This window comes from Cnephaeus nilssonii (assembly GCF_951640355.1).
Source record: "Cnephaeus nilssonii genome assembly, chromosome: 11".
In the NCBI taxonomy this organism is placed as follows: domain Eukaryota; kingdom Metazoa; phylum Chordata; class Mammalia; order Chiroptera; family Vespertilionidae; genus Cnephaeus; species Cnephaeus nilssonii.
Genome location: NC_137082.1, coordinates 51329857 through 51473643, shown reverse-complemented (window position 1 = coordinate 51473643; position 143787 = coordinate 51329857). Strand labels below are relative to the sequence as shown.

General features: G+C 46.4%; 4 protein-coding genes across 8 annotated transcripts in view; 1 reads left to right on the top strand and 3 right to left on the bottom strand.

The window, feature by feature from the left end:
- ZNF407 (zinc finger protein 407) overlaps window positions 1-20767 on the bottom strand; it is a 398590-nt gene extending 377823 nt beyond the window's left edge. The window contains exon 1 of the mRNA XM_079783559.1: window positions 20636-20767. The gene's annotated coding sequence lies outside the window, so the exon portion shown is untranslated. The remainder of the gene's footprint in view (window positions 1-20635) is intronic.
- Window positions 20768-32157: 11390 nt separating this feature from the next.
- CNDP1 (carnosine dipeptidase 1) lies at window positions 32158-63392 on the bottom strand. Of its 4 annotated transcripts, none has more exons than XM_079784344.1 (12): window positions 51942-52037; window positions 50384-51649; window positions 49613-49762; window positions 48754-48916; window positions 47990-48078; window positions 44604-44804; window positions 42962-43046; window positions 39895-40055; window positions 38764-38928; window positions 36878-37019; window positions 34201-34348; window positions 32158-34016 (listed from the first exon to the last, which is right to left on the bottom strand). In XM_079784344.1, the coding sequence occupies exons 3-12, from the start codon at window positions 49685-49687 to the stop codon at window positions 33947-33949; spliced, it is 1299 nt and encodes a 432-aa protein (XP_079640470.1). In that variant the 5' UTR covers window positions 49688-49762; window positions 50384-51649; window positions 51942-52037; the 3' UTR covers window positions 32158-33946. The 4 variants fall into 4 exon arrangements, with proteins under 4 accessions (XP_079640470.1, XP_079640469.1, XP_079640467.1 ...); XM_079784341.1 differs by lacking the exon at window positions 50384-51649 and adding an exon at window positions 62133-63392 and having other exon boundaries at window positions 32159-34016; window positions 51942-52067; XM_079784342.1 differs by lacking the exon at window positions 50384-51649 and adding an exon at window positions 55447-56969 and having other exon boundaries at window positions 32159-34016; window positions 51942-52067.
- Window positions 63393-65779: 2387 nt separating this feature from the next.
- CNDP2 (carnosine dipeptidase 2) lies at window positions 65780-83142 on the bottom strand. Of its 2 annotated transcripts, XM_079783560.1 has the most exons (12): window positions 83107-83142; window positions 80371-80506; window positions 78993-79136; window positions 76989-77151; window positions 75457-75545; window positions 73769-73969; window positions 72184-72268; window positions 69843-70003; window positions 69175-69339; window positions 67666-67807; window positions 67274-67421; window positions 65781-66424 (listed from the first exon to the last, which is right to left on the bottom strand). In XM_079783560.1, the coding sequence occupies exons 2-12, from the start codon at window positions 80428-80430 to the stop codon at window positions 66355-66357; spliced, it is 1428 nt and encodes a 475-aa protein (XP_079639686.1). In that variant the 5' UTR covers window positions 80431-80506; window positions 83107-83142; the 3' UTR covers window positions 65781-66354. The 2 variants fall into 2 exon arrangements, with proteins under 2 accessions (XP_079639687.1, XP_079639686.1); XM_079783561.1 differs by lacking the exon at window positions 83107-83142 and having other exon boundaries at window positions 65780-66424; window positions 80371-80445.
- A 10859-nt stretch (window positions 83143-94001) lies between these two features.
- DIPK1C (divergent protein kinase domain 1C) lies at window positions 94002-109851 on the top strand (the record flags this gene model as incomplete). The annotated part of the gene is made up of 4 exons (XM_079783968.1): window positions 94002-94208; window positions 100575-101240; window positions 106054-106218; window positions 109645-109851. The coding sequence occupies 4 exons, from the start codon at window positions 94002-94004 to the stop codon at window positions 109849-109851; spliced, it is 1245 nt and encodes a 414-aa protein (XP_079640094.1).
- Between the last annotated feature and the right edge of the window lie 33936 nt (window positions 109852-143787).

Sequence of the window (143787 nt, the reverse complement as noted above, 5' to 3'; positions counted from 1 at the left end):
GTTTTACATAGCCACCAGCAATGCCAAGAATTCTTAAAGACCCACATCCTCGCCCACATTTGACACTGTATCAGTCCTTAAAATTTAGTCGTTCCTTTCTGCAATTCCCTGATATCGGGGATGGTGCCAAATACTTTGTTTTGTGCTTTGTGAAACACTTGTTAGCCTTTTGCCCATTTCATAATTTGGTTGTTTGTTTATTATTAAGCTGGAACAGTTGCTTATGTATTCTGGGCATAAATCCTTTCTCAGACATTGTGATATAAGAGGTATTCATTAAGTACTTCTAGATCAGTGGTTCTCAACCTTTCTAATGTCGCGACCCTTTAATACAGTTCCTCATGTTGTGGTGACCCCCAACCATAAAATTATTTTCGTTGCTACTTCATAACTGTAATTTTGCTACTGTTATGAATCGTAATGTAAATATCTGTGTTTTCCGATGGTCTTAGGCGACCCTGCTAATGGTTCTCAACCTGTGAGTCGCGACCCACGGGTTGAGAACTGCTGCAGTAGAGCCTAAGACCAGATATTTACATTACAATTCATTAACAGATATTTACATTACAGATATTTACATTACAATTCATTAACAGCAGATATTTACATTACAATTCATTAACAGCAGCAAAATTACAGTTATGAAGTAGCAACGAAAATAATTTTATGGTTGGGGGTCACCACAACATGAGGAACTGTATTAAAGGGTTGCGGCATTAGAAAGGTTGAGAACCACTGCTCTAGATGAAATGAAAAAATGTCTAAGATATGCTTCAAAATAGTTCAGAAGAAGGGCATAGTGAAGGCTATGTGCTCATAATAATGGAAGCTGAGTAACAGTGACATGGGGATTCAATATACTAGTACTCTTCCATCAAATTGTGTAGTCTGTTTATGTTTGAAAATGTCCATAACAGAAGTTATGGTCAATATTTTTTTTAATGCCTGGTCTAAAATGGTGTGAATTCCCTTCCTTCCAATGTTGAGTCTAGCCATCTCTTACTCACCCACTGCTGTGGCACACTATATACTGCCCTCACTGTGGACACGGCAGGAATTTCATCTTGAGAAATAATACGTATAGAACATATGAACACCGACTCAGGGAAGACCCAGATGCATCTATTCAGAAGTAATGGTCTAAATATGATGCCCGACTCATATTTTTAGAGACAAGAGAATGACAACTACATGAATTCGCAGGAGACAAATAATGACACCCTTTATTATCATCTACATAATGGCTTCAAAAACTTTAAACTTTAGTTATTTCCCAACTAATTTTTTAAATTACTGAAATAATTCAACATGTCACTATATCAAGAAAGAACAACATTCAACATATATACTGGGTGCCTGCCAAATGAAGGGAACTATGGTACTACAAACACTTTCTCTGCCCAAACCAGACACATGTTCTGTTAGGATCCATATGCAAAGGAACTCTAATACAAGCCACATTTTATGAGTGTGTGTGATATAAACTAAGATCCGAGTAGAGATGAGAAAGGGACCACACTTCCAAGCAGAATATATGGCTAAAACAGCAGGAATATCACTCAAGCTTAACCTTGAGGAAACTAAAACCATTTTTTTCTTTTGTTGAAGAAGCAGGTAGGAACAGTTAAACATCTCAAGTGGGAGAAAGGACTCAGACAAAGCCTTAAAACACACATGATGGGTGTGTGAGACTGTTGACTCTCCAGACAGCTAACAGCTAAACTCTGCCGCTCTACTGCCTAAAGCTCAACCAAAGGCAGGTCACCCAGGGCCACGTCATACAGGCTCCGAATTAGAGTTGGAATTTATTCAGTAGTGTCAGTGAGGAGTCACCAAAACCCAGCTTGGCTTTAGGAAGATAATTTCTCAGTATGCAGGACACATCACGGGTGGAGAAATCCAGAAGCAAAAAGTGTGTATAACATAAACTTTTAACAGTTTATGTTATAAGGCCCAGAACCGGGATGATGTCAGTACCCAGGAGTGCAATGTGGTTTATTAAGTATCTTAAAGTGATCTGGAGGAATTAAATGGAAACAAGGATGCTCATGCTGATGTAAATTAAAGAGAAAACCTTTCCTCACAAAGGGTCTTAGAACAATACCAACAGAGGTGGGAAGGGTCTTTTTCTTTTTTTTAATGGAAATAAAAAATCACCTGAGTAGAACAGTTTAGGGGCTAATTTTTCTGAAGATATATTTCATTCATTCACTCAACAAACATTCAAGTCTCCATTGTTCCTTAAAGGCCCTTTATTTCTCTCGGGAACAACTGCAATCCTCAGAGTACAGAGTATGGAAGGTGTCCTCTGAAACCACTGGTACTTATACCCAGTGGAGAAAGAAAATGAGTCTCAGATTTCTACCCACAGTAAGGTTTCAACATTCAGACAACCTGGTAAGTATTTACACTAGAATAATGAGATGTATTATGAAACCAAATCTTCTTAAAGCATACTAGTATGCTTCCTGTACAAATTCATCAATTACCACTTACTGCATATCCTCACCATCCCCAACTATTTTCAAATATGCAGACCCATTTATAGTGTCCACTCTTACCAAATTCTCAACTAGCTGTGCCCTAAGAAATAAGTTACATGTCACTTCATCATCTTCAATTTTACCTATAAATTATTAACTCACCAAGAATCTATCATGAAGGAAAGTTCCTGCCGTAACTGAAATAGCCTCTTCTATTGTTTTAAAAGGAAAAAAAGTAGCAAAAAAAGGAATCAAAACACTCATACTTTTTAAGAACAATAAAACAAATCACTAGCAGCCTTCTGATGACACCTGCTGGCCACTTCTCATGGGAAGTTTCCTGCAGCATTTTAACGGATTTCAGGAACTATTAGAGAAACCTAACAATTATTCAACCATTTCACATGCTATCATTACTATTGGGCAGCAGGCATGAAAATTTTCACTCATTTACCTCCTTTTTTCCCACTTTTTTCTCATTAAAATCTTGTCTTTGTTTCTCTCTCATCCCTTTTCTCTTTTCTAACAAGTATACATTAAGCAAGCTTGAGTCCTCTCTTCCTCTCTCTTTCTTGCTCTCTCTTTCTCTCCCCATGCCCCAGATACACATGCAAACTCACACTCACAGACATACTCTCTCACTGATATGACGAGGCCACCCACACAAGAAACTACCTTCTCTCTGCCTCTATCTCATGCCTCCCACTCTTCAACCCTTCTAAAGTCATCCGAATTAGTGGTACAAGCAAGCAGTGTGAAATTAGCACATGTTGGCACCATGCCAATAATAAAGTCACAGCTGGGGATACCTGTGTGCAACCTAGCAGGTGTGTGCACAGAGGCATATACAAAAACTCTCAATGGAATTCTGCCCTTTCCCTCTGTAGGGTTCAGAGAAAGCTGCAATGCAGACACCATTCAGATGCCAACGTAGGGACTCTCTTCTCCTGGAAGGACAAGGTGGGAACAGGTAAGACTTCCTACAAGCCTGTTATGAGCTATGAGGTGACAGCTGAGTGAGACAAGAATCAATAGAAATTGGTGGACTACTCAGATCTCTTTCTTAATCTACCATTTGCAAATGAACATTTTATTGAAACTATGTCTTACCATTACACTATTACCTAATTTAATAAAGTAGCACGAAGTCCATATAGAGAGTCTGTTAATGAGAAGCTGTAATATTAGTTGTTGTTACAAAACACCATGGCATATACTTTATGTAATTTCCTCCCACTATTCTCTCCCATCAGAAACATCAATTTGTAACAGCGACCACAAAGTAAGGTATCTGAGCCTACAAATAAACACATCACCTTTCTATGAAAATGAATAAACTCTTCCATGACAAAAAAAGAGTATGATTTAATACCCTAAAAGCCACCGAGTGGATATACCAGAGGCAGTTTTACCACAATGGATAGTAACATGGTGTGGTAAGTTCAGAACATGAACACTCATGCTCAGGACAGGCTATAGTGCATTCCCAAGCTTAAGTTTGTAGACGTGTACATTCCCCATCCAGGAAAATGCCTGTGGTGGTTTAAGGTGAGTCCACACATTCTGGCACTCCCTTCAAAGGGTGGAGCCTGCCTCCCTCCCCTTGGTGTGGGCTAGCCTCAGTGGCCTGCCTGTACCAGACAGAAGCAGTGAAGTGAGGGTACCCAACTCTAGAGATACAGTCATGGAGGCACTGTGCTCCCTGCGTGCCCCCTCTTGCATCCCCCCACCTGGGAAAATCCTGTGCCTGGCTGTGAGGACACTTGCGCAGTGTCCTCTGCACAAGGGCTTCAGCCTCCTACCAAGCACCAGATGGGAACTGGGGACTCCTGCCGTCAGCCACGTGAGTGAGCCTTCTGGGGAGCAGCTCTGCCAGCCCTAGGCCAGACTTCAGATGACTACAGCCCCACTAAATCCTGACTGCAGCCAAGGAGAGACCTGCAGTCAGAACCACCAGGGAAGCCCAACCCAAACCCTGATTCACAGAAACTACCAGGTAATAAATGCTTGTTGCTTTAACCCACTAAGTGTAGTTGTTAATCCTCACCAGAGGATATATTTTTTTCCCACTGATTTTTAGAGAGAGAGGAAGGGAAGGAGGAAGAGTGTGGGAGACGGGGGGAGAGAGAGAGACAGAGACAGAGAAACACCTATGTAAGAGAGACACATCCATTGGTTGCCTCCCACACCTGCCCCAACATGGGCTGAGGATCAAACCTACAACCCAGGTGCATGCCCTTGACCAGAATCAAACCCAAGACTCTTTGGTGCATGAGCTGGTGCTCTAACCACTTAGCAACAGTGGCCAGGCCCTAAACAATTACATTTTGACATAATCTGTTACCTATATATATAAAAGGCTAAGATGCAAAGTGTCCCCTCGGGAGATCGAGTGGGAGACGAGGAGTTTGATCGCTCACTATGACATGCGCTGACCACCAGAGGACAGTTCAGAAGGAAGGAAGGCCCTGGCTGGCAACCAGAAGGCCCTGATTGGCCCTGATCACTGGCCAGGCCTAGAGAACCTACCTGTGCAGGAAGTTCGTGCACCGGGCCTCTAGTGTAGCAATAAATTACTAATATATTGCCCTTCTCTGTCCCTTCACCTTGTCTAGAATATACATGGCTCAAGTTTACCCCTCCTTTATGTGTAATATATATATATATATATATATATATATATATATATATATATATATAATCTCCTATCTAATAAAAGAGTAATATGCAAATTGACCATCACTCCAACACACAAGATGGCTGCCCCCATGTGGTCAAAGATGGCTACCCCCATGTGGACACAAGATGGCCAGCAGGGAAGGGCAGTTGGGAGGGACCAGGCCTGCAAGGGAGGGCAGTTGGGGCAATCAAGCCTGCAGGGGAGGGCAGTTAGGGGTGACCAGGCCAGCAGAGGAGGGAAGTAGGGGGCGACCGGGCCTGCAGGGAAGGGCAGTTGGGGGGGCCCAGGCCCGCAGGGGAGGGCAGTTGGAGGCGATCAACCCTGCAGGGGAGGGCAGTTAGGGGTGACCAGGCCTGCAGAGGAGGGCAGTTAGGGGCAAACAGGCTGGCAGGGGAGCAGTTAGGCATCAATCAGGCTGGCAGGGGAGTGATTAGGGGGTGATCAGGCTGGCAGGCAGAAGCAGTTAGGGGAAATCAGGAAGTTAGGCAGGCGAGCAGTTGGGAGCCAGCAGTCCTGGATTGTGAGAGGGATGACCGACTGCCCTCGAGGGGTCCCAGATTGGAGAGGGTGCAGGCTGGGCTGAGGGACACAACCCCCCGTGCACGAATTTCGTGCATCGGGCCTCTAGTGTGTGTGTGTGTGTGTGTGTGTGTGTGTGTGTGTGTGTGTGTGTGTGTTTTCCTTTCCTATATGCTCCACCTTTAATAAGAATCTTCAGAACCAGAACAATAGTATCCAGGAGGAGGTCAATAAATATTAACTGAAGTATACTATTTGAAATGCATAATTCCTATCAAACTTCTGTAGGATATTAGAACTTTGATAAACTGACATTTAGATTGATGCCTCTCCCACTACCAAAATCAGATTCAGATCAGATACGACTTACAATGAAAAACTGATATAATAAAATCAAGCGTTAGTAAAGGGCTCACTAATAAAGAGATGAGGGGGGAGAGTTTTAAATTTAGATTCATGTGGAATAAAAGAAATGTCTTAATGTTTCCTGAGTCACCTCCTCATTTTGGATAAAGACTTCCATTTTTATAAGCCCCTATAATTGTTTAGCAACTGACCTGCCTCAGAATTAACAGTAGCCTTTAGTTCCTTTGGACAAGCACATGGACAGTCACAGGCTGAAGGAGTGACAACGCTTTTGACCACACAGACTACTTAACTCCCTCACCTTCCCTAGCAGGCAGCATTTAAGATTAGGCCACGCAGGGGCCTCTGGCCTACTCATACCTGACCAATTTCCACCTCCAAAGCATCTCACATACCATGTTTAGCTTAACCCTAAAAAAGGACCTCCCCTAGCCAGAGTCCAAAGACACACTGAAGACAAGCAGGCTGCAACTATGTGCTTCCAAGCCCAAATGGCCAGAGCAAAGTCCAACTATCAGATGGAGAAAAACAGCTCCACTCAATTCAGAACAGTATATTATTATAATTCCAGTGATACTATTCTATTTCAAATATCCAATTCAATTTTGCCTGCAAGTTAAAAATTAGATTATTTGCTTAGTGTTTACATTAGAGCTTAAACAATGACCAGTAAACCATACTAGTAGGGACCAAACCATAGTGAGCAGAAGAGAACAGATAGACGTCACTCCTTCTGTTACCAAAGAGCCCCAGCATCCCAGCACTACTTGTGAAAATGTATGAAAACAATATAAAACAAGTCATGAGATTAAAATAATAAAATCAGCTCAGCTGTCTTACCTACCTATTTCTTTTTTCAAAAATATATATATATATATATATTCCTACACCTCAAGTACTACTTTCCAAATACATTAAATTAATCCAATAATAAAGTTTATTTTATGATAATCTTGTATCAACAACCTCTGACAAATGTACTTGTATAATTAAAGAGATTTTACGAAAAAGTTAAAATTTAATATATCTCCTTTCAAAGTATATTCAAAACCAATGCTTTATTAGTATTTCCATCTAATTGTTTTAATTTTTTAGAGAAAAAATTTTATTGGGACAGAAAAACAGGATAAAAGAAAGGAAGAAGATCCTATGAGTAGAGATAGAACACTTCAATGCCATTAAAAGCAGACACATGGGATTGTTTGTATCTTAGGCCATTTGAAAAGGTTATTTTATTATCAATGTATCTAATCACAATGAAACTATCTCTTCCAACTAAAGACATTATAATGAATTTTCTTTACAGCTATAGAGAAATGGGATTTGCTGTTTCACATCAAATAGAAGAGGCTATATAAATTCTTCTTCCTTTTTATTGTAAAATATAATTCCATCTATAAAATCAGTCATGAAATATTAACACTGAAACAACAGAATATATCTCTTTTACTTAATTTACTTTAAAGGGTCTATTCACTACAAAAGGGGGGTAGGGTGTATGTGTGATAGAGCCCCTACTTCCTCATTAAGTGTTTCCATTAGACCCTTTATTGTTGAGAATTTACAATGTAGCCATAAAAAGCATTTCAAGATAAAAGTTAGTACACTTTCCTTAAATTTGCCTTTCATCTTTTTCAAAAGGCAAGAGAATGAAGCATACAGCCTATGAATCCTGAGGAAAGGGAAGAGAATTAGGAGAATAAAATTAAAGAAACATATTTACACTGAAAATTTTAAACACTACTGAAAAAGAATATTAAGGTACAAGGAGGACTTTGTTTTCATCCCAACTATACCAACAATATGTGCAGTACACAGGGCAACCAGGTAACTTTTCTGAGCCCCCATTTCCTTCTTTGGAAAGTGGGAGGAAGGACTAAGAGTCATAGATTCAAGGAGAAAAATCATACAGTAAGGAATTGGTGAGCACTCAATCAATATAGAAAGGTATTATCAGGAATTTCTTTTTCATTCCAGCAGAAACAGAGGAAGAAAAGGATGGTTCCAAAATGTAAATCTGGGGGAAATATAACTTTAAAACATCTGAAGACATGTTCCCCAATGTTCTTGCTTTTAGATTCTTTAGGTCCACTGAGAAGAGATGGAAGACAATGGCTAACCAAAGAACTACAGAAACAAAGATTAAACTACTAATTTTGAAAGAAATTTGTAAAACAATATAATTACAAATGTCAATAAGCTAACGCACGTAAAACTATCAAGCCTCAAGATATATGGAATATAAATTATTAGATATCAAATATCAGTGTTAAGAAAGTATATTTAGCCCTGGCTGGGTGGCTCAGTTAGTTGGAGCATCATCCCGTACATCAAAAGGCTGTGGGTTCGATTTCTCGTCAGGGCACATACCTAGGTTTTGGGCTCAATCCCTGGTCCGGGTGCGTACAAGAGGCAACTGAAGGATATTTCTCTCTCACATGGATGTTTCTCTCTCTCCCTTCCTCTCTCTAAATCAATCAAAACATATCCGTGGATGAGGATTTAAAAAAAGAAAAAAGTATATTTAGAAAGGAGAACTTCAGTATTAAATTTTAAAAGTATAATTCTAACAAAACTATAAGGTTAATAGTTTTCTTTTTTTTTCCTCCTCTGGGTGGTGAAATTATAGGGTTGTGTGTTTTTTTATTCATCCTAGTACTTTTCTGTACTTTCCAAAATACATTACTTTGGGAGGAAGACTGAGAGGATAGCTTTTAAAAAACTATCGATACATGGTTAAAGTAATGGAAAATAACTACTCTCAAGAAAGAAAATAATTCCTAAGATAGAAATACATTTATAATTGTGGTTCTTGTACTAAACTGAGAATCAAAACAAATAAAAATGAGACTTACAACAGTCACAGATGCTTGGGGTCTAATTTTGGTCGAAACACCCCAGGACATCAAGAAATTTACCTCTGATTCGTGGAACCTCACACTAACCTCAAGAATGGAGGGAAGAGGCCCAGTAACAATGAGCAGAGCTAACACCCACAACTTGGCCTCTCATAGCATCCCCACTAAAGGGCTCCTTAAGAAATGACAGATTCCAGGGGCAAGGTAGGTACACTTGAAGCCTAAAGCATCTTTTTATATCAGAAAGTGAGAAAGTGCTTCTTCTAAATAATGATGCAACAAGGACTCAGGAGTCAGCTGGAATGGGCTCCTACTGGCCAAATCCTATTAGGACAATTTGAACACCAAAATAACTAAGTACCATTAAAACACGGACTATGTAGATTCTTAATGAAAACCGTTTGCTCTCATTTTCTGAAAGACTATATAATTTCTACTACCTCTCTTTGAATGATCTAAATTTTCTAAGCTATTTTTAAAAGTACATTACCACCTTAGTTTAAATTCTAATGGTTTTATAATTACATGTACTCCTATAACTGTGATTCCTCTTTTTGTAATAATTGATCCAATAATTATATATCAAATTATGATCCATAATTCACAATCAGCAGAAATCACAAATGATCTGTACACTTCTAAAGAAGTGGTGTTGCTTGTTCTGGGCTTAAAACAGCTTCCATTATATTTAGTAACAATCACGCTGGGCTTTAGTTACATTGGATGATTATACTGGTATTACTACAACTGTGTCGAACAATGTCTTTTCCCTACTAGGCTTCTTATTACCTTACTTGTTTGTATTTAAAACTATTTTGGTGTTTCTAATATAAGAAAAAAGCACAGCATATCAGTTCAAATAAAAGGGAAGTATGAACATCAAACACAATGAAAAGCACTCAGAATTAAGATAGATGCTCTAGCTTTAGCAAGTGCAGTTGAAACTGAAAGAGCTGAAATACCTACAATCTGTTTTTAAAAGCCTACATTCCACAGTTACCCATAAGGGATCTCGGACAAGCACTACCTGTGTCTGAAATGCAGACATACCTGCTCTTCAGGGACTCCCATGGCTGCCATCTTCTCAGCCAAGCACTGACTGATACAAAGTATGACGTGATAATAAATGCTTGACAGTTCTTTCGGTTTAGACAACTTTAGCATGCTGAATATTAAACAAAAATAGTGACAATTTGACTTAGAACTTCTAGAACCATATTTTTATTTTTCCTGTACTTGTTAACTTCAAGTAGTGACTGCCCTACCATAAGGGTTTAAAATAACGTTTATTTGAGCCAAACTTCGGACAAATGCCGGGAAGCAAAATCTCAAATGCTCTGAAGAATGACAGTTTGCAGTTTCTTGTATGCATCTGAAATTAAGGAAGAGGATGTGGTGGAGAAACAAGGCAGGATAGGATTATAGGATACTTAAGATTATGTGCTCTCTTGAGGGTGGTCATGCCTTCAAGAGGTATTACTTCTGGCCATTCCAAGGTTTGTTAACCTAAATGAGCAGAACCAATGGACAGGACTTGCTAAAAGCAAAGATAAACCTTTTACTAAAGAAGTTTTAGGCCTGGGGCCTGATCATCCACCATGACCTGCCCAGTTAGTAATTATGATGAGATCATCCTATGAAGTTACTTTCCATAGAATCACTTATTCATCCAGTTTCTTAAAATTTTGGTAGATGCAAAAAATTAATAAGTGCAAGGTACTTAACATAACAAAATCCTGACTACAGATCCCAGTTTCATAAAATTAAATTCTTATCTTTGAAGTCCCTCTTGGTGTCCCTATCACCTTCCCTCTTCTTATAGAGCTACCCAGTAAGTTGAATTTTGTTTTGTAATTTACCTGTTTATTACTTTACCACATCTGTTTGCTAACAATTTACAATATTGCTTTGCATGTTTCTAAACTTTAAAAAAATAAAATGAAAAAAACTATATGCATTCTTCTAGAAATAGCTTCCCCCCCCCCCCCGCAAAAAAAAAAAAAAAAAGCTATTCCTGCCACTTATCCTTAGTGTTGTAGAAATCCATTCAGTTTCACTGCTGTAGAATACTTCACTTCAGAAATATATACAATTCATCCATTCTCCCCCATCAGACATTGCTTCAAGTGCTTTCCTTTTATGAGCAGTGCAACCTTGAGCATTCTCATCCACATCTCCAGGCACTCCTGTGCAGGGATTTCTCTAGTGCAGTGCTTTGCCAACTTTAGCAAATCACCTGGACAGCGAGTTGAGACTGAAAGCTGGCCCACCCTCAAAGTTTCCCATTCAGTTGGTCTGGGTGGGATCCCAAAATTCGCATTTCCAACAAATTCCCTTGAAATGCTGGGAACACAATTTAGAAGCACTGCTCTAGGAGAAAGACCTTGGGGGAGAGAGGATTACTGGGTCAAAGGGCATGTGCATCTTTAACTTTATTAGATAATTCCAAAGTTATTGTACCAATTTATACTCCCATCTGTGTGTAGCATTCCAGCTGTTTCCTACCTCCCAAACAGATTTTTACATCATGGCCAAACTAATGTGTATGAAACTATATACCATTTTGGTCCTAATTTGCCCTTTCCTAATTACTGATGATGTTAAGAATATCTGCATTCAGGTTTCCTCTTGTGTGAGAGGCCTATTTGGGTTATTTGCCCATTTCTTATTGATTTGTTGTTCTTATTGATTTGTTGTTGTTTGCCCTTCTGGACACTAATCTTTTATCAAAAATATGTACTGAAAATATCTAATCCTCACTTGTGACTTTCTAGGTTTCGTTTAATAATCACAAATGGGAGGGAGAACCAAGATGGCGGCAAAGTTAAACAACTGAACTGCTGCCTCGCACAACAATTTCAAAAATACAACTAAAAGACAAAACGTCTACCACCCAGAACCACGGGAAAGCTGGCTGAGTGGCAGATTTACAACTAAGGAGAGAAAGGAGCACAAACGCTGAAAAGCTGAGGTACGGAGGCGCACAAAGCGGGTTGTTGGCGGGTGACTGGGCGTGCGGTTTTTCTTCAACCCGCAGGGAGACAAGCTCCTGATCACTCTGAAATCCAGTTTCTGGGGACACGCAGGGGACCCAGAAGCCTACGGGGAGAAGCTGGACTCTCGGCCATCTGGTCGGAAAGTGAGAGTGACTTTTTTGCAGAGGTACGCCCAGCAATCAGTGTTTACGGCGCTGGAGCGTGGGACGCGGGGACTTGGAAACGCAGAAAGGCAGAGAGGGCTCACGGCAGCCATCGCCGTTTGCCACGCCCTAGTCTAGTGACGCCTGAGACCCCGCCCCGCCCTGAGACCCCGCCCTGTACATTCTACAAACCCGCCCAGGCTCCACACAGCGGCTTTTGCATATAAATGGCCTGTTCTGTGGCAGCTCAACCAAATTAACTGCAGCTCCAGTCAGACTGCTTCAAAACCGCCCAAGCAAAGGAGGAGAAAACTAGTTCTTGCTGTAGCTCCTGCTGGGGGACACATAGTACACAAGGGTACACCAAGAGTGTCCACCTCAGGTAACTGGGAGGCTGACCCGTTGAACCAATAGGACACCTAGTACACAAAGCTACCCTACCAACTCAGGGAAGCAGTGAAAATGAGGAGGCAAGGAAACAGATCCCAAACGAAAGAAATGGAGGAGAACAAACGAATGGACATAGATTTCAAAACCACAGTTATGCCCTAGCCGGTTTGGCTCAGTGGATAGAGCGTCAGCCTGTGGACTGAAAGATCATGGGTTCGATTCCAGTCAAGGGCACATGCCTGGGTTGCAGGTTCAATCCCCAGTGGGAGCCGTGCAGGAGGCAGCCAATCAGTGATTCTCTCTCATCATTGATGTTTCTATCTCTCTCTCCCTCTCCATTCCTCTCTGAAATAAATAAAATGTATTTAAAAAAAAAAAAAACACCACAGTTATAAGGTTTTTCAAGAATTTCATGGAAAAGGCAGATAAATTTAATGAGACCCTCGAGGATATGAAAAAGGACCAACTAGAAATTAAACATACACTGACTGAAATAAAAAATATTATACAGAGACCCAACAGCAGACTAGAGGATCGCAAGAATCAACTCAAAGCTTTGGAATACAAAGAGGCAAAGGACACTCCTCCAGAGAAGCAAGAAGAGAATTCAGAAAGTTGAAGATAGTGTAAGAAGCCTCTGGGACAACTTCAAGCGTACCAACATCAGAATTATGGGGGTACCAGAAGAAGAGAGAGAGCAAGATGCTGAAAACCTATTTGAAGAAATAATGAACGAAAACTTCCCCCACCTGATGAAAGAAATAGACTTACAAGTCCAGGAAGCACACAGAACCCCAAACAAAAGGAATCCAAAGAGGACCACACCAAGACACATCATAATTAAAATGCCAAGGGCAAAAGACAAAGAGAGAATTTTACAAGCAGCAAGAGAAAAACAGTTAGTTACCTACAAGGGAGCACCCATACGATTATCAGCTAATTTCTCAACAGAAACTATGCAGGCCAGACGTGAGTGGCAAGAAATATTCAAAGTAATGAATAGCAAGAACCTACAACCAAGACTACTCTACCCAGCAAAGTTATCATTCAGAATTGAAGGGCAGATAAAGAGCTTCACAGATAAGAAAAAGCTAAAGGAGTTCATCACCACCAAACCAGTATTATATGAAATGCTGAAAGGTATTCTTTAAGAGGAGGAAGAAGAAGAAGAAAGATAAAAAATATGAACAACAAATACATATCTATCAACAAGTGAATCTAAAAGTCAAGTGAATTAAAAATCTGAGGAACAGAATAAACTGGTGAACATAATAGAATCAGAGGCATAGAATGGGAGTGGATTGATAATTCTCAGGGGGAAAGGGGTGTCTGTGTGGGGGGTACTGGAAGAGATTGGACAAAAATCATACACCTATGGATGAGGACAGCAGGGGGGTGGCTCAGTGGATAAAGCATCCGCCTGCGGACTGAAGGGTGTGTGCCTTTGATTCCAGTCAAGGGCACATGCTGGGGTTGTGGGCTCAATCCCCAGTAGGGGGCGTGCAGGAGGCAGCCGATCAATGATTCTCTCTCATCCTTGATGTTTCTATCTCTATCCCTCTCTCTCTGAAATCAAAAATTTTTTAAAAAGCTAGAAAAATCCATTAAAAAAAATTACAAGTAGTCAATACTGTTGTCAAACATACCGATCTTTTTCTTTATGGTCTGTACCTTCTGTGATGTGTTTAAACTCTCTCCTGTACATCAGTCATACAACTACTGATCTACTACATTGTCTTCCAAGAGTTTCATAGTTCTGCCTTCCATATTTAAGCCTTTAATTGTTGACTTTTGTAGCTGATTTTTGTGAATGATATGAATTAGAAATGTATGCCGTTCTCGAAGTTTCCTGTTTGTTAAGGGTCACAGATTTCGCCAACTGCAACTTTAGGAAGATACAAAAAGTGCCCCAAGTAAAATACTGATTAGGTGTCAACCACTTTATTGAGGTTTATTCGGCTCTCCCACTGAAGCAAACAAAAAGTGGAAATTTTCAATGTGAAACTTTGAATGTTATTATCAAATTAGCCAGACTATGATTCCCCACTCCATCACACTCCAGGAATATTACTTAGAAACATTAAAAACCCATAATTTAGTCTTATTCTAAAAAAAAATAATAATATTAAGACAGGTAAACATTGGGTAGTGTGGTTGAGCTATAAATCTATACAACCTTTCCAGGGAGTAATTTTGCAATATCTATATCAAAAGCCTTACATGTATCTTCTTTGAGCTATCAATGACTCTTCACAGAATTTATCTTAAGGAAATAACTGGATAAAATGTGTTTCATATATTCACCATAGATCTCTTTATAAGAGAACAAACTTGAAACAAGCTAATACCCAACAGTGCAGGATGGGTTAGCGATACAGCTGCTGTGGCACATTGCAGACTCAATGCCCTGCAGAGTACACTGCAGTGTTACTGTGGGAAGGTATTCACAATATTCAGGGAACTTATAAAAGCAAATAACAAAAGAGACACATAATATTCATTTATTAACAAACATTTATTGAGTGCTTTGTGTGTGCCAGGTACCAAGCAACTCATTGGTAAATAAAAAGAGATCTGTTCCCTGCCTCCAAGGAGCTTAAGAGCTTGTGAGGGAGATAGAACAGAATTAATATCTTCCAATTTACTCTGGTTGGGATATTAAAGGCACAAGCATATTGAAAGAAGACACTTTATATGTGTACATATGTAATAATCTTGCATTTCATCAGCATGGCCTACAAAGAGAACACACCCAGCTCTACAGACTAGCGAGTGGATAAGCAACTCCTTATGCAACTGCCTAAGAACTGAAGGGTATTCATCTTCTACAAATTTTAAGAAAAGCTGTGAATTTTAAGAAATTCAGTTATGGAAAGCTATACCCTGGAAGACAGATGTGAGACACTGCAGAACCACGGCAAAAGAATTGGGGCAAACAGTTTCCATTGCTTCCAATTAAAAACCAAGTTGAGCAAATAACTGTTAGCCCAGTGCCTATTCTTTTTACCCTCCTCTGCTATACCTGGGTCTGACAAATAATGAAGTCTCCCACCAAAAGAAATAGTTCATAGTTAGGGTCACACACCAGGGATTCTAACATTATATGTTCATTTCTTTTAAACTTCTGCACCAAAATCAGTGAAGTTATGAGGCTTATTAATTACAACGGGAAAATTTTTCCCTTGAGAGCACAGAAGGATGTCAGACACCACCTCAACCAAGAGATCAACCAATGATACACGTGCATCCCAATACAATACAGAGAAGGGCACAACCTCACCACTGTGGCATTCTTGCCAAAAATGCTTAACCCTCAACTTAATAATGACAATCAGGCAAATCCAAACCAAGGAACATTCTACACAATAATTGACCAGTACTCTTCAAAAGATCCTGAAAGATAAAGAAATCTGAAAGGAACTGTCACATTGAAGACACTAATAGACATGATAACTAATACTGGTTTGGATCCTGGATCAGAAAAAGGACATCAGTGGTGAAACTCGAATGAAGATGTTATATTATCAACTGCCTGGTCTCAATGACTACACTATCTATACTAATAAAAGGTAATATGCAAATTGGTCAGGATGCCCTCACAGTAACAACCGAACAGCAGGCTGCGTGGGGCAACAAGGCTGGCAGGGGGTTTAGTGAGGGACGACCAAACGACTGAACAGCAGGCTGCGTGGGGTGACCATGCTGGCGGGGGGGTTAGTGAGGTACAACCAAACGAATGAACAGCAGGCTACGTGGGGCAACCAGGACAGCAGAGGGGGCAGTGAGGGGCGACCAGGCCGGCAGAGGGGGGCAATGAGGGGCAAGCAGGCCAGCAGGGGGGGCAGTTGGGGGCAACCAGGCCAACAGGGGGGGCAGTTGGGGGCAACCAGGCCAGCAGAGGCGGCCATGAGGGGCTACGAAGCCAGCAGGGGGGGCCGTTGGGGGCAACCAGGCCAACAGGGGGGGCAGCTGGGGGTGACCAGGCCAGCGGGGGGGGGGGGGGGGCAGTTGGGGGCAATCAGGCCAGCAGGCAGAGGCAGTTAGAGGTGATCAGGCCGGCGGGGGGGCGGGGGGGCAGTTAGGGGTGATCAGGCAGGCAGGCAGGCAGGTGAGCAGTTAGGAGCCAGCGGTCCCGGATTGTGAGAGGGATCTCGGATTGGAGAGGGTGCAGGCTGGGCTGAAGGGATTCCCCCCGCCCCCTGCATGAATTTCGTGCACCGGGCCTCTAGTGGTTAAAGATGTTAACAAAGGGGGGCTGGTTGAAAGGTATATATCAACTCCCTGGACTATTTTTACAACCTTTTGTAATTCTAAAATTATTTCAAAGTAAAATGTTTTTAAAAATCATTTCAGATGAATGATTTTTTTTTTAAAGTATAGTTTACCACTTATTAACTCTAACATAAAACATACACTATCTCCTCCAGTAATTGTTCTAAAAAAATTCCAATAATTACAAATGAGGCTTAAGTTGGAATTTTTATTCACTAAAAACCTGCAGTTGGGATAACTAGAGAGCAGAGTAACTTTCCTAGGGCACTGAAATCTCTCCAAATAAATAAACTACTTTATGTCCCCACCCTTCCTCTTTTTTAATTGGGTTCAACTTTCATTTATGTAACATCTACTATGGGCATGTAACTGTGCTAGGGCCTCATGAGATTTTGATATATAAGAAAGGATCTCTATTTTAACACACAAGATAACAGAGAAATGCATCACGTAACAAAACTGGAAGTAATTGATGTTCACTGCTAAACAATCTGGCAATCGATCTGGACACTCTTTTTACTGTCAGTGTTGATAAGACTGAGGACCCTCACAGCTCAAGTGTGTCCCCTTCAAGAATAACATGCTCTGACCTCTAAAATTATCTACAAAAATTATCCTTGAAAATGACTCGCTCTGACAAATAATCCATTTCTAGTCCTTTTTTTCACCTAATCATTTTGACATTGGTGCATTGTTTGTAACTCAAAATTTAAAAACGTGAATCTCAGCCCTGGCTGGTTTAGCTCAGTGCATAGAGGGTCAGCCTGCAGATGAAAGGGTCCTGCGTTCGATTCCGGTCAAGGGCACATGCCCAGGTTGCCAGCTGGATCCCCAGTAGGGGGCGTGCAGGAGACAGCCAATCGATGATTCTCTCTCATCATCATTTCTCTCTTTCTCTCCCTCTCCCATCCTCTCTGAAAGCAATAAAAATATATTTTAAAAAAAAAAAAAAGAAAGAAAGAAAAATGTGAATCTCTGAGTACCAGGGAAAAGGTTAGGCTGGCATAAACCCATGCAGGTTTACTTACTGTCTTCTTATAAGAGATCAAAAACGAAGTGTAAGACCACGTTTCTCACAGTGTGGTCTCACAGCCGGCAGCTTCAACAGAATTCAGGAACTTGTCAGAGATGCAAATTCTCAGTCCCAGCCCAGACTACTGAATGAACCTCTGTAAGGACCCTCTTTTCACAAGCCCCCAAGGTGACCCTGAAGCACTGTAAGTTTGAGAATCAGTGATGAAAGAACAGAACAGCCAGCCAGCAAATCAGAAGGCCAGATTCTAATCCTTGCTCTGCCACTAATCTCTGGGATAAATTTGTCACTTAGCTTCTGTGGAGCTCAGCCTCTCTATCAGACAATGAGGGAACTGTAATAGATCAATGCCAGTCCTCATGCCCTCACTGATAACTCTGTAAGGGCATTCATTCCTATGAGACCTATAAGTTAAAAGAGCACCACTGTGGGTCACCACTTAGTTCTTTTGTTAAAATGAAACAAAATTTCTTCATCCACTGGTCTCTGAATCTTATTTAATAACTCTAAAATAACTTAAATAACATTGTGTATTCTTTAGTAAAAGCCATATAAATGCTAATTTCACAGTTTCCTATTCAGTTCTCTATCAAGTCTATTTTGGAGGAATTCATTACACTTAACAAAAATTCCAAGAAACCCATCTACCACAGACTCAAAAGTCATATGTTGAAAACCTAATTCCCAATGTGATGGTCTTTGGAGGTGGGGCCTTTGGGAGATAATTAGGTTTAGATAAGGTCATTGAGGGTTGGCTCCCAAAGATGGGATCAGTATCCTTTGAGAGAAAGACAGACCAGAGTTCTCTCTTGCTCTCTGGCATGTGAGGACACACCAAGTAGGTGTCATCTGCAAGGCAGGCAGAGCCCTCACCAGGAACCTGCACCTTGAGCTTGGACTTCTCAACCTCCAGAACTGTGAGAAACAAATGTCTGCTTTCTCAGCCGCCCAGGCTATGGTATTTAGTTACAGTAGCCCAAGCTGACTAAGACACTCACTTAAACGTCCCCTCTGGTGTGGGAATTTAACACAAATTATAGTTCCAAACTCCTATCCATAAACAATATGTGTGACCAGACCACTAAAAGTATTTAACAAGTATGAAAAATAAAGAACTTAAAAAAGTACAGATCTAGAAATCTCCATTACTGCATAAGAAACATTAAGTTTCATTTAATCTCCTTCTCACAGATTGATAAACTGGGATTCTTCTCACAACTTGCAAAACGAATCTCAGAGATGGGGGGAATCAAATTAGGTTAGAGAGTTCTCCTGGCAGAAAACAAACTTAATAAGGTTGAATGTTGGGGAAAATGTCCCATCAATCAAATGAATACCCACTGATTCTTGAGACTCAAACAGGTATCCTGAAAGCTCTCACCACTCCTTTCGAGGCAATCTAACACACTGTCCTCTGTGCTCCTGTATCTCCATTTCAGCACTTTCAAGAGGCATCCTCTTTGTTTGTGTATCTGTCTCCTCAACCAGACCTTGAAATCCTCTAGAGCAGTATGTCACCCTCTCCCGCACCTAGAATGATGTCTGGAATAGAGCAGGAACTAATTCTGTTGAAGTGTAGCCACTGTACTGAATACTAGTGAAACTGTGTCCTATCTTGCAGCTTTTCTGTAAATCTTAAATAATTCCTAAACAGCTTTTTTTAAGGCACCAGTAGCAATAGTTAACAGCAATAATCACAACTGCCTTAGGTATCAGGCAATAAGACATTTGCTACTTGACAGCCCTGCCTTAACATTTTTCAGACGTGCCAGAAGGAGTCTGTAATATCACATGTAGCAAACTTGAAAAAGAATGAGTAACAAACACCTTGAAATTTGAATCCTGATGTTAACTTTGGCCAAAGTATTTAATCTGGTTCTCATTTGGCAAAAAAGGGACTCCTACAAGATTGCTGTGCTCTCCTAATGATGTTCTAATCCACACGCAAGTGCCCTTCCCCACATATCTATATGGTGTTCCAAGTGGACTAACACCTCACCGCAAAGCACGCGTACACTATTAGGCGACCCACCGGCACAGACGGTAAAGTTACACCTCAATCACCATTAGGGCTATGATAACCTATAAAACAAAGAAATTCTACATGTGTGTTTATGGATGTCCAGCCTGCCAACATATCCTATTCCAGAACTCCCCAATGAAATACATGGGCTGTTCAAAATGCAACGCAACCGACAGGGGTCAGCAGCTCCAGGCGCCGGGCTCACTAAGGTCCGGAGAGCGGCAGGCACACGCGGGACTGCTGGCGGGCTGGGAGCTGTGCAGCTGCAGGGACAGACGCGCAGCCAGAACAGCGGCGTGCGGCAGCCAGCGGTCTCCCTCCAAGTGCTGGGGCGGGTGAAACCCCAAGAGGCCGGGCCCCCGCGTTAGCCACGGCGACGGTGATCACAGCGTGGGGCCGCTGCCAGCCCAGCGTCCTTAACGGAAGGAGGTAGGGTGGCAGCTAGGGAGGCCGAGTGGGCGGGCGGCTAAGGAAACCGGGCGTGTTTGGGTCTGTTCCTGAGCCAGCGGGCGGTAAGGGGCGCCGCTTCAGCGTTGACATCCTGGCGCCGCGGGAAAACCGAAGCCCGCGGGTGCACGTGAGCCTGCCCGGGGCTGGGAGCGGAGCAAGTAGGGGCGGGAGGGAGCGGAGGCCGGCGGTGGCGAGCACCCGCGGGCATGTGAGGGGCGAGTCTGGGAGGCGTCGGGAGGGACCGACGAGCGGGAGGGGCGGAGGCGGGGGGAAGGGGGAGGAGGAAGAGCGAAGGGCCCTGGCGGGGCTCCCGGCGTCCAGCCGCCGGCGCCCCGGCCCGCAAGCCACCGCCCCCAGGCCCCGCGCTGACGCTGGACGGTCCCCGCCTCCAAACCCCCCGCCCCGGCCAGACTGTAACTTACCTGTTTGCCGACAGGATCGCTCCTGCTGCCCCTACGACTGACTCCTCCGGCTCACCGTCTTCCCTCTGGGAGGAAGGGGCGGGACATCCTGCCTTTCCGTTGAGCGACTTCCGGCGGCTCCCTGGACAACTCCGTCGCGAACCGACCGCCGGACTCTACAGCCAAAATACAGGATCTCGGGACCGGTTTAGTAAAACCCACTCCAAGTACCCTTTTTCTTTACCTCGAATGGCCAACGGGTCCGTGTGCCGTCTTGTTTTCGGTACATCATCTCTTGCCGGAAGTCGCTCGGAGATGAAGCCGGAAGTCCCACCCCTCCCCAAGAGAAAACGGAAAGCCGAGGGAGTCAGTCTAAAGGAGAGACAGTGCTCCAGCTGGAAAGCTGGCGGTGTCGGCCGGGGTGGGCAACCTGGGACTTAGAGGGTCCGCGAGCGGGTTCCTCCCGGGCGACTCTGCCTCCGCCTCCCGTCCCTCCTCCAACCCCCCTCGCCGCCCGCCTTGGAAAACCCCGTGGGTGACGCGGGAGAAGCCGACGCGCCCCGGGCGCTGCGAAGGCCTGAGGGGCCTAGACCCGGCCCGAGTGGTGCCGCAGCCGAGGCCCTCATTTAGAGGACCGAGATACTTCTGCTGAGCCAGGCGCGTGCGCCCCTCCAGATGAAGAGAAAAAGCTCTCCGGTGACTCCAATTGGGGCCCTCGCAGTCACAAGCCGAATGGAGCCAGGAGCCGAATTCCGAGGCAAAGGAGTTCAGTGTGGTGGTTCAGTTGGGCCATCAGAACCGAAAACGCCTGGGGTGTTTAAAACGCTCCTGCGTGGACTGTTTGTGAACGTTAACGGTACAAGGATTGGCCGAAGAAAGACACCATCCGCCCCAGTCACAGCCCCTCTGCCCCTTGTGCGGGAACATCCTAGGGCCTGGATTCCAGAACCCTGTCTTTGAAACTCAGGACCCAGGAGGGAAGACCAGACTTGAAAAGTGAAGGGACAGCAACACCTTATCGAGAGATGGGCAGCGGTACCCCACGTGGGGTTAGATGGCGAAGAATTATAACTTCTCTTGTAGGCACAGGGGCACCTGTTAAATAATCGGAATTGTATTTAGGAAGATAGAGTGAGTAGGCTTTGAAATAACGCCCTTAAAATGATAGACTTCCTACCCACATCATCTCTCAAGGCCAATTTCAGCTCAGTGCTATTTAAATCAGACTAATTAGGATAGAGCCGTGATTCAACTGGTGTGTGGCAAGAATTTTTAAAACATGCAATACCTGACTAGTCAGGGGCACTGACCTCTTTTCCCTTAGATTGTCAAATTAAAAAATGAGAACAGCCAACAGGCGCCCAGCTCACTAAGGTCCAGAGAACGACAGGCACACCCAGGACTGGTGTGAATGAATCAAAATTATATGTATATTTTTGTCAGTGTGCTGCAGAATTTTAGTCATTAGTTTATGTGTGCCATGAGATGAAAAAGGTAAATCGCTGGGATAGAGAACTTGTAGACCTTACCTGAATTCTCAATAGAATCCAAATGAATTCGCATGTCTTCCACAGTAGGAAAGGGCTGTTTAGAAGCATCAACCTTCCCAAGAACACACAGCTAGTAAAAGTAGGACTTAGCTCTAAACTCCACAGTCAGACTTTTCCACTCTACATACTGACTCAGTAATTGTCCATTAAAAATTGTATAAAAACTTGGAAAACAAGTTTCTCAGAACAGGTGACCAGCTTGTCTATGTTATATCTGTTTCATTAACCAACATTTACTGGATGCCTATTGAATGACAGATAATTAAAACTAGATTCTGTCTTCAGAGTTCCCTAGAAATTTACTTAAAACTTACTTGAAAATGTAGTGCTTATTAATAAAATCTTTACCATCTATTTTAACAGTGTTAGTCTTGTATGACAAGGTGATAAACTTCTCAACAATAATAGTAGCTAGCACAATTCTCCATGTGAATTAGGCATTCTGTTGGTCTTCAGGTGCTGAATCTTGCTACCTTTCTCACCTTAAGGATTTAGTTAACAGTTCATCTTCTGAGCAGTGAAGTAGAATCTGAGTTGATTTTTCAGTTCCATTATGCATTATTTTGCTGAGACCTGACCATTTACATCATAATATCACCTTAAGGAAGTCAATTTAACCTCCTTTTCCTCGTGTGTAAAATGAGTTATTTAGGGTAAATTTCCCTTTTGAAATTCTATTAATAGAAGAGGCTCTAAAATTTCTAAATCATACTAATAAGGTATAATAATATTGTAAAGGACTTTGTTAGATAATACTAATAGTGATGATGGCTATTGTTTATTAAGCATCTACTATATTTCATGCAGGGCTCTATAAAAACCCAGGAATATAGAAAATTTTTGATAATGTTTTGTGTGTCTCATCAGGAAAATTTATATATATATATATATATATATAAATAATATATATATATACACACAGATGTTTATTAATTTATATAATCTATAAAATTTATATAATTATCTTATTACTTGTATTTATAATTATATTTACATTACATGTAAATGTTTGTAAAACCTTGGGGCTTTTTAAAAAATTATTTTTCCCCACACTTTTATGTAGCCACAGGACAAGAATTTTTAATTTATGTTTGCAGTATTGCTGTAAAGCAAGAGTAGACCAACATTTCTCTAACTTTTGTTTAGCATTTGAAGGGATGGAGGTCCCAGTGATGGGAGGCCAAGCAACTTTTCTGGACTGAGATGGCAGCCCAACCAAATGTAGGCTGTTTATGTGAAACTCATAGAGCCCTTGTGGCTTGCTCCAAGGTTCCACTCCTTCCATTGACTGGACAGAGCTGTTGGTTCCCCTCCCAATGTTGGAGCTCCCACTCCACCACTTTTCTCTGAAATGCAGCTTCCCATCCATGGTCTTTGAACTCTGCTCTTTATATTGACTAATGTTTTCTAATATTGCAGACAAGTTTTCTTAAAGCACTACTTACCTTTGCACCTGTACCTGATGCCTCCCCCTATCATCTTAGACTGCTCCAAGCGAGTAGAATTTTATCTGTGAGATACAAGTAATGTTCTACATTATAGTTTTACATGCAATAATCTGTCTTCTTAAATGTTTCCGAAGCACTTCTGAATCAGAGTTGGAGCCATTCCCAAGGGTGAGGGGTGGGACCACCATTAAATTGAGGATTATCCTCAAATCCATCTGCCACAAGATAAGAAGATCTAGATTATAATTCTTTCCTTTTTTTTTTTTTTAATATATTTTATTGATTTTTTACAGAGAGGAAGAGAGAGGGATAGAGAGTTAGAAACATCGATGAGATCAGCTGCCTCCTGCACACCCCCTACTGGGGATGTGCCCACAACCAAGGTACATGCCCTTGACCGGAATCGAACCCGGGACCTTTCAGTCTGCAGGCCGATGCTCTATCCACTGAGCCAAACCGGTTTCGGCTATAGTTCTTTCTTTGCTGCAAATTAACCTAAAGAAAATTGCAGTTTTGACATTCAGTTATTGTCCATCCAAGTGTGTGGATTTGCCTGGCCATCATGGCTCTGGTGCGGTGTTGACCTATGAACCAGAAGGTCACAGTTTGATTCCTGGGCAGGGCACATGTCCGGGTTTTAGGCTCCATCCCCAGTAGGGGGCGTGCAGGAGGCAGTCGATCAATGATTCTCATCATTGATGTTTCTATCTCTCCCTCTCCCTTCCTCTCTGAAATCAATCAATAAAATATATATATATATATACATATATATATATATGTATATATATATGTATATATATGTATATATGTATATGTATATATATTTTTTTATTTTTTTTAAGTGTGTGGATTTATCGGGGTGTGCTAAGTTTGTATTATGCCCTCTCCATGCTGCCTTTTCCACAGTGGTCCTGCCCATCAACAATTCCAGCAATGGAGAGAGAAGTGGCCAATGAGTAGATATTACTTATATTTGACCAGAGGAACCTAATAGAATTTTAAGGAAAGATAACAACAATCACACATAATTGGTGGAAGAGATGGTTTAAACCATTTAAATTTTCATATTTATGCTAATACTTCTACCATAAAAATTAGTTACTTGAATATTATAAAGAATACAGATTTCCCATTGGTTATTGCCTCCTCATATTTAGTTTTAAACTGCTGGTCTTGCCCTAGCTGGTTTGGTTCAGTGGACAGAGCATCGCCTTCAGACTGAAGGGTCCCAGGCTCAGTTCCAGTCAAGGGCACATGCCTGGGTTTCGGGCTCGATTCCCATTAGGGGGCATGCAGGAGGCAGCCAATCAAAGATTCTCATCATTGATGTTTCTATCCCTCTCCCTTCCTTTCTGAAATCAATAAAAATATATTTTTAAAAAACTGCTGGTCTTTAATTAAAGTTAATATAATATGGAACAGTCACTACTATTCACTCATCAGAGAGCCAACTCAGTTCTGTTATAATTGTACTAGAGGCTCAGTGCACGAATTTGTGCACAGGTGGGGTCCAGGCGGTCCCCCTCAATCAGGGCCCAATCAGGGCCAGGCCAGCTGGGGGCAGGGGCCTCGGGTGATTGGCCGGTGGGCCCCACCCCCGATTGGGGTTGAGGGCCAATTGGGAGCCAGCGGCCTGGGGGAGGGGCCATGGGTGGTTGTCTGGCTGGCCCTGCCCCCTATTGAGGTTGGGGGGAGATCAGGGGTGGGGTCGGCCAGGGGAAGGGGCTGCAGGCCGATCAGGGTGGTGGGAGCACATAGGGGGCGGGGCCAGCTGGGGGGAGGGGCCGCAGGAGGTTGGCTGGCCAGCCCCGGGTCCTATTGGGGTGGGGGGTGCCATTGGGGGCGGGGCTGGCCAGGGGGTAAGGAGGGCGTTTGGCCACCAGCCCCACCCTTGATTGGGGTGGGAGAGTCTGATCAGGGGCAGGCCGGCTGGTGGAGGGGCCACAGGAGGTTGGCCAGCGGCCCAACCCCCTGATCAGGCCGGTTCGCTGGCCACACTGGGCGTCATAGCGACTCGTCGTTCAGGTCGTTACGGCGTTATGGTCGCTGGCTTTTTATATAGATAGATCATCTCTCCAACTACCCAATGTCCCTCATTTCCAGTTGGGAGTTTCCATTGGTCTGATTAAGGACTAGTTTTCTGATTCTAAGGGTGAAATTCAGAGCAAGGATTCCTCTGGCTGAGTCATATCTGACATGAATAGTGCACAGACACCTGGTGAAGGCCTAGGGCTCTCAGACAGTCAGCCTGGGTCAGGACTCAGGCAAAGCCAGCCCTGTTGGGACCTTTCCATTCACATTAGCCAAAAAAAATAATAAGTCCTGTTATTGTCTGTCAGGTTTTCTTTTAATTGCAACAAGAAGCAACTTAAATGATACAGACGGATTATTACCAAATCTATCATAGTAGCAGTCTAAGAAAGTATAAAGGAAAAACTCAGAGCAACTTTTCAAACTTCACAAGTAAAATATGTATACACTATCATATTTGAGGAAGTAAAGCAATAGATTTACATCATTTTCTAGGTATATGTCATTTTTCCTATTAGATATGAGTAGTAAACATTTTTACAGTAGCAGGTTGGAAAATTAAAAGGAGAATGTACAAAAGAGATATACCAACTTCCATATATGAGAGGCATTATGCTAAAACCTTAAATGTACTATCTCTTATTACCTCTCTAAATAGGGATATTATTTTCATTTTACAGGTAAGAAAAATGAAACTCAAAGTGATGTCATGTTCTCTGGTTCTTTCCATATTGGGTAAAGTTGGTGACTATTTCCCCTTTTCAATGTCCAAAATTCACACATAGACTGCTCCTACCAATCTGGTCCTGTGGCTAGGATGTAGTCCCAGTAAAGAGACTCCTTAAGAGGAGGGAAGAGAGCTGTCCCTATTTTTTTTCTCTTGAATGCCAATAAAATATACATATTACACATCTTGATATTATACACAGCGCATTGAAGCTGTCTTTTGTTTTATTTTTATTTTCTCTCAGACCTGCAGATTGGATCATTTCTGTTTATCTATCTTATATGTTCCCTGATTCTATTTCATCTCCAAACATCTATTCAAAGCAGCTAGGGTTTTTTTCCTTATTTCTCTGTGGTTACGCTACATTGATTTTCTCTTGGTTATGAATCATGTTTTCCTCTTTCTTAAATGTCTAGTAATTTTTATTTGTATCCTAGACATCTGAGTAATCGGTAGAGATTCTGAATTCAGTTATGTTCCTCCAAAGAGGCTGATTGTACTTACTGTTCTAACACAGTTATTTGGGCTGTATTCACCCTCCCTCAGCCTTAGCTGGGAGGCTTTCATCTGCTTCACACATCCATAGTTTAGAAGTCATCCAGAGATTTAGGCAGAATATGCAGAATTTGGTGCTTCCCCTTTGGGACTCTCCTTTTTAAAACTTCCTTCCCTCACTTTGTGCTGATGTAATAGGCCAGAGCTCTGCCTTCTGGTTCTTCAAATGGGGTTTTAAACAAAGTTAGATAACCTCCTTTATTTGATTACTAGAGGCCTGGTGCACAATATTCATGCACAGGAGGGGTGGGGGGAGTGTTCCTCAGCCCAGCCTGCACCTTCTCCAATCATGCCGGCAGTCGGACATCCCTCTCACAATCCAGGACTGCTGGCTCCTAACCACTCGCCTGCCTGCCTGCCTGATAGCCTCCTAACCGCTCCCCTGCCAGCTTGATTGATGCCTAACTGCTCCCCTGCTGGCCTGATCACCTCCAACTGCCCTCCCCTGCCAGCCCAATCACCCCCAACTGCCTTCCCCTGCGGGGCTGAGGGGACTGGGGGACTCCAGCTGGATTAGGTGGGGCTAAGGGAACTGGGGGACTCCGGCTGGATGAGGCGCATGGCACCTGCCACCCCCTGGCGGGGCTGAGTGGACTGGGGGACTCTGGCTGGATAAGGCGGGGCTGAGGGGATGGGGCGTGGCCATCTTGTGAGGGTGTGATGGTCAATTAGCATATTACCTCTTTATTAAATAGGATAATTACATAAAATTTGAAATGAAACATTGAGGTCATTTGGGGTGACTAATTTTTGATGACTAACTTACTTTAATAGTGTCTTTTGAAGTTCTAATTTCCTTTAAATTAGCATTTTCTGTCATTACATTCAAATGCCCACCTACAATAACAGTGATGGTATGCTGTGAACACTTAACCACCCACACTAGAATTTTAAATATAAGTTCTTTTTAAATGTCTTTTGGTGAATTTCAGTGTGGGAGGTGAAATGATTTAAAACTTCATATTTTCTGTTATACTCAAAGGCATAATTTATCTGACATCTTTTCTCATTCTGAATAAGAAATTACACTAGAACAGTGGTTTTAAGTATAATTTTTCCACATAATGACAATTTTTTTCTTCACACTACCCAAATTTAAAAAGCTCAGAAGCATTTATTTACTTACCATAACTGTTAAGAAATTATAGTCATTACACCTACCATCCATTCTCTTTCACATCATGCTGAAAAAAAATTTGAAATAAAAGAAACATCACTTTGCTGCAGAAAATCTTCTGTATTTCTGCCTTTGTCTTCAATCAATTGACTGAACTTTTGATTGCTGAGCAAAGTATAGAATGTACTCAACCCAGCCCCTGCCTCCCAGGACTTGCTTCCTAGAGAGGAAAGTTCTTTTCAAGGCAGTGAGGAGGAAGGTTATCTTTCTTACATGATAAGTACTCTACGAAATAAAAGGTAGGTGTTAACTGTGTTGGTTACTGGGAGAACAGAAGGAAAATGTGCAAGTGTTAGGCCTTGGTTTACATTTTATTGCTTGTTGCCCTGGTAGGGTAGCTCAGTTGGTTAGACCATCATCCTGATACACCAAGGATGTGGTTCTATCTCCAGTCAGGGCACATACAAGAGTCAAGGAATGAATGCATAAATAAGTGGAACAAAAAATCCATGTTTCCTTCTCTCTCTCTCTCCCCTGCCCCTTCCCCCTATCCCTTCTTCCCTTCCTCTCTCCCTCTAAAAATACATAAATAAATAAAAATGTAAATTTTATTGCTCATCATATAAGGCAGTGGAATGGTATTACAGACAGATAACATAACTATGCTAGATCTAACCATAGTTACATTATCACAGAAACAAATATATAATCAAGATCTCAAATCATTATTTAATTATTTAGCTATTACATGTTCAGTTAATATTCAAACTTGAATTAAAAAGTAACATTAAAAAATGATAGCTAGATGACATTGAATACATTTAAAACTAAATATTTAAAGTAGCATAGTATTTAAAAGTCATTTGGCCCTATCATAAAATGGAGTTGGTTTGGGGACTTGTTTTTTAAGTGAAAGCAACTATCAGTAGAAGTGAAAAGCCAAATAGATAGCATTTTTTTTCTTTCTTGACCTGCTTTCTTTCTTTCTTTTTTTTTTTTTTAATATATTTTATTGATTTTTTACAGGGAGGAAGGGAAAGGTATGGAGAGTTAGAAACATCTATGATGAGAGAGAAACATCCATCAGCTGCCTCCTGCACGCCCCCCATTGGGGATGTGCCCGCAACCAAGGTACATGCCCTTGACCGGAATTGAACCCGGGACCCTTCCGTCCACAGGCCGACGCTCTATCCACTGAGCCACACCGGTCAGGGCTTGACCTGCTTTCTTAGTCCACTTCTAAGATGTTTGTTGAGCCCTAACCAGTTTGGCTCAGTTGATAGAGCATTGGCCTGCGGACTTAAGGGTCCCAGGTTAGATTCCAGTCAAGGGCATGTACCTTGGTTGCGGGCACATACCCAGTAGGTAGTGTGCAGAAGGCAGCTGATTGATGTTTCTCTCCCATCGATGTTTCTCATACTCTATCCCTCTCCCTTCCTCTCTGTAAAAAATCAATAAAATATATTATTAAAAAAAAAGGTGTTTGTTGAGCACAAATTATGGGCCAGACACTGTGCATAGTCAGCACAAGCTCTCAGCTCAGCTGGCTGTCACCCTGCAGGAACCACAGGTCAGTATTGCCCAACCTTCTGATTGCACGAGAGAAATCATTTGTTTGAAGCCTGCCAATTCTGAAATGCTGGCATTCAATTCAGAAGCAATTTGGACATTGTGAAGACAACATGAGACACAGTGAGGAGCCTTCTGGGCTCTCATGCTGCTGGTTTGTGGCCTCTGAACTAAGGCATGACGCTGTGAAGACACAGGTGATGCATGGGAAGGTACACATGAGCTGTTATCACCTCAGCATGACTTGTTTTATGTACTTTTCCCAAGATTAGCTGCTCCCAAGATGGTTTCAACAAGGAACACGTGAGGTGAAGAGCATAAAGACAGAAGTCCAGCCCTAGCCGGTTTGGTTCAGTGGATTGAGCATCAGCCCATGGACTAAAGAGTCACCTGTTCTTTTCTGGCCCAGAGCACATAACCTCGGTTGCAAGCTCAATCCCTGGCCAGCCCCTACCACGTGCGGGAGGCAACCAATTGATGTGTCTCTCTCACATGGATGTTTCTTCCTGACTGTCTCCCTCCCTTCCACTCTCTCTTTAAAAAAAAAAAAAAAAAACAATGGAAAAATATCCTTGATTAACAACAACAACAAAAATATAGAAGTTCAGGTGGGACACCAGGCAGGGACACTCCAAAATTGCAACTGCAGAATCAAAAGGATGATTTTAGCAAGAAATAAGGAGTAGCTACTGTATGCAATGCACTTTGCTGGGCCTTGAAGTACAGAGATTGGTTGGAAATGGAATCTGATGTTATGTAAGGAGCTTAAAGTTTGCTTAAATGATGGGAAACATGGCAGCATATAGATGGGTCACACATGTGTGGAGATCTTCATCTATTATGTAAATGTTTCCTGAAGACCCATGACACGTCTGGAATTTTGGAGAATCCACAATAGACAGAACCTAAAGGTTTACAATCTAGCGGGGAAGGGGGGACGGCTGGCTGTTTCTTCATTATACAGATATGTACTTAAATACAATGGTAACAAATGGCACAACAGAACTACAGAGAATATGATGGTGAATAGGGACACCTAACTCACTAGGGGAATCAGAAAAGGCTTCTCTGAAAAAGTACAACTAAGCCGAGATCTGAAGAACAACATGGAGTCCAGGGTGGTGGGGGATGAGCCAGACCAAGAGGACAGGTCAAGTGCCCGGGACAGGGACAGGTAGCAGAAGGATCTGGGGCAGGTAAGGGCCTAAGTAGTGAGGCAGAGTAAGGCCAGCAAAGAAAGCGGAGGACAGAGTGGGCCACTCTGTAGACCCTGTTGTGATGGGGGCTTCACTCTAGGACCAGCTGGCCACTCAGGGTTTTAAGCAAGTGTGAGGGACACATAGGCTGTGTGACAGGTACACTGGTGAGGTTTGCCAGGTAAGTAGAGATTAGGTAGTGGCTTTTACAATAACCCACCAGAGATTAGGTAGTGGCTTTTACAATAACCCACCATAAAAGATGTTAGAGGATTTGGCTCACAGGATCTTGGAGGTAACAATGCAGATGGAAGGAAGTGGTGGATTTTGGTCTTGATATTGAATTGGATTTGAAAGACGAAAGTGTTCAAAAAGACTCAAGATTCTCACAGTCCATTTACCACAGCAGGAAACTTCAGAGGGTAAACAGGTTTGGGAGGATAGATGAAAGTTTCCATTTAGAAAGAGTCGAGTTCTTGATATGAAATACGCAGGAGGATCTGGGTCTGGTTCTCAGGAGAGGGGTCTGGGCTGGGTGTCCCTGGCTTCTGGCTGACACAGAGGCCTGGGGAGGTGTGCACTGGGATGAGCTGTGTAGTGAGAAGAGGCGTGGAGCAGGTCCTCTGTGTGTGCTTGTCCACTGCCCTCCTCAGGCAGGAAGTAGGCAATGTGTACCACTGTCCAGTGCACATGCACACAGGTTTCCCAGCCAGTACACTTTATGACTACAACAGAAAGCCAAAAACATCCACAGTCCTCAGTGTTTTCCTTAAGAGCATCTACCAAATCCAACTGATGGTCATAGCCCCTAACCCCGACACATTGCCCTCCTCCGGTCAAATTATGTTCCTTCCTGATCAAGCTGTCCCCACATACCCCAACAAGTACACTGGGTGATCTTTTCACCCATGTGTATATCTTTCTTCAGTGAAATTCTTTATATATATATATATATATATATATATATATATATATATATATATATATATATATATGGTTGATTTTTTACAGAGAGGAAGGAGAGGGATAGTCAGAAACATCGATCAGCTGCCTCCTGTACATCCCCTACTGGGGATGTGCCCACAACCAAGGTACATGTGCTTGACCAGAATCAAACCTGGGACCCTTCAGTCCGCAGGCCAACACTCTATCCACTGAGCCAAACCGGTTAGGGCTTCAATGAAATTCTTAAAGTAAATATTTAAATTTCCCTATCCTCAACTTCTTTGTCTTCTCACAATTGATTAATTTGTCTCCTTGCCAGTAATTGGGTAGATTTCTCTTACCTCTGAATGTAACCAACCTGGAAGATTATGCTTATCACAGCAGAACTGGGGCAGCTAGATGGCTCAAGGCCAGGTGAACAATCCAGAGAGACCTATGAGAGCTGGGGTGACGAGGAGGCGGAAAGACATGGGCTCTGGACTCAGGCATCCCAGGGTTAGAATCTCTAGATTCAATGACCTTGTTCGTCCTCCTCCATTCTCACTTGGTGGCAGCTGAATAATTAACCAAGACACTGCAGGTCTCAGATTCAGCAGGAGTGAAGATCAAAGAATACATCTTATTATTCAGTAACTTGGTAAAACTGATGTTACATTGCTCAGAAGTAGTGACCATATAGTATTTTACAATCTGCTTTGGTAAGTTGACTTATCTGAACACCCTTTTTAAAATAAAGTTAGCATCATAGACCTCTAGTACAATTAGTTCTTGGGAACTCTGCCAAATACATCAGGTAGGTCCCACAAAATCCCAAATGTCACAAGATTCAATGTAATCCAGCAAGCACAAACCAAACTTAATATTGAAGAATATGAAACACCTGCTAACACTCAACTGCCAGGACTTGATGTTCTTTCATTCAGACAAGTGGACCCTTTGTGTGTGTCTCGCCCCACACACAGGCTGAAGCCTAAGTGAGGTCCCATTTCTGTGACCGGAGTCAGAGTAAGTGGATCACTGGCCCCATGACCCAGCCATTTCAGATGTGAAAATTTTAACACTGACATTTCAAGGACCCACCCACAAAGAGATGGAATGCCTTATGCTTTGGTTTATTTTGAATCACAAGAGAAACGTTTTTAATAAACCCTTAAATTCTTCTCCATTAATGTGATTTAGATAATGAATTCATAAAGATTGAATTGATTTGTTTACATTCTCAACCTTAGAAAAATTACATTCTTGTTTGTTTGTGTACACTATCAAATCCAATCAAGCAAACAAGATGGTTAACTGAAATGATTAATGGATGCACACGAGCTGATGGCTTTAAATATAGAGTGTGTTACTGATGTCAGGGTTGATTAGTTCTCTATCTATCACTGGTGCTATTAAAAGCTTTGAGCAATTTAGATGTAGTCATTGAGTAAAATTCCAATGGGCTGAGTGAACTTCTATCAGGATTGGTTCTGCTGTAGCAAATTTACATATGCACAGACGTTGGAAAGAACGAGTGGGCCTTTCCTGATGGGGAGAAAGAAAGAGCAGGAATCAGGTGGTCTGTTGGCATCCATCCCAACAAAGGTGAAGGGGCTTGGGGTAAAAATGTACTCATCTTCACACAAGGAATCCCAAGTGACATGAGGCTATGCATAGTGATCATTTCTATTTCAGAACTTTTCAGAGCAGGACAAAATAAATGAAGGGGAAGCAAGAGGTTAACATGGTATCAAGCTCTAGTAACTCCTCTAAAAATGAACCCACAGGGAAATCATGGTAGTCAGTGGTGGAGACCAAGGTTTTTATTAATAAGATAAAAGGAAGATATGGTACAAGCAAGGTTGGGGGTGAGTACTGACAGTCACTGCATGGAATGATTATGTGTCATGAGTACTTCTGGACCTAGAAAGCAAGCTAGAGTGACTACGCCAATCATTGTGAGGGGAGGTCCAGTCCTGGGCTACTGCAGCTGAACTTGGGGAGATCAGGTTGGTAAAGGAAGCTGTGACTTTAGAAAGGCTTGCTATGGGACATTAGACCATTCCCAATGTCTATACTTATTGGTCCAAATGTCCAAAGATATTTTAAATGGGAGGGAAAACATTATTTTCTGGACCAAAATTCTCTGGATATTGAGATTCCTTTCCTGTCCAGGGTATTAGCAGGTCAGATCTAAGCTGGAAGGTTCCTGCCATTATTCATGCAGCTGAGCCACCTCTAGGAAAAAGGCAGCAAACAATTTGGATCCTTCTATGTAGTTCCGCCTAATGAGAGAAGTAAGAGAAACACTGTTATTTCCATTCAAATGATGGAGGAAAACTAGTCTACAATGTGAACAGAAAGACTTGAGGATATCAATTCAATCTAAAGTATGCAGCATGTCGGGAGGTTCCCATGTGTGCAGACCTGGGGTTGGGCAGTGAGGGCGTAGCCCCCACAGGAGCCTACCTGTTGATTTTCTCATTCTGAGAGTGTTCCCCATCATCAACAGCGCCTAGTGGAAGCATCAGCACACTCTTCTGGATAATATCCTGGAATATTTTGGCAATTGGTATGGTTGATCCATCCCGGATCATATCTGGCTCTGCTCCAAACACTAAAACAGGAAAAGAAGGCATTTGAATAACATAAGGACAAGACTACGCCCAGTAATCACCATTACATTTGGTGCATGGGGTAAGTAAGCTTCTTGCTATCATGCAATTTATATTCTAAAATAGTCAGTAGCATCCAGAAGAAAACGGTGATTGCCTTCTTTACAGCTACCTACTTAAAAAAAGATATTTTTTAAAAATTTGTATTTTGGCCAAAACCGGTTTGGCTCAGTGGATAGAGCATCGGCCTGCGGACTGAAAGGTCCCAGGTTCGATTCCGGTCAAGGGCATGTACTTTGGTTGCGGGCACATCCCCAGTAGGGGTTGTGCAAGAGGCAGCTGATCAATGATTCTCTATCATCGATGTTTCTAACTCTCTCTTCCTCTCTGTAAAAAATCAATAAAATATATATATTTTTAAAAATTTGTATTTTGAAGTAATTTCAGACTTATAGAAAGTTGCAAAAATAGTACAGTTCCCAGGTGCCCCTAACACTTCTTCCCCTAACATTAACAACTTATATACCTACTAGTGGCCTGGTGCATGAAATTCATGCACGGGGGGGGGGGGGTGGTTGTCCCTCAGCCCGGACTGCACCCTCTCCAATCTGGGACATCCCTCTCGCAATCTGGGACCACTGGCTCCTACCCGCTCACCTGCCTGCCTGCCTGATCACCCCTAACAACTCTGCCTGCCAGCCTGATCGCCCCCAAATGCCCCCCTGCCAGCCTGCTCGCCCTCAACTGCCCCCCCTGCCAGCCTGCTCGCTCCCAACTGCCCCCTCCCACTGGACTGCTTGCCTCCAACTGCCCTCCCCTGCCAGCCTGATTGCCCCCAACTGCCATCCCCTGCCAGCCTGATCGCTCCTAACCACCTCTGCCTTGGCCTCACCACCATGGCTTTGTCCTGAAGGTCTCCCAGTCTAATTAGCATATTACCCTTTTATTAGTATAGATTGTGCAGTTATCAAGAATAGGAAATTAAAATTGGAATATTATTAACCAAACTCCGACCTTATTGGAATATCATGACTCTTTCCCCTTTTTCTGTGCCACGATCCCGTCCAGAATCCCACACTGCATTTGTCACCGCTCCTCCATCTCCTCTGGTCTGTGACAGCTTCTCAGTCTTTCCTTGTCTTTCATGACCTTGACCCTCTTGAAGAGTACTGATTGGTTGTTTTGTAAACTGTTCCTCAATTTGGGTATGTCTGTTTTCTCATAACTGGAAGAGGTCACGCATTTTGGGGAAGAGCAGCACAGACGTACCTACTTTTATGGTTGTTTCATGAATTAAATATTAGGAAAGTGGGACTTTGTGTTTTGTTTTGTTTTGTTTTGTTTTTTTGTAACCAATCTCTCTATATAAAAGCCTAAGTGACCGTCCTACCCGGCGACCATTCGCCTGGTCGCTATGACATGCAATGATCACCAGGGGGCAGACATTTCGACCAGTAGAGAAGGGAGCCTGAGTCCTCACAGAAATGGCCATGAGTTAGGTTGCTGCTGGGGCACTGTCATCCCCAAATCTGCTTCACCTGCACCCCAAGATCAATTTCAGCCCAATCCCTGCAGGCCAGGCCAAGGGACCCCACTGGTGCACAAATCCATGCAACGGGTCTCTAGTATATAAATAAACCGCTATAGTCAACTATCACCTGTCTGTCTGAATATTTGTACTCAGATTTCAATGTATTCCATGAAATAGTTTAATGGTCTAAGATCTAGAAAGAGATGGGTTCAAACCTTCCAGGCGAGAGGACAAGTTGCCAGTGACGGAGTGGGAATGAAAAATAAAACAAAGACAGAAAAGAGAACATGCCACATAGTCTTTATCCACAGATCAAGGCATGAATGTGAACAATGTTGATGTACTTGGTGGTTTATCACACAAATAGACCAAAAGGTGACTCCTGCATTCCTGCAAGAGCATCTCAGGTCTTTATCATTGGCCTTGACATGTCAATCACACATCTCTCTTCAGCTGGCATTACATTTACCTTCCTGACTTATCTTCCTCTTTTCTTCACTCCCAAATTTTACTGGTAAAATACTGCTGCACCTAGAGGCATTGGGATGGGGCTTCTTCTCCAATTTTTCATGCCTGCGTCCCTTGTCCTGACAACCCTCACAGAGATTTGGTCCTCCCAGGAGGTCTGGACCTCAAACTCCAGCTTTGGCATCCTCAGGGGTGTGGCCTAAGGCCCCATCTGTACCTCCTATCCATGGCTGCACTTTCCGTAATCTCAGTTACCCATGGTCAACCACAGCCAGAAATCAACAATGCCTACATCACTCACCTCACTTCATCTCATCATCACAAGAAGGGTAAGCACAGTATAAGATGTTTTGAGAGACCACATTGATGAGACAGTGTATATAAAGACCCCTGCACAGTAATACAGCCTGTGTATAAAGGACGGTCGATATTTGGAGTTTTAAATGTGTCTGCTTTATCCACATCTCCCACTCTTGGGCACCACCCCTCGGTCCCACTGGACACTGGAAACTTGAAATATCTTAAGTCCAACCTGTTTTGATGGCTCTTTTTGCTGCAAGATACTGATGATCTTTAATATCTGCGATCCACGGGTGCAGTCCCAGCACCATGGAAACAGCCATCTGGTTGGAACTATTTCTTTGGGAGAATATGTACTGGAGATACTGCTGCACCTAAAAGGTAATGTTTTCAATTGTAAGAGAAAATTTCTAGTTACTCCCTCAGACAATGACTATAGTCTTTCATCAAGGAACTTGGAAACCCCAACCAAGCCAAGTCCAAGGGTTGTGATCTGACCTTGGTTCTGCCTGAGGGATGATGACACAGTGAGCAGGTCTCTAGGATGGAGCTTCACCCAGTGGGAGAAACACTTGCCCTCACCCTCTTCTATCCCCAGTCCCTCCGCTCCCCATCCTGACCACAGTGACTGTTAATATTTGCTTGTTATGAATTTGGTAACTGAAACCTTGAATAATATTATGGACAACATGAATAATATGAACATTATGAATGTTGAGTGATTATGTAACACTAGAGGCCCAGTGCATGATTTAATCATGCACCTGGTGCACCAGCTGGCTGTCTATCCGCTGGTGCACCAGGCCTTTGGAAAGCCTCCGGCGCAGCCATGGCGCAGACGCTGAGCAGACGCTAAGCAGACGCTGAGCTTGCGGCACCGCGAGCTCAGCGTCCTGCTGGCCCAATCGGCTACCCCGGCCACCCTGAGTCCTGCCCCCTGCGCCTCCCGCTGGCCAAATCATGGGCGTAGCGGAGTGGTGGTAATTTACATATTACCATTTTATTATGTAGGATAATACAAGTATAACTTCTCAATTTAAAAATCCTTCTTTTTGGACTTAGTTTGAGAGCAATCCCACACTGAGCTGGGAAAGGGCCTGTTAGCATCCTTCTCTGCCCCTGGATATGTTGCTACTATGGAAATCCTCTAATGGAAAACTCCATAGCCTGAGATATTTCTTCCATTCATTCCTTCAACTAACGTTTATAGAACACCTGTCGTGTGGCAAGAACTGTTCTAGGTGCTGGGGATATAGCTGTGAGCAAGATGGACAAGGTCCTGCTCTCAGGGAATGAGTGTTGTGAGAATGGGGGAGAGAAGGAGAGGCAGTTGGGGTGGGGACCCTACTTGAGAATGTAATTATATCCTAGAACTGCGGCTTGCGAGCCACATGCGGCTCTTTGGCCCCTTGAGTGTGGCTCTTCCACAAAATACCACAGCCTGGGCGAGTCTATTTTGAAGAAGTGGCGTTAGAAGAAGTTTAAGTTAAAAAAATTTGGCTCTCAAAAGAAATTTCAATCGTTGTACTGTTGATATTTGGCTCTGTTGACTAATGAGTTTGCCGACCACTGTCCTAGAAGACAGTAACAGAGGAATGTGGGGTAGAGAGAGTTGGAATGAGGTATTTCTTGAGCTCATTTGTTCAGAGTTTACCTCCTATTAAACTTGAAGTTTACTGATGACAGGTGGATAATGTAGACATACAAATCCTTCCAGATAACATTTTCATTAAAATGGCTCCTGTCAGAGTGTTCATTTCAGACAGGTGGACAAGCAATGGGCACTTGAGATTTTCTGGCTCCATCCAACCAGCCAGTTAGCTTCTTCATCTGTGCACAAAACCAATCTCGCCTTTATAGCTACCATTTAATTCTTTAAATTTTTCCATCACTCCAACTCCAAATGGTTATTTATCTGACTACTGTAATTTCAATATAATCGAGGAAAGAGATTTTTAGCGAACAAAAATTATATCTTTTTTTTTTTTACATGTGTTGCAGTCCCTTTTATATTGGAAAAAAAATGGTACTTCAATGCCAACACCTGCACTGCTCACTCCACAGGGGTGTGCGGCTCTCGGGAGGGTGCTCCTAGGCAGAACCATGCAGGTTTCTTACCTGTTTTTCCACCACAGATAAGTTCATGTGAGGGACCAGGCGGATGGAAAATTTTCCTAGAACTCGGCCAGGTATGACTGTTTTAGTTCCGGGCTCATCGAACGCGCCCTCGATCCCATGGATGGAAAGAGATGGGTACCTCCATAGGTGCATCAGAATTTCCTCCTGAATTAAAATAAAGTTATTTTATTATGTACAAGAAAGCCTGATTAAAATCAGTTCAGTTAGATTGCTTACATCACCAGTTTCTGTACATCAGCGACACCGTTGATGACAAGTTCATTATCACCCTGCTTGGCTACGTCTGGACTGATAACACAAGTGACCTTCTCCCTCAGGACATGAGGTCCTGCGCTGCTGTCACCTCCCCAAGTGACTCCAATGGCAAAGGCCCCTCCTCACCGGAGCTCTGAAGTTTCCAGTTGGTAGATGGCAAAGGGGCCCTTTCAGAAATGTGAGTTCAGTTATAAATTTCCATCCCCAGTCATCGCAGTGACAACTTGCATGTAAATGTCTTTGATTTTTCAGGCGTCCCAGCCTTTTTCTTTCTGGCTGTGGCCACCTAAGTTAAGCTCTTCAGAGGAAACAGACCCCGCCTCTTAGTAAACTCCGCCCCTGCGTCCAGCAGGGCTCCTCGCTCTCCTGCATCACCCCCGCCCCTCCCCCCGGGAAGCAGCCGAGCGCCCACACTCCACAGCAGGAGGAGGTGGCAAAGGAAAAAGTCCGAATTTGCCCTTAACAATGCCTCTGCCTCTGGGCTTACTGACTACACTGAGGCAGCGAGGCAGCCATTTACAGGGAGCTCTGAGGCTCCTGGTTTTGTCTAGAAAAATGAACAGTGAGGGGTCTTGGAGCTGAACAATTGCAGGCTGTTCTCACTCTTGGAAGGAATAGGAAGCCCAGCTGGTTGGGATTGAGTCTAGTAAACGGATTAGGAAAGGCTGGGCTGTGAAAGGAAATGCTCTGTGGTTATGGCCCCCAGATGAAGGTCTGGATCTAGACCATGACAAGCCTCAGAATTAACTGCTGTCAGTGCCAAGATGCGGAGATGAGCAGGGCGCAGACCAGGCAATGGGAAAAGTGGTTTAGTATCGTCATTCCTTTCAGAGAGCCGTCAGCTGGTGGCTGTACCTTGGTGTCGAACAGGAATTTCTTAACCCGGCTGCTGTTCCGGTATTCTTCTAGGTCCAGGTCGATGGCGCCGTACAATTCTTTCTCCTCTTCTGTGAGAGGAGCCACGTGGTCATAGATCCCAGGGATCAGAATATGGCCGGCGGAGTCTGTGAGGCTACCTACAGGACACACAGGAAACAAAGCCAGACAGATGTTCCTCTGGGCTGATGCTCAGACCCGGCAGCGGGACCCCTAGAGGGGGATGGTACAGGAAGGAGCAGGTCACCAGGCCAACTCAGCCTGTGCCAGACCTGCTGTAATGTCTATCTTGTGGATGGAAGGATGAAAACATGGATTTGCAATCAATTAAAAATGGGGTTTGACTCACCTGCATTACATTCATGTTCCCAACTCTTACCTGTTATAGCATAAACATAACAACTTTTAAAAGTTTTCTCATATCCTGAGTTAAAAAGTAATGTATTCATTATAAAAATGTTTAGATATATATGTGTATGCATATACATAATACTTGAGAAACTGAAAATCATCATTCCTTCTCAACATCTCTCCCCTCCACACATAATAATATAACAAATACTCAGCATTAATCAAAAGCATAATATTGGGGTCTAGTCTGTGAGATCCATCAGGACCATGAGAGCCTTTATGGTGATGAGCAGTCGACTGGGCTGTTATTTATGAAAGACTTTTGGGATTAATAGGAATCAGGGAAATCATCAAAGAATATCTATAAAAGAAGCAGACTCGAGATTTAGTAGACATTGCTCACTATCTCGAGAAAGTACTTATCAAAGATACAATGCAACCAGCAAGTAGAGAACATAAATGATGAAAAACGTCTCTGGGCAGCCAGATCTGTCCTTAGTCCATCTAGGGACTTATATTCAAGTAAAGACACTTCATAAAACTATGTCCACATTCCTAATGTGATTATAACCTGACAATGCCAGAAAATTACTGTGAGGCACTACATTTTCAAATCTTTCCATTAAGGTCAACAATCACAAAGCACACGGTAAAGAAATAGTTGTGGGTCCACAGGCAGCTCTATCCCTGCCTGGGAGGATGTCAGCAGAAGTTTGGGGACGTTCATTAAAGGGACACTGAGTGAGTCTACTGTTGGTGGTGGATTTATGTTCTGCTCTGACTTTGGTGAGGGTGACTGCAAATCAATGACAGCCAGTCCCAGTCACTCGGTGCCCAACTTAATGTTTGACTTCAACTTTACTACTGGGTTTGTATCATGACCTTAACATACTATATTGTATTGGGCTAAATGAGGGAAGTTCCATAACTCAGGGCCATGGATGCTGTACAGCAATCTGCGGTACTGTACCCCAAGTGCAGTGACACATTCTGGGTGAAGTCCTGGGGGACAAGGGGAGGGGCTGAGGAGGATGTGGTTGAAAACCAGAACAGTGACATCTTCCCTTCACGTTTTGCTCCTGACACTCTCAACCCTCAGGCCTTGCTGTCTGTGGTCCTCTTAAAGCGCCGGGAATGCCATTACACGTTGCACTACTGCCATCCGTGTACTAGTAGATTTTCATAGGGGGTTTCCCTTGGCTTAATCAGAGCTAAGCCACCTGTTGGTCCACTCATGTGGGGTCACACTGGTTATTTAGCCTCGTGTGCTCAGAGACAGTGCCCTCATTCACGGAAGGTGGGTCTGTGTATGGTCACATCCCAGCATTCACCAGGCGCTGGAACACAGCAGGTGCCCAATGACTAGGTGTAATGCATCAGTCCTCATAGAGCTTCAACCCTGCGTCCTTACATACACAGCAGATGAAAACCACATGGTGGGCACAATCCAGTATCACTTTGTTAAGGATTGTTTCAAAGTTTAAAAAAGGGAAACCCTTTTCATTCCATTTGAGAGAGAGGGAGATTGAAATGCATTATAAAGATATGAAGGTGTTGCTCCTAGGGAAGAAAAAAAATTATTTCTAGTAAAATAGAGAACTGGCCTTTGCCCACCCCCAAATATTAAGTTGCATGCTCTCTGAATCCTTCTGGAAACAATTTAAACACTTGAAAGGAAAATGGCTTGCATTCTGTCTTGAATTGCCAAGCATGTTGTAAAATTTGTATAAAGGTGCACTTTGTGCCACATGAGGCAGACCCCGGTATTGTGGCCTGAACTTACGTAGCCTGAGAACCTCTGTTTGAAAAGAACACCAACATTCAAACACAAAAGAGCAACATCCCTGACAGGACTGTGGAAGGGGCTCCTGCAAGCAAGGCCCCTGAATATGAAGCTTCCTTCAGTTCCCAGAGATCCACCCCAGCTGCTGGGCAGTCCTGATATAGGCAAGAGCCACAGGGTGAATCAAGGTGGGCAAATGGGCTCTCGGGGAATACCACACACAACCCCTAACTTCGCTTGCGCACACCAGGTATCCACAGGAGGTCAGAAGCAGGTGTAATCGGCAAACTCATTGGAGTCTCTGTGCAACCTTGGGGGCACAGCAACGTGGAAAAAGGAAGCCAAGTGGTGCCAGGATATTTGGCATCATTCTGAGAGCCTCCCCAGAAGTCTCTTGATGCTATGCCATTGTCTTTGCGTATGGCCAGATGTGTCACAGTATCCAGTAAAAGGGAAAAATTCAGGAAGAGGTTCAGTCCATGAAAAAAAGTAACATGGACTTAATAAGCCCAAGGAACATTTAGACAAGGGGGAAGCTAAGAATATGTTTTTTCTTCTACTGCACCTCTATTCAGAGCTGGCTTGGACCAAGGAAGAAGAGACACATTGGGTCAAATAGAACTATATTTTAGGAGATTGCTTGATGTTTAAAAAGTGAAATGAGCCGAAACCGGTTTGGCTCAGTGGATAGAGCGTCGGCCTGTGGACTCAAGGGTCTCAGGTTCGATTCCGGTCAAGGGCATGTACCTTGGTTGTGGGCACATCCCCAGTGGGGGGTGTGCAGGAGGCAGCTGATCGATGTTTCTCTCTCATCGATGTTTCTAACTCTCTATCCCTCTCTCTTCCTCTCTGTAAAAAATCAATAAAAATATATTTTTTAAAAAAAAAAAGTGAAATGAAATAAGACATTACCGAGAAGAGCCACCAAATCAGCCATTGGCTCCTGAAGAATACCACCAAAGGTCCCTGAATGAAAATCTTGATCTCTGCATGTCACCTGTAAGACAGGTAGAAGAGAAGACAGGTGCTACTACGGTTGTTTTGTAGCTGTAGCTTTCACATGGTGGGAAACACGCCCAACCAGTGTCCCTCAGGACTCAGGTGAGCACCCTGACATCGCTCCTCCTCCTGTCCAGTCACATGGCTCCCATGTCTTCTTTCCCCATGTGTCCTGAATCCCTGAGCCTGACTAGCCCCCACCTATTCCACAAATATGGTTCTATCCAACATCACCAAACTATTGATGGCTACATTATTGTCTTCCTCTTGGTTTCATCCCCATCTGTTGCTCACCCTCCTTCCAGGAAAATTCTCCTCCTGTGGTTTCTGAGCAAGTTTCTCCTCTGTATTCTTTTATTGCCTGTAGGACAGTTTTATTAATGTCTCCCCTCGTAACTTCTCTTCGGTCTCCCACCCCCACCGCTTATTCTGGGGCACATTCTTCCTCTACACACAGAGCCCCAAGAACTAGCTCACTGGGCTTCATTCACAGCCCCACACTCCTACATGTTCACACCTATATGTCTGATCCCCCTGGTGTGCAACTACTTTCTGAAATTCAGGTCTAGAAGACAACTCAACACCTTCTGCTATGATGACTTCTTACCAACTTGCTCATTTCCAGAACAAGGATAGTCCCCAGTCCTGTTAATGTGTCATCTTAAAATTATCTTGGATTCCTCCTATGCACACCATATCTAATCTGTTACCAAGGTCCAGTGAGGTGTTTTTTTAAATTGTCTCTTTGATTCAGCTCCTCCCATCATTCCTGCCCAGATGGTCTTTCTCTGCCCAGTGCACCTCTAAGGTGTGACCAGGAGTGTTTCCTCTTTCCTGTCCCACTGGGTTCCCACAGGGTGCAATTATTAGTGTCCACCTTGTCACATTAGAAAATAGACTAAAGTGGCTGAATAACAGGCGATTTTCCAGGAGGGACTCTCTGATTCTGAGTTGTGTGCTCTGTCCCAGGCTGTCTGTATTGATGGAAGAGGAGAAGGAAGCAGACTAGCTGTCACACTTTGCCATCACACAACCCTAGGGGCTTGTGGGAGGGTTTGCTGTGCTCACTTTAGAGGTAAGGACACCAAGACTTGGAGGGTAAGGGGCCTACACAGGCTGTATGTGCAATCACTGAGCCAGACTGGGATGCAGGCCTCGCAATGCCAGCGCCCCTGGTCCTCCGTCCCAGAAGCAGGCAGGCCCCATGGATTAGGTACTGTTGCCCTCCCAGGAGCCCTAGCACCTGGTCAGCAGGCTCTTACCTCCCCCCACTCCCCGGAGGCTGCTGGGCCTGCCTCCAGATTCCACTTTGCACAGCTGCAGTCCCTAAATCTCTTGGCTTGTGAGTCACAAGCCCTCTCAATCCTGTCTGCAGAAAGATGCACAATTCACAGGCTCACAGTGGGGGCTTCATGAACCCCACACCCCGTCCCAGGACCTCCCAGAGGCAGGTGAGCATCCTGGGAGAACTTTGTGCTCTCACACAGCTTTGTCTCTGCCCCTCCCAGACCCCAGGGTGGCTTCCTCCCAGCAGGCCACCAGGGTTTGCCGATACCTCCACCGTGAAGTAGCTGTTCCCTCGAGTTCCGTAAATGAGTGCTGGCTTCCTCTGGCTCACCCACAGGTTATCTGAAATCACAATGTAGTCCACGCTGGAAAAGAACCTGTCCTTCTCTCTCCTGACCAGTTCCTCTAGGGCCACAGAGCCGGCTTCTTCCATCCCTTCAATGATGAACTTGATGTTCACGGGGAGATCCTGAGTTAACAAGTCAAAAGTTGGACAAACCAATCTGTCAAAAACCACACAGTCACCCACTCACCTTGTAAGACCCAGGGCCAGTGTGTATTTAATGTAAGTACAGTAATCATCACATGTGTTCAATATGCGAATTATTCACGTTCCCAACATCTCTGTTACAGCAAAGGAGTTTCAACCACGGTTGTGAAGGAGAGTTCAAGTTTATGCCCAGTGTACACATTCCAGCATGACCCACCAATTTAATGTTGATGAAGGATTTGGGGAAGGAATTCCTAAAAGCAGCGACATCTACACCACAGAGCTCTGCGGGGCTGCCCCAGACAGAGGCCCTTTCTTCCTTCTTCCCAAAACGAATTTTTCAAGAAAGGTTATTCTATTACAAATCTCCTTTCTGAACTCATAACTCTGAGCATGATAAACGAGAACTCTTTCCTTTGAAAGACTGGCTAATATTTAAGCCCTAGGATAATTTTTATTTCGAGTATCTGTTATTTTTCAACTATGAGTTCAATCTGCCTTTTAACTTATTCAAAGGCTTTGATCATGCAGCAGAATGGAACATGAGTTTTTTCCAGTTAATATTAGGGCTCAGAATCACTCCTTTAAAATTTTTACAATGTGCCCTTCCCCCATTTGGTTTTGATCTTATTGTATTTCTATAATTTATAACTTCCTATCTCTGAGAGCCACATGAAGAGGAGAGGTCAAAGTCTCTTCCCGGAGCAGAAGACACACGTAGGAGACTCTAAAAGTGATTATACGCAGACAAACGGCAGCACATACATACTAATTAGCTCTAATGAGTAGGACCGACTGGCCAAAGATGAACAAAGGCAGGATGAGCAGAGGATTATGTATTAGAAAATATGACCTTCGGCCATTCTGTTGGTTTAGAGCATGTGGGGATAATGATTTGTTCAAACGTATCATTTGTGTACATTTCTATGTGTCTTAGGAAGTCAAGCTACAGTTCTGAAATCTTAATATTCAAAAGCTCTTTATTAACACTTAGTCAACATGACTGAGAGGTAGTTGGAAAGTCTAAGATTTTCTGGCAAAAGGTGATTAATAAAATCCAAGCCAATGGCTACTAAGTGTTGGAAGAGGGTGGCAGACCAGCAGGCCGGCCGGGGCTTTGGTCTCTGCTCTGTCCCTTGGCACCCAAGGGACCTGCACAAGCTAGTCCACCTCCAGGCAGCTCACTTGTCTCCCTGTGCGGTATGGGCACTGACAGCCGATCTGGCTCTGGGTGAGATGGGCCGGTGAGGTGACGCACGGCTAGTGATCTGCACAAGATACAGGAAAAGGGGGTGAGAGGGCGGAGGGCAGGAGGGCACCAGGAAAGAAGAAGCCAGCAGTCATAGGGCCCAGCACTCGTAGGCACTGGAGTCCCTTGACTGTTACTTCATTTAGTCGTCTCAATGCCCCGAGGGAGAAGTGATCATTCCTACCTCACAGATGAGGAAAAAGAGGCTTAGAGAGAATTAACTGGCTTATGTACTGTTTGTAAGTATGTAAGCTTCAGAGTTGAAATTTAAAAGCAAAGCAGATTTTGGCCTTTATATAGGAATTATCATATAAATATTGCTTCCCTCCTCTTAAGAAAGAAGGGGGGAAAAAAACAAAGAGAGAGAGAGAGAGAGAGAGAGAGAGAGAGAGAGAGAGAGAAGGAGGGAGGGACGGAGGGAGGGAGGGACGGAGGGACGGAGGGACGGAGGGAGGGAAGAGACAGAGAAGAAAGTCTAGGGAGAGAATTCAAGACAGAGAGGAAGAGAGAGGAGAAACCAAGGCCACATTAAACTTTCAGGCTGACCAATGTGAGTGTCAAGAATCACAAGGCAACGTTTCAGTGGTCGAAGGACCCACCAGCAAACTATCCTGACTCAAACTCTATTTCTTAGTGAGATAAAGCAGCTGAGTCCAAAGCAGTCACATGTCCCCCCACCATCACCCCCGCACCACCCCCGCCCGCCGCCCCACCTTCTGCTTATGTCTGGGAGAAAAGAAACTCACGAAAGAGAAGCCTAATGAAATCTCCTCCAGGGGAAGGCACCACAGAGTCAGGCCCTGCTCTGAGGGACAGGATTTGGGAGCAAGGGACGCCATCAAAGATCTAAGCCTTGGGCCTGGACTGGGACAGCGCCCGGGCCTGAGCACTGCTTCCCTGCTTCTTCCCGGAAGAGGCTGGATGGAGACCAGCATGCAGGAACCCTGACCTTAAACCTCCTCCTTCAATTTCCAGTGTACAGAGGTGCTTGATTCAGGGAAGTCATGTGAAGGAGAAGATAGCTGGCTACGTATCCTTAAGGTTAGCCCCATAAAATCCTCGGAGGGAGCCAAGGGCCAACACCCTCATTTTTACAGGACAGGATCTGAGGCCCAGAGAGGCCAGGTCTCCTGCCCAGGGCCACACAGATCGACTCCTCTGCTAGGAGCCTAAGTGCATTCATCAGAAGAAGGTAGGGTGGTGTGAGATGAGACCACCCTTGTGAGAACATCAGGTGGGACAGTAAAAGACTCAAACCTGGGCCACCAACATGTCCTCTGATGGCCCGAGAGAGGCAGCCCCTACCTTTCCAGTACCTGTACTGGCACACCTATGAAAACTACATTTCACAAGAATGGAGAGGCCTAAAGATTCAAACAGGATGTCACATGCCAGGGATCTCTAACTTGATCATTGATAAAATAGCTAATGTGTTGTTTTAAAGTGTATGTTTGTATCTATTAATAAAATCAAACTTTGTGATAAGAAGGAGGAGGAGATAAATAATACAAGTCAAAGTAAGATAAAGGTGAAAAAGGCAAGTCCCAGTGAGAGTAACTTAGCCACAGGCTCATCATGCTTTTTGTATGTGTTTGTTTGTTTTTTCCATGTGGTCAGCAGCACAGGCTCAAGGTACCATGTCTGCCCCAGACCAGCTGGGCGGCTTTGAGCAAGCTCCCTGACTGTCCCAAGTTTCACTCTCCTCATCTATAAAATGGGTGTTATTATAAGAGTACAGCCCTAAGAAGACTGTTGGGAAGAGGAAAGGACAAAAATTCAGGTGAAAGCTTGCAGCACAGTGAGGGACTCAAAGCATCCTGCCTGTGCCATCATCATCGTCACCATCACTGTCACCATCACCGTCATTGTCAGTCATCATCATCCAGCTCCCTCCCCAACACCACTGGCTACCTACTTCCTCCAGGGCTCGGAATGCGCTCACAGCATTAATCCACGCCAAAACAGGACCTTTGTTGTCTGTTGCTCCTCGTCCGTAAAGTTTTCCTTGAAAAATGGGGGAAGAATTTTCAGAAAAGCATGGGTACCTCTGCCAAGTTGAGTGAGTTAAAAACAAACGTTGTTTTATGGGTAATTGCTTGAACAGGGCTTTCTGCTTCCAAGAACAAATCTTACACTGAAATCGCAAAGTGTGATTTCTTATGTACAGAGAGTATGGCCACTAGCTAGACAGAAATGTAAGCTCACTTGAAATATACTGATCCTTTATGAGGTATTTTATCCAAATTCATGGAAAAGGGCCTGTGTTACAGACGGTCATGTAACAACCTTTCATTCTGAGATTTTACAACTAGCAAAAGAATGAAAAAAGGGTATCTGTAGCTCCATTAACCTTTCTTCTTTTCTTTAAAAAGAAATTATAGTTGGTAATTTTAAAAAGGAAACGTTTGACCAAGACAACTGTTTTCCTCACAGCCCAAGGACTCCAGCCTGGGGCACTCATTCACCCACAGGCACAAAGGTTCGAAGTTTCTTTTCCAAATGAAATAAAATTGGCTACATTGGACCGACTTGTAGACCATGAGAGTGGCATTTAGTTCATTCTTAACAACAACAGGTTAGACCTGGAGCCAGTGATGGGAGGCCCGTCTTAAATCCTTAACCCTGTGAGCATCCCTTATCCACAGAAGCACCAGCTCTGTGCATCAGCACATCACTAACCATCCACTTCCGTCAGCGTGTAAGGGTCTGTGAGCCACCCATCGGCCTGTGTGGCCGGCTGCACGTCCAGGTGGCCGTAGAAGCACACGGTGGGTTTCCCTGGATCATTCCCCAGCTCAGCCAGGATGACAGGAGGTATCGGGAGAGTCTGGCCATCAGGCAGCTGCAGGGGGACAATGGGTTGTAGTTTTAAGTAAATGCTGTTTAGTTCTTCCTGACAATTCAAAGACATGATGTTGGGAGTCCTGCTTCTACCCCTGGGTCCTGGCAGAGCCCATATAATTTTCTGATCACCCTTTATCCAGCTTTAACATAGTATCACAAGACACTTTTAATTAAAACATGAAGTGTAATTAAAGCAAAGCACTTCCTCAGATACCATTGATAAACAGGAAACTTAGTTGAGCATGCTCTTCAATAGGAACTCAGACTCAACTACCTTGAATTGGGTGTTGGAAACAAACCGTTGGGAGACTTTCAATGCTAAGCCAGGCAGCGCTGGGCACTAAGATTTAAGATTGCCATTTGTGACCAAGGGGCAGTAACAGGAAGTGATTCTGATGAGAGGCTGGAGCCTCAGAAAGATGCCTTAGAGCTTGGGAAAGTTTGAATCTTGCGTGCAGGGTGTGAACAGCACAGGGGCCTTTCCAGGATGAGTCGCCTTGGCTCACCTCCTTCACTTGTGTTCCCTCCCATCCCACCCAAGTCCTGACATGATGAGAAATCAACATGGCAACCGCTTTGGGATGAGGAGGAATTCTATGGGTGTTTGTATTGAGGATCTTGCCACCACCACGGGAGGGCATGGCCGATGCACAGGGAAGTGGCAGCTCATGGGGGAGGGAGGGACCGCCAGCACCTGCTGAGAGCCCAAGTCCTCGAGGTCCACGCTGGCCCCCAGGCGCCGGAGCTCCTCTGCGGCCACGGCCATCATTCTGAAGAGCTCTTGTCGGAGGCGGGGCACAGGTTGAATGGAGTCGCTCTCAATGGCCACCCACTCCTTCAGCCTCTGTGAGGACAGGCCACAGGGTGATTAGCATGACACAGCACAGGAGGCACAGAATCCCCAATGTCCTTCATTTGACCTTGATATTCAAAAGTCAATGGCCAAGCTGAAAGTGTAATCAGGAACATAGAAGCCAGAGCTGGCTGGGTCAAAAGGAGAATGGGACAGGGCAGGTGGGGTGGAAGGCTGTTCTCCCAAACACCAGGCCTGTGCCCCCGTAGGTTCACCAGGGTTGCAAAGAAGGGCAGATCCTGACCCACCCGTTCTGGTTTTTAGCACTGAGAGGGCTGACCGGCCATGCCCCCGCCAGGACTGGCTTCCCACAATGCCCTGAAGGCCTCTGGACCTCACAGAGCACCCCACTTGACCCCCTGGCGGCTTCAGCAGGCTGCAGGGCTCCTTGGAACCATCCTTTGTACTTAGATTTTGTGGTCAGCCCCACCTGCTCCTCCAGGACCCCCAGGGCGGCAGGCAGCCTTAGCTCCTGACCCTGGTCTGCCCATCAGAGTTGGACTTGGAGAATACTCCATGCACTTTCTCAGCCTCAGCTTTCTTGTCTGAGGTTACGGTGACTGTGAGGTTGCAATACAATGGGAAATATATATATTTTGGTCTTTGTCTCACCTGTTGTCCAGAGCTCCTAAAACTTTCACAACTTCCTAAGTGATGGAAATGTCAGGGTCATCTTCAGTTCTAATATTTGCTCTTGGACTCAGGTTCCTAACACAGAGCTCCTAACTCCCTTGGAATTTCCTGGGCAAGAGCAGAATATTTTGTTGTAATGGGGCCACTCTGGGTGGCTCCTGGTGGGGAGGGGTCACCAGAAAGTCTGAGCTGTGATGAGAGGTCTCGAACTTTCAGCCCCAGCCCCCCCACCTCTGGAGGGAAGAGGGCTGGATGCCGAGTTAATACTCATCATGCCATGTGATGAGGCCTCCCAAACATCCTGATTGCTCGTGGTGGGGAAACCCACTCGCCTGGGTGCAGAAGTGAACGAAGTAGCGGAAGAAAACACGCTTTCCCTTCAGGGAGGACCAAGGGAGAGATGGTGCCTGGAGACTTAGCTCGATGCCCGGCCCCAGGGGTGCTCAGGGAAGGCCAGCCAGCATGGAGTTACAATAATAATCCGGCGCATCCCAGTGTTGGCACCGAGGGGCTTATCCCGGGACAGCAGTCTCACCAGACACCACTCGTGTCTTAGTGACTAACTCTGGACTCCCCAGTTTATTCCAGTTGGATCTTACCCTGGTTGTAGCACCCAAATCCACACAGCACCCACCCACCCCCACCACACACACACACACTAATTCCAACCTACATGGGAACCCCCATTTGGGTTTTGAAAATGCAGTGGGCAGCAGGTTAAGTTAATACTCCCATGTGAGGCAGGGTCCATGAAGGTCAGGCTTAGTGCTTTAGCACCAAACACAGAGTTTTCACATCTTAGTGCCAATAAGGGTCCTAACATTGACTGGTTGATCAAATAACCACACACTGAACACGTGTGTGGACATGACATGGGGACGCAGGGCGCAGAGTTGGTGAAAGCTCAGGGAGTTGGGGCCGCGGTGCAGGCCTGGCCTGAGGGGGACAGAGAAGTGGGGTAGGAGAGGGACTTGCAGGGGAGACTGAGTCCAGCCCTTTCCTGCTTCCCTCCCAGGCCTCCTTCCCATCTCCCGCCCCGACGTGATGAGATAGGAACAAAGCAGAGGGTTGCCAAGGAGAAGATAAGTGTGTATCACACATGGACTACAAAACAACAGATCTGACACTGAACTTGGCAGAACTCTGGACTGATAGCTGCTGCAGCCGGGCGGTGTTACTCTGGGTGGTGTCCTTGGGAGGTGAGTTTCAGCCAGGAGAGGACCTCAGCGAGGAGACCACGGCAATCTCAGGAGGGTTCCCAGTAAACGTGAGCTCAACATTTGCCAGACTCCAAGGACAGCCCCCTAGATCAAGTGTACTGGAAAGGAACAGAGCGCCCCTTTCCGGAGGAATGGCCGGGAGAGATCTCTTCCCTCAACCTAACTAATAGTGACTATTTTAACTCAATGAAGAACCACAGGCATTTTAAATGGAATTAAGTTGTCAGGCAAAAATCCCCACATCTCCCAGCAAACCACCTTTCACTCAGACACCAAAAGGGATCTCATGCAAGTGTCCCGCCTGTAGTTTCTCCAACCTGCACAAATTCATCCTGATGCAGATCCATGTACCGGAAGACCTTCTCAAGCAGCCCAGCGTGGGGGGAGGATGGAGAGGACATGCCTCCCAAAAGCAGCAGCAGAAGAGCAAGGAGAGCTGACGCCTGTGGGCAGGCACAGGGGAGGAAGCAAAATAAGTACCAGGGTTTGGACTTTCGACCTCGCAAATACTTCAAGAAGTCTGTTCTCCGACACAGCTGCGTGCAGTCACTCAGGCTAAAACAACACCAGGTAGCAGAACGGGAAATCTCTGTTGTGCTCCGCTTCCCCAAGCGCTGCCTTCTCAGTGCTAACGGATTGTGATAAGACAGAAAGCAGGCTGACGAGCTTGTCTGGAAGCAGCCTCCCTCAGTCTGTTCCTGTGATCATCTTTCCCGTTGGTTGACTTCCCCTTACGTCATAACACACACATATGGTGTGAAGGGCAATGTTTGTAAGGGAGAGAAGTGTGCTGTAATTTTTAAAATAATACAATTTGTATGTGTGATTTGCCACTCTATTAGAAAGAATATTTTGTAAGGACTGCCTAGAATCCCGGGCAGCGTCCGGGGTTTCCTCCATCAGCTCCTGAGGCTAGAGCACTTTAAAAAGAAACATAAAAGCACAGTGTGATAGGTAACATGGAAGAACTAAAGATAATTTAGGCGCTGTTGGCCACATTCCCCGCCTGGTCCACGGCTCGCTCCCCTTCCCTCCCACCTCTCTGGCCTCTGCTTCCCTCCCTGATGGCTCCTTTCCTCTCCTGGCCCATAAATGTGGGACTTGTCCATGACCCCAATCTTCGCTCTCCGCTTCCTCCTCCGCCCCCACACCCTCTTCCTACTCATCCCTCCACCCTGTGGTAGCTCCAGGCTGGGTGCAGAGCAGAAAACCAGAGGGCAGGACTTCCAGGCTCAGAACTAATTCATCATCTTCTTCCGAACCAGCTCTTCCTTGTGGACTTTTGCACATTTTGAAGCTAGACTTTATTTTCTGGAGCCATTTTAGGTTTAGGCAGTTTCTTTTCTAGGCCTCCAGCCCTGGGCACCAACAGAGCCAAGGTGAAGATGTGTGTCTAGACTATAAAGAATTATACAAGTCAATAATTTAAAATAAATTTGAATAGACATTTCTCCAAAGAAAATCTACAAATGATGAACTAAGTACATGAAAAGATGCTCAACACCATTAGTCATCAGGGAAATGCAAATCAAATAATGAGTCACCACTTCATACCTTCTCACCTATTCCTATGGTTAAAATAAAAAAAGTCAGGTAACATAAGTGTTGGCAAGGATGTGGAGAAATTGCAACCCTCGTACATTGCTGGAGGGAATGCAAGATGGTGCAAATGCTTTGGAAAGCAGTCTGGCAGTCCTCAAATGATTAAATATATGACCTAGAAGTTCCTCTCAGATATGTTTTTAAGGAAGAACATGTTTCCACACAAAATCTCAACAGGGATGTTTACAGCAGCATTATTCATAATAGCTGCAACCCAGCCATCAGTGGATGAATGGATGAACAAAATGTGCTGTATACATAAGATAGAATATTATTCAGCCATGAAAAGAATCACTGATACATGCTACAACATGCATGAACCCTGAAAACATTATGTTGAGTAAAAGAACCCAGACATAAAAGACTACATATGGTATCAGTCCATTTATGTGAAATGTCCAGAATAGTTAAATTGGAGAGACAGAAGTAGATTAGTGGCCTAGGGCTGCAGAATTGAGGGGAGTGACTGATGATAATGAGTAAGGGGTCCTTTGTGGGATGATGGAAGTCCTAAAGTTCATTTTGGCAACGTTTGTGCAATTCTGAATATACTAAAAACCATTGAATTGCACACTTTAAATTGGTAAATTGTAAGTTCCGTGAATTACATTGCAATATGGTCACTATAAAAATAATCATCATAAATATGAACACTTGTTCAAAAGTATAAATATATTATTGAATATGAAAAATGTCTCAAAAGGAAGCTAAGAAGTGGGTAAATTTCAGGTAAAAGTGTACCCTGCTCATTCATAAGCGGGTTAAGAACTTGGTCCAGAAGATGGCGCTAATGAGCCGTCCCTGAGCATCCTTTGCCTCATTCTGATCCAAATGAGGCTGGATCCAGCTAAGCTCTGGGGGGTTAGGGTTAGGGTTAGGGGCTGCAAACAAATCAGGAGGAAAGGACTCTTGAGGACTGACAGCAGCAGCAAAAAAAGCTCTGGATGCCCGGGAAAGGCTCTTTGAAATGGAGTAGGATATTTTTTGTAGGCAATCCATCTAAATTAATATGTGAGCTGTTACTTTTACTTTTCATGCATTCAATTTCCACTAAAAAACCATTTGGTGCTCCACTCCAATGAAAACTAAAATGGGGAAATTTGAAGAAAAGGAAGCCACAAGAAAAGAAGGAAAACAGCAATTTTAAGGAGAAAGAAGGGTTCGTATTTCAGCAGGAGTCCCCTCCCCTCCCAACAGGAACAGCACAGGCAGGGCCCAGCTTCCTGAAGGATTGTCCCTGGTGGTGGGTCCTCACACAGGGTCTGCAGGACTGCACTTCCCCACAGTGCCCGCAGAGTGGACGGAGCACCTGTGTCCCTTTGCCACAGAGATGGGCTGAGGACACTGATCCTGCCTGTAGGATCTTGGATGGGGTCCCCGCATTGCATACATACTCGCTTCCCCAGTCTCCCACACCCCTTTCTCTTTCTGTTTCTTTTCTTGGGTTATGGTCACACTTGACTTAGAATTAATTGCACAGCAGCAACCTGGAGACTGAGAAGGGTTATTCCTGGCTTTTGCCTTTGCAAAAGAAGGTGCTGGAGGATAGGAAGGTGAAGGGGGCAGGGAGAGCGGGAGGCCCGGTCCTAGTGTTATCTTGGCGGGGCAGGTAACCCAGCCCAGCTGGAGAAGCCCTGCTTCGGGACCCTCACAGAAGAACCCCCCATCCCCCATAAGATTCTGTTAATTCCAGCTCATTGTTCTTAGATTTGGAACAAAAGCCCTAAGTGCCCCTACACTAAGCCTTATTTTTAAATTCTTTAACTTTTAAGACTCTCTGAAGGCGTGTCCACATCCTCTGCAGTGGACCCACCCCCACCCCGTCCTTCTCCAAGTCAATTCAGCTTCAATCCCAAGAGCCTCTCCTCCCACTGGGCTGGCCTCGGGGTCTCCTCCTCTCCTAGCTCTCAGCAACAACCAGGACAGCTTAGCTGACGGTGGCCTCGACCGAGCTGCAGGCTGGACACAGGCACAGAGCCAATGACACTTAGGACACTTCTATCTCTTGCCCTGAAAGCAGCAGGCATCCGACAGGAGGCTGGGTGGGGTGTGCTGTTGATAAAGCCCCTCCTGCACCGTTTGCTGCTGAGCAGAATAAAGAATCCAAAGGAAAGCCTTCCTGCCTCACCTCACGGGGCCTGGGCTAGGCCTGTTCCTCCGGTACACTTTAGCCAAACCCTTTTCCACCTCTGAGAAACTCTATGCCAAGACCCCACTTACCAAGTCACCTAGAGTCCCATGGGATTGCTTTACGAAGGTGCTCTGCCCGGGACTGAGCTGATGGGTTTGGTATAATGCAGGAAAAATGCCTTATTGGTCTATCTCACCATGCCGGGATTAAAAATAAAAGCTGAACCTCCCCTCCCCCCACAGCCTTTCTGGATTCTGTTAATTCCCCCGCAGAGCTGGGCTGAGCCAAGCATTCCTGCGCAGATGAACTCTGGCAGCCAGTCTTGAAGTGGGAGCGGTCAGGGCGTGGCTTTTGGAGAGCAGCCTGGTCAATTTCCAGCAACAGAATTCCCCAGAAAGTCCCAAGAGCTCGGAGTTTCTCCACCATCCTCTAGTCAGAGTCTGACCGGCAGTCTGACCCCAAAAAAAGAGCTTAGCTCAGGCTCACTCCTAAACCCAAGGTGAAGCCCACTCCCCAGGTGCAGATGGCTGGAGACAGACATCACCGGATAAAGGGATGCAGGAGGAGCCCAGCGCAATCCTGGGTGCAGGTAGGGCTCGGAATCAGGCTCAGCTCGCACTGACCACCGGCTTGGTGTTCCCTGGCCCGGAGCTGCAGGCTGGACACAGGCACAGAGCACTGCCCTGTGCAGCAGGAGGCCAGAGGTCATGCATGCACAGCATCCGGCCCTTCGAGGACACTGCTTGGATGGTGCACCATCGTAGGGGCAGCCAGCTGGTCTGAGGACCACGCCCCTGACTGCACAGGTGCAGGCAAGTAGAAAGCAGCAATGTCACCTAGAAAGGACTCTTGAGATCCTTTTGCTTCCCTCCATGCTGGCCAGTGATCTGGGCTTCCCCAGACACTGCCCTGGCTCTGCACCACCTCTGGAGCCTACTGTCATCTGCAAACATGACAAACCTGACCAAAAAAGTGTAAGTGATGCCCGGCCCGTGTGGCTGAGTGTTTGAGCGTCAACCTATGAACTAGGAGGTCACGGTTCAGTTCTTGATCAGGGCACATGCCCACACATTGCAGGCTCAATCCCCAGTAGGGGGTGTGGCAGTGGCAGCCGATCGATGATTTGGGGAGGCCCAGAAAGATAATGCTAATGTTGGTACACTTGAAGTTGTCCCAGAGGCTCCGTATACCATCTTCATATTTTTTAATTCTTTTTGCTCTTCTGGATTGGGTCTTTTTTGCTCCCTCATATTCCAAATCATTGACTTGATTCTGGGAATCCTCTACTCTACTGTTGATTCCCTGTAAATTATTCTTTATTTCAGTTAGTGTATGCTTAATATCTGACTGGCCCTTGTTCATGTTTTTTGAAATTCTCACTAAGATCCTTGAAAGTCTCACTAAGTTCCTTGAACCTCTCATCAAGATCCTTGATCATCTGCCCAGCCAGTGTGGCTCAGTGGTTGAGTGTCAACCTATGAACCAGGAGGTCACAGCTTGATTCCTGGTCAGGGCACATGCCTGGGTTGCGGGCTCTATTCCCTGGTGAGGGCCATGAAGATGACAGCTGATCAATGATTCTCTCTCATCATTGATGTTTCTATTTCTCTCTCCCTATCCCTTCCTCTCTGAAATCAATAAAAATATATATTTTTTTAAAAAGAGTTTCTTTAAAAAAACACACTAACCATCTTTTTTTTTAAAAAAGTGACATTGCCAGAGGTGCCTGTTGCTCCTCCCACAGGCAGGTCTCTAACTGTGGTGAAGTCACACAGAGAGGTGTCACCACTGGGCTGGACCCTGAGCTCCTCCAAGGCCTGCATTGTCTTAGGCTCTGAGCCTGGGACAGGGGACACCCTTCCCTTTCGAGGGGTGAGAGGTGTGAACCCCAAACCATGGATTGGGTGCAGACCCTGGAGTCAAGACCCACGGCCAACTCAAGGTCTTCTAACCATGCTTGGGCCATAGCCACTGCCTTTGCTTCCTTCTTTTAAATCTCATTTGTGTGATTTGGGTGTAAAAGGGTTAGCAGGATAAACCTAAGATACCTGCATGAGTGACTGAGTGATCTCAGGGGACAACAGATAATATCAGGTGGCAAGAGAGGGCATGGAGAGTTGAGGGGAGGGGCAAGGCAGTGGGAACTGAGCCACAGAGGACTTGGAGACAGGGACAGGGGAGGGGTGGCAGGGAGAGGACAGTCAGAGAGGAATTGGTGGGCAGAGTTCTGCAGGCTGGTCCAGCTGGCAAAGGTACCAAACCCAGCTCCCTCCCACCTTCTGGTGGTGGCCGGTGGTCCTTGGTGCTCACTGGCCCAGAGTTGCATTGCTGAGGTCTGTGCCCCAGCTCACCTGGCCTCCTCCTGTGTGTGTCCCTGTGTCCTCTCTTCTTCTTAGAAGGTCACCACCAGTTTCTGGATTATGGAGTACCCCAATCCAGTACAACCTCATTTTATTTCATCTGCAAAGACCCTGCTTGCAAGTCAGCTCAGGTTCTGAGGCTCCACGTGGACATGCATTTTGGGGGCATCATTCCCCCAGCACACCCTGCTCTTTATTTCCTTGTCGTTACTAATATTCTATTATTTGTTCACTTAATATTCTCCGCCTCACTCACTTGAACTTAAGCTGGATCAGGGCCAGGCCTTGTTCTCCATATTCCCATGTCCTGAGAGGTGCCTGTCCTAGACTAAAACCCCAATTGGTGTGTGCTAAGTGCACAGTCTGAGGAGAGACACCAGGAGTAGCTAATGTTCACCAGTGTAATGCTTTCTATTTCAACATTGTGCAGAAAATGCAAAATGTGTTGATGAACAAAACTATCTGAGCTATAAGCATGGATAAGGGGAAAAAACCCACAAAATTTAAGTGAGTCAGATGATTGTTCCTCCTAGCAGTCTCAGGAGGCTCCAGCTTCCTGACAACACACCAGTGGGGCTTTGTTCATTGTGCTGCTGCCTGGAGTCCTTGCTTCTCTCCACCACCCAAAGCCTCCTGGCCCCCAAGTCCTTCATCAACAAAGCCCAGCAGCCTATCTGCACCCTGCCCCCTCCCCCACCCCCAATCCCACACATTCCCTGGTGCTCACACCAGTGTCTCATAATTCAGAGCATCTGGGCTAGCTGTTCAACTATCCTCTTCCCTAACTGATCTCTTCCCTAACCGATCTCAGATTTTATTCCTTGATGCTCTCAGCTTCGTCACAATGGGTCTGACTGATATACTCAGTCCTCAGCACCCATTTTCATTTGTGTCTGTTTATTCTGTGAAATTCTTAGTAATTTTCTTCTGATGTCACTTCTCCACCATTTCACTTTTTCTCTTTTTGTAGACCTCCTACTACAGTTGGAATCTTTTGATCTATCATGTATCCTTCTATTCTCTGATCTTTTCTGTCCATTTTTTCTCTGCTTTCTGGCTAAATTCCTCAGTCATGTTTTCCAGCTGATTCATTCTCTCTTTGATTATGGCTGGTCTAGAATGCACATGAACTACTGAGTTTCTCAGTAACGATTTTTCATTTTCAGGATTTCTCATTGGTTGTGCTCCGTGTCCACCTATTCTCCATTCACATCTGCCTGCCTCTTCTCTATGGTTTTAGTCCTTCATTTATCCCATGAAGGTTGTAAACATATTTCATTCACATCCATTTAAACATGTTCTACTGTTTGCATTTCAGTGGCAGTAAACTCCTTCCCAATTAATATTGTGAGCTTTCTTATTGCTAGTCTGATATTATTAGTCTAACGTATACTTTTACTAGTAACTTGCAGGCTCTGCCTGAACACCAGTTGTATTCTCCGCCTCTCCGTCATTATTTCTGCGGAGAAATGCTGTGGGCGCCCAGCTGTCACCCGCCGGGAGACCCAGCCAGTCCTGGTTCCGGCAGTGGTGCCGGCTCCGCTGCCCTCTGTGCTGGGTCCCTGTGACCCTGTGACCCTGTGGCAGCCTCATTTCTAGATGTTTCTGCCCTGCCCCCATCCCATTCACCACTGAATGTTTTTGTTTTGCTTTTGTCCAGTAGAGGTATTTATTATGTTTTTGAGTCTACCTTTTTAATTAGACATTTAAAGTATGTGTTCTTGTGCTGATGGAAGTGGATGGGAGGTTTAAGAGTGAACTCCTGAGCGTTGATCTGAAATCCCTGCAGTGATCTCCCTTCTAGGAGGCAAAGTCCCCGGCTGGGCCCGGAGCCAGCTGCAGTGTACAAGCTCGTGTGTGTGTGTGTGTGTGTGTGTGTGTGTGTGTGTCCCACACACTTTCCCAAAATGAGGGGAAGCAGGATTAGTTTAAAGAGGGGAAAATCTCCCTTAAAAGCTTGTGTGTCCTGCCAGTATACCTTAACCGGCATAGAGGCCCAGGGCCCAGAAATCCTCAGGCTCTAGGACCAGGACACAGGACTGATAGAAAACTGCGGCCCAGCAGGGTGAGCTCAGGGTCGGGACCCAGGTGCGAGGCAGGCAGAGGCGCTGGGCCCCGGCAGCGCACCTGCAGGGCAGAGTGTGCTGTGAGGGAACAGGATGCCCCAGGCAAACTGAAGGCTGATACCTGTTAGAACGGGGCTCCAGGCCATGCAGGGTTCCCCGCTCCCACAATCTTCCAAAAGCTCCAGCTCTGCTCATCCCTCCCTTCTCTTCTCCTTTCTCAAAGTCCCTAATCCCTCTGGGTGTTCTGGATCCCACTCTTTAGGGGTCCATGGGGACAGTCCCCCAGCTTCCTGTGCTGCTGCTGGGAGCTGCATATGCTCCCTGTCAGTGCCATGCCTCCCAAAAGGCACCTCTGTCCCAACCAAAGAGCTTCTGAATGGGGCGGATTGTAATTGCCTGAAAGAGCGATTGAGAGGGTGGACACTGAGGCATTGTGGGCCAGCAGGGAGAGGTGCTTGGGGACAGACGCCTAGCATCCTGATGTGTAGGGGTGACCTACGTCCTGTGCGCAGGACTAGGGCAGGAGTGGGGTAGGGTTGTCCTTACGGTCCTGCTCCAGGATTTTCCTGACCTGCCCCCAAATGAAGATACCCCACTTATAGTCTGGGTGCCCAGACAGGGTCAGAGGACTGAGGCTGGACACACGCCATCTCGTGTCTACCGGTGACATCTCCAGGAGCCCCCTCCTGGCACCAGTCACCCAAACAATGATAATGTTTCATAAAATATGTCTGCTTAAAATTAGTTTCAAAATATTCTTGGTAACTTGAAACCTTAAAATTATACTCAGTTACGTTAAATGATGGGTATTCAATAAATGTTCTGATCTTATCTAGGATAAGATAAAATACTGAAACATTAATGGCTTCTCATTACAGAGACTAAAGGTGTCTGGTCTGTTAGTAAATGTGTTCTTTGGCCATATTGGAAACTCTAGTGCACCACTGTTGGATCTCAGCCCTCTCACTGTCTGTGAGGCAATGTGATCTGCCTGTAAACTGGACTAGGTCCTGGGGTCTTCAAGCTTCCTCCAATGTCTGGCTACAACTCTCCACACTAAGGTTACCAGTCTCCTCTTGCCCCTTTTCCTGAAGCCCACACTGAAGCTGGGCGACTGGATATAAAGTCCAGAGGTGTCACTGCAATGGGTCACGGAGGACAACAGTAAACGGAGGCCCTCAGCAGTCACATTTGGTGCCTGCTGCTTGTGAGGGCCACTTGGGACGTTCACTGGAATACCCATGACATCCCAGAGTCATTGAACCCACAAACCGGGAAATTCATCAAAATCACCCTCACACCACTGTCTAAAGATGCTTCAAGCCCAACACCTAGAAATATTTGTTTTAAATTGATGGATTTGTTGTTCTACTCATTTATGCATTCATTGGTTGATTCTTATATGTGTCCTGACCAGGACCAAAACAACCTTGGTGTATTGGGACGACACTCTAACCAACTGAACTACCTGGTGAGGGCTAGAAATCTTGACCAACTGCCCTCTGGACTAAAAAATGGAGTCTGGAATTTGTTCTAATCATTAATGCTTATTTTTGCTTCCCTGGGAATGCTTCTTATTAAATGCTTCTTATTAAATGAAGCACAGGGAGATTAGTGGTCACTTAGGGCTGGGAGCAGGGATGAAGAGGGAAGTAATGCTAAGAGCACTGGGTTCCTTTCTGAGATGGAAATATCCTAAAATCAACCATGGTGATGGTTGCATACATCTGTGAATGGGTAAAGGTGATGCAATCATACACTTAAATGCAGATTCCTGGTCCCCACCCCAAACTCTTCACACTAATGTTTGGGATTGGGGCGGGGGAGCAGAGTTCAGGGTTTAGTGAGAAAGGCACCAACTGTGCCTGCATGCATACTATTCTCCACCTCCTCCTCTAAGTCGTACCTCACCCTTTGTATTCAGCAGCTAGAGGTTTGCCACAGTTTTACTAATAATATTGCTTTCTGTGTGAAGAAAAACCGAGCACAGACAAGTGTGCTGTGGTAGGTCCCAGTGCACCAGAGAATCTGCCTGGGCTTCGAGTCCACACTCTGGCTGCCACCATCCACCTAGCATGACTGCGTTCCAACACTAGGAAACCACTTGAAAAGAAAGTCACGTGTTTATAAGAACAGGGAGCCACCCAGAGCGCACCGTAAACCACCTCCACGGCTCCTTTCTCAGGAGAAATAGTGGCACCTGAGAGCACTTCTAAACAGCAGCAGCTCATGGACCTCATGCAGCACCTGCTCTGTTTGCCTGGCTCCCGCATGTCACCCCCACTCTTTGGGCGAATACACGTCCAGCACTCTGGTCCCTGCTCTCCGAACACTGGAGGGCTCACTCACCATTCTTCCCAGTTTGGGGTCCATCGAGCAGGATTTCTGAAGCTTCTAGCAGTTCCCCTGGACCTCAATGAAGAGCGGAAGAGGAAACCTCACCAAGGCTCTCAGCGGTCACATTATATACCGCGGTGCAAATGCTTGTCTGTGCTCCACCATCTGCCTCAAAGGAAGACAAGGCTGGGATAGTGGGCCATTCACACTGGAAAACAAAGATGCTTTAGAGGCAGTCAGCCAATTTGGGGGAGGAGAAACAATGAGTCTCGTATGCACAGGCATGCAATGAGGTAGTGGCCTGGAAGTCATCTGATATTACCGAAGGCCATCGGGGCCTTTTAGGCTGTGCATGACAACCCAGGAGCATCACTGTGCATGTGTGCAGGTGTCACCCTAAGAGTGAGTGGGTGCACGGGCCCAGGCCAGCACAGCTGAGATAGAGGTGATGCGAATGCTCACTGTTACCTTGAGCCGTTGGCAGAGCCCTGCCCTATGGCTGGGCCCTCGTGATGGAATGCCACCTAGCAGCTAGGTCAGGGTTACTTGCCATGTGTTGGGTTGCTCAGGCTGCCACAAGCGGGGCAGAAACCCATTGTCTCACATTCTGGAGGCCAAAAGTCCAAAACCAGGGTTCCTCTGAGAGCGGTGAGGGAGAGCTGGTCCCTGGCCTCCCTCCTGGCTTCTGGCAGTCACTGGCAATTTTGGGTTTGCTGTCTTCAAATGCATCCCTGATTCCTGCCTTCATTTCCCATGGCATCTCCCTATGAGCATATCTCTGTGCAAAACTCGCCCTTTCACAAGGACACCAGGCATCCTGGAGTCGGGCCCAGGCTACTCAAAATGGCTTCATCATGACTACACCTGCAAAGACCTATTTCCAAATCATCACAGTCTGAGGTGATGGGCGTTAGAACTTCAACATACAAATATTGGGGGATATAATTCAACCCCAACAGGCTGTGAACTTCCAAATCCCCTAGCCTTTTATGGTTTAACCAAGGAAGCAAGACATTTCCACAAGACCCAAAGGTTCACTCCCAGGATATCTAAGACAGTAAAAGCCCTTTGCTGCTACAAGCAGTAACACAGGAAGGCTGAGATGGCAAAGGCCCCTATGGACTGGGATCCCTCATGACCAATTCCCCCAAGAGCTGGCACAGTTGGGCAAAAAGGCGAAAAGATGACAGTTAATTGGCTACAGCTGCCTGGAAGCCCCAGGCTATTTGACTGGCTGCCAAATGCTCGCGGATATATGCACCTTCTGAGGCCAGAGAAAAAGACAAGATCAAAACCAAGCTCTTAAAACAAAACAAGACAAATGGCATAGACAAAGAAAACCAGACCATTCTAGGGGGAACAGGACCAGCAGAAAACAAGAGTATTCAAACTTTCACTGAAACCATGTTTGCTCAAGAAACTTCTTTCACAAATTTTTTCCTGCTAATCCAAATTTAGAAAGAGGGGAAGAAAAGATTCTTACCCTTCTCGCTCCACGGACCCCACTTTCGGGGATTCTGGGGGTGCTGACACAGGAAGAACTCTTACTCACCATGTGCCGACCTATGTCAGATGCCCAGGGTCTCATCCGACAGTCCCAAAGTGACAGAAAAATTAATTTTCCTTCTACCCTTCTAAGTTCTTTGGGCTGGACTAAATGAGCATATTTATTAGGTATGTATGATGTCTCCTAAGAATATGAGACCTGAGGATAAATCGGGCAGTTCAGGCTTGTGTGCCCTCTAGAGCTAAGGAGCAGAGGAGGGGTGGGTTTGGAACTTCAAAGGGCAGGGAAGTAATTCACAGAGATGGAAGAGCAAACTTTGGTAAGTAAAGGTTTGCTGGGCCATCTTCAACAAGGGAACACTTAGAGGACTTTGGTAAAGGGCTTGCCAGGTTCCTTCCTGTCTATCACATCTAGTTCATAGTGAACTGTAGTTGCCCATGATGCTAGCTCCCTTCCTGTCTAAATCTTATAGGTAGGTAGGGGGAAGGTCAAAGGCAGTTAGGGGGAAGGTAAAGGTTCTTCCTGTGTCTTTTATTTCTTAAAGATACCCAGCTTAAAATAACCAACATTTCAAAAAAGGCCTACTTCAGACTAATACTGCCTCCCTCACCACTCACGGTGTTCCCCAAAGCCCCAGGGTGGGCGCAGATGTTACAATTTTCTCTGAAAAGTGATAAACGAAGTCCCACGAGTCCTTCCTTTAGCTAATGCTACCTACTGTTTATTTATTTATTTTTTCAGTTTTCCTTGGGACAAATGTCATAGTATCATCATGGTGTAATAGACTTAAAGGTTGACTCCCTAGGATCTGTCTCCCTCCTGCAGAGCGGTAGGAATGTCAGCCAGGCCCATTGCCCACTTCTGGGAGCACTTTCTGAGTAAGATGCCAAAGGAAGAAACATCTGTTCATTCTGGATTGCCTCCTCCTGGTCTCTGGGTGGGACAGCAGTAGGGTTGCAAGGTGTGGAGCAGAGGTCATGGGCCATGACACTGAGGGCAGAGGCGCCGACTCCAGCCCTGGCCTGGTTGCGAGGCCGTGTAGCAGAGAAATGGGGGAAGCCCTGGTTGGTTCAGGCACATTAACCTTGCTATATCCTCACTAGTGAACACGTTGTGGTTTAAGGATCCTCACATGCCTAGCATCACCTTTCTGACCCAGATACCAACAAGAGCAGATGAACTTCTCTCTCTCAGGTCCAAAAGCTCCTCTCAGCCCCTCCTCTCCTCAGCCCAGCAGTTCTGCCTTTTTCCAAATAACAGGCAGCTGAATTTTTGTCAATGGCCAGCTCCTGGTGGAGTAACAGGGAAGCAATCCTGGACAACTTTAAAATAGGCAATCCCGAGAAGGCCTCCGCTGCACACAGTACTTTCCTGATGAGCACCATCTCCCAGGGTAAGCCTCCCTGAGGACAAGGATGGCTGGTTAGGAAGATGAGAATGCAGAACACAGGCTTCAGGACGCTGTGGAGGTGACTCCAGGGCAGGGGAGGACCTGGGGAGTGAAGGTGTCAGAGAGGGTATGGGGGCCAAAACAATGAGTGTTCATATATATATATATTTGTATTGATTTCAGATAAGAAAGGAGAGAGAGAAATATCAATGTTGAGAATCATCGATCAGCTGCCTTCTGCATGCCCTCTACTGGGGACTGAGCCTGCAACCCGAGCATGTCTCCTAATCAGGAATCAAACCATGACCTTCTGGTTCATGGGTCAAAGCTCAACCATTGAACCACACTGGCTGGGCTAAAACAAAGACTTCTAATGTCACCATTCTGTTCCATCAATATGGGTATGAGGGCTCAATATATAGCAGCCCCTTTTCACATCCCAGTTCTGATCTGAGTTAAGATGGTCAGCAATGTGGACAAACTATATAGACTTTGAAATGAATTAAGCCCTGCTTCCCATTTACTCTGGGCTTTTTACCAGTGGGGCCAATAAACTCTCCATTTGTTTAAACCAATCTGACTTGATTTTTGGTGTCTAGGCAGCATAAGGCATGGGGATGGGGACAGACACTTCCCTAACAGCTATGGAGGGGCCGTGAGTTCCCACTCCTCCTGGGGGGCTGGGAGAGAAGACCCACCCCCACCTGAAGCCCCCACAACACACCACCTTTCACACGCAGGGTGCTCCTAGGTAAGTCAGGGGGCAGGGACGCATCCAGATGCTCCATTTGTACTTTTTATTCATCAGCACAGACAGACCACATGATTCTTCCAGTTAGATTCAGGTTTGGAGGGTTAGCAAGAAGACAGGAGGGTTACAGTGTTCAGTAAAGGACAGACCCACAGGGCAGCAAGGGACCAGAAAGGGAGGCCCTCACTCGTCATACGCCCCACCTAGATACTCCGTGTGCCCGACCCTGAATCAGAGGCAGAGGTAGGGCCAGGATCAGCAAGGCCTCCGTTTAGTCTGACTAGATGTCAACCAGAACCTTCTACAGAAGAACTCTTGTTGTGAGTCCTGGAGACGAAGCCATGCTGAGCATCTCGGAGAATTCAGCTGACATTCGGGGTCACTGATACCCCAGGACTGAACGTGTGTAACTGCCCAGTGTAGGCCATGTCATTCAGGGACAGGCTGGTGCTCCTGTGTCCATTCCTGGATGTGTGTGTGTGGTCTGACAAGAGAGGAGGAAGACAGACTGCTTTCTGGAGCGATCAGAGAGGGTGCGGGTGGAGGGCGGGTGCCTTCAGAGGTGCTCCATAGGACACAGGGCCTCTCAGTTCTTCAGCTGAGACACTTCATACAGATATGCAGCCAGCATTTTGGTTCCTTCTATGTAGTTGTGCCTGATGGAGAGGAACAAGTCATGGTGTTGGCTGGTGTCCCGAGGTCCAGGCATACATGTGGCATTCTGGGAGCATCCCACCGTCCTGGTGTGCGGGCCCTGAGTTCTGCTTGCCTTTAGAATTTGGGTACCTGGTTCTCAAATGTAGGCTCAGCCCAAGTGTCCCAGCAGGGACCAGTCCTGGCCCTGGACTCATCGAATAGACGGGATCTCACCTAGCCCCCGACTACAAAAGGCCTTGCCTTGATCATGGCCCTCCCGTTATTTGTTTGGACCTGAAGCCGCCACCTGGTGTCCTAGCACCCAGGTCTCTGTCCCTCCCTTCTACCCTCCATGCAGGGCCTCTGCCTCTTAGTCCCTGACCCCAAGATGACCCCAGTTTCCTATCTTCCTCTGCTCTTCCTGGGTCTTTCCTCACAGCTTCCAACTCAGAGATCAACTTCCGTCTTTGTTGGTTAAAGACCCCATCACGTCTGTATAAGCCAGGAAGGAGAAAAGTAGCTTATGGAGCCAGTAATGACATGAGGACTTCCAAACAGGAAGGTGCAGGGGTCCTTCAGGAGTCGCCGGGGAAGCACAGAGATCAACAGACCACTGGGTGAACCTTGTTCCGAAGAACCGCCACCTCCCACAGGCTTCCTTCCCTACCTCCCACCAGTGTTCCCTCCACCAAGGACAGATGGTAGAGAGCACAGGAGGCGGGGACCCCAGAAATCACCTCTTAGCAGCAGGAAAGGGGCAGGTGTGGAGGAGGAAGGGTTGCAGGGGACGCCCTGGCTTTCACAGGATTTCTCACTGGTATCCACAAGGAAACTAACCCAGATTCAGGACTGAGGATTCAGAGCCTCACCTGTTGAGCTTTTCATTCTGGGAGTGGGCGCCATCATCAGCGGACCCCACGGGCAACAGCATGACATTCTTGCCTGTGGCCTCCTGAAAAGTCAAAGTCACAGGAATACTGCCACCTTCCCTGGTTAAGTCCGGCTCAACACCAAAAACTGGAGGGAACGAAATAAAAGAAATAGTTAGCTTGGGGGTTGAGGCTCCCCCGCATACCTACTACCTGTAGCACCAAGTCGGACCCTGGGACAGCAGCCCCTCTCAAGGATGGCTGGTGGTGCAGCCCAGCCTGAGAGTCGATGCTCCTTAGAGCATGACTATATAGCTACGTGTCATATGATACGGCAGAGCCCTAGCAGACACGCTGAGGGCCCTAGCATCGTCCCCAGGAGAATGTCTGACCTGTTTTCAGGGCTCTTCTCCCAGCCATGTAATGAGGGTGGTTGAAGTCAGACACCCAGGGCTTCCCGCCATGGCCCATGTACACCTTGAATTTGTTGGGGCTCTGCAGTTCAGCAAACTTCTTTGTCAAGTACTTTGTAACCTGAACCACAAATAGAAGAGACACAAAGTATTATAAAGCTCTGCACCTGACCCATAGCAGATCTACAGTGAGTCCACATGGCTTGTAAGTAGCCTACCGTAAGTCTACCAGGAGTCTACAGAGAGTCAACACAGGTCTACAATGGGTCTAGAGCAGTGGTTCTCAACCTTTCTAATGCTGCGACCCTTTAATACAGTTCCTCATGTTGTGGTGACCCCCAACCATAAAATTATTTTCGTTGCTACTGTTAATGAATCGTAATGTAAATATCTGTGTTTTCCGATGGTCTTAGGCTCTACAGCAGCGGTTCTCAACCTGTGGGTCGCAACCCACAGGTTGAGAACCGCTAGCAGGGTCACCTAAGACCACCGGAAAACACAGATATTTACATTACGATTCATAACAGTAGCAAAATTACAGTTATGAAGTAGCAACAAAAATAATTTTATGGTTAGGGGTCACCACAACATGAGGAACTGTATTAAAGGGTCGCGGCATTAGAAAGGTTAAGAACCACTAGTCTAGAGTGAGTCTACAGTGGTTTACAATTAGTCTACGGTAAGTCCACCATGAATCTACAGTGAGACTATAACAGGTCTACAATGGGTCTAGAGTGAGTCTACAGTGAATTTTTTGCTGCTAAATGCTGATCTGCATAACTGTGATAATAGAAAAGGGGATTTTATCAAGAATCAAAAGCCAGTCATTTACAGGTAAAAGGTAATGTTTTATGTCAAGCAATTCACCCTTTATGTAGATGTTCCCATATAATGATAATATTTAAACCAAGTTTTCAAAATTGTTCTTTGACTTGCTTTTTAAAAAAGATCACATCCAGACTAAAAATAGAGCCAGGTGCTGGCCCAGGGAGACCTCTTGATGACAAAATGCCAGTCCTCAGCATCCTCTCCCCATAGGGAAGCTTCTATCCTCCAAACCTTCCCGTCTGGGTGACTGCTCCTGGGAAGCCTGGCGGGCCTGCAGCAATCAGAATTTGCCCCTCTGAAATCTTCCCTGACAGAAGTCTTCCCCTCCGCTCCTCACCCCTGCCCAGAGGGTGCTCCCTTGGATCCTCACCATAACATATTGGACCCAAAGTCAGCATCTGACCTGAAGTCAGAGATCAGCTTTGGGCATGCCTCAGCACTGACAAAGGTCACTTACACGTAATGCTTTTTTATGTGGCCTTTATCTTCGATCAGTTTCTGAACTGCTTATTCTAGTAATTACTGAGTTGGCCATAGCCAAGAGGTGGGGACATATGGTTTTGGGTTTGTGTTTTTCAGTTGTTCAGAGGAAAACCTTTTGGCTCCTGAATCTTTGCCGGTGCACAGCAGCCCCCTCCCTGAGTCCCACTGCCCGTGTACCTGCTCGCTGACAACCTCAGGAGTCATGTTGGGCACGAGCCTGATGGAGAACTTGCCAACCACTTTCCTAGGAATCACGGTCTTGGCCCCTGAGCCGGAGAAGGCACCTTCGATCCCGTGGAGGGAGAGGGACGGGTACCGCCATCTGTGCATCAGGATGTCTTTCTGGAGAAAATGACAGAGAAGTTCAGGGGACAGCTTTCAGAGGAGACAGGAATGTCTTCTGGGAGGTCCCTCTTAGTCACAGCTGGCCCTTTCCTGAGCACAGGAAGGAGATGCAGACCCCGCAGGAGTTCAGTTAATGCTGGTTGACCTGAATGTGAGCTTACATACAGACCTCATAAACCAGGAACTGAGCGGGCTCTGCCAGGTAGGCCTTACACCGTCTCTGGCCTGTCCTAGAGACCATCCCACACACGTAAACAGGCGAGAGCTACCTGCTTCTAGGTTTTCTCTGCATGTATTCCAGGGCCCACGTGGTCATCAGTCAATATTTGACATTTCTAACAACCTCTCAGCACCCAGCCCGGGAATGGTCTGCACCTTCTGATGACTCAGGTGCCCACAGAAATGCCCAGATCTCTGCCAGCCCCTCTGCTCCTTCCCAAGGGGCCCCTGCAGTTGGGAGGCTTGGGGATGGACAGGTCTTGGCGTGGCCACGGCAGCACCTTGCAGCTGTGCAGCAGGGTTTGTGCTCCCACGTCCTTGGCGTACTCCTCCAGGTCAAAGTCAATCTGGTCGTAGAGCTTCAGCTCCTCCTCCGTCACAGGCGCCACAGCCTCGCTGATGCCGGGGATGAGGATCTTCCCCTTCCTGTCCACCAAGCAGCCTGGAGAAGAAAGGGAACGGTGGGTGCCAGCGCACAGGCTGCAGGGAGTCCTGGCACAAGAGCCCTGTGGTCACCTTTCCTGGGCACACGTGAGCGCCTGGGTACCTGTGCTCATACGTCAGTTAACTACCGTAATAACCCAGTGAGGTGAGCAGTACCATCTTCCCATTTTAAGACAGAGACTTAGATACGAAGGGGCAGGTGAACTGTCCATGGTCACAGACCAGGACACACTGAGCAGAGTGGTCCCAGGCCTCCTCTAAAAACCATGACACTCTCCAATATTGCCTTTTCAATGCACTTTCCACAAGAAAATAGCTGCTCCCAAGCTGAGAGAGAACTAGAGAGAGGGACAGAGTAGACTCCAGTCCCAGGAGCAATAGACTCTACAGATGGCAGCCACCATCCATCTGGGAAACAGCACAACAAACCATATGGTGAGGCAACAGGATGCCAGGGAGAGTGAGCTGGGGTCTCACTCTCAAGGAGCTGACCATGCAAGACCCCTCGCTGTGGCCAGTTACAATGTCAAACGGGCTGAAGCAGATGCTGTCTGAGAGATGTGACATACTAGGTGTACCGGTTAATAATAGTGGATTTTGTAATCAAAGAAAACACGATAATTTCAAGAGAAACATCAAAGGTGCTTTATTCAAAGTAATGTCCATTGCTAGCTACACATTTCCTCCATCTTTCCGGTAATTTGTGCATACCGTCCCAATAGAACTTTTCTTGTTTTGAGGCAAACCATTCAGAGACCCAATTTTCCACTTCTTCATGTTTTGAAGTGCTGCTCAGAAAGTGCGTGTGCCATCGATCAGAACAAGTAGGAATCTGAAGGAGCAAGGTCTGGTGAATACAGCGGGTGGGTTAATACTTCCCAGGCAAGATCTTTTAACGTGTCTTTAACTGGTTTTGAAGTGTGTGATGGTGCATCATCATGAAGCAAATTACTTGGCCATGTCTTCTAGAACATTCTGGTCGTTTCACAATCAAAGCATGGTTCAAATTGATTATTTGTTGTCCGTAGCAATCAGTATTAACGGTTTCACCTGGTTTTAGAAGCTGATAATACACCACACCTTCCTGATCCCACCAAACGCAGAGCATTGTCTTCTTTCCGAAGCGATTTGGCCTTGCAGTTGATGTTGATGGTTGACCTGGATCAACCCATGATTTTGTGCATTTGGGATTTTCAAAATAAATCCACTTTTCATCGCCAGTCACAATTCGATGCAAAAAACTTTCTTTCGTGCCGTTGAAGCAACATTTTACTGATGACTTTTCGGTTTTCCATTTGTCTTTCGTTCAGTTGATGTGGCACCCATTTTCCTTCCTTTAAAATCTTTCCCATTGCTTGTAAACGATCGGAAATTGTTTGCTGAGCAACGTTTAATCTTTCTGCAAGTTGTTTTTAGTTTGACACGCATCTTCATCCAATAATGCTTGTAATTGTTGGTCTTTAAACTTTTCCGGTTGACCTAGACGTCTTTGTCTTTCACATCGAAAGCATCACTTTTAAAGCGTTTAATCCAGCGTTCACAAGTATCTTGAAATGGAGCAAGTTCCCCATAAGCTTCCCAAAGTATTCAGCAGCACTTTTCTTCAAAATAAAGTAATGAATTAAAACTTCCCGCAAATGCTCTTTATTTTGGCACGAAATTCGACATTTTTAAGTGTAAAAATATCTGTGATGTTAACACCTTCAGAAAATTTGACATATGAAGTTTTGAAGCTTATTGTCAATACAACAAAATAGCATACATATCAAATCACATCACATATATATCAACATATGTGTAACTCCATCTATTGAAAAAAATCTGCATTATTAACCGGTACACCTAGTACGTGTTTAGAGGAAGGACAGTTGTGGGAATCTAGGGGACAGGCTGGACAGGCCAAGACAGGGCTGAGGAGCCAGGGGTGCCCAGCTGGGTCCTGGAGGCAAGACAGAGTTTAGCTACACAGGGAGGTAAGGGTGTGAGGAAGAGGAAGGCAGAAACCAGGCATCCAGACCCAATCTTTTAAAGGGAACAGTGAGCAGAGCAAGGGAGCTGAAGATAACAGGGAAGTGGTTCATGAAGAATGCTGGAACGCACCAAATGCTGATGACAGCCTGGAAATAGCCCACCAGCTGGTCTCCCAAATCACAAAATCGTGACTGAAACCCGGCTTACCCATCAGCGTAATGAGATCCGTCATGGCCTCGTGCACTGAGCCCCCGTACACTCCAGAGTGCAGGTCTTTGTCACTGCATTCCACCTGGAAGGAACAAAGACCACTCTATTGGGCTGCTTAGCGGGAGCTTATTTTTATCATGTGACAGTAAATTGAACCAAGAACATTCATAAGACCTGACAGGCAATTTTAAAATCACAATTTGCTCCCTCAATGAGCAAAGCAAGGCATTTCCTAAATTATAAAACCTGAAACAACAGAAAATACCCTTGGAAATGCCAACCACAGGTAAACCAGGAATATAACCATAGGTGAATTAGGAATACTGACCCCAAGTGAACTAGGAGTACTGAGCACAGGTGAACTAGGAATACTGATGAGCACAGGTGAGCTAGGAATTCTGAGCACAGGTGAACTAGGAATACTGAGCACAGGTGAGCTAGGAGTGAGCTAGCAGTACTGAGCATAGATGAACTAGGAGTGCTGAGCACAGGTGAGCTAGGAGTGCTGAGCACAGGTGAGCTAGGAGTACTGAGCACAGGTGAGCTAGGAGTACTGAGCACAGGTGAGCTATGAGTGCTGAGCACAGGTGAGCTAGGAGTACTGAGCACAGGTGAGCTAGGAGTGATGAGCACAGGTGAGGCAGCAGTACTGAGCACAGGTGAGCTAGGAGTACTGAGCACAGGTGAACTAGGAGTGCTGAGCACAGGTGAGCTAGGAGTGATGAGCACAGGTGAGGCAGCAGTACTGAGCACAGGTGAGCTAGGAGTACTGAGCACAGGTGAACTAGGAGTGCTGAGCACAGGTGAACTAGGAGTATTGAGCACAGGTGAGCTAGCAGTACTGAGCAGGGCAACTCCCCCAGCTCTCAGAGCCTTTTGCAGTGGTTTCAGGGATATCCTGCAAGAGCTACTAAAAGGGCAACAACAACCAGGAAAAAGAGCCAGCGGGGACCTGAAGCCCAAGGACCTGGGGTCAGTGTCCGTCCCACCGCTGCCACGCTATATAACCAGGATAAGGCAGTAACAGCCCTGGGCCTCTGCCTCCTCACCGCTCACCTCCCAGCTACTGTGTCCCCGTTGGTTATTCATACAGCAGGTAGAAAGGTGCCTTGCACAGGGTGAGTGCTCAGTACAGCAACTATGATCATTCCCAGAACTTTTGAGTCTACAGACCACCCTCACATGCAGGAACTAATCAGTCACCTGTGCAGTAGGAACCCCCCACCCTTCTGTGTCGAGGAGAAGACCGATACTCAGCCCACCAGTGAGTGGTACGTCCATCCTCCTGAGCTTCTGTGTTGAGGGTAACGTCCCAGTTCCCTTAAGATCACTCAGTCAAGGGATAAGAGCTTAGGGGCTAAAATATGAACACTGTCACTTTTGAAAGGAAGTCTTCCTAAAATGCTCTGCATAAGTCTCACATCTTCCTACATGGACTAGCACTTCATCTTTTCTCAACTGCGCAAGACAATCCTGCAAAGAATACACCCTAGCGTGAAGGTGGATGACGCTGATTCTGATGGCACTGGGCATGGAGCACCACAGGGGAATCACCATGGGACATGGGGAACGCGGCCGATACCTCGATGAAAAAGTAGCAGATGCCCCTGAGGCCGTAGGTGATGCAGGGCTTCTTCTTCCCCAGCCAGTAGTTGTCAGAAATGCAGACGTAGTCCACGTCTTTAAAGAAGGTGTCCTTTTGGGCAAAAATCAGCTCATCCAGGCCCTCGGAGCCCGACTCCTCCATGCCCTCCAGACAGAATCGGATGTTAACAGGAATTTCCTGTGATAGGAAAAGAGTGTCGCAGGCATTCAGCTTTCACATACGTTTAGTTCTTAGAGACAACAGACAGGAAGTCACCAAATGTGAAATCACCAATTTCAAATACCCAACTTCCTCCAGACCAAGCACTCTGGCAGGAGGTGTGCGGTTCCCAGTGACCCTCAGTCCCCAGGTGCTGGGCGTGTCAGGGGACAAGCCTGGCTCCAGCCACAGCTACATCCTCACTGAGAGCTCCTTGCCAGCAACTCCTCAGGTGACCACACTTCTGAGTCACAGGGATCTATGTGCTCACCCAGTGCAGGTCAGGAGTCTGCATTAAGGCCTGAGCTGCTCTCTGAAGGCTGTACGCAAAGAAACCACAGGAGTCTTCATTTGCACTCTGTGGCCACCACCAGGGCCCTCGAGAGAGGGAAAGCCTCTTCCTAATTTAGAAGGTACTCCTGCACTATGACCTCCTGCTCGCACTAAAGTACCTTTTCTTAAAGAGTGGATGCTGCCGTCTGTCTATCCAGCTCCTCTCTGCACTTTACCAGGTCTCCCCAGCGCTGTGCGGTGAGGCAGGTGGCCTTCCACACATGAGAAAATGAAGGCTGTGGTATGGCAGCGCCTCACTGGGACTGAAGTTTGCACAGTCCTGTTCAGAACTGCCCCCAGATGGCACTGCTCAGGCACACCCCCCCCTCCCTCTGCCCCTCAGATGGATTCCTTCTGGGGACCTTGGTATATGGAACAGGTAAGTGGAGCTGCTCTGGGCGGCTCTGCCCTGCACACGGCCACCCCTTCTCTCAGTTGCCCTCAGTCCCTGCGCCCAGCATGTGGCGGCCATGGGAGCACTGCCATCCAGTGGTTCTGGGCTGCGGCTTTCTCCTATGTAAAATGGACCCCTGGGCCCTATTCGGATCTACCATTTCACGCTCTAACAAACATGCTTGTCTTACAATTCTTATTTTATCATGATACAAGAGAAAGGCAAGATGCAAAAACCACCTGTACACTTGATCACAATTAGGTTAAAAACAGTTGAAAAGACTGGTAAGTACCAAAACATTAAGTCTCTTAGGGTTGAGATTCTAAGCAACTTTTTCTCTCTACTTCTCTAAAGTTTACAAACTTTCAACAAGGAGTGGAGATTTCCTAGTTAAGGAAGTATATTTCTAAAAATAAAATGTATTTTCAGGAGGCTGTAAGCCATGCAGAGAAAGTAAGGGGTTTGTCCGCTATCACAGCCCAGGTGGGAGGGTCATTTGTGTGTGGCCTGGGTTCCTGCCGAGTCATCAATAGTGCGGCCCTTGAACACTGTAAAACAATTACACCTGCAGTGTTTCCTGAAGCTGGAACACAACCTCTCATCTAAAATCTGAGTCATTGGGCTGACACTTTGCGGGGAGCCTGCTGTCTCACATCCTAGTGATCTTTGATCTTGAGAAGCCCGGCCTTGTTATGCTCAGATGGAACGGGGTGAACCAGGCTCAAGGAGGGTGACATACTTGACTTGTTTTCTGAAAGGCTTCCAGGGCATTCATCCAGCCGGCCACTGGCCCCTTGTCATCAGTCGAACCTCTCCCGTACAGTTTGCCTGGAACAGCAATCAGCAAATTCATAGCATTACAATGACAAGGAGACAGATGGAGAGTAAACCCTCGGTGAACATCTGGTAACATCTTGGTGAAACCACATACGTCTGCCCTGAGAACGTCTCTTGACATTGAAAGCCCATTTTCCTGTTATCAGGAGCCCCAAGTCTCTACCCAGCACTATTGCTAAAATGATGGGAGAATTTGCCGTCATTGAAGGCAGCCACGTGAATGCCTCCAAGTCCCTCTCCCGTCCCCCATGGATATGGCAGTTAGCCAGTGCTCACGATCCTGCTGACTCAGGGCACAAACTTCAGACCCAGGTCCAGGAGCTTACAATCAGTGGGCCAGTGGTTAAAATCTACTTCCATAACCAGCTGGTATCAATAAGGGTGGAAAACCTGGGCGGATGGGGAAGGGGGGACGAGGGGGAAGAATGATGCACCCTTATCAAGAGAACGACAAATCTCACCCCACCCCAATTTCACATCTAATCTGATAAAGAATGGGACTTATGCTTGTCCCTGATTTCTCCAGGGTATCACTGAAACCTAACAGCACAATACTGCTTCCCCTCAGTGTAAGGAGTTAGTCCCTCCCCTCTGCACCCCTGCTCCTGGGACCCCTCCTGGGGAAACAAGGCCTTCCCCTGGCCTGCTGTCATGTGACACAGAGCCCTGAGGGCGACCAGGGCAGAGCACAGATGGCCATGCCTGCCAGGGGCTCAGCTTCCCTCTGTCCTGGTCAGCTCTCTGACTTCCTCATTCCTAAGACTGTTTTCAAATGTTTGGCAGTTTTAACATGACCCACCCCAAAGTAGTACAAAGCTTAAAGCCATCACTACCCTGGGAATTTACTTTTAAATTGAACCCAACTTTTCACAAAAGCTAAAGATCTCTCCTAAAAGCATCACTGCTCTGTGAGGAATGCTGACGAGGTGACGGGGGGTGGGGGGCGGTGTGGACCACGCTGCACAGAGGTGTACAAGACAAAGAGGCATGCACCCCCCGGGCTCCTTCCAGCGTCCTTGATGCCCAGTCTGCTGAGGGAGCCTTCTGTCCGGTGCGATCAGGAGGGGCTGTGTTCTAAGCTGGCGGTGCAGGTGGGGGAGGAGTGATGAGAAAGACAACTCAAGGAGGAAGGGGTCCCAGTGCCACCAAGTCTCCAGAGAGTTGTCAAGTGGAGACTCAGCATGTGAGGGCTGCACTGCCTCAGTTCAGAACTGGGGAAGCCTCACTGACCCAAGGCCAAAACCCCCGTTTCCACAGGACGGGAAGGCTTTCTCATGTTCCTGTCTGGTGCACATGTGTGAACTTCTGGAAGCCGATTTCTACATTAGGTCCCAGCAGCCTGTTCTGGGAGGATGGCCAAGGGAGTGCCGGTGATTCTGCTGGTGAAGAAGCAGCAGGATCTGAAGCGCTGCTCTGCCAGGAGAGCGTCCTTACCGTCTCGCTCCACCAGGGTGAAGGGCTCACTGTCCCAGCCATCCTCCAGGGCTGCCGGCTGCACGTCCAGGTGGCCATAGATGCACACTGTCTTCTTCTGGGGGTCGGAGCCCAGCTTGCCAAGTAAAATGGGAGGAAGTGGTATCTCTGAGCCATCGGGGAGCTGCAAGAGGAAAGGGAAGCATATGAAGACAGCCTTTGTTTAAAAACCTGGTGTTTATGGCAGATATTATTAAAATACCTTAAGTGTTCTTATCCCTTCTCATCAACCTCCCTCTATTGTAGGGTTTAAGATCATATTGCTCAACTGAGTAATTTAATTAACAAGAAATTACTTTGCTATAACCCAGAGTACAAAGACTGAATTATGTTCACCAATTGCAGGCAATTTGGTAGATTTTTAAAGGCAGATTGTGGTTTTTTTTTAACTCTTATACAACAAAACATGTTATGAGAGGTGAGTTTGGGATGCAATTTAGTTCAGTATTTTCTAAATAATGAATAAAAACTACTACAATCTTAAAGCAGAAGATGGGTGTTTGCAAATCACATTAGTTCTGCACAGAAGGGCTGTAGACCAGGATGCAGTGAGTAAGTCACAGGAAATTGCACGAGTAGGCACTGCAGCAGGTCCTCCGGAAGGCTTTCTGGTCTCCAACGATCCCGTAAGAACGGGGCCAATGCATCAACCACGGTATTCTCTCTAGAATAGCAATGCAGGAAGCGAAGGCAGGCTCAGTGCTTCTCCTACGCCTACAACAGCTCAACTCTCCAGCCGACACTTTAAAATCCGGCCCTGCACCCTGTAACAGCTCTCCCAGCTCCTCTATTCCAACAGGGAAAACTGCCACCATTACAAAGTACCACCAGAAAATGAGGGGGGGGACGGGGGGTAAGGGTTGCAGGAGGGTGAAAAGTTCACATAATTTTGTGTCGCTGCTGGGTAAGGATTACTCATGCTAGAACCATCACATATGTCTAGTTGTTACTAGAACACAGTCTTTGTGAAATAAACATTAATAAACTCACAGAATGAAACTAAACTAACAATTTATAATCAAGAGGTAAATGAGCAACTAGTAAAAATGACAAGCCTATCAGGATGAGTGATGGGCTGATGAAAGTGTCCGCCCCAAGCTCCAGGGGCTCTGAACACCCCTAGGCATACCATACATTCAGGAACGCACCAGGCTGCCGGGGTTTTTCCAGGTCCTCAGATTTGTCTTTCCAGTAAACTCCACTCATAAATACTCAGCGTAAGTAATTCTCAGTAACCCCACAGGTACCCCTGTGCAGCCCTCACAAACACTGCTGGACTGGAATCAGGAGGCCGAGGTTTTATCTCCACTGGGAACTGGTGTGGTTCCCAGTGGAGGCAAAGCTCACTTGGGCCTCGGGTGCTTCCACTCATGAAAAGAGCTGACTGTCCACAGTACAATCCAGGGACAATGACCTCAACTGACACACCATCAGGCAAGAAAAGTGAGATAAAGCTAACCTCGCCACACCCTGCAATAGAAAATGATACTGCATCTTCGAAAATACATGGCATGAAACATGTAATTCACATGGGACTGAAATCATTGGAATGACTGAGCATGAGTGGACTGTTCACTCCAGTTAGAAAGAAACCAATTTCCTGTCAGAATCCAGCTCACACACAAAGTTCCTCTTTTTCAAGAAAAAGTGCTATTCCTCGCAGTCAGGATGCTGAAGACAGAGTGTGGGGACCTTGGGAGTCTTCGTGTTTTTACACTTACATGGATAGAGTGTAGCTGCCTAGTTTGAAAGGAGACTGATTTCTGGTGAATCTCAGTTATTTTCTAAGAACAGCCTCTACGCTAACTTACTGGTAACCCTCCGCAGTTCTCCTTCCTGGAGAGAAATGCCGAGAATGACAAAAACCTGTGCCCCAGTCCAACGGAAGAAACCACACAGAGATTTATATCCAAATCAGGCCTTTCTGGTGAAAGACAAGCAGGGTATCTGAGCGTACACTCATACCTTCTGTTTTCCAATATCCATCAGTTCCACGGAGCCGCCCAACTGCTTGATATCCGCAGCGGCCACTTCCATCATCTTTTTGATTTCCCCTCTCTTCTCGGGCCACGCAGATACGCTCTGGATGGCCACCCATTCCGCAAGCTTCTGTTTGTGGACAATAAGCAAAAAGGGATTCTCAAAAGACACTCCTAAAGGAAGAAAGGCATCCATACTTTTGCCGTGTTTCAGGCACCCAACGTTGACCTGCTACCTGTGGCCACTCCATGTTGAACATGTTGACCACACATGGAAGAACAGATCAATCAACAGATACCCTACTTTTACTGACCCTGTAGCAAGAACTATATAGCATAACAGAAACATGTCAGAATGCATATTTTTAACCATTAAGCATGAGGTGAATATAAAATGTACAGAGTCCATAAATACCTTTATATCTGAATCTAAAACAAAATTACAAATGAGGGGTATAGAAACTACCCAAGATTTTCAGTTCAGGTTAGCTTAGTTATCATCCTTATAATGGCAGGTTCTCTAAAGTGTAAGTTTTAGAATGAGAACTCTAAAGATTTCATCTGAAATGTGGCTACCAAGAATAACTTTAAATGATGATTCTTTAAATTAAACTCAGGTAACAGATTAATCTATAATGCTACTGAATCATTGAAAGCATCCTAAATGCAAAAGAGGTCTTTAATCTACTACAAGAAATTATAGATGAAGATTAAACAAAAATTTCAATTAGCTCTGCCATTTCTAGAAACATATATTAAGACTTTCTGTCAAAAGCCAAAATTATAACTTCTATACTGTAATGAGGAGGTAAAGGAAAAGATCTCTAGACTTATATATACAGGGTGGGGCAAAAGTAGGTTTACAGTTGTAAGGGAAACAGTTTATTCTCATATTATTTATTATTGTATTATTTTTCATATGAACAACTATAAACCTATTTTGCCCCTCTCTGTATACACTCACACACACACACACACACACACACACACTTTTTTTTTTTTCTGTGAGAACACTTAAGAACTACTCTCTTAGCAGATTCAAGTTTACAACATAGTATTGTTAACTATGGTAACCATGCTGTACATTAAGCCTCCAGAACTTACTCTTTTTATAACTGAAAGTGTGTGCCTTTTGTCTAGGATCTAGGATCAGGAACTCGTCACTTCCTGTAGCCCCTGGCAAACACAATTCTACCCTCTGCTTCTCTGAGTTCCTTGTTCAGATTGTACATAGAAATGAGATCATTAAGTGTTTGTCTGTCTTTAATACTTGATTTAAACAGCATAACTCACATTAGTTCCCCTGAGCCCCAAAGGACTAAACTGGATTTTAAGTTCATTGGAATAAATAAATATTCCCTTACCTTGATGTAGCGATCCTGGTTTTCATCCACATACTTAAACAGGGTAGCGAGGACCGACATCTTCCAACCAAAGGGCAGGCCTTGGAGATTCTTGGAGGGAAGAGCGACCTGTCAATCCTGCCTCTACACAGGGCCGGAATGAGGAAAAGTCACTCGGCTGCTCAGGGTCATGAACTCCTACCCCACCTTCCTGGCCAGCAGTGCCAGCAGTCATCACGAGGACTCCAGGAAGTGACCGCAGAGGCAGAAATGAAAGCTTTGGGATGCAGTGAGAGGCTCAGGTTGATCTCCCATCTTTTTCAGAAGGAAAATGTACCCAAGATTGTGTCACAATGGCAGATAAAGAAGCAAGGGCCTGCGTTGAAGACAATCTGATGAAAACTAAAAGTAGGTAGTTTTCAGTAATGCTGACTTATCAGCACATAAAATTTTAATTTAATTTTACTCTCCTGAAGCACATAAGAGAACTTTCCACTTACTATGACCACAGAGGCAACCATCACTCCAAGGACCCAGCAAAAATGTCACAGCCTACCCCTTACAGTCACAAGGGCACAACACAGCAAATAAGCCCCAGGACAGGCTGATAAACCCTGTTTAAGGAAGCTGACAATCTGAGTCCAGAACTGCTAAAGGCAACATGGGAAAGAAGGCCTGATTAGAATAAGCAGCTCCATCTACCTGCACCCCATCCCCCTGTGCATTTTCTAACACCCAGTTTCCCTTGTGTGAGACCCACCACATCCCACTCCACCCCACAAATACGAGGGGCGGGGGGTTAAGGGGGAGGGGGTAAGGGGGAAAAATCCTAATGCCACACCTTTAAAATCTGAAAAGCTTATGAAACAAAAATGATTCTGCTATATATTGGGACTTTCAAAATTGCTTGTCCCCTCCTTCAATTGACAATTCGAATCCCATCCAGTGGTTGGAAAGGGCTGTTATACCCCAGAGATAGGCAGTATTTCAGACCCGGAGCTGCAAACTCACAAGATCCCACCACATCCAGGAGTGCTGATGCCTGGGCACCGACACACTGGTTAAAGAGCATGTTTTGTTTGGTATCAGATTCCAAAGTGATTTCTGGAAAGGGGAGTGACTGTATCTGCTGTGACATGAAGCGGGAAGCTGCTCAGCAACTGAGGAAGTTGCCAGAGCTGTGCAGTGTGAGTTCAGTGAGAAGAGATCAAAGTGCTTATTTTCAGTGCCTCCTTCCTCCTCCTCAAATACCAGCCATAAATTATTACAAACCTCCCAGCCAACTCGGATGGCTTCAGCTGAGGCTCTCATCTGAAAGAGCCCAGCAAGACAGTCCACGAATGCCGCAGAGGGATTTCACGGTCGCTAATAAGTCAAATTTTCATCCATCTATCACCAAAAATGTAAACAGGAGGATGTCTATGACAGCATGCTATGCTGGGCACTTTTATTTGGGTTCCTGGTCATCAAATACCACAAGTCCCCAACTCACTGCGGTATCTTCCCTTTCATAGTATGCTCTTTGCAGCCAAATTAACCCATGGCCTTCCAGTAGAGCCACTGGAAGACAGAACTACTTACACTGCACCATTCATCAAAGGAGAGTCAACAGACCAGATTGCAAAGCCAACCCTCCAGGGTTGGGCCAAAAGCAGCTCTGAACTACCAGTCAAAGCAGGCGAGGCCCCGGGCTACTTTCTCCCTCCCACTCCCTTTCTGGGTATTTCTTGTCCTCCCCTCCCCCACACTAACTGGGACCTGCTGATCGGAATCTGTGAAGGTAAAATCGCTGAGTTGGGAGTGAACAAAAGCAAATATCCTTTCGAAATAAGTACCCTTTTCACTTCCCTCTTGAAACCTGAAGTTCCTGGGGAGTAACAAAACTTCACTAGTGAAACTAGCGGGCACGGAAGGAGGAGTGACCCTGGAACCGTCTACAATACCTACAAACCAATCTTTGTCCCCATTAACTCACGGCATACGTTACAATATATCAATACCTGAATCACGGCTTCGAGTCTGCAAAAAAAAAAACCCTCCACTAAAACGGGCAGGAACCTCCAACTTGCCCAATCTAGAGCTTTATCCCAAACACAGTTTTACACATTATCTTTCCTCACTCCCCCGTGCAAACACCAGGGACGACAAAGGTGTGAATGGAAGGTCCCCGTACAGGTGCGGGTGCTCCACCGACTCAGCTCCAGAATGACGCCCGGGACCCCATCTGGGCGGCGGGGGCGGATTGGTGGCCCTGTCTGCGAGACCCAGGCCTCAGGGACGTGGTGCCAGTGTCCGGGACCAGGGATCACCTCCACGTTACAGGTAAGGAAACTGAGCCCGACCTGCTCAGACCCGCAAGCTGCGACCCCCGCCTTTAATGCCGGCGACAGCTAGAGACCCCTGACCCGGGGCCGGGCCATGCAGCACCATCCAGAGCCTCCGCCAAGAGCTCTGCGGGCGAGAGACAGGCTTCCGTTTGCTGCGGGCCTAGGGACGGAGGGTGCGCCCTTCCCCGCCCGCGGAGCCCGGATTCCGCGCCGGCCCTGTTTGAACGAGACACCCTGGTTTTCAGTCACCACCGGCTACACAGACCAGGCGGTGGGCGCCGCCCCTCCAAACCCCCAACCCGACCCGCTGCGCCCGGAGCCCTCCGTTCCGGCCTCGGCACCCATTCTGCATGCCTAGCGAGGCGCGACTCCCGGGGGCCCGGGGGCCCGGGGCAACCCGCCCGCCCGGCCAGGGAAGGTCCCTCACCCGCCCGCTGCCGCCGCGCCTAGGCCGCTTCACGTGCCCCAGTCACGCCCCCGGCGGGGCTAGCCCCGCCCACCAATCCCCGCCCACCAATCCCCGCTTCTATAGGACTAGCGTCACCCGCCCGGCGCGGCCCGCCTACCAATCCCCGGACTCTTCCGGGAACAGGCGTAGCCCCGCCCCTCCCCGCCTTCGCCCCGCCCCCTCAGGGCAGGATCCCGGGTTGAGCGAGCGCCCGCCCGTGGCGTGACTTCCCTCTGTGTCTTTGGCTCTCTCTGACTTGGCGCCTTGGACCGGGGCCTCAATGTTGGGATCTGACCCGGTGGCTTATAATGAGGTTCTGAGGTCTCAAGTCGGGGAGCCCACACCTCACCCCCTGAACTCTCTGGCTTTGTGGGGTGTCCCATCCAGGTGGGCTCCTGAGCAGTGCACATTTTGCTGGTCACACACATTTTCTTTTCACGGAGCTTTGGCATTTCCTTCGCAAAACCTTCATCAGCACCATTACCAATATTTTAGTATATAAGTTCAATAATTCCAGAAATCAAGGAAGGCAGACTGCCAACCCATGGTCATTGTGGCCAACTCAATGCCAATTTGGGGTGTAGTGGATAAGGAAACTTTATTCAGTGCAAAGAGCTCGATTGTAATACGGCAAGAACAGCACGCTGTGAAATGACTGGGGTGGGGGGTTCAGCTCAATTCCACTCTGCCCATCTGGTTGGTGTTTCAGCCTTTCAGCTCCAGCAGGGAAATACAATCTTCAGTCTAGCCACAGGGATGCTGACATATACAAAGAAGTACCTTCCCTGGTCCTTGATTGGTTTGATCTCATGTAAATGAGGGCTCCAAATCCTTGCAGTCTGATTGGTCTGATTAATGCTAATAGAATATACCTGTGTAGCTCCAATTGGTCAGGGAAAGTGTCAGTCCTATTGGTTGAAATAGGCTCAAGATAGCAGGAATGCAGTGCGGGCTAGGGTGACAGGCCCCTGTTTAAAAATGGTTGCTATGCTCTATTTTTTTAAAATTTTGAGCCCAGTTACCCACCAGGAGCCCTTCTTGGTAGGTGTCTTCTTTCTCAGGCTCCACCTCCACAAGACACACCATTTATTTATCAAGCATCTACTACTTATATTTTACAACAATTCTTGGGCATAATGACTATCTCCATTTGAGTAATTCCAAAAGAATTTGGCAAAACTTATACCCCTCCCACATTCCTTAAGTTTTTTTCTTTAAACAAGTTTAACAACTGCAACGGATGTACTAGTAATTTCCCACATCCTATAAATATTTTTAGTGCCCATGATGACCACAGATCGTCCTATGTGGTTACTTGAGGTCTCTGAGTTTGCAAGGTTGCCACAAAGGCCTTCCCTAAGCTTATCAGGTTTAGTTTCTGGCCCCTTTTTGTCCACAGGTTCTATAAATGAGATTATTGCTGGAATGAGACAGGGTTCAGGGAAAAATACAACAACAACAAAAAGGATTTAGAGGATCTATAACACATTACCTGTTAAGTTTATAGAAGTTTTATATTTATGTGATGGTTATAACTAAGTTAGCAAAGAAGCTGTTGATAAGCAAGAGCAAGGAGGCTTGGGTTCAAGTAAAAAGTGAATATGCACTTACAGTACGGATAATCATTTGACAACAAGTAATGATAATGTTTCTCCTACAAATCTGAATAAAATGTAAGAAACTACATGTCTGGCCAGTGTGGCTCAGTGGTTGAGCATCGCCTCATGAACCAGGGGGTCACCATTCGAGTTCTGACCAGGGCAAATGCCTGGGTTACGGCTAGATCCCTAGTAGGGGACCTGCATGAGGCAACCGATCAATAATTCTCTCTCATCATTAATGTTTCTATCTTTCCCTCTACCTTTCTCTCTCTGAAAACAACAAAAGTAAATAAAGGATGGTCTTGTTTTAAAAAATGTAAGAAACTACACAATTTATTCTTGATACAGAACTCTTTTACTTGGAAATATGTTAATTATCACTTCCTACCTCTTGCCCCTTGAAATAATACAAAATATGTAACTGACGGGTGTCCTTGATTAAGGAGGTGTCCTCCAATAATATACTATGGTATTTCATACTGTCCCTCTGTTTGAGGCTTGTAAAGAGTTAATAAACATGCGGCACTTAGAATGATGCCTGGCACTGAGTGTCTTGGTCTGCTCGAGCTGCTATAACAAACAACTAAATCTATTTCTCACAGTTCTGGAGGCTGGAAGTCTTGAGATCTCACATCTGGTGAGAGCCTACTTTTTGGTTCACAGACAGCCAGGGGGAGCTCTCTGAGGTCTCTTTTATAAGGGCACTGATCCCATTTGTGAGGGCTCCATCCTCAGGACCTAATCACCTCCCAAAGGCTCCACCTCCAAATACCATCACCTAGGGCAGTGATCGGCAAACTCATTAGTCAACAGAGCCAAATATCAACGATTGAAATTTCTTTTGAGAGCCAAATTTTTTAAACTTAAACTTCTTCTAACGCCACTTCTTCAAAATAGACTCGCCCAGGCCGTGGTATTTTGTGGAAGAGCCACACTCAAGGGGCCAAGAGCCGCATGTGGCTCACGAGCCGCAGTTTGCCGACCACAGACCTAGGGGATCAGGCCTCAATACATGAATTTGGGGGAAATAAACCTTCAGGAAGGCAAGAAGGAAGACAGCAAGTAACTCCACTGCCCGCATGTTCCCAGGCCTATATGCTCTGGAGAGAGTACACAGAGAGTCTGAGCAACTGGAAATTGGTACCCTCAAAGCTCTCTGAGCCCTCCTTCAAAATTTTTCTCTTGTCCCCAGTATCTCAGTTGACTATTAAGTAAATGAGCTGTTTAAACATAAGTGTACACAGTTCAATATGTCCAGCAGGTGGCGCTGTAATCCGTTTCTTCTTGGGCAAAAAATGCTTTGCAGCCAACTCAGTAGGGAGAAATCTGATCTTGGCTTAAGGAGCTAGGTTTCTCTTCTTCTCTGCTGGATTTTTGGGGAACAGGGTCACTATGAGCGAAAACAAAGAAAGCAGTATGACCAGAGGCTGGTTGCTTTAGAAGAAGAGATATGACGTATTCTGAGAATTTAAGAAGTATAAGCATTATGAAAGTTACTATTGTTTATAGATCCACTTATAAAACATTAGATCATGCTTCCAATTACCATGATGTTCAGTCCCCAGCACCAGTCACAGAGCTTGATCTCCAGATTCTGAGGCAGTTCTGCTTAACCAAGCTTAACTCAACATCCAGACCACAGGCCCACCCATTACCCTGGAAAACTAAGAATTTTCCTGGGCCAAGTGGCCACTGTGGACAGCATGCCGATTCTCCAGAAACCCAGGTGCAGAGAAATGGCAGCTAACCAATGAGAGAACGCCTGCCGAGTAGAACAGCGTTAGGAAGAAAAGGGAGATGGGGTGAGGCGGAACGAAGGCAGGTGGCCTCCTTGTTTCCTTGGCTCCAGCTTCTCTTGCCCTGCTTCCATTCCCACAGCATCAGCCATTCCACTTGTCCAACCCCAAAAAACATGTATTCCTCTGACCTGCAGGACTTCATGGTCAGTAGGTCTGGCACCCCATTGTTTATGACATGGCCAGTGATTACCAGGGTGGGGGTGAAGGAAGGGTGGCTGTAAAGGGGCAGCACGAAGGAACTCTTCTGTATATATGGTCACATGGATCTGTACATGTGCTAAAGTTCATAAACTGGTACACTGGCTCACTCAGAAGTCAATTCTACTGTATGTTAATTAAAAAATAAAATTGAAGCCTTGGCTCAGTGGTTAGAGCATCAGCCCGTGCACCAAAGGGTCATGGATTTGATTCCTGGTCAAAGGCGTGTACCTATGTTGCAAGTTCAATCCCCAGCCTTGGTCCAGACGTGTGTGTGAGGCAACCAATGGATGTGTCTCTTTCTATTCCTCCCTCCCTTTCAATCTCTCTAAAAAAACAATGGGAAAAATATCCTCTGGTGGGGATTAACAAAAAATAAACAAATAAAATAAAATAAAATTGTAGAAGCTAATAGCAGGTAGAACTTTATAGATGATTATCATGAACTTTAAATGATTGGTATCAGCAAGGTCCCCATTACAGCAGAATTCCTCAAAGCTCCCAATGCCAGGTGCACATTTTCTTCAGTTATACAAATAAGATATTTGTTTTAGTCATGGGAAAACAAATAATGTAGGGACAAGACATGGATGTTTACTACTTCAACTTCTAAGCAATATTGACTGGAGATTAAAAATATTAAACACATAAGGATTGGAAGGATGACAATAAAACCATCATTATTTGTATGTAGGGAAGCAGGGAGACTAACAAATGCAGAGAAAAGAGATCACACGCCCTCCCAAGTGCAGATGTTCTGTTCGGAGGCTGACCTGAGCCAAGAAAGAGAGAATTTGTAAATGAACTCTGGAGTGCTAATGTTAAACAGGACTGGACTCTCTTCTGCCCAGAAAGAAGCTATTGTTTAGCACTGAAAGTGACTAAGCTCTGAGAGCAGCCAGAAATGTCAGCAGCCAGGAGGACTGGAAACACTACATGTTATGGGGGAGAAAGAACACCCAGAAATCTGCCTCCTGGTTGCAGGTAACAACACAACCTAGCTGGTTATGCTGATGAGATGCTCACCCTCTGATGGGACAGAGGCCATAGAGCGGATTGGGGGGCGGGGTGTGGAGTTGGGGGACCTGCTGCCAGACCCTCACCCTGATTCCCATAGTCACATTCACACGTCCACTTCTGTCAGAGGAGCAGGAAATGCAGGCAAGCTGCCAACTCAAAGTCAATGAAGCCAGGACCTTCCCCACCCTCTTGGGATTTGCAGCCTAAGGCAGCAATGATGTCCAGGGGCACATCAGACTTTTGGACAACTAAGCACTTCTTTCCCATTAGAAGTGCAATATGTAAAAGAAAACGGGCAAGTGCATTTGGCAGAAGGGGTGAGTGAATAAGGGAAAAAATGGCATGACAGAGTGAAAGAACTTGGCTGGAAAGGGAGATGGTGTTGGAGGAAGGCAGCATGAGGGAATTAGGTGAAGAGGATGCTGAGTTCATAGGTCTGTGTGATGAAGGGCAACTTGTTGTTAGAGTTACTCGATTCCTTGTGCTGACTGGCATTTTTTGTGTGAGGTTTTCTTGTAATCCTGTGCCTTGGCAAGCATGCACAATACAGTTGTTGTAACTTTAAGAAGACATTGTTGTCCTAAGACCGTGGTCGGCAAACTGCGGCTTGCGAGCCACATGCGGCTCTTTGGCCCCTTGAGTGTGGCTCTTCCACAAAATACCACGGCCTGGGCGAGTCTATTTTGAAGAAGTGGCGTTAGAAGAAGTTTAAGTTTAAAAAATTTGGCTCTCAAGAGAAATTTCAATCGTTGTACTGTTGATATTTGGCTCTGTTGACTAATGAGTTTGCCGACCACTGGCCTAAGATGTTAGTTGCAATCAGAACAGCCATCATTGTGCTTTCTAGAGAATCCATTTTGTGATGTCACAGAAGCTGCCATGCTTTATCAGAAAGCTCTCTTTCATGAGCACCTGATATTTTCTTTTAGCTCCTGAGGTATTCTAGCAGGGACCCATATTTATACACCCATGTTCATGGCAGCATTAGTCACAATAGCCAAAAGATGGGTCAACCCAGGTGTCCACACATAGTACTTGCTAACAGCATATGAGGACTGAGAGGGCCAGGAAGGACTGTTAGTGCCTAAAGCACGGACAGGCTGGTGGCACTCTCCTAAAACTAAGTCAGCATGAAAGCAACCCCCGACCAGAAATTAACTGCATGCAAGCCCCACAAATTTCGTTTTCCCCATGATGATTATTTAAATGCTCTTCATGAAATATCCAGGATACCATGATTTTAAGTACTTTGAACAAATAGTTTGAGTTTTTGTGCCATCATAAGCCCTGACAATGCCCATCGAAAAATCCACTCAGCATCATATGTCATCAGGGTGCTGCAAATTAAAACAAGAATGAGATATAACCACACACCTATTAAAATGGTCAAAGTCCAAAACATTGACATCAAATGCTGGCCAGGATGTGGAGCAATAAGAACTCTCGTTCATTGCTAGTGGGAATGTAAAATGGTGCAGCCACTTTGGAAAACATTTTGGCAGTTTCTTACAAAACTAAGCATACTCTGACCATATGATCTAAAAATTGCATTCCTTGGTATTTAACCAAAGGAGTTATGTCCGCACAAAAATCTGCAAGTGGATATTTACATAAGCTTTATTCACGATTGCCAACACTTAGAAGCAACCAAGGCGTCCCTTGGTAGGTGATGCATAAATTAACCGGCACAAGTACTTTCAGCAGCACTTGGAGAGATTAATGGGGGTGAGAGAAAGTGGGGGTGTTTTGACACTCTGGCTTCTCATGTGCTGACATTTAATAAACCTTGGTAAGGAGAATCTAATTCCAGAGCTATCAGTATTTTTAGGATCAGTATTTTAAGATTGTAGTGAACCCCCCTATAGCACGTGTCCCATCAACACGCACTTCACGTCACAGTTTTTGAGGGCAGTATACCTCTTTCCATTCATGGTTTGCTGAACCATCCCCACCATACACGTGTAGGTTACTTCCAACTCCTTGCTGTCATAAATTGTGTTGTAAAGACACACTGTTGGACAACTTTGACCAATTCTCCTAAATCAAGGTAAACATGTATCGAGCTTTACCAACTGGATGATCTGGGCACTCGAAGCAAGATTGCAAAAGAAGCCAGTCATTGTTTTGCTGCTGCCTGTTTTGTTTTTACCATTCTAAGCTCCTGCCTCCTGCCCTCTTGGCACCCTGGCCTCTGGTTGTTGTGAAGGATCCCAGAGGGAACTACACCTGGACCCCCACCCAGACTAGGAAATAACTTCTCCTTCCCCTCCAAACAAAACTCTCATTTATAAATAGGACTGATCTCACTGAAGACAAATGATGAAGTAAAACCCAAGCGGTGGTCTCGTTAACCTTTCTCTGTGGAATGTGAGTAGAGACATTTTTTGGGTGGGGAGGGGACTTTGGCTATCCCCCATTTTCTTCGGGCTTCCTCTCCCTCGCCCCGTGACGGGGGATCAGAAACAAGCCTCCTTCTGAAAGGCAGCCGGCCCTTTCCTGAGCTGTCGCCACCCTGCGGATGTGGTAGTCACTGCTGGGATGGGCAACAAAGACCCTCGTAGGAAAGCTAAGCCCGAGTCAAAATCTTGTTCTTGGATGGCAAACGACTGGTAACGCTGGCAAACGTTTGAAACGTTCTTGGCTTGTGGCAGATTATTTCAATCGTTGATTGTGACATGTGTACATTTCATGCTCTCACTCTAAAGCGGGAAATCCCGGCATTGAAAGAGGAATCAGAGCATCAACCTAGAAGCAGTGAGTGGGCCTCTAACCTACTAACAGATCAGATACAAAAGGCCATGCCCTTTTCTGTGAGGTTTTAGGTAATAACATTCACCGCATCATCTCGGTGGGGCGCTGGGAGAATGATGTGAGCTAATGTATGCAAACATATGAAGTACACACAAGCATAGGTGTGTTTGTTGTTGTCAGTCTTTGTAGAAAGAAAAATATTTTTATGAGCTCGACGTATATAGAAATGTAGCAGAATCAAGCATTAGCAAAGCTATTTGGTATAATCAGAGTCAGAAAACTACAGAATTGTACTCTTTCTTCCAGTAATGGCCTACAAGCAAAATATTCATATTCTGTTCTCAGCAACAAGTTCAACTGTCAGTCTATTAGTTCAGAATCCAAAGGATATGTTCAAACATATTCGTAACCCAGTGATGTGTCTGCGTTGTTCAATGTAGCCTCAGGAAATCAGAAAGAAATATTTATGTGTTAAAAGAGAAATTGTCAAGAAAAATTCCACAGGGTGCTCAGAGTTTTCTGATCTTTCAGAGAGAAGGCTAGACTGCATCTTCCTCTCATTTCTTCGGATTAGGTGCTGGGATTACAACATGAAACAAGACAGAGTCTCCAGTCTCTTGTCTAATGGAAGAAATCAATGAATAAACAGTCTAGTCTACATGCTTAATTAAAACAGACAACCCTGATTACGTGGTATGTTTGCTCTGCTCTGTTGTGGTAGGTGCCAGAAACCTGGGCGTGGGGCATAGGTTCCGGACTGGAGCACAGGGTGCCTTTCATCTGCTCACAGGGCGTTCCCTGTCGGTTCTACAGACCTAAGTTTCCATCTCCTTCAGAACAAGGGAAACCTGCCTTAGAGCTTTTGTGTGAATTAGGTATGATTGGAGGGATCATCACACGCAGCCATTTCTAGTAATAGGACTTCACTTTTCATAGTTTGGGTTAGGGAGTAGGGGAAAGTAGTTCCTGAATTTCATAGTTTTTTGTTTTGTTTTGTTTTTTGTTTTTTTAAGGAGTCAAAGCCTATTCAAATCAACTTGTGAAGCCAGCACCTGGCCAGGCTACTCTCCCAGCTCTACCCATACTCTTAGCCTGACCAGGCCCCACAAGGCTGCGGGCACCAACATGCAGCAACTAGGGCTCCTGGAAGATGAGACCAAACTCCTGTTTCTTTGTTGGTTAAGCCAAAGCTTCACATTGTGTTGTTAATGCAATGGTGTTTTTGTTTATCTTTTTGCTGCTCTAGGGAAAGATCGTTTGTACCAGCTGGCCTATCAGTCACCATCCTGTGAATTCCCCAAAAAAGCCCTCTTTGGACAGATATTTTTAAAAGGCTCCTCCCTTCCCCCCCGCCCCCCCCCCCCCCCCCCCCCGTGAGCTCCCACCCCCAGGAAGAGGGTTTAGTGAGCTGGGCTCTGGTGGACTTCAGCCCCACCCGCCTCTCGTGGCTTCCTGCAGTGTGCAACCCGCATAGCAGGAGGTCATGCACAGGTCCTGCCTCCCAGAGGTTTACTTTTGGCTCCAGAGAGGACCGTGATTTCTGTACCAAAACAATGCTGAATGTTCGAAGGCCCTCTTCAATGTGGGCTTATCATTTTCTTCTGTATACTTTTCTTTTTAAAATGCCAAAAGAGCCCTAGCTGGTTTGGCTCAGTGGATAGAGCATCAGCCTGCGGACCGAAGGGTCCTGGTTTCAATTCCAGTCAAGGGCACGTGCCAGGGTTGCAGGCTCGGTCCCCAGGGTGGGGCGTGCAGGAGGCAGCTGATCAATGACTCTCTCTTATCATTGATGTTTCTATCTCTCTCTATCCTTCTCCCTTCCTCTCTGAAATCAATACAATTATATTTTTAAAAATGCCAAAAGAAGTGTGATTATTAACATATTTTTAAAACTTACACAAGTAACGCTCACTTTGCAAATCCTGACTTTGATTTCAAGTTCTGCTTTCCCCGTTTTTATTCTTAGGTTTGAAACCATAAATGTTTACACTTCTTTAACTCATCCTCTTTCCTATTTGTGCCCCTCCCCCCATAACATTTTGGAGAAAGGGAATCAATCACCTTTACACCATCGAGTCAGGATTTGAAAGCAGTGTCTGTCCTAAGATTGCCCTCTGTGCTTCACAACCATTTTGAAACGAGATGACCAAGTTTGTACAGCGCCTAGAACAATATTCCCGCGTGGTGCTTGGGGTTGGGGTTGGGTGTGCCCTGGGAGTGGGAGGGCTGGTCATAAGAGAATATCCAAGGTGTACCTAGAGTGTTCCTTGTTAGTGTGGTGTTTCACAATTTCTGGAGACCTCTACCATTGAGTCATGAAACTTGAAGTTAAACGTGTGATTGCAGAACAGACAAGATTAGGAAGCCAGTTCCAAGGGAGATTGACCGAATGCTTCATCCCGGCCAGAATAATTCTGCTGTCCCCACACTCAGAAATGGATATGTGAAATCCAGGCACAGTGCAGGTGGGAGTGTGACCCCATGTGCTGGCACCTAACTGGCCAGATAAGCTCCTGCCAAGTGAGTGGCAGGAGCCCTGGGCCTGCGCTTGCAGAAGCCCTCAGCTGAGACAGCTCCGGGTGCACTACCCATCAGGACTGGGATGGGGGTGGCAGGGGGCAGGAAACAGGCTTTCAGGGAGCAGCAACTTGGTGGCGTGTGGAGGAGACAAGAACCAGGGACAGGTCTGCCAGCCGAGGTGCCCGCCTATTTTATGTAATGGCTGGGGTAGAGCATTGAAGCCCACTCCCTGAGAGCTTGTTACAAACAGACCTAAATGCAGATTTAGACACCTTTATTGAGTGCTTTCTCCTTGCCAGGGGGAAGCAGAAATGTTTAGTGCTGCACTTTTTCTCCTGGAAAGGACACCCTGGAGTTTTTGGCAGCCTGGGCAGGGGGGTGGGGGACTCAGGATTCAGGATGCTGCCTGGGAAAAGTCCGCGACAGTGGCCACAGCGTGACAAACTGTCCGAGACCCAGGACTCTACGCAGGCTCAGGGTCTCACCTGTGGAGGGCCTTTCAAGTCCGGGTGATGTAGGGGCGGGAGGAATCTAACAGAGGCAAATGGTGGAGGGGACAGGGAGCAACCCGGGGACTAGATTTGAGACACTGAGCTGCCGCCCAGAGGAGAAGGGGGGAGGAGGGCGGGTTTTGTCTGAATTGAAGATGTGTTGGCCAAGGAGCCAGGAGTTTGAATCTGCGCGGATTCTGTTTAAGAGGAGAGCTGATCTGGGGGGAAAGGTGCAAAAAAAGCGGAAAGGGTGTCTGGGTGCTGCGGTGGAGCGGGGCGTCCAGCATGCACCGACCAGGGAACGGCCAGCGCACACCCCCTTCCCCAGTGCTCCAGCGGACACCCTCACCCACCCCAGGACTTGCTGGGCAGGGGATCCAGCCGCGGGGCCTCCCCTCCCTTCGCGTGGCCTCTCCCCCGCATCCCCTCCCCCGCTGAGCCGGCAGCAGTGGAGCCGCGACAGGAGTGCAGGGCACAGGCTGTGGCGCGCGCTGGCCATGGCGCAGACTGCGGGCGCGCGGGGTCGGCCAGGGCAGTGCGGGCGGTGCGGGAGGCGCTGGAGGTGCGGGAGGCGCGCGCTGGTTGCCTGCGTTGCCTGGACCGTGGTCTGGGTGCTGGCGGCTGCGCTGCTGCTCCGCGCGCACCCCGGGGTCCTCTCGGAGCGCTGCACGGACGAGAAGAGCCGGCGCATCCTGGCCGCGCTGGTAGGTCCCGCTGCCGCACTGCCCCGCGAGGTGCGCCAGGGTGAAGGGGTGGGACCCGGGTCGTGGGATGCAGGATGTGCAGGTCCCAGTCTCCGTGGGATGGGCACTGCGCCCCCGAGCCCTCCGGGCGCGCAGGGGTGTTTCTCCCCACATCGCCAAAATTGGTCCTTTGTCCCAAGAGCCTTCCTGCCGGACTGCTCTCCCGCCGCCCCTGAGCCCGCGCTCCTAAAGAAAGTTTGCTTGCGGTGGGCTCTGAGTCTCCTCACAACCCCTTGGTGGCCCATCCCGTGTGGGGCAGCCGGGTTAGGGGCCAGGATGCGGACCAAGATGCCTCTCGGGTCCCTGGGTCCCTTGTTCTCTGGCCCAGATTCCGTTCTGTGATTCCAACCTGGGCTTCACCACGCCGAGCCCGAGGCGCTAACAGGGCCCTGCCTCCTGCGCCCCAAGCCTCGCTCGCCTCACACTCGCCTCATGCATCCGTGGGACCCCAGGCACAGCGTGCTTCCGGGAGGCGGTCCGACCCCCGTGGACCCTAGTCCTGGGGTAGTGGCTGCAGTCTCTGTCCCTCCACGGGAGGGCCTGATTGCTCCTCAGCTGGGCGGGGCGGGAACGGGAGACAGAACCGCAGGGTTCTGTCTGCGAGCACTGGGCCCCAGATGCTCATCAGTTGCTTCCCAGACGTTGGCTGCTCCTTGGTCTCAGTTTGGTTCAGAAGATTACGTGCTTTAGGAGACTTGAACAAAGGTAGAAATCCCCCAAGGGAAAGCCAAGAAAGATGAAGATAGCAGCTACTCCTGTTACATAGATTTTTGAAGTGTTTATTCACTTCTCCAAACAGTGAGCATCTAAGCATTTGGTGTGAAAAGTGATCTGTTTTCTAAGAAATCTTAAAGAAACACATGGGAAGTTTTTAGTTCAATTGCTTACATATGGGTGGGCCCTTTGAGATTGTAGGTTTTTAAATATATATATATATATATATATATATATATATATATATATATATTATTGATTTCAGAGAGGAAGGGAGAGGGAGAGAGGGAGAGAAACATCAATGATGAGAGAGAATCAGAGAATCATTGATCAGCTGCCTTCAGCAGGACCCCTACTGGGGATAGAGCCTGCAACCCAGGGATGTGCCTTTGATCAGAATCGAACTGGGACCCTTCAGTCCCCAGGCCGACACTCTATCCACTGAGCCAAACAGGCTAGGGCTGAGATTGTAGGTTTTCAAAACGGGGTAGCATAAAGGTTTTCAAGTAAATGATTTTTTTTTAAATATAAAAAGTGAGATTGGAAAAATTTAAGGAATAATGAGTGAAAGGTACAAGCTAAAACAAATTATATTCCCTAATTGAGTCTGACATGTGTCATTATGAATGGACCATAATGCAAATGAGACACTCATCATTGATTCCCTCCATCCTATCATCTATCCATGCATCCACACATCCATGCATCTACCACCCACCCACTGATGGTTACTCTGAAGTTCTATGAAGTTTTCTTTAAGTTACATGAGCTCATTGATTTTCTCAGGAACCCTTATAAAAACTCCTTTCTTCTTTCTTTCTTTCTTTCTTTCTTTCTTTCTTTCTTTCTTTCTTTCTTTTTTTTGGTGGGGGGCCTGATTGACTGTTTATAGTGAACGAAGATTAATAGCTTGACCAAGATGGAACACTTCTGTTTACAAAAATAATAGAAAATAATCTTTTAGATTAAAGTAAAAGGTGAATTCCACTTTTCATTTATCTACCTTTGACTAAGTGGGGAAGGCCAAATGGAAATGAATAGCCTAATATAAATTAAGTAATTGCTAATCATAACTTTCCACGTGTTTCAGCCCATAAATTAAAGCCGATGCTGATGAGCGGTGCTACCACCATACCTCCCATGGCGGCCTTGGGGGGCATTTTCAGTCTGACCTAAAGCTGAAGAGGTCGGTCCTGCTTCTGGAGACTCTCTCCTTTCCTGTTACCAAAAGAATGATTTGAAATACCAGGTCCCTCTTGCTGAAGTTCACCTGCCGTTGTCTCCCTGAACTCACTTTTCGGGGATCATCATTTGCACGCCTTGTTTGAGGCCATGGTTTCTCCCCTGTGAGCAGGACTTGGCTTTCTCTCCCTCTCTTCCTACCTTCTCCATTCTGACTTGTTGATGTGAGCCCCACGCAGCACGCTGGCTCCCTTTCACCCAGGACACCACCCTAGCACAAGCTTTGAATAAGACCCCGTCTGCAAACCTCGCTTGCTGGGCCCTGGCTGCCCCGCAGGGGCTGGCACTGTGGCCTCCCAGGACCCGAGCTGAATCGAGCGTCTGTCTCTGGGCTCCCCGAGCACTTTCAATTCATCCTGCCTGGCTTTTATCCTTAGTAATGAAACAGGCTGTTCGTTTTCTGACTGGCCTCCAGACTCTCATTAGCTTTCCCTCTGAATACCAGAGCACAGAAGGAGTAACTGAACTGAGCCAAAGGGAGCCCTCTCTCGCTCTCTCTCTCTGGCAGGGGCAGCAGCGTTGTGGGCAAGGCCTGGGGTGTTCCCAGGCCCCCAGTGCACAGGGGCATTGTGGCCTGCGGGGGGAGTCTAGCTGAAGCTGAGGAGCCAGGAGCCAGGTCTGCTGCTAGCCCCAAGCCGCCCCACCTCCTGAGGGAGCCCACCGCACTCCCCAGCCCTGGAAGAGCCAACTGGCCTTGTTCCAAAGAGTGGAGCACTGGGTCTGAGAGCTTTGGATTTCCCTAGTCAGACTGCAGTGCTCCTCGGTACTGCGGCTTTTCAGCTCATCCCATAATCAAGACATCCACGTGCCCTCTTAGACTGCCCTGGGAGGTTGCTACAGCCCTACTGTTCCAGAGAACAGTGCCAGGAGGCGATGCAGGCTGATGAGCCTCGGGCCATGCTTGGTAGTTCTTACGCCCGGCTCCTATTCTGCAGGCGGAGTTCTTCATGCAGTGGCAGAGAGGGCTGGGCTGCGGGCGCCTGTCTGCTTCTCAGGGTAGGCACTGTGATGAGTAGTTTTACATGTATCATTTCACTTAATCCCCTCCACAACCTCCGGGAGGCCTGTGCTTTGACTATCCCCATTTGGCAGATGGTGAAACTGAGCCCCAGAGAGGTCAGCCTGTCCCGATTTGTGCAGTTAGTGTGTGTGGAGCCGGGGTGAACCGTGTGCAGTCTGATAGGAGAGTCCCTGTGACAGCGAGTGGCTTCTTTAGTAATGAGAACCATCAGTAACAACTGGGGATACTTAACCCTCCACAGCGTATCGCTTTCAAAGCATCTCACAACTATTCCCACAGCTGTTATTCAGAGGCTTCTTTCCCCTTTGGCTAGCTAGGCTTGGTGTGATTTAATTTAGTTGCCTACATTCGGGGTTCCTGTTTAGTAGGACAGGCTTGTCTTTTTTGCTGTGATGGAAACCCAGGGCCCTAGCGCACATCCAGGGCGCATGCCCAGAAAGACTTTATAGCAGAGAATAACTCTATTCTCCTGAGTACTCATCCAGGGTCAGGCAGGCTGCCCAGCGGACTGGCCAGTTGTGCTGAGAGTCTGCAGTGCACAGCGTCACTGCCGGGGAAGGATCTTCATTGTGTGACGATTGCTAACCACATAGGAACTCAACACTCCTTAAAAACAAAACCGAACACTCAGAAAACCCAGATCTTACGCATGACCCCTGAGACCTGTCAACCATTTCCCAAACTGGAACGGACAGGCTTTGCTTTTGCCTGAGAAGCATGATGCAAGCCGGACAGATTCTAAGCCACAACCACTAAGAACTCTTCCTGCAGAGCTGGGCATGCTAAAAATGTGTGTCTGCATATTCCCACACAACCTGCAGGAAATACAAACGCATGGTGAGTCCAACTAATTAGATAATGCCACTTAACTACAATGCGACTTTTTTCTCAGTGTATACCTGTGGGTTTTGAATGCACACACATTTGGGTACAGAAACGTACCTGTCTTCAAACTGGCAGTTTGGATCTCCTCATGGTAAGAGAAAACTGATTTTTAAAATGGAGTTAAAAGAAATAAAAGCACTTTTTTTTTTTTTTAGTTGAAAAAGAGCTTCTTCACCCTGGCCAGTGTGGCTTAGTGGTTGAGTGTCATCCCTTGCACTGAAAATTTGAGTGGTCAATTCCTGGTTAGGGCACATGCCCGGGTTGCAGGCTCTATCCCTAGAGGGGGGAGAGGGGCATTCAGGAGGCAACCTGGTTGATGATTCTTGTTCATCAATGTTTCTTTCTCAACCTCTCCCTTCCTCTTTATCTCAAAATAGAAAAAAAAACAAAACACCCTTTTTTGAAGAAAGAAAGAAAGAAAAAAAGAGCAACTTCAATAGGACCTGCTGCTAAATAAAATAATTTAATGATTGTCTCTAACATGATGATAATTATTCATTAGTTTGTAACCTCATAATTTATACTTTAAGTTTGCTGTTTTCTAAACGCTAGATTAAGCTTTTCTCTGTGTTTAGTATGCACAGACATGCGAAGACTCTGCAGACGCACTCTGGCACTGGTGACCAGAATAGCTGCTGTGGCCAAAGTTTACATTCTACATAAGAGGCGTGGGAACCAAAATGCCCAAAATCCCCTATCCTAAAGGATGATAGCAAAGAACAGTTGGGTGATAATTGCAATGTGTGTGCTTTGCTCTAATGTAAATGGTCTCCTATGATAAATGAGGTCACAGACCTAAGACCTCACCTGGGCATCTCGCTCCACTTCCTGTCCTTGCCGATGCCTAACACCACATCCCTTATGCCTTAATAATGTGCTGATCTGCAGAAAACAGCCAACATTAATGTTCCCCTCCAAAATCGATAGGCCGTATGCCAAATTCAATGATTAGACTGTTGTTCCAAATATCTTGCAACTCCTGTTTGGAATTGCCTTCCCAATTTGCAGGGGCAAATCTTGGATAGGTTTCAATTCAATTTGAATTTGATTTCATCAATGCAGTACAGCTTTGTAGGGAAGGCTGAGCTGTGGAAAGCCTGCAGGAGAGGGGATGGCGTAAGGGTGGGTCCTTTAGTGAGAACCCTGGGCAGAGGAGCATCCCCACCAGCAGGTAGGGCTGCCTCAGGGGAAGGTTGATCTGACCCTTGCAGGGTAGGAAGCATTTGTGCCAGGTGGAGGTGCAGGAATGGCCTTTTTTTTTTTTTTTTTTTACAGTTTTAAAATTGATTTTTTTTAGAGAGAGAGGAAGGTAGAGGGGGAAAGAGAGAGAAGCATCTATGGGAGAGCAAAACATCTATTGGCTGCCTCCTGCACAACACCCAACAGGGATCAAGCTGCAACCCGAGCATACGTTCCAACTGGGAATGGAACGGCAACCCCTCAGTGCACAGGATGATGCCCAACCAACTTAGCCACACCGGCCAGGACAGGAATGGCATTTTTGATAGGACACCCCAGTCCGTCACACCGTGGCCCACGCTCTGACCTGCTCTCCACACCCTGAACTGGTCTCATTCTCTGAACATCCCATGCTACTTTGCAACTCCAGGTCTTTGCACAGGCTATTTCCTGCCATGAAACTGCCCTCCCCCTCCGTGTCTGCTCAGCAGACCTGCAATTTGTCTTTCAAAAGTGAGCTCAGATGCATCTCTCCAGGAAGAAGCCTCCTTGGCTCCCGACTTCTAATGACCAGGGCTAGATAAAACCAGCATTCCCCGAGATAACCAAGTCCTCTGCACTCATGACCTTGGTTGACCTCCACAGGCCTCCTGTGACACAGTATTATCATCCCCTATTACAGATTTGAAAACATGCCCCACACCTAGTGAGGGGCAGAGCCCAGGGACAAGCCCAGTTTTCCCAAACCACACTTGCCAAACTTACCTTGCCCATGTCATACTCCGCTATCACTGATGAGTTTCAAAGGCAGCCACCACGGTTCTGTGAACTCTGGAGCCTGGTACCTGTAGTTGGATGGAGGCTCAGCTCTCGTACAGCTGGACTGAGTTCGGAAAGTGGCATTGTTAACTGGAAGCTGGCCAGGTGTGCCTGAGGCAGGTGGGCCTTGTCTGTGGCCATTGCTCTAGCAAGTCCTGGCTGGACTGTCTTCTTAGGGATGACTGTAGTGGCGGGGTCACCACAGCTGGACGGTGGGAGACCAACTTCTGGGCTCTGGGTGTTTTGGTTTTGAGAACCTAGCCCTGGGCCTGATAGAGAAACATAAATATGAGGCACTTTGAAGTCTTTTGTTTAATTATGCTCTGACTTCCCAGAGACCCTGCAGGGCTCATGAGGTTCCCCTCAAGGGCTGATGAGAAGCACTCCAAGCGCAGGGACCAACCTGGGCCCTTTTCCTGCCCCCTCCCGCCACCACCGCCTTGTGACCTGCTGTCCCCTCTCTCCAGTGCCGAGACTACCAGGGCGGGGCGCTGGCGGGCGACCTCTGCGAGGACCTGTGTGTGGCGGGGAGGCTGCGGTACCGGCGCTGCCTGTACTACGAGAGGGGCAAGAAGGTGCTGCAGGCGGACTGGCGCGGCCGCCCCATCATCCTCAAGTCCAAGGAGGAGGCCTTCTCCAGCTTCCGGCCGCCCGGCCTGATGGAGGACGAGGCGGAGGACGGGGGCCAGGGCTTCCCGGAGGCAGAGCTGCTCCTGCTGGTGGCGGGGGAGGTCAAGAGCGCCCTGGGCCTGGAGCTGGCGGCCGGCAGCCTGGGGCCGCTGTGGCCGGGGCGCCGGGGCGCGCGCTGGCGGGGCCAGCTGGCCAGCCTGTGGTCGCTGGCGCAGCAGGAGGAGTTCGTGCTGCTCAGCATGCTGCACGGCCTCAGCCCGCACGCCCCGCCGCTGCTAGGCTCCTGCGGCCACTTCTACGCTGTGGAGTACCTGGCCGCGGGCAGCCCCCACCACAGGGCTCTCTTCCCCCTGGACGGGGCCTCGCGGGGCCAGGCCCAGGCCATCGGCGACATGGCCCTCAGCTTCCTGGACCTGGTGAGGCATTTCGACAACGACTTCTCCCACCGCCTCCACCTCTGCGATGTCAAGCCCGAGAACTTTGCCATCAGGAGGGACTTCACGGTGAGTGCTCCTTGGGGAGTGGACGCCTCATGTGGGGGACGGATGGTTTTAAATGAGAGCTTTTCTGAAATCCTGGGGCACACGGTAGCATCATGCTGCCTTGTAGCCTGGACAGCCCACCCAGCCCAAGCTGAGTTCATGAGAATTCCAAGGACACGTACACCTCACCCCACTCCAGGGGGTGGGTGGAATGAAAGGCTGGACAGCAGGAGCCCAGGCCCCAGAGGCGAGGAGTGTCCTCCCTGGGGCTGTTTTGGAAAGCAAGCTCTTGCTGAGAGCAGAAAGCAGTCTTCAGGGGTGAGGAGCCACACCGGATGATGAGGAGGATGGCCTTCGGGGCTTTTGGGCAATAATGCTGTCTTCAAACTGTCCAGGCTCCATGACAGTGTGCAACATTTTTTCTAGCACTTTCTCCCTAGAGGTTCTAGCTAGCTTCCCTTCCATGGGTAAGATTTCTAGAGGGACTCGAGTGGGGCGCCTCCTGCAGGGACCACCCTGCCCAGGTGGACATGGTGGCCTCCGCACTGCGCTGCAGGGCAGGTGCATTTTTGCTCCCTCTCCGGGAAATTGAATGAGGAGGAGCTGCAGTGGCAGGAGGGACTGCAGTGTCATTGGAAGATAATCCCCCTCACCTTCCCCCCCCCCCCCTAGGTAAACCCAGGTGTCACAATAATGCTATCTGATCTGGATGCTCTATCCCAGGGGCCATTGCCCGGGGCCACCCCTGTTGCAATGAGTCATCTCTTACACTGCAAGTGCCAGCAGGCGAAGGGCCAGGCCAGCTCCACTCCGGCCACCTCAGTGGGCTGGGCGTTGTGGAGGCTGGCTCATGGTGGCCTAAGCCCTTGTCAACGTAAGAAATGTTCAAACCTATAGAGAATTTTTTTTGAGTTTATTGGGCCAAACTGATGACAAAACCTCAATAGTTAGAGATTATATTCCAGAGAATGACAGTTTTGCATCTTTTAAAATACATTACAATAAAAAGAGAAGACGTAAGTGGGTTACATGAAATCCATCGGTGATAGATTAGGGAGGTGTGAGAAAGCAAAGTGGAGAAACCTCTGGGATTGGATAAAAAGTAAAATGATAGACAGATGCTTCTTTCACTTAGGTGGGTGCAGGATAGTTAACAGACAACAATTAACTCAGTGACAATGAGGGGATTTGTGGTCTCTGCAGAGCAGTGCCTGTGCTTTAAGGGGTCCAGAAAAAGGAAATTATATGCATATACGCATAACCATGGACACAGACAATAGTGTGGTGAAGGCCTGGGGAAGGAGTAGGGAAGATGGGACCGATGGCGGGGGGGGGGGGGGGGGGGGGGCGGGGGGCGAGGAAGAGGAACATCTGTAATACTGTCAACAATAAAGATACATTTTTTTTAAAAGGGAAAATTACTTTGACATTCCAAAGACATGTTATCTGAGATGCAAAAAGATAATAGGCTCAATTAAGGTAAAGATTGAATTTTGTTAGGGAAAAATACTGCCTTTGGACTTGACTACCTGCCATGAACTGCTTTTAGTTTAAAAAATTTCATTTCAGAGCATCCTATGTGGTTACTTTAGGTGTCTGAGTTTGTAAGGCCACCACACAGGCCTCTCCTGAGCTTGTCAGGTTTAGTATATGGTTCCTCTTATCCACCCCAGTCAAAACATAAGGGGCAAATAGGAGGTACTATTACAGCCACAGGAATGCCTCGGTATAACAGCCTGAAATCGATATAGAGCCCTTCTCATGTCAAGTCTTTGTCACTGTGAAGGGCATCATAGCATTTTGCCCCCACTTCTTTGTCCTAATGCTCTATCCCTGGCTATCCCAGAGGGGCTGATAAGCCGGGTGGTTCCAAGTGTGGGAGGGAAAGAGCTGGGGTGGGGGGTTCCTTGAGGTTCCAGAGAGTTCTGGGAAGTCCCAGGAGGAGACCTGCCAGACGAGCTGTGAAAGTCAGGATGCCCCCGACTCACCGGCTTATTTCTCAGAGCTGAGGTCCTGGCCGAGGCTTCCTTACTTTGTGAGCAGGAAGGTTATGTAACGAACACAGAGGGCTGTGGTTCTCCTCAGAGCCGTCCTGGGGACCCAGCCACCCTAAGGCCTTGGGCAAGGAGGCATTGAGCATTCACATACAACCACCAGCTTTGGGCAGTGAGGGGTCCGTCCTTCCTGTTATGAGATGATTTGTTTATTCATCCAGCAAGTATGAGGGCGTGTCAGTGAGTGGTGGCAGTCAAGGGAACCCAGCAGCTGTCTGGGTTGGGTCCCCAGGAAAGGCTTTAGAACAGGGGTTCTCAACCTGTGGGTCCGACCCCTTTGGGGGTCGAACGACCCTTTCACAGGGGTCACCTAAGACCATCGTAAAACACAGATATTTACATTACGATTCATAACAGTAGCAAAATTACAGTTATGAAGTAATAACGAAAATAATTTTATGGTTGGGGGTCACCACAACATGAGGAACTGTATTAAAGGGTCGCGGCATTAGGAAGGTTGAGAACCACTGCTTTAGAAGGAGGTGGCGCTGATGGGTCTTCCCCGAGGAGTGAGCAACATGGGGCATTACTGGCTTGCAAGGTCCACCTCCATTGTGCCTTCCAGCATCTTCTGCATCGTAGGCCTGAGATAGTTGTTCAATGAAGTCCTGGCTGCTCTCCTGACCGGGCCGGACATGCTGTGCCTGAAGCACTCGGCCCTGAAGCACGCAGCCCTGGCTGCTGCCAGAGCGAGGGTGAGGATGGGGAGGGAAGGACTGGATTCCACTGTGCTGACCCTGGCATTACTGACCTTCCTCAGGCGGCTGAGGTTCAAGAACTTCATTTTACCTACGATCTTAAGTAAAAACCAGCCGTGTCCTCATCACCAGAGAACGGGTTAGATATGCAAGTTCTCAGCATTTACCCAAGACCTCCTGGGATGGATGTGGCCGTCTGAGTTTGAGAAACAAGCTAGGGGACCAGCAGGCGGGTCCTCCCTTCGGGCCATGTTGCAGTTGCTCAGATGACGGGAAGAATTGACGACTCAAAGTCATTCACTTCCTCCAGGTCCCCACTTACAGGTCCTGACAATTTATCCCAGGGTTGCACAAGGACAAGTAGGGCACATCATTGCTTCATGCTCCCGGACTGCTGCCAGCAAGTGCTCCTTTCAAGCAGGTGATATGTTTCCTCCCCCAGAGCCACGCTTCCCAGTGGAGAATGAAATGCTTCTCATCGGGCCTTTCTGGGCTGGCGCAGGATGAAGTTTGAAGGTGGCATGAAGAATTTTAGGATTCTCCTGATACAATTTGAGAAACCTCCTGCAGGTCTTCTGATTTGTTTGGTCACTGTTCCTATTTTCGGTATTTATAGTTATGCTCACAATGGCTGTAATCCATTCTATGCCATGCACAAAAATTAAAAGATAAATCTGGTTCTCCTAGGAGTTGAGAAGGGAACCATCAGTAATGGTAAAGAGAGAAATTGCAAGGAGCTGAAATTCCATCTGGGGCCCCAGAAGAAGCTGGGGGGATTGCCAGAAACTGTAGAAGAAAGAGGAAGGTCTTATAGCCCCAATAATACACTAGAAAGGCTGTAGATCATTAGCATAGCCTAATACTTTTTCAGTCTATTAACCAGTGCAAATAATGAAGTGAGCTATTTCTTTTGGCTAAATAATGAGACAGGAAAAACTGATTAAAATGATAATTTCTGTTTGCTGTGCCTGAATTAGTAATTAGGCAAAGCACTTAACAAGGAAAAAGTTTCCTGTTCTTTTTTTTTTTCATTATTCTCCCCATATTTTGCAATAAATTATTTTCCCTCCTCAAGAAATACTCCCCAAGAAGCTTTATTGCCATCAGCATCAACCCTGAATGAGAAACAAAAACAAATGAACCCTTTCTTGAGATGCTACCAGTGGGAGAAGGAAGGGGTGATGTTTTGACGTTGACCTGTGAAGGCTTGTGAAATGCCACAGACTCCCTCAAATTCATCAAGTCTTATAAGCTGTTTAATACCTTGAAGCTATAAACAGCTTGATTTGGGCCAACTCCAGGTTTTCACAGGTTTGAGCTCATTTTTTTTTTTTAATTCAGGTGGTGAAGGCAATCTGCATAATTTAGATATTATTCTTGTTTTGAAGCCTCTTTGGTTTGAAGCCAAGAAGATAAACCTGAGACTCCAGGGGTCACAGTTCTTATGCTGACAGTGGGATGTAGTGTCTGATGATATTGGATCGGACTCCACACTTATCAACCCTAATCTGAGAACTTTGGCCCTGTCATTTCCCCCCACATGCCTATCCAAATAGTCAATTGCAAGCCACTTGACTCAGGTAACAGAGATGCGGTAGGTAGACAACCTAGATACAGTCGGCCTCGTTTTCACCTTCACACCCACAGACCTGCCTCTTGAACATAGTTTCCTTTTATTGCTTATATTCAAGGGGGAGGATGACCCGTCTCTCACTGCTTTGTAATCTTGACCCTTGAAGGCCAGAGACCAAAGTAGTAAAGCAAGGAGGGGGAGTCAATTCATTTTTAAGACATTTCAGAGACGCTACTTTTAAAGCTGAAAAAGGTTTAAGGATGAAAAGGGATGCTTCTCTGTACAGTCCCCAATCCCAGGCTTTCGCTAGGGACAGCAAAGGTCCTTCTCAAAGTGAAAGCCTTGCGATAGGATCTATTCCAGTTGCATGGCCTGGGCTCCGCTGGCCGCAGAGCTCCGTGACCGGCCCCGTGACCCCGGCTTGGGAACACAGAGATGGAGGTGCTGCCCAGGCTCCCTCTGTGCTGAGCCCAGAGCCCCCTTACTTACCCTGTGCTGTTTGGTTACAGGTCGTGGCTATTGATGTGGACATGGCTTTTTTTGAACCTAAAATGAGGGAAATTCTCGAGCAGAATTGCACGGGAGATGAAGACTGCAATTTCTTTGACTGTTTCTCAAAGTGCGATCTCAGAGTCAACAAGTGTGGCGCGCAGAGAGTCAACAGCAACCTGCAGGTAAGCAACGGCGAGACAGCTCTCTGGAGCACCCCACCCTGTGCCACCTGGGCCTGATGTGTGCTGCGAGGGTGGGGATGGTGCGAGGTGGTGGTCATTCATTCTTTGTTGTCTGCCCCATGAAGTGGTTGGCCATGAGGTCCAATGGATACAGCTCCCAGCAAAGTCAGCCTGGTTCCCCGCCCCGCCCCCCCCACCTGCCACACACACACACACACACACACACACACACACACACACACACTCAGAATGAGTACTAAGAATAAGAGAATGCAAAGCCATTCTGAGAAACTGGCCAAATTAGAGAGGTTGGACAGACACCACAGTCCCGACAGGCATGGGTTAGGGCCAGCAGGTGGGTAATAGAAGAGAGAGTGTGTCTCAAGTTCAGGAATCAGCGATAAGTAGAAAGGATGCTGGGTCCAGGCTCTCAGATAGGGTCTAGAGTCAGGGAGGTCCCAAAAGCAGGGCTCCATACCCCACCACTCTCTCTTCTTTGGGCAGAAGTTATCTGCCCTCAGCCCTCCGCTGAGGCTCTCAGGTGGGCGTGGATGAGCCTGAGCTCATAGGTGTTGACTGCAACCAGGAAGAGCCCATGGCTGAGAAGCTGGGCCCACCACCTGGTTGCCTGTGGTCAGTCATGTCTGTGCCCTTGCCTCACCTCCTCTTTCCTGCTTTCTTATTCACTTATCCAACCCACTACCCCACTCACTTTTCTGTAGCTGTTCTTCCCTACCGTCCTCCAACCCAAAGGCCAGTGTGCCCGTATGCAGTATGCAGACCTGGCGATGTGGGCTTGGGCCAGAGCAGGTCAGAGCTTGCTGCTGCGTCATGAAACAAAGGAGGACTGTTCTCGGGAGACCTGGCCGTGGTGTGAATCTGGAATTCCTGGACCAGGCCAGACAAAAGCTCTGGGTGGGACACACGCAACAGTGATGTGGCCTTCAGAGGCTTCTTCTCTGTCCCAGCCTCTAACTTCATGTGCACGCACACCCTACTTGGGTCTGCAGGAAAAGCCTCTGCTTCAGTGGCAGCAGTGGTCGGCAAACTCATTAGTCAACAGAGCCAAATACCAACAGTACAACGATTGAAATTTCTTTTGAGAGCCAAATTTTTAAACTTAAACTTCTTCTAACGCCACTTCTTCAAAATAGACTCGCCCAGGCCGTGGTATTTTGTGGCAGAGCCACACTCAAGGGGACAAAGAGCCGCATGTGGCTCGAGAGCTGCAGTTTGCCGACCACTGAGTGGCAGGAACAAGATGATTGACACTACAACAGCAACCACCTGCCCTTTGCCCATAATGAGAGACTAAGGGTCCCATCCCTTATACAGGGTGGGGCTTAAGCAGGTTTATAGTTGTTCCTATTGAAAATATGCAATTACTAATAAATAATAATGCAAGAATAAATTCTGTGTTTTGTGTACTCACAACTGTAAACCTACTTTTGTCCCACCTCATATATAAAGGGCTCTTATAGATCTATTGAGGCAGGTGGTGACCCTTATCCCTTAGCCTCTGAAGCTCCGAGAGTATCCCCAGGATTGTCCCTGCCCAGCAGAGCTTCTTGGCCACATCCCTGGGGCAGAGTCCTGTGATTGGTCAGTGGGGGTGGGGCATTTGCAAAGCACAGTGTGGAAGTGTGGTCCCCGAGGATGCCCCTCAATAAATCTCCACGTGCAAACCTCCCTCTTAGAGTCTGCTCCTCAAGAAACCAACCTAAGCAAGGGGCAACGGTCCTTATGATATAAAGAACATCTACAAATTAATATGAAAAAGTTCAACACCTGGTGGAAATGTGGGCAAAGGATATCAACTTGACCATTCACTGGAAGGGAAGCAGAAATAGCTTTCAACCTGACTGATAAGAAATGCAAATTAAACCTTCTCACCCATCAGCTGGCAAAAATGAAAGATAACATACGTGCTGGCGAGGGCGTGGGACAGAGGAGCATTCTCATTGTACACTGCTGTGAGTGTGTAACTTAGTACAACTTTTATGGGGGTCAGTTTGACAAGACGTATCCAAAGAAAAAATGCACATACCCCTTGGCCCAGAAATTTCATTTCTAGAAATTTAGTCACTCACAAAAGTGACATATATGCAAGGTATTTATTTCAGTATTGTTCATACTAGCAAAAGTTAGTAAACAACCTACATTTCCATCATGGGGAACTAATTAAGTAATTTATGATACATCCACACGTTTGAGAGACAGCCCTTGAAACCAATGAAATATCCTTATGAGAACTGATTTGGAAGGCTCTCCCTGATATTTGGTTAAGTGGGAATGGAAGCTGTAAGACAGCGAGCATTATTTATATACCACCATTTATGGAAAGTAAAGGAGAAAGACTTGCACGCACAGGCTTGTGTGTGTGCACAGACTCTCTTGAGAAGGGGAGTCGAGGAGGGGGTCGTCTCTCAGAGCTGGAGCTCAGTGTCTGGCTGTTGGGACGGGATGGAGACTAAGAGTGCAGTCTGTCTTTTGGGATAGTGTACATTTTTGCACATGAAAATGTATTGTCAACTCAAAAAAAGAAACAAGAGAATGTTTTTTTAAAAGAATCCTTGCCCTTGCAGGCACTGGGAGACAGAAGTTAAGGTTATTTGTTTCTGTGAGACAGCAGCTCCATAAATGGAGGCATTTGTTAAATGAGGCTAATGTAAAGCAGATATAGAAAAAGGAAGCTGTGTTAATTATGCCGCTCCTAGTCCAGTTCTCCCAATAGAGAGGAAACAGACAGCCGTGCAACACACAGAGGGTGTACACTGAGAATGTAAAGAGAGCTCCAGCATCAGTGAATTCCATACCTGCTTGGAATGAATGGCCGCAAGATAATGGCTTAAACTAAACCATCTCGCAGGCTCCTAAAAAGAGCCTTACCACCTTTCCCCCCTGAGCCTCAAGGTGCTATCACATGTGCATACTGCTCTCACCAACATGTCATTGGACCCTCAGGACACCCTGTCCTGGTTACCACTGTTGCCGTGACCAATGTGTGGCTAAGAATGCCCAACCTCAGCAATGTGGTGATAGCGGGGAGGGCGACTATTCTCAGGTCCTCCGTGGGGCTGCTCCTTACCCAGCAGTTACTGCCTGTGACTTCCTGCTCCCTTTATCTTTGGAAATGTACTCAGTCTTTTGTGAAGTGTCACCTAGAACTTCCTCATCTGCTCTGAGGCCAGAAGTGGAATTTTCTACCTGATATGAGGTAGCCTTCTCCCTGATGCAAAGTTTACTCGTGGGGCTGAGTGCTTAATTTCCAGAAGGGAAGGTACCTACTGGGGTCTGCAGGACCCTCCCCGAAGGCCCCTGGGGGTGTGGGAGCAGAGCTGAAGTCTATGGAGGGACCACTTGCAGGCTCCGGGCTCTTGAGGGTATGCACTCCCCGAATGAATGTCTCCCTGTCCTTCCCCTCAGGTCGTCTGTGACAAAATATTCCGACACTGGTTCTCCTCGACTCTCCAGAGCTCTGCCATTTCCTTCCAGCTCCAGCGGCAGTTGCGGGAGGCCGTGCAGGAGTGCGCAGACCCAGGAGGCCCCCAGAGAGCAGCCCCCACCATGTTCTGGAGGCTTCAGCGCCTCCTCCAAGCTGCGCTGAGGGAACTGCGGGAGGCGGAGAAGTAGCCACGATGGCCTTTCAAATGCTCGCTCAGGAGAGGTGACCTCGGTGTGGTTTTAAAGAGGAGACATTGTCTCTATGTAAATGATGGTCTCTGAGATACTGTGGCTCCCAAAGAGCGAGGCCACCTAACGCCGTCTCCATCGTGCGTCCTCTGTTGTGGTGTGCGTGTCCTTCTGTCCTGTTCTGACTTGATTCCTTGTTTGGAGAGACAATCCTGGCCTCTGACAGTCACTCCTTGGACGGTGATATGAGGGAGGTGGGCACAGAGCTTTCTGCTGTTGGAGGGCCCTCCCTCCGAAACAGCACAAATGCCAACGTGCAATTGCTCTCGAGAAAGTGCTCATACTCAGAACAGACATTTCCAGCTGTTCTCGCTGCAAATGGTTGTCGGGTAAAAACATGCACACGTGTACACAGTTGTGTGTACGTGTGTGTGCACACATGCCTAAGTGAGCAGGTGAGTGTGGACAGGTGAGAGTGAACAGGCGAGTGTGCGAGGTGTGTGAGAGCGGGTGAGGTGTGTGTGCTGTGGGATGGGGGAAGGTGGTTTCTCCAGTGTGTCCTGGGGGACCGCTGGCCTAGCTAGCCAAGAGAGTCTCCTTTCCTTTGGAATGAAACACAGTAAAAACAGCAGCTGCCTTGTTAGGCAGTGCGGTTTGTGTTGGAGTGTGAGAGACACCTCGTGCTGGTATTGGTTGTGAGGGCCCCGTGGACGCTGTGGGCTGTGTTTTAGGGAGCACCTTGCCCCTTCGTGCAGTCCGTCCTCCTGGGGAGCCGCTTTCGCAGTGACAAACCCCACACTATTTGTCTGTGCCTTGCCCACCCTTTCGGATCCAGGCCAAGGGGAACAGCCTGCTTGTGTTGTTTGCACACATTTTCCTAGGTCGGCACCTCTGCTGGCTCTGTGCGGTGACACGTGAGGCGGGGAACAATCGAAGGCCCAGCAGCTCTAAGTTCCGTGGCTCCTGCGCGGCGTCTGAAGGCCCGCGGTCACCCGCTAGGCCGCTCATTACCCCCCTGCACTGTCTCACATGAATGAAGTTCGTGAAGGACCCCTCTCATCATAAACATGAACGCCTCCCTCTGCAGCGGTACTCCCTGCGGGAAGCAGGACTCCTGGCCGCCACTTTGTGGCAGAAGAAAATGAACACTAACGTTTGATTCCAGAGAGAAGAGAATGCCTTTGTCTCGGAGCAGGAGCGAGGCTCTGCGGTGCTGGGGTCGCAGGGAACCAGCCCTCTGGTCGGGGTGTCTGTGAGCTAGAGGTTTCCATGCACACGGTGTGCAGCGGAGGGCGAGGAGGGAGGGGCAGCGGGCTTCGGGGTCTGTTGGCTTTGGCACTGTGAGGGCGGAGGGTCGCTGGCGGGTTGACCGGGTTGAGAGCCGCCCGGAGTGCTAGCCCGGAGCTCCCTGGCCAGGCAGGAGGTCTGGCTCCGGAAACGGAAGAGGTTTGTTCGCATTTCCACCCGAATGGAAACAAATGTTTTTGTTTATCATGGGAACTATGCAATATGTACTCACCCAACACAATAGTGTTTTCATTGTGGAAAAGGAGCGGTTTTATCCCTTTCCCCTTGTGTTTGACCTCTTCCCCCCCCCCCCTCTGTCTCACACACACCCACACACACACTCACACACACACTCACACGCCCTTTTCCCACCCCGCCCGCGGAACTGCATTTACAGCAGTGTTTCTTGAACTATCCGTGGTAAAGTTTCGCTTTTATTTTTTTATTTTTTTGTTTTCAGTTTTCAATCCCTTGCAAAATAAAACTTTTATATCATACAATAAACCAACAAGGTTGTATCAGTATTTAATATTGTTAATGTGACAAGTGAGAGTGTTTCTTGCTTATCCGTTGAGCAGCCACCCTCCCGATTGGGACAAGTGTCAGCCTAAGTAATTTCTATATTTTGTTATAAAAACATGCACAGTAGACAGAACACTCTCAGAGAAATGTGCATGGGAATCGGGGGCTTATAAAGTGGGTTCAGCAAGCACAGGCTATGCCTTTTCCAGTTCATCCAAGTTACAGTCAGCAGTGCTTACTTCATCTCCACTCCCCGGAGATGATACTTTTTCACAATGTATCTTGATAAGGTGTAGTTAACATTACCTTGTGATGAAGCCATTCAGATCACATGCCCCACTGGGTTACAGATGACAGACATCAACTGCACAGAAACTGTGGGCCGCTCGGGCCACATGCTCCTGACCTCGTGCTTCCTGAACGACTTGGTACCCTGGAGGGGTGGCCGTTCTGGCAGTGCCACGTGGCTGCATCTAACCCTCCTCTCCATGCTCACCTCCTCACGGGGCGGGAGCAGCAAGCCGCTGCATCTGAACAAGATTGGTCGGTACAGAGAACCATGGGCAGAGTTTCTCTCTCCACCAGTGGTCCCAGACCGCTGCTTCGGAATCACCTGGAATCTTCTTCTAAATGCAGATTAGAAGCAGGGTCTTTGGGGCTGAGGCTACCCCCACCCTGAGATTTTTGATGCACCCCAACGTTTGAGAACACTGCTCCCTAGGCCTGGCCCAGTCCTTCTTCATTCTGGAGACCTTCCCTGGGTGACCCAGGCTGGCCTTGGGCTGGGGGGTGACATACCCAGCTAGTCTTTCCTCAAGCATGCTCCCCTAGGTTAGGGGCATTTAGTCAGGTTTTTTTGTTGTTTTTGTTTTTGTTTTTTAAGAAAAGATCATCTTTAAATAGAGCAATGGCTTTCTAACTAATCACTTTTGGGTAATAGACCTGGAGGCATGAATTCCATTCTTACAACTTGTATTCCTTCTTATTTCTCTTACTTCTATTCCATCTCTTACTTGTCAGCAGTCCCTGTTCACCAAACTCCCAGGTGCAAGTGCCACTTGACTCTGACCCCCTCCGTGGGCCAGGGGCCTGGGAACTCGCCGGCAGTCCTGGCGCATTTCTCTGCCCCGAGTCTAGCTGCCTGTCTCTGCAGAGCAAGTGCCATTTTGTCCCCAGTTAGTTGGAAAGAGCCCCCTCCCACAGCTCCTTGCTCCCTGCCCCTCCCAGTCCTAAGAGAACACCCGTAGCTCACGGCAGGGACAGAAAATCTGTCTCACTAAAGTGTGTGAATTTTAATTGGGAAAGGTCACTGGGCAACTCCATTGAGATCATTCCAACTCTCCTGCTCTCTCCCCACTGCATCACCAGCCTCGGGGTGGGGTACCTGACAAGCCCCTGCTGCGGGGTCTCGGAGTGCGAGCACATTTACCAGCTGTCACATTCAAAACACAGTCAACGAGACAGCATGACGTTTCAATCGCTGGAGTGGGGTTTTCCGGTGGACGTTTCCGCTCCACTTTCCATCGGCGTGCCCTCCTTTCCACCCTGGGGTCAGGTCTTCCCGTGATGAGGTCCCGAAACTCAGAGCCCCTCCTGCCCTTCTGAGCCGGGCACAGCTGCGGGTGTTGAAGAAATGATTGTGTACCTGGAGAGGACCTGGCTGGCCCTCAGCTGGGATCTGAGGGCCAGGCCTTCCAGGCACCTCACCCATTTTCAGGCGTTTGAAAGGGCTCCTAGGCTCAGAGAGTCGGCCGGGCCCCCTGGAGGCACCATGTGAGTCCCCAGCCTCCTCTCTCAGACTCAGCTTTTCAAACCTTCCTTCTTTGCTACAGCTTTCCCGCTCTGTAGTCCCTTTTCCTTTTATCCTCCCCAACCTCCTCTGAAGGCTGGAGATGAGACTGGAGGGTGCAGTCTAAGAAGTTGTGTAATTTTGAGGGAGCCGCAAAATTCTCCAAATTCGTGCTTTTAGTCAATGCCTCTCCCCACTGTGAACACTCCGCTTAACTTCTCTTGCTGCATTCTTTATTCTGCTGCTTTCTCTGAAAACATTTGGCTGGGTCACGTGCAAGGTGAGCCTTCTCCAAATCCCATGGTGATTCCGACAGAGACGGAGGGGGTCCCGTGGAGTTTGGGGGGAGGGAACTGTGGAGGCGCCACCACGAGCGACCTCCTCTGTGTGGTGGGCAGTGGCCGAGTGTGTCCCCCCTGGGGAGTGACGCCCTAGTCACAGTGTTTCTCACAGTCACTGCGGGAGTCGCACTGCTTGCAACAGCTGGGGATTGATGGGCCTCCAGGGCCTGTCCTGTCTCGGAGCATCTTGTTCCGAGTGTGCTAACGTCCTAGGCTCTCAGTTCTGGGAAAACAAACTGTGAAGCTTTCAAGAGCAATTCAGATTTATAGTGTTTCTTGAACAGTCGTTTTGTGGAGCTCTGTGCCCCTGGGGCCAGGCCTCACACCCACACGGTTCTCTACAAAGGGCCAATTTCTACAGTAAACTGAGAGGAAAAGAGACCAAGAACAGGAAGAAATGTAGCTTGTTCTTGTTTTCCTTTTCTTTATTGATTAAGGTATTACATATGTGTCCTTGAAAAGCAAATGCACTCCATTTTTGTTCTTGAGGTAAAATGCATACAACATAAAATTGACAGTTTTGAAGTGAACAGTTCAGTGGCATTAAATACATTCACAATGTTGTGCAACCATCACCACCATCTATCTCTAGAGCTTTTCATCTTCCCAAACTGAAGCTCTGTCCCCGTTAAACTTAAACTCCCCCCTCCCCAGCCCCTGGCACCCACCTTTCTGCTCTCTGTTTCTGTGAATTTGACTCCTGTAGATCCTCACATAAGTGGAATCTTACAGTATCTGTCCTTCTGTGTCCGGCTTATTTCGCCGAGCATAATGTCCTTGAGGCTCACCCATGGTGTAGTATGGACCAGAAAGTCACTCCTTTTTATGGCAGAATAGATTTGGATTGTGTGGACACACTACTACCCTATGGAGTATTGGTTCCAATGGGATCATAGCTCACTTTGGCAGGTTTGGGATCAAAGACCCATGTTTGAGTCCCATTCCACCTGAGTGCTGTTTGCCTTGTAAACTGGGCAAGTCCCTGGATCAGGGCATAATCACTTCCAGAAACATCTCTGTTAAGAGCATCCTCAGGCCAGCATGGGCAGCAAATGCCCCCAGTCTCCTCACCTGCTCTGTTCCCTCTGGGTTCAGAGCCCCAGGTCCTCACCCACTTGCACAGCATCATCATCCCCTATTGCACCACCCAGGAAAGACATCCTCAATAAATTGTTAAATGAAAACAAAAGGCTGCAGAACAGTTGGTATTTTACAATTTAATTTTTTTCACATTAAAAACACTGCAATATAATTGGTGTACAACAGTAGTCGCCAACTGGTGGTTCGCGGACCACTGGTGGTCCGTGAGGTCTAAAAGGTTGGCGACCGCTGGTGTACAACATTGTGTAAGTTTAAGGTATACAACACGTTACATAATACACTTACATATTGTAATATGATTAGCACCATAGCGTTAGCTAACATCTCTATCATGTTATGTATTTATTTTCTGTGGCAGGAACAATAAAGACCTTGTCTCTTAGCATATAATTCACTTTTTGCTCAAGAAAAGAACCACATCTGTTCATGGGTGTGTACACACACATATAAAACCATACGTAAAAAAGTCTAAATTCTGCTCAAGAAGCTGACTGTGACCCTCTCAGGGAGGTGAATATTTACTTCATCAATTATATCCTTCTGCATCGTGTATTTCTAATTTTTGGGTAATAATCATTTTGGTCATTGAAAATTAAAAACAATATATATTTTATAAGTCAATGATTCCAAAGTTTTCCAAGAGCCGGTTTTCAAAGTTTCCCAGGGAAACTTAGTTGGAACTGTTAAATTTAATAAGATTATGGGCCAAGGCCTTGGAAAAAAGTACAAGTCTATAAAAATCCAGGTTATTTTTGCTCAGATCCTCCGTACGGAACTCCTCTGTGAGTTGGGAAGCAAAGCAACTCTACTCTCACACTCGAAATATGTGCTGCCTGTCTGTGAGTATTGTCGGAGGTGCTCCATACTTTTCATGGAAGGGGCTGGATTTCTGAAACTTGGATTTTATATTTGTGAACACGACCCTACATAAACACAGTGTCTAAAATAGGCAAGGCTCATTTTGAGAGAAAACTGCTTTATTTGAATCCACTGTTCATTCCTGAAATTCTTTGCAATTCAAGGTACTATTTACTCAAGTACAAGGGTGGGCAAACGTAGATTTACAGTTGTGAGTACACAAAACACAGTTTAGTCTTGTATTATTTATTTATTATTGCATTATTTATTATTATTATTATTATTATTATTAACTTACTTGTGCTCATTCTTGTATGTTGACTGAATGAAATTTGACTTTACTTCTGATATTTTTTTAATGTTTTCCAGCTTTCTGAAGAAATCTATTTTATTTTTAATGACCAGTAGCCCATACACCTAAATATAAATAGAGACAAGTGACATGTCCTTGATGGATCAAGGACACTGGAGTCTGGAAGTGTTTTCTTCAGACTTGAAGATACAGGTCGAAAAGACAGACATGGTGGCTAAAGAAAGTGGGTTTGTAAAACTTGGGACATTAATTCACCCAAAGTGAATCTTTGGGATATCAACTTCGTTTTGCTTTGGTTTGGCTTTTGATTTTCCTACTGAAGTTTCCTTGAGAAAATATATTTACTCCCAAGCCTGTGCAAAGGCTGTGTGCACTGCAGTGATCCATCTGAAGCCTTTTGGCTGAGGAGAGGTCTAAGCACGTGTGCTGGGCTCCAGCATCAGCGTGTGTGCAGGAGTCTGCTGGAAATGTGCGCGAACACATCTGCTCTTGGCCATGCCTTTGTTCTTGCATCCATTTTTGCTCTCCAAAGCTTCCTGGGACTGTAACAACCCAGAAGGGGGGGGCGGGGCGGGGGGGCAGAATGGGAGGAGCTCACAGGAGGACAGGAAGTGCCATATGGTGACTTAGAAAGTTCCTGGCAGGGTGGGGGAAGACCTTTCTACTTGAGGTCAATGGTGCAACTAATTTTCAGGTCCATTGCCAAGGGCTCAGAAGACAGCTGTTCCTGCTGCTTCCCTGGGTCCATGTGGGCTCATAACAAATTCTAATGTGGGCTGTCCTCGGAACATGCAGGCCTGAGATCCCTAGTGAAATCGTCCGTGCAGCCATCTCCTCTCCAGCTCGAGTCTGAAAATTAAAACAAGAGGCCCATTTTCAACCAATAAGAAGCCAGAAGGTTTAGGTGCTTGCTCTAAGGAAATAGCTGGAATGTGCTAGCTTTGGATAGAACAACTGTTCTCTTAGCTATTCATCACCCTGTTAATCCATAGGTCCACCCATGCATATCTATCTATGAATGATTGTAGTCCCTTAAAAAAGAAATAGCTTGCACAGAAGTTAGAAATAAAATCTGAAGTGAGATGGTACTAGTTGGGGGAAATAACATCCACAGAGATTCTCACTGTATAGATGACACAGATTAGCACCGGAACCGGACACCGTTCGCAGTGGGGCTGCCAAGTCTTATTAAATGCACTGGAGTTGAGCAACCTCAAAGCTTGTTTTGGGAAATGAGACAGCAGAGTTGTGAGGTACGAATGAAATCTTCCCTGAGTCCTCTTCCCAGCACAGGAGGGTTTCCTTTAAAATGCAAACCCTCCATGTACAAGTGAAAGAACGAGTCACATGCCCCCAATTTCCCACTTCCCTCTGTTATGGCAGAAGTCAGGCTGGTGGGAAGCGACAAACCAGAGGCACTGGGAGGTTCAGAAAAGGACTGTTTTATTCGCAACGATGCTTGGCTTATTGGAGTCTTCTCCAGAGGCTGAGCCAGAATGCAGTGGGGCCTGGCCTTTTATCCCCCCTAGCTCCTTTGTCTCCCAAATATGGAGTAGGCTTCTGGACATGTCCCCAGTTCCTGTGTCTCACATATAGACTAAGCTTCCAGTCATTCAGGGAGCCTTCCAGTTTGGGCAGTTTGACTGATGCAGGCAAGATTACAGTAACCAAGAACTGGTCAGGTGAGATTGCAGGAACCAGTTATGTGGTCAGGGTAGGATGATTTAGATGAGAATTTTCCTTTCTCACCTCCACCTGAGGAAGATGGCCAAGCCTCCTAGGCCTGCATACACAGGTGTTTTAGAGCTCTACCCAGGTCTTCCTGAGGTCAAGGCAGCAGTCCATAAGAGGGAGACCTCTTAGAAACGGGCCCATTTCTTGAGCTCAGCAGGCCCAGGGAAGCATAATCTGAAAAGGGTTGGTGGGGGCGGAGACGAGCCAATACCCTGAGCCAAAGATCAGCAATGCACTCGGTGTCTCCCAGGCACTGTGACCTTGGGAGCTGTGGGACTCAGGAAAGTGTTTGCATTCCTCCACACTGTTCTGACTCTGGCTCCTCACTGAGGCTGAAATTGGGTGTGTGTGTGAGCATGCATGTGCACACATGTGTGTGCATTTGTGTGCATGTGTTTTCATGTGTGTGTGCTCTACCAGTTGGTACCAGTTCCATGTTTGGAAGCAAAAGACGAGAAGACCTTGAGGGGCCACTGAGGGAGCCACACCAGCCTGGACTGGTCCTCTAACACCCTCAGGGCGTATTCTGAAGGCGGACTCCAGCAGAGGGATGGGGACCACTGGGGTAACACCTGGATTCCGCAGCTTTGTGGGCCAGAGAAGAGTGAAGACTTTTCTTGGTGCTCTTCCTCTTGGACCAGTGGGGGATGGGCTAGTTCCCCTCAGCTGTTGTTCTAACCCTTAGGGAGAATTTCAACTTCCTGTGGTGGAGAAGTGGAGAGTGGAGGGCAGAGGTGGGAAGGCAGGGGGATCCCGGAGAGGAGGCTGATGTGTCCCCAAGGCTGGGATTGGAGCTCTGGAGAGAAAACCTGAGGAGGGGCGGGGTAGCCCTGGAGGAATAATGGAATTTTACATTTTGAGTAGAATCACCGGAAACCTGTTTATTGGCTGTAAATAACTTAGAATGCTGAGTCAATTGCTGAATTGGCCAGCAAAGTCATCCATTTGAAATCACAGAGAGGAAAATAAGGAGTTCATATACACTGGACAGAACAAGTCACTGAAGGGATTCTTGCCAAAAGGACCAAATTCCCGGCGATGTGATCACATGCTTAGTGATAATGGGGATGCCGTGACTGAGAGCATCTATCTGCTTCTTTGGAGCATTTGGGGGCTTCTCGGTAAAACCTGTCTCGGAGAAGACCAGCTAGTTTTATATCCATGTACTGCCATCCTATTGGCCCCTATTTTTCCTGGTGAAATCGCAGACCACGTAATTACTGATAATTCAGTGTCAAGTCGGGAAGGAGTATTGATCTGAAGAAAGCACTTTACTCCATTTCAACTAGCTTTGGAAGTGGAAATTGACAGGAAGCCTCACGATTCCTTGCAAGAAATAAATGGGAATCGATAAAAGAAGACTCATTGGGGCCAAAACAAAGAAACTGGTTGGGAAAGAAAGACTTAAAAAGTCAGTGAAAAATGGTGGAGCAGACACTTGAGCAGGACAGTGAGGGTGGTGTGAGACCCTTTTGGGAGCCCACTGTAACCCTCGCTCGTAAGGAGATGGCAAAGTACCCGTCATAAGTGGGTATAAGTGCGTACTGCTGTCACGCACACCTGAAGACGTCTCAGTGGATTTCCCTAATGCACGGGTGGGGCTCACCTATGTGAACAAGCCCCTCTCAAAGGAAGATGCCTGGAATCTGTGACAAAATTCAGTGCTCACGGAGAAGGACGGTGGCTTTCCTTGGGTCTGTGAAGGACTTCTTCTACAGGTCCCACATGTTGCTAAGTTAGATGATTTGGGAACAATTAGGTGTGTGTGTCGGGGGGTGGGGGGAGTGCTATCTTCACACAATCCTGCTGGGTCTCCTGATTCCCCTGAAAGCTCACACTCCGAATTGAATTATTCTAGGTCTGCACCAAGTAATGCCATTAAAAAAAATCTATAGACTTTGTTTTGTAGAGCAGTTTTAGGTCCACAGCAAAACTGAGCAGAAAGTACCCTCTGCCCACCCACCCACCAATGCACAGTCTCCCCTATTATCAACATCCCCACCAGAGTGGTGCGTTTGTTATAACTGATGAACCAACACTGACACATTGTTATCATCAAAGTCCAGAGTTTACATGAATGCTTACTCTGTGGGTTTGGACAAATGTATGGCATGCATCCACTATTACAGCATCTCCCAGAGTCAGTTCACTGCCCTGAAATCCTCCCGCGTCCATTTGTGTAGGAAGAAGGGCAACGCGGAGGGACGCAGAGAAGAGCCACAGGCTGATAAGTGGGCTGGGGGAAGGGAAGGCCTGGAAGATGCCAGGGAAGAAAAGGGTGAGTTCGAGTTCCTCATCCTTGAGAAGGGAAATCTGAGACACAATGGCCAACACCTTCCGGGAGTCTTTCAGACTGGTGGGGGATGGGATGAGCGATCAAATTTAGATTTGAAGGGCAGGGATTCTTGTCCGCTTAGTTCACCTTTAAATTCCCCGTGCCTGGCACATAATAGGTGCTCAACAAATATAAGTTGAATGAATGAGCCAGACATGATCTACAGAGTAAGGAATTTAAGTTGAGTGTGACGGAGGATTTTCCTACCAAGGCTGCTTTCAGCCTCAGGAACTGACCACGAAATCCTACCTCTGGAGGAAATCACGTCTGGGAAGGTGGGTCCACGTCAACACATTTCCTGAGAAATGTGGGGGTGTTCAGAGTGAGTGATGGTTTCTTCGCATTATCTGACCAAGGAAAGCAGAGCGGCAGAGGTCCAGCCGGCTGTGGGAACAGAGGGAGGCACTGCTCAGACGTGAATAAGTGCTGGAGTGTGCAGGGCCCGGATTGCTCGTGAGACTTTCCAACAGAGAAACGCTCAGGCTCCGTCCCAACCTTCCAGATCAGACTCTCTGGGGTGACTGTGGAATTGCTGTTTTTAAGCTTCCCATGTGATCCCTACTTGGGGCCAGGCTGCTTTGCCAGTGTTGGAAAAATACTCAAGTGGGACGTCTTTAAAAATGGGCCAACGCCAGTCTGTTTAAAGTGCCTTTGGGGTAGTTCTCTGTGGAGGCCAAGGGCTGAGGTAGGGTCTGCCCTTCACTGCTGTGCCCCGTGATCTGTAGACTCAACCCCAATCCCAAGGACTCCTCTGTACAGAAGCAAAGGCTGCATTTCAGGAGGTTAGACTACCAGGCAGTACACCTGCGCTCACCTCCTGGGGCTGCTGTCACCAAGTACCACAAGCCCAGCGGCTGACAACAACACAAATTGCTCCCGGACAGAAGTCCAAGGTCACTGTCACTGAGCAGGATTCACGGTGTGGGCAGGGCTCTGTGGGGGATCTCTCTGGCCTCCTCCAGCTTCGGGTGGCTGCCCAAGTCCTTGGCTGGTGGCCTCAGCACTCCCATCTATCTGTCTGCGTGTTCACATCACCTCCTCCTCTTCCGTAGTCTATTACCCATCTGCCTCCCTCTCCTACGGACACCTGTGACTACAGGTAGAGCTTCCAGATGATCCAGGAGGATCTCTCCATCTCCAGGTTCTTGATTTGATTGCACCCGCGAAGTCCTTTTTGTCACATAAGTTTTGTTCACAGGTTGCGGGATTAGGACATGGACACATGGGGGAGGGGGGGTTTCACCAGTTGCCTACCACAGGGTCAGTCATGTAACAAGTCCACTGACTTTCTAAATTTAACTACAGCCAGCTGCACGGTTGATGAGTATTCATTTGATGAGAAGGAGAGTTGAAGAGCTGAGGGGAGGGCTGGGTTTTGCTAGGGGAGGCCCGGGTTTTGCTAGGGGAGGCCCAGGCTGCTGCATCCACCAGATTTTAGGGAACTCCCAGGTCTGAGAAAGCAAAGCCCGGGGTGCAATGTGGGGAGGAGAGGCAGGCAAGCACCAGAGCCACTCTCGGGGCTCCCCCAGAGACCTGTTTGAGGGGGTGACACATCTCTGCGCCCAGGACAGGACGGGTCATGAGCGTTTTGGGGAACAGAGACCTTTAGCCACGTGTTAGTTATTATCGTCATTGCTTCAACCTGCACACGAGGACCGTTCATTCCTACAACGAGCTATCAGGGTCCCCAGCGGAAAGGCTCTATTTTCACGTTTTCTATTCTGTCCTTTTCACCTGAAGCCGCTCTGCTCCGAGAAACATTTTTCTCCTGCGAAGCAACTTCGCCAACATGAGCACTGAGCACGCGGAGAGTGTTTCTCGGAGCGTTCAGAGCGGGGCAGCTGCGGCTGTGAAGGCGGAGGCAGCGGGTTACCGATCACCCAGAGCCTCCGGGAGGCCTCGCTGGTCAGGCTGCAGGAAGGCAGTCTTTTTAAAAGCACCTCAAGATGATGAATAGAAAGTCACTGAGCTTAAATAATTGATTTGTAAGAGACATCCTTTTCCTTAAAGCAATAAATGAATCATGTTTTTGTCTCTGACACCAAATAAAGTCACTTAAGATGAAAAACTGCTTTGAGCTGCTAATGCTTGGAACGGATTGAAAAACGAGTGTCGGAGCCCTTGCCGAGGGTGTGGGAATGTGTTCTCTCTCCTGTGGGACCAGCAAGACGCCCAGACAGATCCCAGCGAGGTTATCGCATCGGGGCCCCTGGAGAGCGGCACAATCCCCAGAAACCCTCTGTGTGTGCGTGGGGAAGGAATGTGCCAGAATGATGACATGTGGACGGGCCTGGAAGGCAGCCTCGGCCCTTGTCCCGCACAACCCTGGTCCCTCCCATAGAACCGAGGTCCCTCAGCGACCTGCGGGCTTGGGGTCGCCCGGTGCTGAGTGGAGCAGACCCTCACCAGGCTGCAGCTGGCTGCGAGCTGACCTTGATGAAAACACCCACTGAACCCTGTTTCTGTTTGTTGGTTTCGTTGTATGGAGCCCCCACACTTTGTGGGGCCTGAGGGCAATCAAGCAGAGTGCTGATGTGGGCCGGTGGATTCAAATCACGTCACCACTCGTGCACGCGTGCCTCAGTTTCCCCGTCTGGGATCAGAGCCTGTCACAAAGCCGGGGCCCTGCGGCCTGTTGCTGTCTGCACCCCGGGGCAGCACAGAGCCCGGCATGGAGGTGGCACTCAAATGAAGGTAGGCTGAGCGCCGAGTGAATGCGGTTTCCCAGGCAGAGCTCTCCGAGATCGGGAGGCAGGGAAGGTGGTGGCGGGAGTGCTGTGAACCCCAGCACTTGACTCTCCCCCTAAGGAATGGCCACTAACTAATTTCATGGCTAATGGGTGGTTATCATCTCTACACCACACAGTAACGTGAGGACTGCTGTTTCACCCTAAACTAAGAACACAGACATTGCCCCCCGCCCCCCTCAGGCTCTAAGATGGGAGCTGGGCGCCGGCCCTCCCTCTGGTTGCCCCACTGCCCTGCTTTGGTTGGGGCCTTGCTGAGGATCAGCTGGAGGAGCCGGGGAGTCTTGCCCCCACATCCTGGCTCCGAGCTCTGAGGTTTTATCTGGAGAGCGGGTCCATGGCCGGACACCAAGAACAACATCGGGGGAGGCTCTGAGTCGGACCTCGGCCAGTTCAAGCAGGAGTCAGAGGAAAGCAGCGGCTGGGCGGGGTGGTGGGGGGGGGGATCGCTGCGGAGCCAGGAGGAGCCCACGGAGAGGCTCACAGGACTCAGGTGATGGTGTTTGCAGCGTCAGCAAGGGCTTCCCACCCACTTGGCCCTCCTAGGTGAGCAGGGGCCACCTGAGAGATGCAGGACTGCGCCTCATGCTCTTTGAGTCTGTCACAACACTGTGTCTCCCTAAGAACATGTATTTGGGGGAACCTGTAATGTACCAACGAGCCACCACGGTAACCCCAGAGTGATGACCTTGTGACATCTGAAATGCCCATAATGCCACGTGGAAAACCAGCACCCCTGTGGGTCTAACTTCCGTTCATGCCCACACTGACCCGGCTCTCCTGTCGTAGAGATGGGCCACGGGCCACATGGGGACCTGGCTGCCCATCACAACCTCACAGCTGTCTCTGCTCCGCTGACCAAGAGGCCAAGGCTCTATGGGCCCCTTCCTTCCAGAGCCACGCCAGCCCTGGGGCAGCAAAGGCCAAGGGGACCCTGACCCCGACCCCAACCGCAACCCCAGAGGCTGCCCAGTGTACCCCGGGCCACTTGTGTCTTTTTCTTTAGGAAAACCTGTGGCAAGGAGTGACTTCTGTCAAGATTACGACCCCCCCCCCCCCCCAGGTCAGATGGACCCCTTTGGTCATAAGATGAAAGGATATGAGAGAGCGTGGTTTCTCTCTCTTCCCCGGGCCAGCAGGAGAGGGTGCCGTCTCCTGCCTGCTGCCCCATCTTGGGAAGAGTATTTGTCCTTCTTCAGGCTGTGCTGGTGCTGGGCTCAGGACGACTCGGACCAGCTGACTTGGTGCGGAGGTCTGGCCTCCATGAGCAGAGGGACCTGCTCAACATTTAAGAGGCTGTATACGGGCCTCCGGAGCACCCCCCATGCCTGAGGTTGAGTGGTACCGGGGATAAAGAATCCTGTCACCCTTTGTCTGTCCCTGCTGCTGGAACAAAGTCCCCCACACTGGGGCCCTGTAAACAACAGACACTGACTGCTCACAGTGCTGGGGGCTGGGGGCATTCACACTCATCCTGGGTGACTGGCACGTCCTGCCCAAGGCCCTGGAGCAGGAAGCAAATCGCCCTCCTTGGCTGGGGGATAACGGCATGGATACCATGGCTGAGCCTGAGTCAGCACATGCAGCATGAGCCCTCTGCAGAGGCGCAGGTGGAAGGCAACACTTTCCTAGGGCTTTCTCTCCTTCCTGCCCTCCCCCCACCCCTTCTCTCCTTTCTTCTCTTTCTTCCTCTCCTTCTCATTCCTGCTGCCCTTGGCTCCCTGGCCAGGTCCAATGGCTTGAAACAACACAGATAATTGAGGGATGTCACTTGGGGACAGGCTGGGGCCCTACCAGCCAAAGCCCTCCTTTGTCCTGACCCTTGGGGGCCGCCACGGAGAGAAAACCCACTCAGTTCATGCAGCTCGGATCCGGATTCCCTGCACAATGCTGGGGCCACCCGCTGAGAGCCACTTACAGCTATTTGGGTCATCAATTAGATCAAAGGAGGCATTATAGTCCATTGACTGGCAGGCTCTGAATAGATGTGAAAACAGTTTTCGCCAGAGTCCCAGAGTCCAGGGCAGAAAGCGGCTCAGCTCAGCTAATCGGTGGAATTCCTTCCCTCTGGAATCACCCCTGCGGGTTCTCCAGTCAGTGTCTGAACTCCCCCGAGGGACTAGGACCATCCAGGAGGCCCAGATGGATGCTTTAATTCCTATAAAAAGTCCTCATCGGAGTCAAAATCAGTTTCCATTTAGCTGCTACCCATTTATCTATTTTATCACTGAGGCCAAGAAGAGTAAGTCTTCCTTCTTCCACACTCCTTTGTTCAACAAACAAGTGGAAGGCTCCCGAGTACAGTCGTGATTAAAAAATAAACATGGGCTCTGGACTCAGACAGACCTCAGATAGAATTCCCAACTTTGCTGCTTTCTGGCTGAGTGACCCTGGCCAAGTGACTTCCTCTGATTGTATTTTTAAAAATATATATTTTTATTGATTTCAGAGAGGAAGGGAGAGGGAGAGAGAAACATCAATGATGAGAGAGAATCATTGATTGGCTGCCTCCTGCATGCCCCACACTGGAGATCGAGCCTGCAACCCAGGCATGTGCCCTGACTAAGAGTTAAACCATGACCTTTTGGTTCATAGGTTGGGCTTCTCACTGTATTTTTAAATGGGGGTTAAAAGCATACCTGCTTCGGGAAGTTCTGAGCCCTGGAGATGTCTGCGAGGCATAAGTGAGGAGCAGTTGCTGGCTGTTTGGGCGCTTCGGCTGGGCCTACAGGTGCTGGATCCTCGTGGTCCAGGGGAGCAGAGCAGTTTCCAGGTGGGAGAGTGAACTGCTGGGGCCTTGACAGCATCCTTGGGTTTCTGTAAGCGGCTTAGTTGTTTTATTAATTGAAAATTCCTCTTCTGCCCCATGATCTCAGACTTCTGGTCAATAGGGCATGGTGGATGGAGCTGAGATGAGAGCCCTTTCCTTAACATAGCGGCCCTGCTCCAAATACATTTTAAAAAACTCAATAAAATGACAATACCTTGGACATTCAGGTCCAGGCTGAAAATTCCTCAGTGTCAGAATAAAGGGCACTCAAAGCCGTAGCTGAGGACCAGGATAGAAACTCTGAGGCTCTCAGAATGCCACCTCCACCTGCAAGAAGGAAGGAGTTGAGACCATAGCCCTGTACTCAGCTCAGAGCTGTGCTTTGACATTTTCCAGGGAGCCAGGCAGAGCTGCCTCATCTGTGAGCAGGGGTAAGAAAATCCTGCCCATCTGACGTAGGGACATGGCTCAGAAGCATGCTCCTCACTCTAGGTCACGGGTGGAAAAGAGTCAGCAAAGTTCTGGGCCACTTGCAGGGGTAGGGCCTAAATCCCATTACCCATGAAGTACAGAAACCCTGAGCTGGAAAGTTAACATGTCAACCGGGTCCAGAAATGGCAATGCTCAACCAGCAGAGAGCGATGAGGGATGGCCACCTCCCAGGACAGGGGCAGGACCACCTGTGGAAACAGCTGATCCTGGAGCTGATTTCACAGCCCAATGGTATGCCCCATGCGAAGGAACAAACTGCCATATGAGCACGAGCAGGTGAAGCAACTGCAAAAGGAAACCTCCCAGGAAGCACCGGTGACGAAGCCATCTGGAAGGGACATCAACACCAACATGCTCATAGTCTTAAAAGAGAGGAGAGGCACTGAGACAAGTACAGGAAGATTTAGGGAAAAAAATGAGCAGAAATTCTAAGAATAGGAAGTATGGTTATTATAATGAAAACCGAGTAGATGGGCAGCACAGTAAGCCAGACACCACGGAAGAGATCACCAATGAATGGGAAGATAGGTCTGAAGAAGTCACCTACAGAACAGAGAGCAAAACAGAAAGAAAATGCAAAAGATCCTAAGCAACATGGAAGAGAGAATGAAAACCTTCAGGACAGGCCTACAGGATGCATGAACTGGCTCAGAAATGATTGAACTCACCAAGGTTCCTTCAGAAGGAAGCAGAGCAGAGCAGAGCATGGGGTGAACTATTTGAAGAAATAAAGGCTGAGAGACTTTAGAATTTAAGAAAGACAATCTTTAAGTGGAAGAAGCACGCAATGTCCTGAATAGGAAAAATAAAAAACTCACTGTTTCATTATGATAACATTTGCGAGGTCAGGTCCTCTTTGGAAGAATTACTAAAGGATGTATCCAATGGGAAGAGACTGGAACTCTTGCATGTCCTTGCACCCCAAAATTCCCCCACAAGTTTCAGAAGCTGGGGTAATGCTGATTTTATTGAATTGTGGGGAAGGATGTCATAGCACAAAGCACACGAATTCCTAAAATCCCCTTAAAAGCAGTTCTGTTGTTTCTCCAAGATTCCTTTCCCTCTAGCAGCTGTTTCATCCCAAGTCCTCTCCCAGACCCTCCCAATCTCCTCTTGAGTTTAACCAACTATTCTCTTCCCCTCAGGGTTCTGTCAGCCTGCAGCCCAGCCGTCTGCCCAGCAGACAAGACCACCAACTGCTCACCACATATGTGCTCCTGGGGCCTTGAGTCTTAGATTGTAATTAATTATTTACATCTTTCCAGTCCCTCCACATCCCACTCCCCTCACAAAGTGGGGTTCTGAAGTGCATCCCCATGCCCAGCATGGCATCTGGCACACATGTAGAATGGGTGATGGGTAGAGTTCAATTCTAAAACACCTGGTCCTCTTTTTGGTTGCCATACCCTGCACTGCAGCTTCCAAAGTCTATGATGTGTGGTATCTCTTTGCCACATAAGGCATCCGGCTGAACCAAGGTCCCATTCTGAGCTGCTGAGAGTTCTTCACTCCTCTTGACTTGCACTTGGGGGGCTGTATATCACCTCTTTGCTTTCCTTCAAAAAAGGGTGCAGAACAAGAAGGACCAACTTCAGTGGGTCTGTGAGCTACTAATCTTGACACAAGTGCATGCACTTCTTGTGGGCTTTGCCCTGAGCTTTTCTTGGCTTTATCCCAAGCCTCTGGGGCAATTATTTTTGGCTCATTCAGTGCATGGCTTTAAATCAATTTCTTCTGTTCTGAATGCTTAATATAGGGCTTGTCTGCATGTTGTACTCACAGTATTATTGGAAAGTGTCTCTGGTTCATAAATCTTGGTCCCTAACCCAGTTCCCCACTCATGGGTGCTGGACATGGTCTTTGTCAAGCTCCACAGAGAATTCCAGGTGCTTATCTGATGCAGGGGCCCTTTCTCAGACCCCGTTTTCACAGTAAGGGCAGGCTCTAAAAAACACTGTACTGGAATTTTCACAGTCTTTAATGTCTCAGGGCCAGATTAGCATGAGGTCCTTGAGTCCCTAAAGATTTGTGGTCAATGATGGGGGTGAAGGAACCAACTCCATGTTTTGAAGAAAATCCCTTGGGCAGAGCTACTCACACTGCAGACGAACATCCAGGTCAGTGCCCCCTGTTGCAGGCAAGGGCGGCTTCTTGTGCCCAGGCCCTGCTCTGGGGCTGGGTGTGACGGGCCCAGGCTGTCGCATGTTTTCTAACTTTCTCTTCCTCTGTTTGAGTTTTCCACTGCTGCTGTAGCAAATTACCACAAACTGAATGGCTTGAAACAACACAGATAATTGTCTTTCAGTCCTGGGGAAGTCTCAAAGGGTCTGATGGGCTAAAGTCAAGGTGTTGGGGGATGGTGCTCCTTCTGGAGGCTCTTGGGGAGAATCGTTCCCCAGCTTTTCCCTGCATCTAGGGGCCACCCATGTTTCTTGGCTCATGGCTCTCTCCTCCTTCACAGCCAGAAGCACAGAATCTCAAATCCCTCTCTTGCCTCAGCTCTGTCTTCACATCTCCTTCTCTGACTCTCCTCCCTCTCTCTCCCTTAGAAGTAAAAAGTCACCTTGTGACTGCATTGGATCCACCCAAATATCCCAAGGTAATGTCCCCATTTTGAGGTCCTTAACTCATCACACCCACAAAGTACCTTATGCCATACTAGTGGCCCAGTGCACATTGAAAGGAAATTAATTAGAAGGTAGCTGGTGGGGCGGGACTGGGTGAGACAGGCCAGACATGTCTTGGAGCCAATCTCTCGCAGTCCCTCCAGGCCAGCCGCACCTGGGGTGGCACCGTGGCTCGAAAGGCATCTGTGGAGTGAGCGGGGATGGGGGTCCCTCTGGCAGGTGGGGTCCCTCGGCCTGGCCTGTGGGCATCAGGCAGAAACCAGCTCTCTGACATCCCCCGAGGGGTCCCGGAGTGCGAGAGGGCACTCTGCAAAGTTGCTGTCATACAGGGTGTGGAACAAAAATGCAAATGTGCAGTAAACCAAATTCAGGGCCAACAGTGCCCCAGCAACAACATAACCCACAACCAAAGGTGGAATCACGCAGCCCTGCAAGGAATCGGGCTCCCTCCTCTCTGGTTTCAGGGTGTGTCACTGGAGAACTGCTGCTGCCAAGTCATTGCAGCTAAGCAGCTCCTGCATTGATTGTCTGCCCCCTGTTGGTCAGTGAGCATCACAGCGACCAGTCGGATGGGTGGAGAGACACTTAGCATATTAGCTTTTTATATATATAGATGAGGTAACATTCAAAGTTTCTGGGAACGAGGAGAGTGGCATCTTTGTGGGGCCATTGTCCTGTCTATCACCCTCCCTGAGCACCCTGAGACCCTGATAGCAAGGCCTGTATTGATCCTTTTAGTTTCTTCCCTTCCCACCCCCAAATCCAACACAGGCACTGAACCCAATGACCAGATGGTGAGTCAAGTGGGAATTCACTAAGTCTCATAAAAAGCTTCTCACCCTAGCCAGTTTGGCTCAGTGGATAGAGCACTGGCCCTCAGACTGAAGGGTTCTGGCTTCAATTCCAATCAATGGTACGCACCTCGGTCTGATCCCAGGCCCTGGTCTGGGCTAGTGCGGGAGGCAACCAATCAATTTGTCTCTGTCACATTGATGTTTCTCTCTCTGTCTCTGTCTCTTCCCCTCCCTTCCCCTCTCTCTAAAAATCAATGGGAAAATATCCTCAGGCAATTAAGCTACTGACAGAGAGATGTGTCCACCTTCAGAAAGGCCACGTGCCCCTTCACTTTCTTTGTTTTTTTAAAAATATATTTTTATTCATTTCAGAGAGGAAGAAGGAGAGAGAGAGATAGAAACATCAATGATGAGAGAGAATCATTGATTGGCTGCCTCCTGCATACCTTCCTTCTACTGGGGATCGAGCCTGCAACCCAGATATGTGCCCTTGACTGGAATCAAACCTGGGACCCTTCAGTCCACAGGCCAACGCTCTACCCACTGAGCCAAACCAGCTAGGGCCACCTTCTTTGGTTTTTACCTCGACTTCTCTATTATCAACTTCCACCTCCCAACTCATGTTCACCTTTTCTTTGATTGCAGGAGAAGCCTCCCAGAACTTTCCGGAGGAAGGGAAAGGAAGGACCTCGAGGGGGCGGGTGGGGGGAGATTGGGGGGAGGAGCACGATGTTTCTTCTGGCCGATTCCCTAAATGCAGCTGTGGGTAAAGAGTCAGGAGGTGGTGTTGTGGCAGGTGGAGCTTTTGGAAAGGCTTCTGGGAAGCGCAGGAATGTGGTAGGAGGTCACATTTCTGTACCTGCGGTTTTTCCCTTTTAGACTGGGCGCTTAAATAGTCCTTTGCTCTTCCCTTAAAGAATAACAGCCCTTATGTAATGTAATTCTGTGGCTGGGAAGACAAGATAAGCTCCGTGGTTGCTTAGGAAATGTGAATTTTAAGATTGGGAGGCAGAAAAAGAGCACGTCGCTTGGGGAGCTGGAGACACTCACCAGGGATGTGTGGATACCTTTCCGTCTTAAAGGTGGAGGTTTCAAAGCCTAGAAATTTTCTTTGAAAACAAAACACAAAGCCATTCAGAGTCTCTTTTTACCATAAAAATTTCCCCTAAATAATTTCATTTAATCAGTTTAAATCCAGAAAATATGGGGGTGGGGTGGGAACTGCATCACACAGCATGGCTCATACCCAGGGCATCTGGAGCCCCGCTGGTCTAGAGGAAGTACACAGAGCTCCTGGGCTTGAACTGTTTTAAAATAAAGTCATTTATTTTAAAAACTGAGCAAATGCTCACTAATTATCATATAATCGTGACGAATTAAGTCCAAATTGGACCCCAGCCCACCACTGCAACCTTAACCCAGTTTTTCACCAGCCCTGACTCTTGTCCACCTGGTCCACCCTCTGCTCACAAATGCATCTGCCACTCTACAGCAGCACTTGCAAAAGTGACCTTCTTTTACTTCTCCAGTCCATTTCCCAGGGCTCATCTGGAGCTCACAGAGTAGCATTCCCCAACTACCCAAGGCACCACGCAGACCCCAAGAGGAACTCTGTCCCCCGACTACCTGGAGCACTCACCAGCCTTTGTTAGCTCTGTTGTATGTCATGGTTACTTTCCTCAGGCAAATATATCCTGTGGAATAGGCCCCACGTCTCTGTAACTCTGGGCTGGGGGAAATGTAACTCTCGTAATGCTGTAACCCCTGGGAGTGAAGGTCAGAAAGTACACCTAGTTCCCTAGCTCAGGGCCCCCGACCTCTGCACTCTTGGTGTCTGGGGCAGATGACCCTTAGTTGTCAGGCACTAAGACAACAGACTCAACGGCCCACCTTGCTGGAAACCCAACCCTAGCCAGTAATTTCCACATTTGCTTTCTTTAAAACATGCTCTCCTCTGAATTTCTGCTGCATAATCATCCTGAATAAACTGTCAGATCCCACAGCATCTCACCCTGTGCTGATAGAAACTCCCAAACCCACCTGGAGAGCACACGAGGGTTCGGCAGAAAGGCAGCAGGACGCCTTAAGGTACAAATGCAGACTAAAACCCAGAGCTCTGAACTGTGGGCTCGGCTGACAGTGATCTTGAGATAACAACCTTGTTAGAAAACGTGAGTTAGAAGTCCTCTGTTACTGTGGCAGCTGGTGACTGCTGGGTGACGTTACAGAACTGAGCCGGTTGTCCGAGGAGAGTCATTTGGAGAGAAGCTGAGCTGAGGCCCTGCCTTGGCAGCCACAGGGGATGTGCAGGTTTCCAGTACTCATTCGAGAGACCAGAGAAATGTGGGACAGCTTCCCTCATTAGGCTGTGGTTAAATCAGGACTGTGAGCCTGATGGAGCAATAGAACAAAATGTGAGGGAGCTGGCCAGAATGTCTCAAGATGTTGACCTTCTCAGATGTGGGGCAGATGTGGCTGAGACGTCCAGTGTAGGAGTATGGGTAGACATCATGGTAAGTACCAAAAGAGAAAATAACCTTCAAAAGAGAACAAAAAGTCCCCTCAAACTGTTTTACATTAAAGTGGCTGGCTACCACATGACTTCTCATCCCATTTTACATCCTTTCTCTATCCCACTTCCTTTCTCAAAGAACAGAATTCAGAATAACAAAAACATTACTAAGGTTCCCAGAATTTGTGACTGCAGACTTATGGGGCTTCAGAATACCAAACCCAGAACTTGCTCACTTGCTTGTCTCAGCTGCTCCTTCGATGATTGGTTCTCAAGGCAGGGACCTGTGCAGTGCCTCCAGAGGTACCTCTGATCCAATTACAGAGGATTCAACGCTCCATAACGAGAAAGGACGAGGGTCTCAAAACTTACTAGAGCCCCAGTGTTGTAAGAACTAAGTGGGACAACCACTGTCTAGACACACGGCAATGAGAAAAGGGGCAGATGTCTACGGCCATACCACCCTGAAGGCGCCCGATCTCGTCTGATCGCGGAAGCTAAGCAGGGTCGGGCCTGGTTAGTACTTGGATGGGAGAAAAGGGGCAGAAGGTGGAGGGGTTATCAGCTGGCATGAGATATCAATAGGCACCCATGGGGATCCAGAGGTTATTTTTATGTTCTAACTACTTACAGAAAGGAAAGCAGAATCCACAATTCCCAGTTTAATACATGTTTCTCTTCCTTGCTGAACAATAGTAATACACAGTGACCCTGGGTGAGACCACATACCAAGATTTGACATATATATGCCTGAAAGTTACATATAAAAAGGATATATATAATTGTATATAAGTTATTAGGACATGTATACTGAGTGGCCAGATTATTATGATCTCTGAATGCATAATAATCTGGCCACTCAGTGTACTTCTCTTGAGTACCTCATTTATTTGATATATCAAAGATACTATAAATCGTGCACCTGATCAGTTTTCCCCTTTGCACTGGCTGATAGAAAGCTCAAGGCAAATAGGTGGTTGATCTCCAGCAAAAGTCTAGAATACTTTTGGTACCCATTTGAGATTCAAATACACTGAGTGGCCAGATTATTATGCATTCAGAGATCATAATAATCTGGCCACTTAGTGTATATATTATATAATACTATAACTAAACTATAACTATAACTATAACTATAACTATAACTATAACTATAACTATAACTATAACTATATATATATTCTACACCCTTAATGAAGAGTAGGATAGAAAAAAGTTGCAATTTTAAAGTTCCTGCAATTTCCTGCCTCTTAAGAGATGAGGTTGAATTTGTCTTTGAGGCCAAATGTCTGTTTCTTCTGAGAAGCCACCCCAATGGGAAAGACCCTCTTCTGGGAAGAAGATATTTGAAACCATGTGGCTCTGGCTCCAAGGAGCTAAACTCCTCTGCATAATAATGTAAAGGTTGTAATTATTGTGGTTGGAATCACATTCTGCAGATCATGATTCTCTAGAGTAATTTTCTTTCCCAAATATGGATTTAGACTACAATGTGCCAATACTTATTGCTTATTTTGTGAGTGGGTGCATAATTCCTCACAGGCAGTGTTGAGAAAAGATCCCCAGACTACAGGAAATCCATGCAGACCTGACCTTTTCTTCACTTCTCTGCACTGGAAGAGAGACTATTGACAAAGAAAAAGAGAAAGAAGGAGGAAAAGTCAGGTATGGCAAGGTAAGGACAGAAAAAAAAGGGAAGCTAATCAACAGGGCTAGGGATGGCCCACCACTAGACTGTATACTGGGTTACCATAGAAGTCCTAGAAAATTTAAAATGAATGACCAAATGAACTTAAACTAGAAAGTGATAACAGAAAGATATCTGGAAATATCACAACTATTTGGAAATTAAACAAGCTTCTAAATAGAAATCTGAAAGTATTTTAAACTGAATGAAGATGAAAACACATATCAGAGTTGTAGGATATAGCTCAAGAAGTGCTTTGAGGGACATTTATAGCATTAAATGCTTATAGAAAAGAGAAAGATTTAACATCAGTTAATTACTAAGTCTTATTGGTTCTCTTTCCTAAATATTTTTAAAAGATATTTTTATTGATTTCCAAGAGGAAGGGGGTGGGAGAGATAGAAACATCAATGATGAAAGAGGATCATTGATTAGCTGCTCCTGCACAGGTCCCCACTGGGGATCGAGCATACAACCTGGGCATGTGCCCTGACCAGGAATCAAACCATGACCTCCTGGTTTACAGGCTGATGCCACACCAACTGAGCCCTACCTATTTCTTAATCAGTTTACTTTTCTCCATCATGCTGCCACAGCCTCCTAACCAATCTCTGTCTCCAGTCTTGCTTTCCTTCAATTTCAAATTCCTAGTTCCTTCTGTCTAGCCACATGGCTCACTATCACTTCTCCCTGCATTCTAGCCCTAATGACTTCCTCTTGTTCCTTAGCTATCATACCTTCTTTTGGGTCTTCTCACACAGCCTCTTCTGCCTTGCCCACTCTTCTACCTCCAAGCTCCTACTCTGCTAGTTCCCAAGCTGTATTACCCAGCTTACACTTCTCTTCTTTCTGGGAGCTCTGCTTCTGCTATAGCTTCTATAGTAGCTCACTGTACTTTCCTTGTGTTAGCAGTTAACATCTTGTCTCAACTTGTTTCATAGTCTCTCTTCCCCAATGGAGTGGGGGAACAGTGATTGGGTCTTCTGTATCTGATAATTGTATATCTGTACCCTAATACAGTTCCTGGCATGTAATAGATGTTAGGGCACAGATATACAATATCAGCATGAAAGCATTATCTTTTTAAAAAAATATATTTTTGTTGATTTCAGAGAGGAAGGAAGAGGGAGAGACAGAAACATCAATGATGAGAATCATTGATCGGCTGCCTCCTACATGCCTCCCAATGGGGATGGAACCTGAAACCCAGGCATGTGCCCTGACTAGGAATTGAACTATTATCACCTGGTTCATAGGTCGATGCTCAACCACTGAGCCACTCCGGCTGGGCAGAATGATAGCATTTTAGTGGAAATAAGACCACTAAGCATGTGAGTGTAGAGAGGAAGCAGTGGACTTAGTGGTCTTTGTGGTTACAGGTCGATGAGGTCAGGATTTTTGGGTTATAGCTCACTGTCAACACTTGTCATTTCCTGGCATTCACTTGCTCTTCCAACTTAACAACAGCCCTGCATTCTATTTGAGGATCTGTGTGGTTCCTTCAAAGCATATACTTACCCTGGTTCCAGTAGTTACATAAATACTCACCATTGAGAAAGCAGATCTTCTCTGTGGCTTCAATTGTTTGAAACTGAAATTTCTCAATTAAATAAGTTATTGGGATTTTCTATATGACTCCAGGGCCTCACATTCTGTCATCTTCCTATTAGAAAAGGTATTGAGTGAAGGTTCTGGCAGCATTCCCATCATGTTTTTCTGGTAGGGCTATTCAACGTCATCTGGGTGATTGCCCAGTGTCCTAGAAAGCATCAGCAATAACTTGGCACATGTCCGAGATGAAACAGATAAGAATAAAAAAGGAAAACCAAAGTGGTTTTCTAAACACTCCGATGATATTACTCCTATGATATTTTGCATATATGAAGCTAAAGGAAATGGCTGTCTGGTTGAAAGAGATAATGTTGTGTCTTGCTCCATCTATTTAAAAAAATAACACCAATTGCCTTTTTCCTGATGATACAAATAATTCATGTTTAATATGGGCAATTTGGACATTTAAAAAGAGTATATAAAAGAAAAAAATCACCTAAAATGATACAGAGAGTAGCCACCGGTAATGTTCTGATGCATCTCCTTCCTGAAGTTTTTGTACACAGAACATATATGTGTATTTTACTTATTAAAAAATCATTAAAAATAATTAATAAAAGAGAAAAGCATAATGTCTTTGTTTCATTTTATTCTTTATGTTGCACATATATACTTGATAAATTTTTGAATTCATAACATTTTTCACAAAAAAGGGTTTTTAAGAGCAAATGGGACCATAAAGCAACATAGTTATTTTTTCTTCATAATTATGAGTGTAAACTGCATTTTCTCCTTGTATCTCAGCTTCTCCTTGTTAAGTGAGGTAACTGGACTATGGGCCAAGCAAAAAGTAGGCAGGTAGGAAGAAACCTTGAGAGGACATCTGGTCTATCTCTATACTTTCTGGCAGAATGACTGGTTAATTAAAACCAGTCCAGACAAAATAGACTGATTCGACTTGGAAATTCTACCCTCCCTTTCCCCAGGAAGAAATTACACAGCCTTGTTACATAATCAACTCTAAATGTCTGAAAATTCTTTCTTCTGATTTACACAGATGCTCTTCACTTTGGGGCCTCTTTCTAAATAGACAATACTTTCAAGGTTGAAGTTTGGGGAGATGAAATCGAAATGAGCTGCCTGTTAGAAATGTCATAGTTCCCAACCTCCAGATGGAACTGTGTTCCCTTTCTGAGAGCACAACAGGCAGAGAAGCTACAGGTAGCATGTGAGTGTGGACAGGAAGCAGCAAGACACACTGGGCTCATGCTTTTGCTGGCCAGATCAAGTCTTTGTCAAGTTGGTAGTTCACACACAATATTCAGTGATATGTGTGTTGTGTGCTAATGTTCCTACGTGGCAGGAAAACTCAAAACCATATGTCTCAATATAAATATTTTCTGATAAGGTAGAACAAGCATTCTATCTCTCATAACCCCCAGAACTGAACTGTGCTTGAAATCAGGTTAACTCGAGCTAAATTTAATCATCGTGTGACCTGATTAGCTGGCTATACGTAACCTGGGGTATTAAATATCCTACTTTATGATGCTTTTATTCTCAGTTTCATCTAGTTATTTCCTTGGAGACAACAGAGCAATAGTAGGCAGCAAAGTAATGAAATGCAGTAAATCTGGTTAAAGAGAAATATGACTAAAAATGCTTTCCTTTGTTTCATCTCAGCAGCCACAAATATAGTGTGGCTTACGTTAGTTTACAAAGTACTAAAACTAGTCTTAGGAGGAAAAAGGCAGGCTGAATTTATTGCTCTGGGAAACACAGAGCTTACTCAATTTTATACCATATAAAAGTTCTTTGTTTTATAGGTATGTCATAAAAGTCTAGGTCATAATCATTAACGCCAATTTATACTGCGTGCTGCAGCAAGCTCGCTGAACTCAGGGGTCTCCTGAGATGGGACGTCACATGGGCTGTGAGGGGGCAGGGAAGGTCTACTAGCCCTGTGGCTTTACTATATACAAAGCAATTGCACAGCCTGGGAACAGTTAGCCTGGGACATATATTGGTACCAGATAGACTCTGGAAGTAATTGACCATGATCTCTGAGAGGACAGGCCTTTATAATAACAGAATTTACACTGACTTCTCAATTCGTTCTCTGGGTAAACTGGGAAGACCTTCATTCAGGCCAGTATCAGCCCGGACCAATCAAGTGATGCTTAAAGTACTCAGAAGAGAAGTGGGAAGGAGCTCCCCACCTACACACCTCGGTTCTTGAAGGGCTTCTTCAAACATATGAGCTGCACACACCACCCCAAATCCTCACTCTCTCCTATCTTGAGATTCCCTGAGTGAGTTCCTAAGGGAGAGACTTCATGTGAGAACTAATTTAAAGAAAGGTTTCTGAAATTTTATGTATATGGAGATGACTGATACCCATAAAAATGATCAGGTCAACATGTCTTGTAAATCCTTCTTTTATGTCACACATTAAAGCAAGCATGTCAAACTCTCGGCCAAATAAATGAGGTTGGAGTTTGGGGAGATGGGCATGCGGCCCACCGTCTGAGAGTTTGACATGCTTGCATTAAAGAGTCCATGAACAGCACGGAGCAATGTGTTTTAGCAGACAGGATGCTGTGCTATCAGAAAACCAAGTATTTGTCCTGTGTGTACCTCCTCAAGCTTTTGCTCATGTTTCTTCTTTTTGGAATGCCCTTCTTCCAGTCTTCCTGTGCCCCAGTGTGTCTGGCATAACTACTGTTCAGGCTTCAAGGTCTTTGGTGTATTCAACCAGTAAAGGAAACAGAGAAATTGCGTCCGAAAACAAGACATATAGATGCCATGGGAGAATACATTTACAGAAAGGGGCAAAGGACGATATTGTCAAGGGGTAAATGAAAGCAAGGATTTAGAAAAGTCCACTGGTGACCCTTCTCAAAAGAGCTGTCTACAGTTGTGATTTCCAAACCCCAAACCATGCTTCCCCTTTCCTTTAAACTCAGGCTCTTGCTTCACCATTTCAAGGAAACTGCTCCTCAAGCATCAATCACCTCCGAATTGTGAAATCTGACACTCGATCCCAGTCCTCCTCTAACTTCAAAGCCTGCTCTTCATGCTAATACCGCCATTCTCCCATGTGATCGAGTCAAACACCTCTCTTTCTCTCAATTTCCCAGTCGAGGGGGCCCTATTTTTCACAACACAGCCAGAATCAGTCATTGTTCATCCCCACCGCCACCAGTGGACCAGCCTGTTTCATCTCGGCCTGGGCGCTGCCATGTCTCCCAACTGGTCCCCATGTCTTCTCTCACTCTTCTCTACCCCTGGTCTATTCTCAGTGAAGTGGTCAGAATGGTCCTTTTGACACCTAAGTTAGGTTATGTCACCCTCTGGTCTCAACCCCATTTTACTCAGCATGAAAGTAAATGTTCTTGCCATGGCCCAATATGATCAGATATTTCTCCTTGTCATTCTGGGCTCCATGATGCCTCTTAAACATAGAGCCTGTTCCTTATGCCTAGACAGCTCATCCTTCAAGCAGCCATGTGGCTCACTCATTTCTTCACATCTTTGCCCAAGGAAGCCTACCATGACCATCTCCCTTATGTTGCTCTACTTTTCTTATACTTGTTGCTTTCTAATACATTATACACACACACACACACACACACACACACACACACACACACACACACACACACACTAGTGGCCTAGTGCACAAATTCGTGCACATTGAAAGGAAATTAATTAGAAGAAATATTTTAATATCGCTATTCACCCTTTCTCTATAATATAAGTATCAACCAAATTCACAATCGACAATGACAGATCGAAACATACACGTGCCATTGGTGCCAGCAAGAGCTTTATATGTATCACGCATGCGTGAATTAACTTAGCCTTTTATATATATTGATACACACACGCACACACATATATACATATATAGTATACTACTATATATGTCCTATATAATAAAAGCCTACTATGCTAAATGTCCAGTCATCCATTCAACCAAAGCGTAATATGCTAATGATATGCTAAGGCCACTCAACTGCTCATTATGATGTGCACTGACCACCAGAGAACAGACGCTCTGACCAGTAGGTTAGCTTGCTGCTGGGGTCCGGCCTATCAGGACTGAGTGAGACGGGCCAGACGTGCCCTGGAGCCCTCCTGTGGTCCCTCACCAGTGGCCAACCTCTTGTGTCCCTCCCCGGCCCCGATTGTGCACCAGTGGGGTCCCCCGGCCTGGCTTGCACTCTCTTGCAATCCGGGACCCCTTGAGGGATTTCAGAGAGCCGGTTTGGCACAATCCTGCAGGCCAGGCTGAGGGACCCCACTGGTGCATGAATTTGTGCACTGGGCCTCTAAAATACACACAAATACACACACACACACACACACACACATTATGTATATATGAAACTTATTTTGCTTGTCTCTCTCTCCCCATTAGAATATAAGGTCAGTGTTCACTGATACATCACAGGCATCTACAGTCATGCTTGGCACATAGCAGACATTAAATAAATACCTGTCCAATGGGAAAATGAAGGGCATTTCAGAATAAAAGTTCTGCGAAGTGGTGGAGACTTAAACTAGTTTACCTGATTCCAGCAGCAAATGCACATGAAGAAATGCAACCACAGAGGTAAAAACTGTAATTTACCCAAGCCTTTCCATGCCTATGTAGACACTGTGACATATGAAAAATATGTGTATTTGAAATATCTTTATTTTATATTTCAAATAAGACAGTATGTAGGACACAACACAAACAATTTAAGCATCAATATGTAAGGACCATGACATTATTAAACATTTATAAATACTGCCCATTTTTAAGTATCAATAAATATCCAATACAGTTCCAGCATAACACCAGATGATGAGCAATTTGAAAAAGAGCAAGACCTGGTTAGTGAACTGGTTAGTCAAATAAAAGCTAATCATTGACAAAACCGTATTTTTTACCAATTTGTTGTAGTAAGCAATAAATAAAAAATAAATAATGTATAATTGTTACAGATAATATTAAATAAAAACAAATACAAATGTAGTAAGAAATACTATAAAATTAAAATATGAATAGTACACGTACAGTATTCTTACATTTCTATAAAGATGAATTCTCAGCATTAATTTTGGCAGACTGCCATAGTTGAAATGCAATGGCTGATCTAAGATTCTTGATAAAAATAACTTATTTATGGTTTTAAAATTATAATGTTTATAAAACTAACATACAATTCGAATGTAAATAATGACTTGGCAGCAGGTTAGGGGGATGTCCACATGCATATGAATCACCAAAAATTTGAAGAAGTACAATTAGTTTTCCTTAGTTAGATTTGGAATTATTCTGGCTTTCAAAATTATAATATTTAAAATGAACCAAAATTTTCCTTGATTTCTCTAGTGAATCCTAGCATATCAAATTGGTCTAGAACATGGAGAGTAAATAATCTGAACATGGATAGTAAATAAGCAATTAGTTAACCTGTCCATGTATCTCTACAGTAAATCACACATTATACTGGTTATCCCCCAAAATATATACAAACTTTGAATAATTATTAATTCCAATAGGTTAAATCTGAAAAGAAACATCAATTGAATTATTAGCTGTAAAGTGTATATACATTTTTTGGGGGGAGTAAACTTTCATTAGCATAAATACTATAAGAAAAAAATAAAACCTATTTTGCCCAGCTCAGTGGTTGAACGTTGACCCAGGCACCAAGAGGTCACCATTCAATTCCTGGTCAGAGCACAATCCCTGGTAGGGGGCATTTATAGATGTTTCCCTCTCTCTTTTTCTTTTCCCTTCATCTCTCTGAAATATATATATTAAGCTATATATATATATATATATATATATATATATGTGTGTGTGTGTGTGTGTGTGTGTGTGTATGTGTGTGTGTGTGTATGTGTATATATGTGTATGTATGTATATATATAACAAACCTAATTCTACACCAGGAAAACAGATACTAACACAGGCTTTGTCTTGTAGGTTAACATTTGTCTAAATGAAATACATTATAAATTCTGAATTGAAAGATACTACACACTAGTTCAACAGTGGGTTTATCTTGTAATTATTCTATTTAGTGCACTAACAAAGTAAGTATTCATTAGCTACAGTATGATGGCTGGACAGTCCCAGAAGGGCACCCAAGACACAAGGAGCAGGGGAAGACCGGTTTTGAGAATGAGTACATGCTGCGGACAACTGAGCGACCCAGTATATGTTCTTATCAACTGCACTTTTGTAAAACATGTTCTCACCACAGCCCCAGAAACAAGATGGCAGCCCAATCTTGACTGCAGTCTACTAATGATCTACCATACAAGTTTCAGGATGAGAAAGGCACACTCGGAATGGGCTTCATACTAGATGTGTTTCCCTATGAAAATGGTAAAATAATATAAAATAGAGATAAATCTGGAAAACAGCAATTATTACAGTAAAGATATGTAGTGCATTAGTTAGCCAAGCACAATTTCAAGAGGAAGAATGATATTATAGCTTTGAAGTAGAGTTCATGTTCATGTTTGCATTTAATTGAAATGGCTTAGTGAAATAGCAAAAACAGTAAATCATACTTAAAAAATAAAAATTCCACTTATGCTGACTCTTTGATATTTTTTCAAAATTTAATGAAGGATTACTTCAGTGGAATATTGAGATATTTTTAAAGTATCTTACCACAACAATTATATCACATTTTGTAAATTAAACATTTAAAATATTTGAAAGCCAGAATAATCCTAGTGAGCAGTTCTATTTCTGCTTCTCTCATCTTACATGTTAAATTTATTTGTAATACGGACCGAAAGTTCATTCTTAATGTTTGCTTCAAATCACAGGTGCTCTCATGTCTTTGCCAGGAACCTAGAGGAGTTTGCTTGAGAGCAGTCTGTGGCCTATGGTGGTGCTGTCATTTCAGCAACCCCACTTGGCTTCCTGCCCGGCACAGAGCACAAGCAATGGACATGTTTGAACAAAGACACCTCTACTCCAATAGTTTGCTATGTGCCAGAGGTTCTAGTTCTTCTCTGAAATGTTTATTGAAGACTTCCTATTAGTTTTGTTAAACTAAAGTGAAACTTAGTGAGTCAATAAAGATATGGCAGACACTACAAAGGAATATATATATATACACACACACATTCTTAAAAAAATATGCTACCCCTTATTTGCTATCTTTAATGTACTTTACAATAGTAAAGAAGTATATGTGAGAAGCAGAGGAAACAGTGACAAAATATTAATAATGGTTGAAGCTAGATGATGGGTACTTAGAGGTTCTTTATACTATTATCTATAATTTGTGTGATTTGAAAATTTCAATAATAAAAGTGGTAAGGACAAAATAAAAAATATTTTCAACTAACAAAACTAATCATATAAATGGTTATTTTGCAAACATCTGTACAAGACTATTCATTCACATGACACTGTTATCATAGTGAAAAGTCTGGAAGAACTAAAGTGTCAATGAGCAGGGACTGGTAAATGTATCCATATACAATGAACCTTGTATGCAACCATGAAAAGTGAAACTGTCGAGTGAAAAAGGAGGCCCCACAGCTGTGTACGGAGCCCAATTCCACGTGCATAGGAGCGCCTGAGTGTCCATCTTCTGTTCAGAGTGGTTGTTTCTGCAAAGAGAAATTACAGTGGTTTTTCAAAAAATTTTCTTGAAACTATTTTATATTTCTCAAATTTCTTACAGGGGCATATATTACTTTTATATTTGAAAGAAATTAGTTTCTATAATGATATCCTGTAATTTTTCTCATGTTATTCTGTCTAGATGATGGGAATGATTTTGTATTTTAAAAAATTGTTTTAGATTTTAAGTAATTCAAAAGTGGGAAAATTATACTTTTAAAAGTCATAAAATCTGGAATAGATTTCATTTATTTTAAAAATGAAAAATTTTAAGGCATTGTAGCACATACATTTTCCCCTTAACCATCTACTGAGTTCATTAAAATGTAATATGTCAAAAACTACATGAAATGCACATGATAAAATATATAGGAATAGACTTAAGTACCTTTTGGTTAACTCAAATCAGGCTGAAATTTCTATTAATTATAAAAATAAACAGCATTTGTAAGAATAAAGAAGTAAATATTTTCTAGTTTGTTCATAAAGAATTTGAATTGAAAGTATTCCAATAGTTCTATGCAAAAAAGTGTTTGTAGATGTTTTAGTAATATTTGTTCTTAGAATAGAACAGATGGCAAGATGGAATAAAATGTAATTTCCAGATGTAGGCTTTTGTGAATTCAGTGTCGTGGACTCAGCATACTTAGCTAAATCTTAAGTTTACCTTAGCCAGCACTGCAACATTTTTGGAGTAAATTTTAATTTAATGATTAACCTTTGGAACATCCCTTAAGTTTAATCATCTTAAGTAATAGTCCCCAAAGATACACATTCTGGTGGTTTTGTACTCCTATCTTAGGGCAGCCTGCTGCGGCTGTACCC

Bases quoted from the DNA above. Each gene is read 5' to 3' on its own strand.
- CNDP2 (XM_079783560.1), bottom strand. From the start codon at position 80,430: ATGTCGGTCCTCGCTACCCTGTTTAAGTATGTGGATGAAAACCAGGAT. The intron at 75,546-76,988 runs GTAAGGACGCTC...TTGCTGTTCCAG, and splicing joins CACCCTGGTGGAGCGAGACG to GCAAACTGTACGGGAGAGGT. The intron at 67,808-69,174 runs GTACACGGGCAG...TTTGTGGTTCAG, and splicing joins CTGAGGTTGTCAGCGAGCAG to GTTACAAAGTACTTGACAAA.
- CNDP1 (XM_079784341.1), bottom strand. From the start codon at position 62,156: ATGGACCCCAAACTGGGAAGAATG. The intron at 44,805-47,989 runs GTAGGTAGCCAG...TTGTTAACTCAG, and splicing joins CATTCCGAGCCCTGGAGGAA to GATCTCCCCGTGAACATCAA. The intron at 43,047-44,603 runs GTATCGGCAAAC...CCTGTCTTACAG, and splicing joins ACAGCTACTTCACGGTGGAG to GTGACATGCAGAGATCAAGA.